This window comes from Salminus brasiliensis, chromosome 1 (assembly GCF_030463535.1).
Source record: "Salminus brasiliensis chromosome 1, fSalBra1.hap2, whole genome shotgun sequence".
NCBI lineage: Eukaryota > Metazoa > Chordata > Actinopteri > Characiformes > Bryconidae > Salminus > Salminus brasiliensis.
This window is the reverse complement of record NC_132878.1, coordinates 84,976,660-85,120,838: the sequence shown is the minus strand read 5'-3', so window position 1 is coordinate 85,120,838 and position 144,179 is coordinate 84,976,660. Positions and strand designations below refer to the sequence as shown.

Genomic DNA, 144,179 nt, shown 5'->3' with positions numbered 1-144,179 from the left:
CCAGGAAGTTAAAGCTTGGGTGCAAATGGGTCTTTTAAATAGACAATGACCCGAAGCATACTGCCAAACTGGTTACAAAGTGGCTTAAGGATAACAAAGTCAATGTTTTGGAGTGGCCATCACAAAGCCCTATTTAAAATGTATGGGCAAAGCTGAAAAGGCATGTGCGAGCAAGGCGGCCTACAAACATGGCTCAGTTACACCACTTCTGTCAGGAGGAATGGGCCAAAATTTCTGCCAACTATTGTGAGAAGCTTGTGGAAGGATATCCAAAATGTTTGACTCAAGTCATACAGTTTAAGGGCAATGGTACCAAATACTAATGAAATGTATTTCAACTTTTGACTTTGAAGAAAATAATAAAAATTGCCTTAAAAATTCCCCCTCTCATTCAATCATTTTGGTCATCCTAATTGACCTAAAACGGGTAAAGTTTATCCTGATTTCGTGTCAGACAGCGAGAAAAAAATGCTTATGTGTCTTTTTATATTGTGTATGTAAACTTCTGGTTTCAACTGTATATAAAGAAACAAGTGAGAAAAAAGATCAAATTGGAGTAAAACGATCTGAACAGGTCAACACATTCACTGTATTAAAATCATAAAAATCATTGCCCTATGCAATAGGCCCTTCCTGATAGTGCACTGTCAATGTGACCAGGTGTCTTTTATGTGATGACACAAGTTTACAGGGAGTTCATCACATTTATCATGAAACGCATCAATGGAGCAGCCCATGATTTCTAACATGTCTTTCGAGATCTTCTGAAAGTTTGCATGGAAGTATGGCTGAATGTTTTCAACTTGATGTCCACTGTTTCTGTTAACTGCCATTTCAATTTCTTAATTGATAAAATGGTTACCTAAGACACTTTGCTACCTCCTTGCTTAGAGGAGCCCATGGTTGAGGACATGCTCTTTCGCAATGTCTTGTGGTGTGTTGTGCTTAAACTGAAATTTGTGGGATCAAATTCATAATTGTATCTGCACATTTAGTATCAATAGCTCATATTTCTCACATCCACCATGTGCTCCCCTCTCAGTCTTCGATTTCATGATTATTATATAAACAAATGTCATAATTTAAATAATTCCTTTAAGAAATCACAGGCCATCGTAGGAATGATGGTAATGTTGGGAATGGTCATATATTGTTCAAAAATATGTAAAAGTTGGACATTTATTGTCTAGCCCTCCTGTTGTAATAATTTCATGTTAAATAGTTTTGTGGTCCTAGTAAAAAAAACCAAACCAAAACAAAAAAAAAACCACCCAATTACAGCTAATAATAAATCTATAGTAATACATATATTATCACCTAATGTTCTGATCAATCTTTAATCAACTTAAGTTCCTGTGAACATAAAGTCTTGTTAAAGTTCTTGTGTGGACAAAGTCATGGACATTTACAGAGAGAAATCTGGAACACAATAGGAGGATTGAGTTATTATTAATTAAACTCACATTTTGATTTTTTTCATGAATTTATCACTTTTTAAGTGTTCGGTTGGAGCAAAGAAGTTTGGAGGACTTGGATGGGGACAAGGTCAAAGTAGCAAAATATTGATCTTAAATTATAATGATTTGGTCCATCATTTTTGGAGGTGCAGTACATCACTTATCGCATACCCAAGATATTTATTTCATAAAAAGGTTTTCTAACATTAATTTAACCCATTATTAAACTAGAGACCTCTATTTCCTCAGTCAAATACAAGACCTCTGACAAACAAAGTGTCTTTAGAAGGTTTTAAGCATGATTTTATATTCTACTATTTAAACCAAAAGGACCGAATCTGTTCCTTTCTCAAAATGATTCGGTTTTAATAAATGATCCAGTTCTTTTCAGTGCAGTTTCTCTTCCTGCTCTCAAGCTGTTTCCTCCCACCCAGAATCTCTGGACTGTGCTGCCCTCTTGTGGGTGTTGTTCTAAATGCCTGGACAATGGTAGTGTAAACGACTCATCAGCACTTCTCCAAAGTGATCAAGACTACAACAGCGTTAACGGCCTTATTCTAATCACATCTAATCAGATGATTCTTTTTGTTCAAATCAGATGAACAAACTCGGACAGAGAAGTTGTAATGAGGAGCAAGTTGATAATGTCTTCCGGTTTGTTCAGACGCTAGAGGGCGCTTCAGAGCGAGTCCAAAAAAAGAACAGTTTCAAATGGAGCCACCGTTTAAAATCCTACTTTGATTATTATAATTATTATTATTATTGATAATAAAAATAATAATCCTGTTCTTAATTGTGTTTCTATTATTATTATTTGTATTATTATTAATATTATGACAATAATAATAACAGTATTATTATTGTTATTAATATATTATTGATAATAAAAATACAAATCATGTTATTAATTGTATTTTTTATTTTTATTATGTATATATTATATTTCATGTTATTATTATTTTTATGACAATAATAACATTATTTTTATTTTTATTTATTTTTCATTTTGTTTTGTTTTAATACAGACAACTTTGTTCGTTTTCTGGAGACAGAACTGCTATAAAATATTTCAGCACTGTTTTAATGTGTCTGAGCCCCAGAAGGACTAAAACTCTCATTAACATTAAAGACGTCAGTCAGCGCCAACAACCAATGAGCTGCTCAGCTCGCCAGCCAATCGGCGCCTTCCTGGCTGGATGTCGTCATAATCAGACACGTCACGGCAGTTCTTAAGAGATGGGAACAGGCGGTTTCTCCATTATCGTGTTTTCTGTGGAAGAAGCAACAGGTCAGTCTAACACCCTCCTCTCATCCTGTGCACTTGTATTAGTAGGGAAACAATCTAGAGTTCAGTAGCTGTGTGAAGTAAGCACAGTTAGTTTATTGAAATGTATATTCATATTTATACAAATATTTAATTCAAATTAATTTCAGATACAGTTAATTTTATTATCTGAGGCAGTGAAGGTGAATCTACTTGCAGCCACCGCTCAAACAGCTTAAGTCCCGCCTTCTCACCACCACTATTGATCTACTTGTACCTGCATCTACTTGCAGCCATTGGTCAAACTACATCCCACCACAGCCAATTTGATTAATATGATTTTATTTAATTTATGTATTTATTATAATTTTATTGTAAGGTGGTAAAAGTAAAGCCCACCCATGTGTGAAAAACTAAATATGGTCACCCTGCCTTAGTTCATCAAGTCGGACAGTGCTAATTCCTGCTAGCGACCCATCTGTTTCCAAGTGGCTGCATGCGTAGACAGAACTAGTAGCTGTAAATTGGTCTGTAAGACACTGGATTTGCTAATTTATGGTTTTCTCAAACAGTGCTTGAAGATATCGAGTAAAAAATGAGACGAAGAGAGAGCAGCAGTTCAACAGCTGTAAAGGACATGAAGCAGGAGAGAGAGCTGCAACATTCACCCAGTTCCACAACCTGTGGGTGCTGGAACTTTGGCTTCCCTAGATTCACCCTCTTCCGTAGAAGGGTTAGAGTCCATGACAGCCATAGAGAGGATGAGCAGCTCCACCAGCTTCAGGAAGAGACTAAGGAGAAAAAGAGAGAATCTGAGAAGAAGGAGATAAAGGATAAAAAGGAGAAGAAAGAGAAAAAAGAAAAAAGGAATAAGAAAGAGAAGAAGAAGGAGAAAAGGGACAAGAAGGAGAAGAAGCAGAAGGAGAGAGTGGACAAAGAACAGATGTCCACTAAGAAGGTAAGAAACATGAGGTCACTCATCACACACTATTACTGGATATAGAGGTGCGTAATAGGGCTTCAGCACGATTGGAGTCAGAGGCTAGTCAGAGGAGATTCTGGGACATCATCTGTCAGGGGCTTTCTTCAAATTTTCACAGAGAGTCCAAACATACATGTCAAAATTGCCCAAATGCGCAAACCTATTTACTGCCACATGGCTGTGTCTGGTAGCAGCTTTAGCAGTTCAGCCAGTAACAGATCATTCACCCTGCAGTTATTACACAAGCAAAAACTGGAGACACTGCAGATTTACACTGGATTAAAATCTCTCGGGATTTTTAATGATCACTTTAAAATTCATGCTGTTTTTGGTTCGTTTTTACAGGAGTGTAAGACGGAGGGTGGCAGAGAGCACCCCTGTGAGGAGCCAATTCAGTGGGAGAAAGAGATCAGGGATTTGGAAGAGTCGGTGAGACGGTTAGACTTGGAGCTTAAGGAATTTCTGGACAGAGAGCAAGAGCTAAAAAGACAGGTGGAGGAAATAATGGCAGAGAGAGATACACAGAGAGAGAAGGAGAGGAAAAACAAGGAGGAGATGAAGCAGAAGGAAGAAGAGCTGCTTCAGGAAATAGAGACGCTGAGAGAGGAAGAGTGTCAGAGCGAGAGAAGAGAGAGCCAGGAGGCAAGTCTGCCTGTTTCTCCAGACAAAGGAGCCTTGCTCAGTGTCCAAGAGCAGGCCACAGCGTCCACTGCCTTCCTAAGTGACCCTACTACACATACTGTTACAGAGGACAGTGTGGGGGAAAAGTGCACTATCCCTGAGAAAGACAGCCCACAGACCTCAGATACCCCAACTCAAACAGCTGAGGTGGAAGTTGGCCATGATGGTGGGACAGCAGTGACCATCGAGGTGGAGACGCCACAGGTAAGCTTCAGGAGAACATACCCGTCTGGGTTAACACAGTGTGCTGAACTTATTTGGCCCCTGTCAAGACAGCATCATGCAGTGATGCTCTGTATGTACTTACTCTAAAATGTTTGTCTTTGGTTTGCAGCTCCTTGAAAGCAGATCCTCATCTCTCCATGTTCCACATGAGGAAGAAGAACAGGAGAAGGAGGAGGAGAAGAAAGCCGTCCCATCTCATCCATTGGTGCCCCTTGGAAATCCGGTTCGTCTTCTTCACTTTAAAAGCAAATACGTTACTTTAGCCAATATCCCTTCCTTCTACACCTAGACTGTGTAATTCGTTCTCCATATGGGGAAATGGTTTATAGTGTAAAGTCATCTCAGTGGTGAATGTTTAAATCAGTGATGCTAATACTTGTCTTTTGCTTATTCCTTTAACAGGCAGGGGTGTTGACAGTGACCCTCAAAAGCTGCAGCAACATCCCTAAATTTGGTATCCTTTAAGTGTAAGACTGTCTCAGTGTTGCAAGTCTAGTGTTTGGGTTTGTGATTGTATTGCTATCAGTCGGTGTTGTCTGTGTAGATAAGAGCTGATTCTGCTTCAACTGTTTTCCTGAGCTGTGCGCCAGCTTGTTTAAAGAGAGGCACCTGTGGGACTGTGAGGGTCACTTTTGGGAAACTGGTGAGGAACACAAAGCTGCAGCCCTTCACAGACCCCATGTTGATCAATGAGAAAATGCACATCTCTGTCCAGGTTAGTATTAGTTTTCAGTGTGTTTGTCTTGGTGCACAGCAGACAATTGGTAGAATATGACGTAGACCAAACAGCACATGCATCAAGCCTACCTTACTTCTGTTTACATCTGCCATTTTGATGTCGAATATATTAGCGTGAACACTAAGTTAACTAGAACAAAGGAACTGAATCTTAGGCCCCGTCCACAAACATCTACATATATATATTTTTTTGTCTTCGTTTTCTCCTCCCGTCCACACGAAAACACAGATGGCACTACCTTTTAGATTTCCACATATGAATAAATGTAAATACCGGTCTATTACAAATATATAAAGCTCTACTTATTTTTAGAATCTGTAATTTTGTGACTTGTATAGTCCACTACTCTAGGGACTAATGTGTCATTTGGGTTTGTTTTCTTCCTTCTTCGTAGTGTTTCGTTGTCTCACTTTATGAGGTACTATCACTGCGTACGTTCGTCTCTGTGTGACTGGAAATATTTTTATTGTCTTGTCTGCTTGTGTTTGCAGATCACCGACAAAGATGTTTCTGGGGGCGAAGAGTCCAGTTTTCTCAGGGTGGAATTGATCTCTGTTGATCTTCGTACAGGTGCCTCCACACTCCTGGGCAAAGCCACTATTAAGCTGCTGGAAATCCTTAACGTGAGAAACACCTCCTTCACATAGTTTTATAGTTTTAATTTATTTTAAAAGCCACTCATTGTCACTGATCACAATAATGAGACCGTAATGATTTGAATTGCTTTTTTCTACAGAAATCATCGGTTTCCCACCAGTTTGATCTGAGGCTCAAAGATCAGGTAAAGCTCGCATTTTAACATGTTTGTGCATTTACTGCTTGTCTGAAAGAGAAATAGGTTTGTGACTGATTTCTTTTATTTTTTAGAAAATCTGCACAGTGGAGGCAGACCTGGTGTTCACGTATGGATTCTTCGGCTATGGATATTCTCACCAGGTTGGTGTTCAGAACAGATGAAGATCATACTAATATGTACATACTGATACAGTGTTGTGCTGATAAAGATCATAATAATAGTGAGTATGTTGTGTTTTCTCTCCCTACAGATCAAGCATGCTGGAAGAACAATGGAAAATCTGGTGCAGAAGTCCTGCTTTCTCCGCTGCCCTCCACCTGAGGAAGAAAGTGATACGGTGACCCCTTCCACACTGCCGCCAGTGGACATTTCCTCCCTGACACAGCCAGAGACACAGAGCGGCAGTGAGGCCAGCACATCTGGAGACCTAGTGAACTTCTCCATAAGGATGAGAGGCAGGTTAGTGTCACACTTCATCAAGGCTTAAGCTGAGACCAGCATGGATAAGCCACACTGACCTTGGTCTAAGCTTGGGTGAACTATGAATGGTGACTTACAGTTTAGATATTCTCTTAAGCTTTGATGTAGCTTTCATCATTTTATATTTGTTTGTGTTTGCCAGGCTTTCACGACTGCATAAAGCCTTTAAGGAGTTTAGGACCAGACAGGATAGGCTGCAGTTTCTGGAAAATCTGATCCTAAAGAAGAGAAAATAAACTCCAAGGTGAAAGAGAAAGAGCTCCAAGGTGTGGTGATGTACATGCTTACACTTTTCGAAGTCTGGTGCTTGTGTGGTGTCTTGTTGTGTACTATGTTGAAGGAATGGTGATATTGAATGTGACAAGGTCAATCTAAATTGGAGGGGAGCGGAGAAGAAAGAGCGCCAGTAAAAATGGAAAGGCCGAAAATACAGGTGGAAGAAAACCATCCTGGTCAGGTTGCCATCCCCACCATCCTGACCTGGATGCACCATCTAACCATTCAACCAAATATTAGTGGAATCATTGTGTGGAAGAGAGAAAGAGATGTATGACTGATTTCTTCTATTTTCAGAAGGTCTGCATGTCGGAGGCAGATCAAGTGTTCGCAGATGAATTCCTGAGCTTCGCATATTCTCAGCAGTTCAGAACCGATGATCATACTGATGTCTATAGAAGTGTTTTGATGTTAAAGATGATGATTGTAAATGTGTTGCATTTTTTTCTCCCTACAGATACATCATGCCAGAAGAATGATGATCTGCAAAAGCTGATGGCAAAATCGTGTTTTCTCCGCTGCCCTCCACTCAAACTACTGCGACATATCTTCATTCATTTCAATAGTAAGTATAATAATGCTTTTTTATTTTTTACCTATAGTTTCAATATGGACAACTGAACAAAAATGTCTGTCTCTGTCTCTCGGTAATGTAGGAGATCTGCTGACATTAGATGACTGCATAGAGAAGAGAGGCTTGGATGAACTTGGTCTAGGCTTGGGTGAACTGTGTGTAGATGCTGGACATTCATTAATACCACATAAAGGTATATGCACAGTTTCCAGGTTTAACTCAAAATGTTTATGTGACACTTTTAATTGTAGAAAACCGAACACTCCTTCATTTAAAAAGAACAGCTTTTTATGTGTGTGTGTGTGTGTGTGTGTGTGTGTGTGTGTGTGTGTGTGTGTGTTTGCAGCATCTTTAAGGATTGGAGGAGTGCGAGACGATGAAAGAAGGAGAGAGGAGATCAGAACAGATGGAAAGCCAGAGGAAAGAGTGAAAAGGGGAAACGTTCAAAATGAGGAAACAACCTGGCCTGGATACCATCCCCACCATCACAGCCCATCTGCACTAAACAATAAAATGTATTTAAAGAAAATCAAGGCAGTGTTTTGCATTTAACTCTCTTTGGAAACGTACCTGGATTGAAGGGTAAAACCATATGAAATACTCCTAGTCCTAATTAATGACTGATAAAATCCCCAAAGTGAAAAGATGACCAGGAGTCAAAGTTTCCAGATGTAAAGGTATTAAAAGGGAAGGTGCCTCGTTCACGCAAGTACAAACAAAATGGGGATGTCCAGCCATCATACCGCTCAGGAAAGAGACAAGTTCTGTGTCCCAGAGATGAATGTGTGTCACGACCCCCGTTTCTCCATCAAATAGTCGGACACAAGGGCTCGCTTTCCACCGTTTATTCTGAAACAGATTTTATAGTGTGTTAAACTTCTCTTGTCTTAGACAGCTGCACACCACACAAGCTGAACATTAAAAAAATGAAATAAGAGGTTAATTTATTTATATAATCCTACTTTTCAGCCGAGAGTAAGTTTAGGCTAGCTATTTCGCTATCATGGCTCAGTTAGCTGAAGCACATGTCTGAGCAGTAATTCGATAAAAACAGCATTTATAAGCACAACTGCCCTCTGAAAAAATTACCAGCTGCTCATATAATGAGTTAGAACAATGTTTTAAAGAATGAATAATGGATTCAATTCAATTTAATTATGTATTAATGAGGAACTTCAGCAGCTACACACCGTCCATCTCAGAGCTCTCACTCGTCTGATGGACGCACGGCAGCAGCAGAGGGACATAGTCTGCAGTGATTTCGCTGCAAGAAAAGAAAAGCCCCCGAAAAATAATTGTAACCTTTTATTCTTTTTATAAAGACATAAATGACTTTTTACATTTGTCCTGAACCCTTTTTACCAAAAATGGGGTCATTTTGGTGAAACTCAATATTTTATTAACTGTTTTGTTGAACTCTGTTACATGTGCTTTGGTCTGATGTGCATATCAACCCAAGAACAAAAGCAAAAGACCTTGTAAAGATGCTGTCTGAAGCCGGTGAGAGTGTGTCATTATCCACAGTGAAACGTGTACTGTATCGACTTGGGCTGAAAGACCACTCTGCCAGGAAGAAGCCATTACTCCAAAAGAACCATAAAAAAGACAGATTAATGTTAGCAAATGCACACAGGGACAAAGACCTTAATTTTTGGAGACGAAAAGTTAAACTGTTTGGCCATAATGATCATTGGAAAAAGGGGGAAGCTTGCAAGCCTGAGAACACCATCCCAACTGTGAAACACGGGGGTGGCAGCATCATGTTGTGGGGTTGTTTTGCTGCAGAAGGGGCTGGTGCACTTTTTAAAAAATGGCATCATGAGGAAAGAACATTATGTGGAAATCCTGAAGCAACGTCTCAAAACATCAGCCAGGAAGTTAAAGCTTGGGTGCAAATGGGTCTTTTAAATAGACAATGACCCGAAGCATACTGCCAAACTGGTTACAAAGTGGCTTAAGGATAACAAAGTCAATGTTTTGGAATGGCCATCACAAAGCCCTATTTAAAATGTATGGGCAAAGCTGAAAAGGCATGTGCGAGCAAGGCGGCCTACAAACATGGCTCAGTTACACCACTTCTGTCAGGAGGAATGGGCCAAAATTTCTGCCAACTATTGTGAGAAGCTTGTGGAAGGATATCCAAAATGTTTGACTCAAGTCATACAGTTTAAGGGCAATGGTACCAAATACTAATGAAATGTATTTCAACTTTTGACTTTGAAGAAAATAATAAAAATTGCCTTAAAAATTCCCCCTCTCATTCAATCATTTTGGTCATCCTAATTGACCTAAAACGGGTAAAGTTTATCCTGATTTCGTGTCAGACAGCGAGAAAAAAATGCTTATGTGTCTTTTTATATTGTGTATGTAAACTTCTGGTTTCAACTGTATATAAAGAAACAAGTGAGAAAAAAGATCAAATTGGAGTAAAACGATCTGAACAGGTCAACACATTCACTGTATTAAAATCATAAAAATCATTGCCCTATGCAATAGGCCCTTCCTGATAGTGCACTGTCAATGTGACCAGGTGTCTTTTATGTGATGACACAAGTTTACAGGGAGTTCATCACATTTATCATGAAACGCATCAATGGAGCAGCCCATGATTTCTAACATGTCTTTCGAGATCTTCTGAAAGTTTGCATGGAAGTATGGCTGAATGTTTTCAACTTGATGTCCACTGTTTCTGTTAACTGCCATTTCAATTTCTTAATTGATAAAATGGTTACCTAAGACACTTTGCTACCTCCTTGCTTAGAGGAGCCCATGGTTGAGGACATGCTCTTTCGCAATGTCTTGTGGTGTGTTGTGCTTAAACTGAAATTTGTGGGTTCAAATTCATAATTGTATCTGCACATTTAGTATCAATAGCTCATATTTCTCACATCCACCATGTGCTCCCCTCTCAGTCTTCGATTTCATGATTATTATATAAACAAATGTCATAATTTAAATAATTCCTTTAAGAAATCACAGGCCATCGTAGGAATGATGGTAATGTTGGGAATGGTCATATATTGTTCAAAAATATGTAAAAGTTGGACATTTATTGTCTAGCCCTCCTGTTGTAATAATTTCATGTTAAATAGTTTTGTGGTCCTAGTAAAAAAAACCAAACCAAAACAAAAAAAACCCACCCAATTACAGCTAATAATAAATCTATAGTAATACATATATTATCACCTAATGTTCTGATCAATCTTTAATCAACTTAAGTTCCTGTGAACATAAAGTCTTGTTAAAGTTCTTGTGTGGACAAAGTCATGGACATTTACAGAGAGAAATCTGGAACACAATAGGAGGATTGAGTTATTATTAATAAAACTCACATTTTGATTTTTTTCATGAATTTATCACTTTTTAAGTGTTCGGTTGGAGCAAAGAAGTTTGGAGGACTTGGATGGGGACAAGGTCAAAGTAGCAAAATATTGATCTTAAATTATAATGATTTGGTCCATCATTTTTGGAGGTGCAGTACATCACTTATCGCATACCCAAGATATTTATTTCATAAAAAGGTTTTCTAACATTAATTTAACCCATTATTAAACTAGAGACCTCTATTTCCTCAGTCAAATACAAGACCTCTGACAAACAAAGTGTCTTTAGAAGGTTTTAAGCATGATTTTATATTCTACTATTTAAACCAAAAGGACCGAATTTGTTCCTTTCTCAAAATGATTCGGTTTTAATAAATGATCCAGTTCTTTTCAGTGCAGTTTCTCTTCCTGCTCTCAAGCTGTTTCCTCCCACCCAGAATCTCTGGACTGTGCTGCCCTCTTGTGGGTGTTGTTCTAAATGCCTGGACAATGGTAGTGTAAACGACTCTTCAGCACTTCTCCAAAGTGATCAAGACTACAACAGCGTTAACGGTCTTATTCTAATCACATCTAATCAGATGATTCTTTTTGTTCAAATCAGATGAACAAACTCGGACAGAGAAGTTGTAATGAGAAGCAAGTTGATAATGTCTTCCGGTTTGTTCAGACGCTAGAGGGCGCTTCAGAGCGAGTCCAAAAAAAGAACAGTTTCAAATGGAGCCACCGTTTAAAATCCTACTTTGATTATTATAATAATTATTATTATTGATAATAAAAATAATAATCCTGTTCTTAATTGTGTTTCTATTATTATTATTTGTATTATTATTAATATTATGACAATAATAATAACAGTATTATTATTGTTATTAATATATTATTGATAATAAAAATACAAATCATGTTATTAATTGTATTTTTTATTTTTATTATGTATATATTATATTTCATGTTATTATTATTTTTTATGACAATAATAACATTATTTTTATTTTTATTTTTTTTTTATTTTGTTTTGTTTTAATACAGACAACTTTGTTCGTTTTCTGGAGACAGAACTGCTATAAAATATTTCAGCACTGTTTTAATGTGTCTGAGCCCCAGAAGGACTAAAACTCTCATTAACATTAAAGACGTCAGTCAGCGCCAACAACCAATGAGCTGCTCAGCTCGCCAGCTAATCGGCGCCTTCCTGGCTGGATGTCGTCATAATCAGACACGTCACGGCAGTTCTTAAGAGATGGGAACAGGCGGTTTCTCCATTATCGTGTTTTCTGTGGAAGAAGCAACAGGTCAGTCTAACACCCTCCTCTCATCCTTTGCACTTGTATTAGTAGGGAAACAATCTAGAGTTCAGTAGCTGTGTGAAGTAAGCACAGTTAGTTTATTGAAATGTATATTCATATTTATACAAATATTTAATTCAAATTAATTTCAGATACAGTTAATTTTATTATCTGAGGCAGTGAAGGTGAATCTACTTGCAGCCACCGCTCAAACAGCTTAAGTCCCGCCTTCTCACCACCACTATTGATCTACTTGTACCTGCATCTACTTGCAGCCATTGGTCAAACTACATCCCACCACAGCCAATTTGATTAATATGATTTTATTTAATTTATGTATTTATTATAATTTTATTGTAAGGTGGTAAAAGTAAAGCCCACGCATGTGTGAAAAACTAAATATGGTCACCCCGCCTTAGTTCATCAAGTCGGACAGTGCTAATTCCTGCTAGCGACCCATCTGTTTCCAAGTGGCTGCATGCGTAGACAGAACTAGTAGCTGTAAATTGGTCTGTAAGACACTGGATTTGCTAATTTATGGTTTTCTCAAACAGTGCTTGAAGATATCGAGTAAAAAATGAGACGAAGAGAGAGCAGCAGTTCAACAGCTGTAAAGGACATGAAGCAGGAGAGAGAGCTGCAACATTCACCCAGTTCCACAACCTGTGGGTGCTGGAACTTTGGCTTCCCTAGATTCACCCTCTTCCGTAGAAGGGTTAGAGTCCATGACAGCCATAGAGAGGATGAGCAGCTCCACCAGCTTCAGGAAGAGACTAAGGAGAAAAAGAGAGAATCTGAGAAGAAGGAGATAAAGGATAAAAAGGAGAAGAAAGAGAAAAAAGAAAAAAGGAATAAGAAAGAGAAGAAGAAGGAGAAAAGGGACAAGAAGGAGCAGAAGCAGAAGGAGAGAGTGGACAAAGAACAGATGTCCACTAAGAAGGTAAGAAACATGAGGTCACTCATCACACACTATTACTGGATATAGAGGTGCGTAATAGGGCTTCAGCACGATTGGAGTCAGAGGCTAGTCACATCATCTGTCAGGGGCTTTCTTCAAATTTTCACAGAGAGCCCAAACATACATGTCAAAATTGCCCAAATGCGCAAACCTATTTACTGCCACATGGCTGTGTCTGGGAGCAGCTTTAGCAGTTCAGCCAGTAACAGATCATTCACCCTGCAGTTATTACACAAGCAAAAACTGGAGACACTGCAGATTTACACCGGATTAAAATCTCTCTGGATTTTTAATGATCACTTTAAAATTCATGCTGTTTTTGGTTTGTTTTTACAGGAGTGTAAGACGGAGGGTGGCAGAGAGCACCCCTGTGAGGAGCCAATTCAGTGGGAGAAAGAGATCAGGGATTTGGAAGAGTCGGTGAGACGGTTAGACTTGGAGCTTAAGGAATTTCTGGACAGAGAGCAAGAGCTAAAAAGACAGGTGGAGGAAATAATGGCAGAGAGAGATACACAGAGAGAGAAGGAGAGGAAAAACAAGGAGGAGATGAAGCAGAAGGAAGAAGAGCTGCTTCAGGAAATAGAGACACTGAGAGAGGAAGAGTGTCAGAGCGAGAGAAGAGAGAGCCAGGAGGCAAGTCTGCCTGTTTCTCCAGACAAAGGAGCCTTGCTCAGTGTCCAAGAGCAGGCCACAGCGTCCACTGCCTTCCTAAGTGACCCCACCACACATACTGTTACAGAGGACAATGTGGGGGAAAAGTGCACTATCCCTGAGAAAGACAGCCCACAGACCTCAGATACCCCAACTCAAACAGCTGAGGTGGAAGTTGGCCATGATGGTGGGACAGCAGTGACCATCGAGGTGGAGACGCCACAGGTAAGCTTCAGGAGAACATACCCGTCTGGGTTAACACAGTGTGCTGAACTTATTTAGCCCCTGTCAAGGCAGCATCATGCAGTGATGCTCTGTATGTACTTACTCTAAAATGTTTGTCTTTGGTTTGCAGCTCCTTGAAAGCAGATCCTCATCTCTCCATGTTCCACATGAGGAAGAAGAACAGGAGAAGGAGGAGGAGAAGAAAGCCGTCCCATCTCATCCATTGGTGCCCCTTGGAAATCCGGTTCGTCTTCTTCACTTTAAAAGCAAACCCGATACTTTAGCCAATATCCCTTCCTTCTACACCTAGACTGTGTAATTCGTTCTCCATATGGGGAAATGGTTTATAGTGTAAAGTCATCTCAGTGGTGAATGTTTAAATCAGTGATGCTAATACTTGTCTTTTGCTTATTCCTTTAACAGGCAGGGGTGTTGACAGTGACCCTCAAAAGCTGCAGCAACATCCCTAAATTTGGTATCCTTTAAGTGTAAGACGGTCTCAGTGTTGCAAGTCTAGTGTTTGGGTTTGTGATTGTATTGCTATCAGTCTGTGTTGTCTGTGTAGATAAGAGCTGATTCTGCTTCAACTGTTTTCCTGAGCTGTGCGCCAGCTTGTTTAAAGAGAGGCACCTGTGGGACTGTGAGGGTCACTTTTGGGAAACTGGTGAGGAACACAAAGCTGCAGCCCTTCACGGACCCCATGTTGATCAACGAGAAAATGCACATCTCTGTCCAGGTTAGTATTAGTTTTCAGTGTGTTTGTCTTGGTGCACAGCAGACAATTGGTAGAATATGACGTAGACCAAACAGCACATGCATCAAGCCTACCTTACTTCTGTTTACATCTGCCATTTTGATGTCGAATATATTAGTGTGAACGCTAAGTTAACTAGAACAAAGGAACTGAATCTTAGGCTCCGTCCACAAACATCTACATATATATATTTTTTTGTCTTCGTTTTCTCCTCCCGTCCACACGAAAACACAGATGGCACTACCTTTTAGATTTCCACATATGAATAAATGTAAATACCGGTCTATTACAAATATATAAAGCTCTACTTATTTTTAGAATCTGTAATTTTGTGACTTGTATAGTCCACTACTCTAGGGACTAATGTGTCATTTTGGTTTGTTTTCTTCCTTCTTCGTAGTGTTTCGTTGTCTCACTTTATGAGGTACTATCACTGCGTACGTTCGTCTCTGTGTGACTGGAAATATTTTTATTGTCTTGTCTGCTTGTGTTTGCAGATCACCGACAAAGATGTTCTTAGGGGCGAAGAGTCCAGTTTTCTCAGGGTGGAATTGATCTCTGTTGATCTTCGTACAGGTGCCTCCACACTCCTGGGCAAAGCCACTATTAAGCTGCTGGAAATCCTTAACGTGAGAAACACCTCCTTCACATAGTTTTATAGTTTTTTTATTTATTTTAAAAGCCACTCATTGTCACTGATCACAATAATGAGACCGTAATGATTTGTATCGCTTTTTTCTACAGAAATCATCGGTTTCCCACCAGTTTGATCTGAGGCTCAAAGATCAGGTAAAGCTTGCATTTTAACATGTTTGTGCATTTACTGCTTGTCTGAAAGAGAAATAGGTTTGTGACTGATTTCTTTTATTTTCAGAAAATCTGCTCAGTGGAGGCAGACCTGGTGTTCACGTATGGATTCTTCGGCTATGGATATTCTCACCAGGTTGGTGTTCAGAACAGATGAAGATCATACTAATATGTACATACTGATACAGTGTTGTGGTGATAAAGATCATAATAATAGCGAGTATGTTGTGTTTTCTCTCCCTACAGATCAAGCATGCTGGAAAAACAATGGAAGATCTGGTGCAGAAGTCCTGCTTTCTCCGCTGCCCTCCACCTGAGGAAGAGAATCATACGGTGACCCCTTCCACACTGCCGCCAGTGGACGTTTCCTCCCTGACACAGCCAGAGACACAGAGCGGCAGTGAGGCCAGGACATCTGGAGACCTAGTGAACTTCTCCATAAGGATGAGAGGCAGGTTAGTGTCACACTTCATCAAGGCTTAAGCTGAGACCAGCATGGATAAGCCACACTGACCTTGGTCTAAGCTTGGGTGAACTATGAATGGTGACTTACAGTTTAGATATTCTCTTAAGCTTTGATGTAGCTTTCATCATTTTATATTTGTGTGTGTTTGCCAGGCTTTCACGACTGCATAAAGCCTTTAAGGAGTTTAGGACCAGACAGGATAGGCTGCAGTTTCTGGAAAATCTAATCCTAAAGAAGAGATAATAAACTCCAAGGTGAAAGAGAAAGAGCTCCAAGGTGTGGTGATGTACATGCTTACACTTTTCGAAGTCTGGTGCTTGTATGTGACAAGGTCAATCTAAATTGGAGGGGAGCAGAGAAGAAAGAGCGCCAGTAAAAATGGAAAGGCCGAAAATACAGGTGGAAGAAAACCATCCTGGTCAGGTTGCCATCCCCACCATCCTGACCTGGATGCACCATCTAACCATTCAACCAAATATTAGTGGAATCATTGTGTGGAAGAGAGAAAGAGATGTATGACTGATTTCTTCTATTTTCAGAAGGTCTGCATGTCGGAGGCAGATCAAGTGTTCGCAGATGAATTCCTGAGCTTCGCATATTCTCAGCAGTTCAGAACCGATGATCATACTGATGTCTATAGAAGTGTTTTGATGTTAAAGATGATGATTGTAAATGTGTTGCATTTTTTTTCTCCCTAAAGATAAATCATGCCAGAAGAATGATGATCTGCAAAAGCTGATGGCAAAATCGTGTTTTCTCAAACCACAACTAAATCCAAACCACTGCGACATATCTTCATTCATTTCAATAGTAAGTATAATAATGCTTTTTTATTTTGACCTATAGTTTCAATATGGACAACTGAACAAAAATGTCTGTCTCTGTCTCTCAGTAATGCAGGAGATCTGCTGACATTAGATGACTGCATAGAGAAGAGAGGCTTGGATGAACTTGGTCTAGGCTTGGGTGAACTGTGTGTAGATGCTGGACATTCATTAATACCACATAAAGGTACATACACAGTTTCCAGGTTTAACTCAAAATGTCTATGTGACACTTTTAATTGTAGAAAACTGAACACTCCTTCATTTAAAAAGAACAGCTTTTTAAATGTGTGTGTGTGTGTGTGTGTGTGTTTGCAGCATCTTTAAGGATTGGAGGAGTGCGAGACGATGAAAGAAGGAGAGAGGAGATCAGAACAGATGGAAAGCCAGAGGAAAGAGTGAAAAGGGGAAACGTTCAAGATGTCTAAACAATAAAATGTATTTAAAGAAAATCAAGGCAGTGTTTTGCATTCAACTCTCTTTGGAAACGTATCTGAATTGAAGGGTAAACTGTTGAGCAATTTACCACATCAACACTGAGATAAAAACCTGAAACCATATGAAATACTCCTAGTCCTAATTAATGACTGATAAAATCCCCAAAGTGAAAAGATGACCAGGAGTCAAAGTTTCCAGATGTAAAGGTATTAAAAGGGAAGGTGCCTCGTTCACGCAAGTACAAACAAAATGGGGATGTCCAGCCATCATACCGCTCAGGAAAGAGACAAGTTCTGTGTCCCAGAGATGAATGTGTGTCACGACCCCCGTTTCTCCATCAAATAGTCGGACACAAGGGCTCGCTTTCCACCGTTTATTCTGAAACAGATTTTATAGTGTGTTAATCTTCTCTTGTCTTAGACAGCTGCACACCACACAAGCTGAACATTAAAAAAATGAAATAAGAGGTTAATTTATTTATATAATCCTACTTTTCAGCCGAGAGTAAGTTTAGGCTAGCTATTTCGCTATCATGGCTCAGTTAGCTGAAGCACATGTCTGAGCAGTAATTCGATAAAAACAGCATTTATAAGCACAACTGCCCTCTGAAAAGATTACCAGCTGCTCATATAATGAGTTAGAACAATGTTTTAAAGAATGAATAATGGATTCAATTCAATTTAATTATGTATTAATGAGGAACTTCAGCAGCTACACACCGTCCATCTCAGAGCTCTCACTCGTCTGATGGACGCACGGCAGCAGCAGAGGGACATAGTCTGCAGTGATGTCGCTGCAAGAAAAGAAAAGCCCCCTAAAAATAATTGTAACCTTTCATTTTTTTATAAAGACATAAATGACTTTTTACATTTGTCCTGAACCCTTTTTACCAAAAATGGGGTCATTTTGGTGAAACTCAATATTTTATTAACTGTTTTGTTGAACTCTGTTAGATGTGCTTTGGTCTGATGTCCATATCAACCCAAGAACAAAAGCAAAAGACCTTGTAAAGATGCTGTCTGAAGCCGGTGAGAGTGTGTCATTATCCACAGTGAAACGTGTACTGTATCGACTTGGGCTGAAAGACCACTCTGCCAGGAAGAAGCCATTACTCCAAAAGAACCATAAAAAAGACAGATTAATGTTAGCAAATGCACACAGGGACAAAGACCTTAATTTTTGGAGACGAAAAGTTAAACTGTTTGGCCATAATGATCATTGGAAAAAGGGGGAAGCTTGCAAGCCTGAGAACACCATCCCAACTGTGAAACACGGGGGTGGCAGCATCATGTTGTGGGGTTGTTTTGCTGCAGAAGGGGCTGGTGCACTTTTTAAAAAATGGCATCATGAGGAAAGAACATTATGTGGAAATCCTGAAGCAACGTCTCAAAACATCAGCCAGGAAGTTAAAGCTTGGGTGCAAATGGGTCTTTTAAATAGACAATGACCCGAAGCATACTGCCAAACTGGTTACAAAGTGGCTTAAGGATAACAAAGTCAATGTTTTGGAGTGGCCATCACAAAGCCCTATTTAAAATGTATGGGCAAAGCTGAAAAGGCATGTGCGAGCAAGGCGGCCTACAAACATGGCTCAGTTACACCACTTCTGTCAGGAGGAATGGGCCAAAATTTCTGCCAACTATTGTGAGAAGCTTGTGGAAGGATATCCAAAATGTTTGACTCAAGTCATACAGTTTAAGGGCAATGGTACCAAATACTAATGAAATGTATTTCAACTTTTGACTTTGAAGAAAATAATAAAAATTGCCTTAAAAATTCCCCCTCTCATTCAATCATTTTGGTCATCCTAATTGACCTAAAACGGGTAAAGTTTATCCTGATTTCGTGTCAGACAGCGAGAAAAAAATGCTTATGTGTCTTTTTATATTGTGTATGTAAACTTCTGGTTTCAACTGTATATAAAGAAACAAGTGAGAAAAAAGATCAAATTGGAGTAAAACGATCTGAACAGGTCAACACATTCACTGTATTAAAATCATAAAAATCATTGCCCTATGCAATAGGCCCTTCCTGATAGTGCACTGTCAATGTGACCAGGTGTCTTTTATGTGATGACACAAGTTTACAGGGAGTTCATCACATTTATCATGAAACGCATCAATGGAGCAGCCCATGATTTCTAACATGTCTTTCGAGATCTTCTGAAAGTTTGCATGGAAGTATGGCTGAATGTTTTCAACTTGATGTCCACTGTTTCTGTTAACTGCCATTTCAATTTCTTAATTGATAAAATGGTTACCTAAGACACTTTGCTACCTCCTTGCTTAGAGGAGCCCATGGTTGAGGACATGCTCTTTCGCAATGTCTTGTGGTGTGTTGTGCTTAAACTGAAATTTGTGGGTTCAAATTCATAATTGTATCTGCACATTTAGTATCAATAGCTCATATTTCTCACATCCACCATGTGCTCCCCTCTCAGTCTTCGATTTCATGATTATTATATAAACAAATGTCATAATTTAAATAATTCCTTTAAGAAATCACAGGCCATCGTAGGAATGATGGTAATGTTGGGAATGGTCATATATTGTTCAAAAATATGTAAAAGTTGGACATTTATTGTCTAGCCCTCCTGTTGTAATAATTTCATGTTAAATAGTTTTGTGGTCCTAGTAAAAAAAACCAAACCAAAACAAAAAAAACCCACCCAATTACAGCTAATAATAAATCTATAGTAATACATATATTATCACCTAATGTTCTGATCAATCTTTAATCAACTTAAGTTCCTGTGAACATAAAGTCTTGTTAAAGTTCTTGTGTGGACAAAGTCATGGACATTTTCAGAGAGAAATCTGGAACACAATAGGAGGATTGAGTTATTATTAATAAAACTCACATTTTGATTTTTTTCATGAATTTATCACTTTTTAAGTGTTCGGTTGGAGCAAAGAAGTTTGGAGGACTTGGATGGGGACAAGGTCAAAGTAGCAAAATATTGATCTTAAATTATAATGATTTGGTCCATCATTTTTGGAGGTGCAGTACATCACTTATCGCATACCCAAGATATTTATTTCATAAAAAGGTTTTCTAACATTAATTTAACCCATTATTAAACTAGAGACCTCTATTTCCTCAGTCAAATACAAGACCTCTGACAAACAAAGTGTCTTTAGAAGGTTTTAAGCATGATTTTATATTCTACTATTTAAACCAAAAGGACCGAATTTGTTCCTTTCTCAAAATGATTCGGTTTTAATAAATGATCCAGTTCTTTTCAGTGCAGTTTCTCTTCCTGCTCTCAAGGTGTTTCCTCCCACCCAGAATCTCTGGACTGTGCTGCCCTCTTGTGGGTGTTGTTCTAAATGCCTGGACAATGGTAGTGTAAACGACTCTTCAGCACTTCTCCAAAGTGATCAAGACTACAACAGCGTTAACGGCCTTATTCTAATCACATCTAATCAGATGATTCTTTTTGTTCAAATCAGATGAACAAACTCGGACAGAGAAGTTGTAATGAGAAGCAAGTTGATAATGTCTTCCGGTTTGTTCAGACGCTAGAGGGCGCTTCAGAGCGAGTCCAAAAAAAGAACAGTTTCAAATGGAGCCACCGTTTAAAATCCTACTTTGATTATTATAATTATTATTATTGATAATAAAAATAATAATCCTGTTCTTAATTGTGTTTCTATTATTATTATTTGTATTATTATTAATATTATGACAATAATAATAACAGTATTATTATTGTTATTAATATATTATTGATAATAAAAATACAAATCATGTTATTAATTGTATTTTTTATTTTTATTATGTATATATTATATTTCATGTTATTATTATTTTTTATGACAATAATAACATTATTTTTATTTTTATTTTTTTTTTATTTTGTTTTGTTTTAATACAGACAACTTTGTTCGTTTTCTGGAGACAGAACTGCTATAAAATATTTCAGCACTGTTTTAATGTGTCTGAGCCCCAGAAGGACTAAAACTCTCATTAACATTAAAGACGTCAGTCAGCGCCAACAACCAATGAGCTGCTCAGCTCGCCAGCCAATCGGCGCCTTCCTGGCTGGATGTCGTCATAATCAGACACGTCACGGCAGTTCTTAAGAGATGGGAACAGGCGGTTTCTCCATTATCGTGTTTTCTGTGGAAGAAGCAACAGGTCAGTCTAACACCCTCCTCTCATCCTTTGCACTTGTATTAGTAGGGAAACAATCTAGAGTTCAGTAGCTGTGTGAAGTAAGCACAGTTAGTTTATTGAAATGTATATTCATATTTATACAAATATTTAATTCAAATTAATTTCAGATACAGTTAATTTTATTATCTGAGGCAGTGAAGGTGAATCTACTTGCAGCCACCGCTCAAACAGCTTAAGTCCCGCCTTCTCACCACCACTATTGATCTACTTGTACCTGCATCTACTTGCAGCCATTGGTCAAACTACATCCCACCACAGCCAATTTGATTAATATGATTTTATTTAATTTATGTATTTATTATAATTTTATTGTAAGGTGGTAAAAGTAAAGCCCACGCATGTGTGAAAAACTAAATATGGTCACCCCGCCTTAGTTCATCAAGTCGGACAGTGCTAATTCCTGCTAGCGACCCATCTGTTTCCAAGTGGCTGCATGCGTAGACAGAACTAGTAGCTGTAAATTGGTCTGTAAGACACTGGATTTGCTAATTTATGGTTTTCTCAAACAGTGCTTGAAGATATCGAGTAAAAAATTGAGACGAAGAGAGAGCAGCAGTTCAACAGCTGTAAAGGACATGAAGCAGGAGAGAGAGCTGCAACATTCACCCAGTTCCACAACCTGTGGGTGCTGGAACTTTGGCTTCCCTAGATTCACCCTCTTCCGTAGAAGGGTTAGAGTCCATGACAGCCATAGAGAGGATGAGCAGCTCCACCAGCTTCAGGAACAGACTAAGGAGAAAAAGAGAGAATCTGAGAAGAAGGAGATAAAGGATAAAAAGGAGAAGAAAGAGAAAAAAGAAAAAAGGAATAAGAAAGAGAAGAAGAAGGAGAAAAGGGACAAGAAGGAGCAGAAGCAGAAGGAGAGAGTGGACAAAGAACAGATGTCCACTAAGAAGGTAAGAAACATGAGGTCACTCATCACACACTATTACTGGATATAGAGGTGCGTAATAGGGCTTCAGCACGATTGGAGTCAGAGGCTAGTCACATCATCTGTCAGGGGCTTTCTTCAAATTTTCACAGAGAGCCCAAACATACATGTCAAAATTGCCCAAATGCGCAAACCTATTTACTGCCACATGGCTGTGTCTGGGAGCAGCTTTAGCAGTTCAGCCAGTAACAGATCATTCACCCTGCAGTTATTACACAAGCAAAAACTGGAGACACTGCAGATTTACACCGGATTAAAATCTCTCTGGATTTTTAATGATCACTTTAAAATTCATGCTGTTTTTGGTTTGTTTTTACAGGAGTGTAAGACGGAGGGTGGCAGAGAGCACCCCTGTGAGGAGCCAATTCAGTGGGAGAAAGAGATCAGGGATTTGGAAGAGTCGGTGAGACGGTTAGACTTGGAGCTTAAGGAATTTCTGGACAGAGAGCAAGAGCTAAAAAGACAGGTGGAGGAAATAATGGCAGAGAGAGATACACAGAGAGAGAAGGAGAGGAAAAACAAGGAGGAGATGAAGCAGAAGGAAGAAGAGCTGCTTCAGGAAATAGAGACGCTGAGAGAGGAAGAGTGTCAGAGCGAGAGAAGAGAGAGCCAGGAGGCAAGTCTGCCTGTTTCTCCAGACAAAGGAGCCTTGCTCAGTGTCCAAGAGCAGGCCACAGCGTCCACTGCCTTCCTAAGTGACCCCACCACACATACTGTTACAGAGGACAATGTGGGGGAAAAGTGCACTATCCCTGAGAAAGACAGCCCACAGACCTCAGATACCCCAACTCAAACAGCTGAGGTGGAAGTTGGCCATGATGGTGGGACAGCAGTGACCATCGAGGTGGAGACGCCACAGGTAAGCTTCAGGAGAACATACCCGTCTGGGTTAACACAGTGTGCTGAACTTATTTAGCCCCTGTCAAGGCAGCATCATGCAGTGATGCTCTGTATGTACTTACTCTAAAATGTTTGTCTCTGGTTTGCAGCTCCTTGAAAGCAGATCCTCATCTCTCCATGTTCCACATGAGGAAGAAGAACAGGAGAAGGAGGAGGAGAAGAAAGCCGTCCCATCTCATCCATTGGTGCCCCTTGGAAATCCGGTTCGTCTTCTTCACTTTAAAAGCAAACCCGATACTTTAGCCAATATCCCTTCCTTCTACACCTAGACTGTGTAATTCGTTCTCCATATGGGGAAATGGTTTATAGTGTAAAGTCATCTCAGTGGTGAATGTTTAAATCAGTGATGCTAATACTTGTCTTTTGCTTATTCCTTTAACAGGCAGGGGTGTTGACAGTGACCCTCAAAAGCTGCAGCAACATCCCTAAATTTGGTATCCTTTAAGTGTAAGACGGTCTCAGTGTTGCAAGTCTAGTGTTTGGGTTTGTGATTGTATTGCTATCAGTCGGTGTTGTCTGTGTAGATAAGAGCTGATTCTGCTTCAACTGTTTTCCTGAGCTTTGCGCCAGCTTGTTTAAAGAGAGGCACCTGTGGGACTGTGAGGGTCACTTTTGGGAAACTGGTGAGGAACACAAAGCTGCAGCCCTTCACGGACCCCATGTTGATCAACGAGAAAATGCACATCTCTGTCCAGGTTAGTATTAGTTTTCAGTGTGTTTGTCTTGGTGCACAGCAGACAATTGGTAGAATATGACGTAGACCAAACAGCACATGCATCAAGCCTACCTTACTTCTGTTTACATCTGCCATTTTGATGTCGAATATATTAGTGTGAACGCTAAGTTAACTAGAACAAAGGAACTGAATCTTAGGCTCCGTCCACAAACATCTACATATATATATTTTTTTGTCTTCGTTTTCTCCTCCCGTCCACACGAAAACACAGGTGGCACTACCTTTTAGATTTCCACATATGAATAAATGTAAATACCGGTCTATTACAAATATATAAAGCTCTACTTATTTTTAGAATCTGTAATTTTGTGACTTGTATAGTCCACTACTCTAGGGACTTATGTGTCATTTGGGTTTGTTTTCTTCCTTCTTCGTAGTGTTTCGTTGTCTCACTTTATGAGGTACTATCACTGCGTACGTTCGTCTCTGTGTGACTGGAAATATTTATATTGTCTTGTCTGCTTGTGTTTGCAGATCACCGACAAAGATGTTCTTAGGGGCGAAGAGTCCAGTTTTCTCAGGGTGGAATTGATCTCTGTTGATCTTCGTACAGGTGCCTCCACACTCCTGGGCAAAGCCACTATTAAGCTACTGGAAATCCTTAACGTGAGAAACACCTCCTTCACATAGTTTTATAGTTTTTTAATTTATTTTAAAAGCCACTCATTGTCACTGATCACAATAATGAGACCGTAATGATTTGTATCGCTTTTTTCTACAGAAATCATCGGTTTCCCACCAGTTTGATCTGAGGCTCAAAGATCAGGTAAAGCTCGCATTTTAACATGTTTGTGCATTTACTGCTTGTCTGAAAGAGAAATAGGTTTGTGACTGATTTCTTTTATTTTCAGAAAATCTGCACAGTGGAGGCAGACCTGGTGTTCACATATGGATTCTTCGGCTATGGATATTCTCACCAGGTTGGTGTTCAGAACAGATGAAGATCATACTAATATGTACATACTGATACAGTGTTGTGGTGATAAAGATCATAATAATGGCGCGTATGTTGTGTTTTCTCTCCCTACAGATCAAGCATGCTGGAAGAACAATGGAAAATCTGGTGCAGAAGTCCTGCTTTCTCCGCTGCTCTCCACCTGAGGAAGAAAGTCATACGGTGACCCCTTCCACACTGCCGCCAGTGGACATTTCCTCTCTGACACAGCCAGAGACACAGAGCGGCAGTGAGGCCAGCACATCTGGAGACCTAGTGAACTTCTCCATAAGGATGAGAGGCAGGTAAGTGTCACACTTCATCAAGGCTTAAGCTGAGACCAGCATGGATAAGCCACACTGACCTTGGTCTAAGCTTGGGTGAACTATGAATGGTGACTTACAGTTTAGATATTCTCAGCTTTGATGTAGCTTTCATCATTTTATATTTGTGTGTGTTTGCCAGGCTTTCACGACTGCATAAAGCCTTTAAGGAGTTTAGGACCAGACAGGATAGGCTGCAGTTTCTGGAAAGTCTGATCCTAAAGAAGAGAAAATGAACTCCAAGGTGAAAAAGAAAGAGAAAGAGCTCCAAGGTGTGGTGATGTACATGCTTACACTTTTCGAAGTCTGGTGCTTGTGTGGTGTCTTGTTGTGTACTATGTTGAAGGAATGGTGATATTGAATGTGACAAGGTCAATCTAAATTGGAGGGGAGCAGAGAAGAAAGAGCGGCAGTAAAAATGGAAAGGCCAAAAATACAGGTGGAAGAAACCATCCTGGTCAGGTTGCCATCCCCACCATCCTGACCTGGATGCACCATCTAACCATTCAACCAAATATTGGTGGAATCATTGTGTGGAAGAGAGAAAGAGATGTATGACTGATTTCTTCTATTTTCAGAAGGTCTGCATGTTGGAGGCAGATCAAGTGTTCGCAGATAAATTCCTGAGCTTCGCATCTTCTCAGCAGTTTGGTGTTCAGGACAGATGAAGATCATACTGATGTCTATAGAAGTGTTTTGATGTTAAAGATGATGATGATTGTAAATGTGTTGCATTTTTTTCTCCCTACAGATAAATTATGCCAGAAGAATGATCTGCAAAAGCTGATGGTAAAATCGTGTTTTCTCCGCTGCCCTCCACTCAAACCACAACTAAATCCAAACTACTGCGACATACTTCTTCATTCATTTCAAAAGTAAGTATAATAATGCTTTTTTTATTTTTGACCTATAGTTTCAATATGGCCAAATGTACAAAAATGTCTGTCTCTGTCTCTCAGTAATGCAGGAGATCTGCTGACATATTAGATGACTGCATAGAGAAGAGAGGCTTGGATGAACTTGGTCTAGGCTTGGGTGAACTGTGTGTAGATGCTGTACATTCATTAATACCACATAAATGTGTGTGTAGCATCTTTCATGACTAGAGGAATGCGAGACGCTGGAAGAAGGAGAGAGGAGATCAGAACAGATGGAAAGCCAGAGGAAAGAGTGAAAAGGGGCAACGTTCAAGATGAGGAAACAACCTGGCGTGGATACCATCCCCACCATCATGGCCCGTCTGCACCAAACAATAAAATTTACTAAGATAAAACCGAGTGAATATTTTGCTATGAGCTCTCTTAGAAAACTGGGAAAATGTTGAGCAATTTACCACATCAACACTGAGATAAAAACCTGAAACCTTATGAAATACTAAAATTAATGACTTTTGAAATATTAATATATTAATAATAATACTTATATTAGTTAAGCAGATATTCTGATTCAGATTATTCTGAAACATGATCCTCAAAACCATTTAAATTTTGATAAAAAAAAGATTGCATTTACAGAGTTGGTTTATGTCATTGGATCAGAGTGGAACATGGATAGTTGATTTCATGAAAGTTTGCTGTAATGCATACTTACCAGGGGCACATCAATTGCTCCTAGGGGGCGTTCATGAGCACACTTTGTTGGGGAAATTAAAATAAATAGGACATCCTTCAGCCTTCCACACCTAGCGGAACGCACAAACGAGTGGTCTGAGGGTGATAGTGTACTGAGACAAGGCTGATGATGCCATATTTGTTGTATTTCTGGTGGTGCAGCCACCTGCTGACTGGCAGGGAAACCTACATATTACCAAGTGTTTTGAAAGCTTCATTGACCCCGGAATTGAAGCACTTGACATTTACATTACAGCATTACACTTTAATGCAGGCAGATAGGTCAAAGCTTATGTACCTACAGTCCATGTACAATTTATTGCTAAATTGACCTGATATCAGACTTATAATTCGAATAGGAGACTCATTTAATTTATTAAAAACACCACTACCAGCACACATTTGAAATAGCATTACAATGAAACACACTTGTGTGCTTCTGACACACCCAGCAACCACATTCACTTCAATGCACTGGGTGTGTTAAGACATCATGAGCCTTGCATGGCTGCATTCTCTAGTCTCTTTGCCATGGCAACAGAGCAGTGCTGTGCAGCAGGTGAATGTTGATGAGCTGATGATGAGGGGTTTTTACTGAGAGAGGAAGGAAGGGAGGGAGGAGTGATTAACCCCACCATGACTGAGCTCACACAACCCCACCTACCAAACACCACATAGACGGGAGAGGAGTGGCCAGATCAGTACGCTCTTAGGAAGACCCTGTTCTCAGTGACCTAGTGTGGGACTATTAAGCATTTTCACATGGGAGAAGGAACCTACCAAGGACGGGAGTAGTGAGTTAGTTTATCACTACACGAAAATTTTTTAGGTTTAATAGGTTTAAACACCTAAAGCATTATCTGAGAGCACAACAGCTGTCAAAGATTGCTGTCAATACAATGCAGTGATCAGTGTTGGGAATAAAAGGGCACTGCTTAGGGACCCTGCAGCTTATGAGAGCAACATCTCAGATGTTGACTTTTTCATAAAAGTAATCCAGGTATGCCACCTCTCCTGAAAGTCCCAGGAGTCTCCCACATATTCATAGCGGTGACACCTGCAAATTATATACCACATCCCACATCCCACCCTACAAAAACTCATTTACCAAGCAACAGCACCCCCTAAACACACACACACACACACACACACATACACATATACACATATGTGGTATATCATGTTATACTTTTGGTGAGTTTGTCCATGAATCACGTTGGTTAGATATATGCAGAAAGTTGTGTTTGTATTTTGTTTTAATATATTTATCAGGAAAGGCATTAATGGAGCAACACAGCTGGCTGTAGTAAATACCATTAGCTCTGATAATGAAAGAATGACAGCTGTCTCACCTCAGCTTGTCTTCTACAGTCATTTAACCCCCATGGGAGATAGAAATGAGCTGTTGTTAACAGAGCAGCAACACTGTCATTATTGTGACACTATAAGCAGGGATAGCTGTTTTGAACACAGAACTGCAGGACCCTAAACTGAACTTATGCACAGTGAATGAGAGTGGACGACTGTAAATCCCGCCCAGAGAAAACATTGATAGGTCTACTTTGCAACAGGAGGGACCAAATTAGATGCTCTCTGTATCACACTCATGCTCTATCTGTCATTCTCATGCTCCCAAGAAGTGTGTGAGCAAGCCCGATATACAGAATTCCTATTTCCAGGACATTTTAGCTATGTAATTTGGGAGAGGTGGGATGGGAAGTGTACCTATCAGTGTTTCCTGGACAGGCTTTATAGGCAACATCTCACTTTCAGTGTCCATCAGTGCAGTTTAGTATCCTCCAGCTCCACTGCGGTGTTCAAAAACAGACTATAAAAGACACGTCACCTCTGTCTAATAGGGGTCAGAAATAATGAGAGGGCTTTTCTACTCCCTGGTGGTTAAATGACTGTAAAAACATGTTGAGGTAAGTTAACACCTGTTATTCAGCTGTTAATTTGAACTAACTGGCTATCTGTGCTACTCTATTGCTGCTGTATTGATGCCCTAATAATGAGGGTCAAACTCTCTGCAGACTTGCTTAAAGGTGTACTAGAAGTAAAAGTACTCTGTAAGTACATCTTTTACTGTCACATTTTGTACATATGTCCAACTTGGATGTCTGGGTAATCATAGCATAGCAGCTTGAGCTATTATAATGAAATGGCTGTGTTACTAGCTACCTGCTCTAATCTCCTCCACAGCTGGCCAGGTTATATCAGATCCAGACACAGCTGTGTATACTAACACCTCTCCTGCTCTTGCTCATCCTACTTCTCTGTTTAGCCTCCATCTTCCACCTCTTAGAGTGCTGTGGTTGAGCAGCGAGCAGTGGTTTGTGTGATTAGTGATGATTAGGTTTATGTGATACTGGATCCTTTAAAAGAACAGGTGCGCCCGGAAGAGACAAAGATCCCAAATAAATGAGTTATAATCAAACATTTTGCACATCACACACACGTCCGTATAACATGTCTTCTGAGATCTTCTGAAAGTTGAGAATAGATTTGTCATTGTACAGTCTGTGTCCCCCTGGTGGGCCAAAAGTGTCATTACATGCTTTTATTACCAAATAATAGCCCAACCAGTTTGTACAGAAGTCCCTTTAGTTACTGAATAATATGCCATAGTGTGTAATAAGCCTATTTGCATAAAGGGGTTAATGGGCAAAGCATCTGTGAAATCCACACTTCCAATTTGGTATCCTCAATTGAAACACATTTTGCCAGGTAGCTCCATTAACACAGCAGTTCACTTACTTTTTCTAGCCTGCACTGTGGATGTTTACATAATGTGCTTAATAAATGACATGAGCAGTACAACTGTTTCTATGTAATTAGTTCAGTAGCATTGTGTTTCAGACCACATCTTTCAGTAGTCAATGCGTCAACGGGTTCTCAGACATTCTTGGTCTGGGGAATTGGGCTGGTCTGCCAAATAAGTAGGCGTGTCTTGCTTTGTCACTGGTCTCTACAGCACAGACTATGGTTGCAACACAGCAGACAGTTTTGACTTAATTTCTGTAGAATAGTAGGGGATGAAAGCATGGCATCCATGATTTCTACATTCATTGGTTTATACTGAGAGGGTGATAAGCTGTAAGATTTACATTCACAGCAAAAGTGGGGCATCCTTGTCCTAATGGATAGAGAAGGAGAAGCATAAGTTTATTCGCTGGACTGGCAAAAAAGTGGGTGTGAGGGGAGTAAAGGGACCTCCCTCTCTGCCCTCAACATTCACAGCTGAGGTGGTATCATTGAACAAGGCACCAAGCCCACACCACAGCTTGTAGGGTGCTGAGAAAGCTGCTCACCGCACCTAGTGTATGTACTTACTGCCCCCTAGTCATGTATGTGTATGTTTTGTATATGTGTATGCAACAGATGGGTTAAATGCAGAGGCTAAATCTTATTGTGCTGCTGTGTATGTCTATAAAGGATAACTTGGGTCTTGTTTGAGTTAACCATGGCCAGGGCACCCATATGTTTAAGAACGATGGCTTTACATATCTGGAAAGTGTTTAGATTTTGAAGTTGTGAGATTTCTGTTGTTATCTCTAAAAAGCTACATTTAATTCTAATAGGTCAATAGCAATAGCCTACAAGAAAATCATACAAAATAAACTGCTTAGAGTAATTCTCTCTGCATTTTTTGTTTTCACAGGAAGAGGAGGGAATAGAGGAGGAGAAAGTGGACAAGTGAGAGAATCTACAGTACCCCCTCTAGAGGCCAAGCCTTACGAATGCTGTCAGATTCCATCAGAGTCTGTCCAGAGTGAAGCTGACGAGCCAGTAAGTCTGTATTATGACGCTTGGCTGAACTGCTGGAGTGTCATTCTCTCTGCTCTCTAGAGCACAAGCAGAGGCAGAGGCATTCACAGGCTAGTCCATTTTGTTGTTAATGAAACTGAAATATTCATAAATTGTAGATTTAAAAATGAAAGGTTAGGGCTACAATTACACTGATAAATCTGTTTTATTATCTCCCCTGATTTCACTTTGGATTCTGTGCCTGTAGACAGACAGTGTTTATGTTGAGGTTTTTGGAAGAGCACAATGTGTTAAAAGCACCATCTGACTTGCCAGTTAATGAGATTCGTCTTGCTAAGCTAAGCTGGACACGGTATATGTTTCTGAAAATGTTGGCATAGTTAAATAATGAGTAAAATCTAAGTAAAATCTAATTAAAATAAACACATAAAATCAGCCTGTTTTATTTGTGGAAGGAAAACAGGTTTTTAATTGTGTGCATTTTTTCCCTCAACCAACTTTCTGAAAAAATCCTCAATAGATACATTCTAAGGCTTTGTATTTTTGTGAAATACATGCTTCTAAAGGAAGCAAAAGTGACCTTCAAAAGATCATAGAGTGCTTTAGAAAATATAATATAATATTAGTATGAATGCAGTGTTCTTTAACGATTGTGATTGCAAGCTATGGTAAAAACTAACGAAGAAAGGAGCATTCATTTACATTTGAGGCATTACTCAGAAAATACCCTTAGCTAGTTTGTATCATCTTGGATCCGAAAGATATCATAAGCTTAGATACTAATAAATACAAAAGTCAGTATGGAGACCACAACACTCAACATACACTACACTTTGTATTCTTGAAAGAGGTGGGACTTCAGTCTGTGTTCGCTCCTAAAACTCAACTGAGATTATTTAGTCCTGCATACTTGTTTGCATGTGTCAGGTTTAGGAACACAAGTTACTGCAGACACCAAGCAAACTAGCACAAAATAGCTTCTTAAAAAGTACAAGACAAATAGTAAAATAGGAAAATAGCCCTATTACATGCAGAACCATTACACTGAACTGAACTGTATCATAATTACACTGAACTGTTACTTTAAATAAAACTCATTCCACATGCTTGGCCTTTCTTGCTTTTTTGCTGCACTCTGACATTTCCTGCACTATTACCCCCAGCTGAGGGATATCCATCATCTATTTAACTCATTAAACAGAGATAGTGAGATAGTGTAATTGTCAGTTTCCATAGCAACATGAGCTCTTCTAATGAGAGACAAAGCGATGTCAGGGCAGATGTCAGATCTGGAATATAACCCCTCACTTCTTTAATTGCTGGATTAAGGTTGCAAGGAGGCTTTAAATAGCAGAGCAGTGAAAGAGTTTCATGTAAGCATATGATGAGTGGGTGCTGATTGGAGGGAAGAATGCTGTGTTCGATGGCACAGTGTGCGTGCGTGTGTATGAAGCAGTGGGAGAGGGAAAATTAGCTAGAAGCTCTGTAGTTAAACAGTATAGAAGGAACAGATGGTGAGGTAGGAGTGCTCTCTGCTCTTCCCTGGCAACAGACTGATCAGAAATTGGATAATGAGAGTGGTTTAATAATCACCACCCCATTTAACTAAACCACTTTGCACGCCAATCTCACAGCAGCAACATAAAACCACACATTAAGAACATACCACCAAAAAAAGTTACACACATAGTTGAACATGGTGTGCAAAATGGTAATAAATGCATTTTCTGAAAATCAAGGTAAAATAACATAAATTAATGTTAATGGGAAAAGCATAAACACTGGCAAATACCTCAAGATGTCCTGCCTCCACTTGTGTCTTAGATAGCCAAACTCTTATAACACTTGTTGGTTCGCTAACACACCCAATTCAACTAATCATTTAATAAAAAGTGCAGGAGTGGAAAACCGGCATAGTTGAATAATTAGAGTTTGTTACAGTGGCAGTGACAATGAACCTTACTGTTGTGTCTTCCTTCAAAAGAAAGACGTAGGCAGACATACAACCTAGACAGAGCAGTAAGATGGGCTAATTCCAAAACCACCAAACTGTTACACAACAGACTTTTTTTTATTTATGACCCAAAATGTCATACCCAGACCACCAAAAGCCCTACGAGCCCTCCTAGTCAAAGCAGGTAAAGTGGTTAAATGCAACTTCAGGAGAAAATGGCCTTGTTGAAACTTATACCATTGACACATCACCTCCAGACTCTGCTAGTTATGGGAATATGGATTGCTACGTGAACCAGGTCTCATTACTACAGCTTTTCCTGTGCCTGTGTCCACAGAAGGGGAGCTCATACTCAACATGTGACAAAGCAAAAACCTGGGACCTGGGCTAGGCTAAAAGCTAATACTAGGCTATCAGCATCTCTCTGCTTTTTATTTTAGATATAGGTGGACACAACCCAAATATGGAAAAACTGCAGGTTAACAACATCTAACTGAACTACAGGGATTATCTGCACCATTCTCAAAAACACTGTCCAGTGACAGCTGCCATGCATGTCCAGTGTCAGCAACAAGAATTGAAAGTCTGCTAGACTGCAAGTTTGTAGCTCATCAGCTCATATTGAGGCAGAGTGGGAAAGTATATCAGCAGTCCAAATGCTAGAATATAAACAGAAAAATTATACCAAGTAAACGTCAAGCAAATTCAGCTGTTGTTTTTTTGTGTGTTTTATGACCACTCACCCATTTTGATTGTGTCCATCATTTTGCCCAAAGGGACTGACTGCAGAAACATTGCATCATGAAGAACTGTATTGCATGTAATGTAATGTAGGGCCAATGTTCAATGAAGTGTAACCATCACCAATGAATGTTTGCTTTTCCTGGATCCAGATGTTCTATTACATCTGGAACTGAAGAGGTCACAGTAAGCCCAAGGGGATGACCACTGAAGCTTCAGTCCCTCCTTAGCCTGCTCCCGCATATGGCTGTATGTTTGAGGTTGGAAGCTCCATAGTATCAGATTGGAGCAATGAATTCATCGCAAATGGTAAATGACAAAGGAAGCTGCCCATATGTTCCTGGCAAGTGCCATTTCAGTAGTTTGGCACATTTCTAATTATTGATAATGTTTTAATTTACCCTTTATGGCTTGAATTCCACAAGAGGTTGGAAATATTCCTTTGCAATCCCTGTGCATGTTGACTTAATTGCATTATGGATTTTCTGCAGATTTTCAGTGTAACTTGTTGCTCTGAATCTCCCATTCTTTGATGTTTAATTGGTTTTAGATCTGGCGACTGGGAAGAACACTGAACTCATCATCACATTTATGAAAGTTTAAGAGATTTTTGCTTTGTGACATGGTGCAGTATCATACTGGAAGTAGTCGGTAGAAGATGGGTAAACTGTGTCAATGAAAGAATGCACTTAACAATAATGAAGGAGAATTAGCTTTCAATTCTTGGCTAACAATAGTGGAACCAGACATGAAATAAGGATGAGCCTACCTAATGTCCTTTGCTATCGTATCCTTTTTCTTAATGAGGGACATTGAGCCTAAATTAGTAAATGAGTTCATGAGTTCATCATTGGATCAGGATGCTCCTGGCTTTGGGACATCACTATTATGCAACAGCCTGTGCCTCTAAACCAAGGTACAAATGGCACAGTTTATGATAGTCAGTGGGCTCTTAACAGCAATAAACAAAATTTCCAATGGCACACGTTAGGCATGTAGCTCTGTGGTAATGTTATGTAATCCAAATGTTTTTTGCTGATGAATAGTCATCAGCATCAAAGCACACACTAGCTCAGTCCCAAAAGACACTCATTATCAGAACAGCTACCTCTGCAAAGTGGAGGTTACAACATAGGACTTATACAACACCACTTACAACTCAAAAAGCTGCAAAATGTTAACTGTAGTATACCTGCTATAGAGATTAATTCATTTCATAAGACCATGAGCACATTCAACAGCATGATACACTATGCGGTGTTTAGGATCACCTCATCATTCATTGTTTTTACTGAAATCAAGGATATTAAAAAGAGTTTATCCTGCTTTTATTGGAGTAACTATCTCTACTGTTCAGGAAATTCTACTGGATTTTGGAGTACTTGATGGCGCACCATCATTCCAAAGAATGCAGTTCTACGGCTCCACAGCAATGGAAATGCTGGGGGCTTTAAATGCGAGAATAGAATAGAGATTCCTATTCTATTGGCAATATTTTACTACAGGTTGTAGACAAGTTACAACCTGTGTCAGCACATCAGTGTCAGCAATTGGTACAACTTAAAGTAGGGGTCTCCACAAACATTTGGACACATAATGTATCTGGCCAGTTTGTCTTCAAGCGGCTAACTGAACTAGCACTTTGAAACTGTCATTGTGAATACTAATCTCTTGTCGCTCACAGCACTTTTCATAGCAGCACCCTGTCAGAAGTATGTTCCTATTTGTCAGTCATAAATATCCATCCTTTCAGCTTCTTATTTAAGTCTTCCTGGTCAGGATTGTGGTGGCTCTGGAGTCTACCTGGAATCACTGGGTGCAAGGCAGGAATACCCCTTAGAAAAGGCACCAGTGCATTGCAGGGCACCACACAAGCACACATTCATTCACACCCAGAGGCAATTTACCATAGCCAAGTCACCCTGTGTGTGTTTTGGACAACAAGATTATGGAGCTAATACAAATGGAATTAATGGATAGAAACTCCTGCAACGGTAGGCATTCCACATTCTATTATGGTTATGTTTAGGGTTGGGGTAAGAGTTTGGTTATGTTTAGGTTAGGGTAAAGGTTAAAGTTAGGATTAGTGTAATTACCTGGTTCAATATAGGTTAGGTTTAGGTGTGTGTCCAGGTAATAACATTTCACTGTTGTGACTTTGTCTTTTCTGGTCATTTGATTTGTGCATATCTGGGTTGCAGCAGTATTTTGTGCATATTGTTTGTTTACATTGTATGAATCCACAAATTCCTCTTGAGATCAGGCTATTTTGGAAGGTAAAAAAACAGAGAGAGGGGATCAAACCCACAACCCCAGGCCCTTGGAGCTGTGTGATGTTAATGTTTCGATGCACCCGCATTGATCACATTTAAATATATACAGTGCATCCGGAAAGTATTCACAGCGCTTCACTTTTTCCACATTTTGTTAGGTTACAGCCTTATTCCAAATTGTATTAAATTAATCTCTTTCCTCAAAATTCTACACAAAATACCCCATTATGACCATGTGAAAAAAGTTTTCTTGAGAGTTCTGAAAATTTATTAAAATTAAAAAACAAAGAAATCATATTTACATAAGTATTCACAGCCTTTGCTTAATACTTTGTAGAACCACCCTTGGCAGCAACTACAGCCTCAAGTCTTTTTGAATATGATGCCACAAGCTTGGCACACCTCTCTTTAGGCAGTTTTGCCCATTCTTCTTTGCAGTACCTCTGAAGCTCCATCAGGTTGGATGGGAGACGTCTGTGCACAGCCATTTTCAGATCTCTCCAGAGATGTTCAATCGGATTCAAGTCTGGGCTCTGGCTGGGCCACTCCAGGACATTCACAGAGTGGTCCTGAAGCCACTCCTTTGAGATCTTGGCTGTGTGCTTCGGATCGTTGTCCTGCTGAAAAATGAACCGTCGCCCCAGTCTGAGGTCAAGAGCGCTATGGAGTAGGTTTTCATCCAGGATGTCTCTGTACATTGCTGCATTCATCTTTCCCTCTATCCTGACTAGTCTGGCAGTTCCTGCTGCTGAAAAACATCCCCATAGCATGATGCTGCCACCACCATGCTTGACTGTAGGGATGGTATTGGCCTCGTGATGAGCAGTGCCTGGTTTCCTCCAAACATGACGCCTGGCATTCACACCAAAGAGTTCAATCTTTGTCTCATCAGACCAGAGAATTTTGTTTCTCATGGTCTGAGAGTCCTTCAGGTGCCTTTTGGCAAATTCCAGACGGGCTGCCTTGTGCCTTTTACTAAGGAGTGGCTTTCGCCTGGCCACTCTGCCATACAGGCCTGATTGGTGGATTGCTGCAGAGATGGTTGTCCTTCTGCAAGGTTCTCCTCTCTCCACGGAGGAACGCTGGAGCTCTGACAGAGTGACCATCGGGTTCTTGGTCACCTCCCTGACCAAGGCTCTTCTCCCCCGATCGCTCAATTTAGATGGCCGGCCAGCTCTAGGAAGAGTCCTGGTGGTTCCAAACTTCTTCCATTTACGGATGATGGAGGCCACTGTGCTCACTGGGACCTTCAAAGCAGCAGAAATTTTTCTGTATCCTTCCCCAGATTTGTGCCTCGAGACTATTTTGTCTCGGAGGTCTACAGACAATTCCTTTGACTTCATGCTTGGTGTTTGCGCTCTGACATGCAGTCAACTGTGGGACCTTATATAGACAGGTGTGTGCCTTTCCAAATCATGTCCAATCAACTGGATTTACCACAGGGGGACTCCATTTAAGCTGTAGAAACATCTCAAGGATGATCAGTGGAAACAGGATGCACCTGAGCTCAATTTTGAGCTTCATGGCGAAGGCTGTGAATACTTACGTAAATGTGATTTCTTAGTTTTTTATTTTTAATAAATTTTCAGAACTTTTTTCACATGGTCATAATGGGGTATTTTGTGTAGAATTTTGAGGAAAGAGATTAATTTAATACAATTTGGAATAAGGCTGTAACCTAACAAAATGTGGAAAAAGTGAAGCGCTGTGAATACTTTCCGGATGCACTGTACCTTATATTTTTTAGGTCACCTAATGTAACTCTAAAATGTACAAGTAAACATTATTTCTTTTAAATATATGTTTACTCCAACATACATTTAGACTATGGGCATGGACTACTCTGCCTAAATAGTATAATATAATAATATAATATAATAAAAGAGAAACAGCTCAGCAGGTCACCTAAATTTTATCCACCGCTTCTTCATTCAGGTGTTATTGGAAAAGTAAATCTAGTCATGGATGAATAAGTTGATGCTATTCTGCTGCAAGCCTTTATTACTATGGCATTATCAGTGAAAGTAACATCTAATGCTCTCACAGTGCCCAACCAAACACAAAACCTATGCTTTTTCTCAGGTGATACTATATCCTATATATATCATTCAACTATATAAAAGCTAGTTTTATACAAATTATACAAATTATGTAAAAAAGCTTCTGTTGTCTTTATTTGTGCAATTTAGCCATTCACACATAACTCAGCATCTGTGTTACCACTTAATAACATTGAAACACTGAAACTCTCATAAGACACCACTGGCAGGAGAGGTATATTCCCGCACACATTGTGACAACATATTCAGACTGTTAATTATACAACACTGAATAAACTGTGCTCTACCAGTGCTCAAGTACAGAACTCCAACATAGACAAACCATTGTTACAGATTGATTTTCACTAGAACAGCATTGGTAAACCGCTGTACGGCAGATAAAACAGGGTTATGTTTATTTTCCAATGAGTTAATGCTAGAGTGGTGTGGTTATCCATTTTTTAGATACACAGTGAATATCACTGGTGTAAAGTGAAAAATTCTAATCCTGCATCCAAACACTTGAAATTGTGAAAAACAAGACTCTTTCAGGACTGTGGACAGCAAACACACAAATCAGTCAACGTTTCAGGAAGGCAATGCAGTAAAAACAAACACCCAGTCAACATTGGATGAAAGTGGCAGAACTATTTGATACAACAATGTTTTCTAGACTTGAATAGAATATTCTTATTTTCTAAAGCATTTCAGAGGAGTTTGCAGTCAAGACCCTGAGCTACTGCAGAGAATCATTTAGGCTGTGCTCACTAAGGGAACTACGACTCATATTTGACAGACTGGCCATGAGAGACTTCACTTTATGAGCGTAATAGTTCCTTAGGTTCATTGAGGGTACCTCCTTAATTCCCTCATCAAAATCACAGCTTCTCATGGCAATTTCCAGCTGCTTCTGTCTCTTGTAGAACAAAGAAAACTTGTTGAAAATGAGTGTGATGGGCAGCACTACCACCAAGATGCCTGCCAGAATGCAGGCTGAGGCAGTGAGCTTTCCTGCAATAGACCCTGGCACCACATCTCCGTAGCCCACTGTAGTCATGCTAACTGTGGCCCACCACCAGCAGGCTGGGATGGTGGTCAGGCCATCATTGTCCTCCTTTTCAATGGTGTAGGCCATCACTGAGAAAAAGGACACCCCCACTGCCAGGTATAAAAGCAGCAGCCCCACTTCCTTGTAGCTGTTTTTCAGAGTAGCTCCAAGTGAGCGCAGGCCCGTTGAGTGACGTGCCAGCTTCAGGATTCGGAAGATTCGCATCAGCCGGAGCACCTGTGCCACACGGCCCAGGTTGGCCAATGCAGGACTGCTCTCGGCCACCAGGTCAATCAGAAGAGTGAGGTAAAAAGGCAGAATGGACACCAGGTCGATCACGTTCAGAGGGAGTTTGAAGAAGTGGAGGAGGTCTGGTGCTACCATAAACCTGGCAACCAGCTCAAAGGTAAACCAGCCTATTCCGAAATGCTCCACTGTCTCAAAACGGGGATCCTCCTGAGGCAGGCCTTCACTGTTCAGTAGAGCAAACTCACTCATACTGTTCATGCACATGGTGGCTATGGATCCCAGTACCACCAGAATGGAGAAGACACTGATTACACGGCTGGGTATGGAGTAGCCAGGATTGTCCAGCATTAACCAGATCTTTCTCCTCATGCTCCCCAATGGCTGCTTGTCAAACTTAGCAGCATCACTGTAGAATTCTAAGATCTCATCGAAGGAAGAAGTAGTACTCCCCTCATCACTTTTGTCCTCCCACTCTTCCCGGTCCGGCTCCATTTTCCTGCAGTGGTAGATGCTACTGCAGCAGGAGTCGATGAAGAACTCATTGATGCCCCAATATTCAATTTCCTGGCTGAATGAGAAAATACAGAGCTCCCCCATAACGTGCAAGCGGCCTGTGTTGTAGAAATTCAGAACGTAAGGGAAAAGTGCAGGATTCCTGTCAAAGTAGAACTCCTTCTCAGCATCGTCGTAGTCATCACACAGTTCAAGGATCGATTCCTTTGACTGGCATCGAAGCAAGCGGGCAAGTCGTGTCTCAGGGAAGCGACACAGTATGTTAGACAGAAGTCGCCTCTTGAAGCCTCCGACATTGATGCGTATGGCGCTGTTCTCAGCACTGGCCCCATTTACAACCTTGAGACTTTGTCCAGTCATGTCTTGAGGCTCACCTTGTGCAGATCTAAGAGGAGAAAACATTGATTAAGAGATGCACTTGCTTAACAACCCTTGACCCAAATTCTAAGAACAAAAAAATCCTCATTGTCATTAGAATAGTGCTATTGTCATTGTAGTGGATGCACGTCATGCTCATGTTTGCAAAGTTATAACACTCATCAAAGACCACCTGAGCAAATCAACTCATTACAAACGAGACGGGTGGTTTTCACCTCACGCGACTGACGCAAATCGTATTAGCTCATCTTTCAACATGCCTTCCAGTCTTACAAAGCACATACCACGTTCTCCTAAATGTTTCCTTAGAAAAAACCGAGGTTTTCTTACTCTACTGAACGTCCGTGGCTCCGACGGTAGAAATTAGCCTGGTGATTCCATTAAACTGACTCGTGTGAGTTAAGACTGGGGGTGGACCAAACGTCTCCCAGAATCTTCACTCACGCCGCCCAGACGTTTCTGTGCCCGTCAGGCATTCTTAGAGACTGGGGGGTTTTCTTCCCCCTCGCTCAGCAAACAACAGCTCTTATAGATGATTCCGGGCGTGCACGAAGAAAGCCACGGTCTTGAACGATGCTCCATTTCCCCGTCCTTTGTCTCGGGTGAAGGAAATCCCCTAAATCCCTCGCTTCGCTGCGCTCTGTTGCTGCGCAGCAACACGTACTACCACGCACGATATGTAGTCGGTGGTGCTGAAAGGGACAGCTCCGTCAAATCACTCACCAACAGCTGCAGGGGCGCGCATGCCTCAGCAACAACAACGAAAAAGCGATAACTGATCACTGCTCAATAATATTTCACATCTACCACGTCATATAAGGAGCTGTGAGGACACATCGGTAATTCATACATAAACAGACGGTTTAGTTAGTCGTTTGGGTGCATGTTTCGTATAATATAGGCATGGCAAATGCTACGTTGTTCTGTAATAGTTTCAAAACATCTAATATTAATGTATTCCCTCCATCCATATAGCCATCAGTCATAGAGGCGGTCGCTTAGGGCCTCACCCACATATGTGGTACAGTTTGTAAAGCAGGAATATTACACAGTTAGCTTCAGATTTATATAGCCCTTATGATTATAATATGGTGTTTTTATAATATGATGTAAGAATTATATTAAAGTACTAATCTGAGAGAAAGAATATTGTTCTCTGCTTGGATCGCTCTCAGAATATTTTTTTCCAGCTGCAGCTAGACCCCCTCCTCTGATAGCAAGGCTGTTGTGGCCTGAATCTGGGCCCAATCTGGCATTTACCAGTGGAACTGTGTTCTCCGGAATGATGGTGATGCTACATCTAATACTTTTGGGATGAACTTGGGAGTTGGGGATGAGATGGGGGTGGTGATCAACCAATTATCCCGACCTCACTGACATTCTTGTTGCTGAATGCAATCAAACCTCACAACAATGCATTAAAATCTAGTAGAAAGCCTTCCCTTCCCTGGACAACAACTGGATCTTGTTTACAATTTTCAGCAACAACATCTGGCCCATTTTTGGCCCAACTTCTTTTTTGGCTATTGGTAAATACCAGATGTGGACCAGGATTAGACTATAATAGGCTGTGTAATTGGGCTAAATCTGCAGCCATTCACATTAGATACTAGTCCCTATCTAGCACACCATAAAATGTGTGTTGTGAGATTTCCCAACCCTGACCTAGCTTATGAAACATGAAGGAAGGAAGATATTTAAGAAGAGGTGTATGTGTGACTATGAATGTATGTGGTTAAATAAAACTACACTATATGTACAAAGGTTTTGGGATAAACTCAAGGGTATTAAAAAAGAGTTCATCCTGCTTTTGTTGGAGTAACTGTCTTTACTGTCTAGGGAGGCTTTCTGCTAGATTCTTGAGTATTGCTATGAGGATTTGATTGCATTCAGTGACAAGTGCATTAGGAGGTCAGTATGCTGGATGATTGCCACTCTAACTGGGGGGCTTTATTCCCCTTCAGTCCACGCCTGGTATTAGGCATAGTTCCAATAGGCTCATGTTTATTTGCTCCAAGTAGTCCTATTCTATTGGCAGTGCTTATGCACAGGGCCTAGACAATCTCTGTGTGTGTATTCACATATATGTGTCAGCAATGGGTGCAACTTAGAGTAGCTGAATGCATTCATTCAAATAAGTGTCCACAAACATTTGGACATTTAGTGTATATCCCTTGGACATTTTCATGAAATATTCTTTGACACCTGGAAAGTTACAATTTCTACAGAACAAACGTATTGTTCAATTTAAAACTATTAATTACTATGATTATAATAATCGTGACACAAATCTAACACTCATCCATCTGACCTGGCAAGATAAAACACATTCACTCACCCACTCAGGCACACACACTCACTGCAGCTTTCCACCTACTTACTCACCCACTCACTGTTTCGCTGATCAGGTGGAAGCAAAGAAATTCTGCTGTTTTATGTAAATGAAGGAGGCGTTTGTGCTGTCCACTTATCAGCTCTATTCACCACAACAATTGTTGTTCCAAGTAAGCACTGCCTAAGTGAAGCAGAAGTTTTCACTTAACCATCTGAGCTGAAACTTGACAAACTGCAGTCAGTGAACATTAACCTTTCCTCACACTGTCCACAAGAGGGCTTGTGAGACACTGAAATACTGTGCTGTTAATTAGAGGTCTATGCTGGTAAATCGTGAACAGATAACATGATCATAAGTGTTACAGTAAAGGTGAGAGGTGAGGTGTTTGATCACAGGAAGATTTTGAGGATAGCTACCATTTGGAATCTGGCTTTCCCAAATACTTTGCTTCTAAACACCTTTCTGTGGCACTTTGTAAGTACACTGAACTTAGCTGTAAAATGTACATGAATAATATTGGGGTAAATTGTAATGTGAATGTTAAATCACTACTGAAAATCATTTTAGTCATCTTCAAACACTCCATATATGCACACTAAGCTGTAAAAACAGTTCTCTACTTTTACATTTCAGTACCATTTTTAACATGTCCTCATCCACTAAGCCTCTCTATTTGGCCAGCTCAGAAACCGCTTCTGACTCTTCTGAACTCCACACTACACCAATAAACACTACTGACCATTTACTGCAAACACTGTATTTAGGCCCTATTTTAACCAAGTCTTCACCAATACACAACATACTAAACACTGTATACTGCATACACATCTCATTCTGCTCATTCTGTCTAATAACAATAATGTAAAATATGAATTTGCCCACTACATACACATAAGGTTAATACAACTTTGTACATTTTATATGATATGGATATATTAGGCAGCAAGCGAAGAGTCAGTGCTAGAAGGTGGTGTGTTAAAAGCAGGAAGTCACACATAGTAATGTATGTATATGTGTATATATTACATATTACTGTATCTATACTGTGAGACTTCTATTACTACAAGTCTATTGCACTTAGGTCAGCCATCACAAAGTATAAAGATCACCACCCCACCTCATCCCCAATTCCACAACTTATCCCAAAAGTGTTGGTGGTGGACTAGCTAATGAATCTAATGCTCAACATATTGAATCGTAGCAGTAAAATAAAATGTTTTCCTGTGTTCAGGTTCGGAAATGTGGTTTTGTGGAGCTTGTAAAACATGGATGGCAGAACATTATGGCACAAAGATCCTCTCTGTATTGTAGTTTAATGTTACTTCACACACACACACACAAGCTGTCCAAGAGTTTGAATAGAGTATGCATAAATTTGCAGTCTTCTGTTCTGTATTGGTTTGTTTGGATAAAGGTTGGAAGTCTTGCTACTGAGCATATTGTTATACGCGACACACAATTACACAAATACATACACACCCACACACACATAAGCATACACTCTCACACAAATTGTCAGTATGTTAGTGGTGCTGTGGTAGGCAGAGGAGCAGGCACTGAGAGAATAGCTCTAGTGTCCTGACAGCTGATGGTCTCCATCCTAGTGGACCAGCGCCCTCCTCCCTCCCCTGTAGCTTTTGCAGGCCCACCCCTGCCTCTCTTCGCCTTTGAGCGCAACAGCAGTACAGACCACTATTGTCTTTTTCTGCACAAAGAGTTCTGTACAGTCACACATTCTCTCACTCTGTTGAAGACTTCTGGCTTCATCCCACCAGCAACACTGAACATATTCTGCTGCATAGAAACCCGCTCTGTTAGAGGTAGTGCCTTATTTTTTACATTAACAATAACTCTCGGTTTGTGGTTAAGATGGAGACCTAACTCTGCTCTGTTGCTTTTCATAGTTGTTTATTAGAAGAGGAGATGATGGTTTGTGTTTGTGTCAATAGATCACTTGTTGCTTGTGGGTTGAGCAGTATTTTGTGCTTTGTTTAATTGTTTCAGTGCAGTCGTAGTTTCCCATGCTGAAAGATTAAATACATATTTGATTCCTTGGTAGCTGCTGTAACAGACATTAAGGTTTTTTCAAAGCATCTTATAGATTAAAGTGTATTTTGTATATCGTTATAATACACATTGAGTTGAGGTATGTGTGTATCTGTATATGTATAGTGTAGTACATTATTACATACAGCTTTGGAAATTACCAGACCACTTAATTGTTCTTCAGAAATTTGTATCTTTATGTGTATGGCAGCCATTTTATTCCAGGCATTTCATCAAACAAAGCTGAGTTAGCTGAATTTACATACTATGAATGGCATAAAGTCATCCAACAGCAATGTGAAAGACTAGTGGAGAGCCTGCCAAGACATGAAGGCTGTGATTGGCAGTCACGGTTATTTCACCATAGTCATTTTTGAATGCTCTCAAAGTTCAAATATTAACACTGTGTTGTTTAAATTTGAATAATAAATTAATATTAATAATAATAATAATATGATTATATTATTTGAGCAGTTGTTCTTGAGCAGTTGTCATTTCTGCAAAAAATGCTCTAAATAGCAATATTTTTATTTGGAATTTAGGGGAAATTTTGTCCATGGTTTATGAAATACAATGCAAATATTAATTTCCCTAAACATATTGCCTATAAATAGTAAAACCTGAGAAACTGATGAAATCTGTCTTATTCTTTCCAGAGCTATACATACGATATTGATGTAAACAGTGTATCGTCGCTGTCATACATATATCCTTATATCTATCTTTGGCCTTTTTTTGGCCTTTTAATATGAATCTAGAAGTTGTTATTTGTGTTATCTCAAAAGTTCACAATGAATGGACCAATAGAAAGACACCAAATATGGAATATAGTCTTTTTACATTGACTTCTATTGAAACTAGAGAAGGTATCTTGCAGCTTTACAGGAGCAGAAAAAAAAACATCTTAGCTTTGAATGATAGTCAATTTCGGAGAAGTCCAAGTAGTTTCGGAGCATTTCTATTGGTCCATTAATTAGGAAATTTTAACAAAATGTGAGGAGTAACTGTCAGATTCACATTATGTCAAAAAATGAAAAACGAAAATGGAGATACAAGGTTTTTGCTTGACATGACAATATAGTGAAGTACAATTAAACAGATTCAGTTCGCCCCATGAAGTGATTGTCTTTAGTTACAGGGACTGAATGCATAGTCACTTGTCCTCAAAAGACATAAGACTCCTTGCATTATTACGGGTGACTAAGGGGTTTATGCCATTGCTAAGAGAGAAGGACAAAGCGAGGGCATTGGAAAGAGAGAATCAGAAAGGGCACGAAAGAGAAAGAAAGGATGAATGAATGAGCTGATTTTACATTGCTAATGATGCAATTGCACAGGTCACGTGTGATTATGTCAGAAATAGGAATGTGCTAACAATGGCCCCCTGTATTAGTTTGCAGTGCTAACCACTGACCCTCAGTACAGACACTAAGGAAGCTTAGTTACATTTCTGTGGATCTCTAACATTTGTGTTTGTTGTTCCTTTTGTGCACAGTGGATGTAAAGCACACTGCATGAGGGAGTGTGTTTGTGCAGCACTTTAACTGAGAGCTTCACTCTCATCTGATGCCTCGTGGGAGCTACACCTGAAGATCCATCATGGAGGTACAATGGCCACAGGTCAAATTACCACTGAAATGACAACCTGTAATGCTTTCTAAGTGTCAAACTATTGCCTTTAATTCCAAATCATTATGGAACCACAGAATAACCACAGCATCTAACATGAGAAAATGAAAAAAAAGATTTTTTATACAAAATGTAAAATTATATGCACACAAGTGAGCTGAGGTCCAAACTGAGTGATGGGGATGACAGGCATTGGCCAGGAAGGTGAGCAAGAGGGTTACTCTGACAGAGCTTCAATATATCTTTGTGGAGATGGGAGAACATTTCAGCACTCAACAAATCAGGCCTTTGTGGTAGAGTGTCCAGACGGAAGCCACTCCTTAAAAAGGGCTCATGACAGGCTGCTCGGAGTTTGCACCTACAAAACTCTCAAACCATGAGAAACATGATTCTCTGGTCTGATGAAACCACAGTTGAACTTTTTGGCCTGAATACCAAGCATCACATCTGAAGGAAACCAGGCACTGCTTATCACCTGGCTAATGCCATCCCTACAGTAAAGCATGCTGGTGGCATTATCATGATGTGGGGATGCTCTTCAGTAGCGGGAGCGGAGCGTCCCTTATAAAGGGTAGGGGTTTACCTACCAACATGACAGCGACTCAAAGCACACAGCCAAGAGAATAAAGAAGTGGCTTCAGAGAAAGTCCAATGAACGTCTGTGGAAGGAGCTAAAATTGCTGTCTACCAACGCTCTCCATTCAACCTGTTCTCCTCAAATTGGATCATCTATTACCCAAACCATATATATTCTCCCTCTATCACATGCAATGTTCCTGACACTGGGAAAGTGAAGCCCAATACACACCTCCTCCAACATGTGTGCAGCTAGCCATTGCATCTTTTTTTGAATTGCCACAGATTGTGATCCTCTGGTCATAGTGACAGCGCCTCACTCCGCTGGACGACCCAGGGCCCCTTTCAGTCCGTTTTACATGACAATTAACACAGTTGTCATGGTCTGTTTTGGTGAACAGATAATATAAGGTTATTGTGTTTGTTTATTTGCCTTGAGGTTTTATTAAGGCTATATGTTCTATTTGTGTGTGTACATGTATGATCTGTGAACTGATCTGACCCCTGTCTACATAACTGGCTTAGTTCTTGTCTCATGTCCACACACATAGGCACACAGACATTAAATCCTTTACTTCCACACATTTCACCATAATTAGAAAGACCACTGCTTTTGACATGACACAGCGCACAGTAATATTCACAGTTCATATGGATACATGTCATGGGAAGATGTATGCTCCTGTTATTTGAGTACACTGGCAAAATAATGATTGGCTTTATCCCATAAGCTGCTCTCAATACACTATAAACAAACATTTTGTGATAATTATTTTGATTGTTTCGATGTTCCTATGAAAATGTCTGAAAGAATTTTGTGGTGAAGACACAGGAAAGGTTTTTTATACTGATGACTTCCATGAAGGTCATATTGGTGCAGGTATTGCTGCATAGTAGAACAGTGCACCACCACTTCAGAGTCTGCTAAATCTTTCAGAAGGTTTTTTGTACTTAAGCGGTGACTTTATATCTGTGTGTGTGCGTGTGTAAAGGGGGTGTTTCTTCATCAAATCATTTAAATGATGGTTGTACAAAGTGTTGCTTTATTCTGAAGTTTTTGAAGCACTCACTCTGGGCATACATCTAAGAATTAATGTGTCTTGATACCTATGGTGTGTGTCCTGCGTGTTTTCAGATATATATCCTGGGGATCATCATTGCAGTATCCGGCAACTTCCTCATCAGTATTTCACTGAACATCCAGGTCAGTGAGACAGCTCCAGAAAACTCTGAACTCTGAGAAAAGTCGGAATTAGATGTAAACTGATCACTGCTAAATGTGACTCTCTCTGTAGAAGTACACCCACATACGGCAGTCCCAGCGGGGCACCAAGCCATACTACACTAGCCGGTTGTGGTGGTGTGGTATTCTGCTCATGGGACTTGGGGAGCTTGGCAACTTTGCTGCATATGGATTTGCTCCAGCTTCTCTCATTGCGCCTCTTGGCTGTGTGTCTGTCATCGGTAAGCTTCTCTCTTTACCTACTAAAATATAGATAGATACTGCAAACATTAATACAATGACAGGTTCTTTCAGGTGAATTATATGGCCTATAGCTACCTGGACACTGATTAGATTATGGTGGTGCTAAGAACCAAGGTTATAGTTCTAGTGGAAATGCTTCTGGTATTGTTTGTGCAAGTTAAGAGAATTTGTGTTATATATATATATATATATATATATATATATATATAATAAGGATTTAATAGTCTCTCTCTCTCTATCTCGTTCTCTCTCAGCTAGTGCTGTCATTTCAGTGGTGTTCCTAAAAGAGACTTTACGAGCCTCTGATCTTCTAGGTAAGTTTTTTTTGTACTCCATATTTCATGTTATAGTTACGGGCGGTCTTGTGTGTGAGCAGTTACCTAAACAGTGTCCTGATGATCACTGTAGTCATAAATCCTGTTTTTTTTCTGCATGGTCCACAGGGGGTGCTCTTGCTCTCACAGGCACATATCTGCTGGTGACTTTTGCACCACACTCTGCTCCCCACGTGACGGCCAACATGGTGGAGCGTTGTCTGATCAGCTGGCAGTTCCTTGCCTACTTTGTATGTCATTCACTGAATGTAAAGTTTAGATTGCTGAAGGTCTGCTTTGTTTTACGTGGGAAGAAAATATGAAAATGATGTACAAACACAACAATACAGAATTGAAAAGTAAATTAACTGAATACAGTTCTGAGCACAGTTATTGAGTGCCATATTGTCACACAATAACTTTGATCTCCATTTTTTAATTTTTTACATAATTGGACTCTGGTTCTTTACATTGTGTCACAAGGTTTTTTCCTTCTGTAAAGTTGCCATGTTGGAGACACAAGTTATTGTATATTTTTAAAATATCCGTTCCCACCTTGTGTATTTAAGGTGGTAGTTAACTTCAGGCTCCTGCAAATACGGTTGCATACGAATAAATATATTCATTTGCAAATTCATGTTCTTCTTCTTGCAAACTGTTAAAACCTCTGATTTGCGACCCATTTTCCACATACTGAACAAGACATTCCCTTCACTGTCCCTCCTCTTAATCTATGAATCCCATCCCTCCACCCCGCAAGCATTTATAGTTATTATTCTTGTGCAACAGCATCTGCAGGAACTTGAAGTTACTAACACCTTAAACATGCATTGTGGCTATTTTTTGTCTGGGGATCTTGTACAGCAACCTATTAAAATCATACACATATCAAAATATGTAAATCTGAAAATGTCATATTAATAAAAGAGCATTGTCATATTCACAATAGTTCTAATGTTAATAGTTCTAATTATAATGGTTATTTATTGAATGTTGTGTATAATACTACAATGTATAAAAGCTCTATAGAATGCTCATATTACAAAAGAGTGAAAAAGAGCATCACTGTCTAGTGTGCAGCCCAAAAAGAGGCATAGCATGTCAGTTGTTTTCTCTGCTGGACATTAATCTGTCCGTCTTTCTTTTTCTCTTGTATTTTCAGTTTTTTGAAGTGGTTGTGTTCTGTATCCTGCTTTACCTGTACAAGTGCAGAAATGTGAAACACATTGTGATTGTGATGCTCTTGGTGGCTCTTCTTGGTAAGAGTACACACACACACTCCTGCCCCGTGTTTAAATGACCATGATCCAACTGTGACCCATATACGTGATTCCAGTGTTCATTGTTGTGTGTGTATGTGTGCGGCAGCTTCTGTGACGGTGATCTCAGTGAAGGCTGTGTCTGGGATGCTCACAGAGACAATTCGTGGAAGTCACCTGCAGCTCACCTATCCCATCTTCTACATCATGTTTGTTGTCATGGTCGTCTCCTGTGCCTTCCAGATCAAGTACGTCTTCTGAATTCTAAAGTATATTTATTTTAGTATGTTATATTTCACCATTCATTCGACCACACATTTCTTTATCCACAGATTTCTCAATGAGGCCATGAAGATGTTTGATGCTACAGAAATTGTCCCTATCAATTATGTCTTCTTCACAGCCAGTGCTGTAGTAGCAGGTACTGTACTGTGGTTGTGGGATGCATTATGTGTAGTTGTATTATCTAGAATTTTTAGTCCACAACAGCTGAAACCATAGTATGACATTCAAAAAGAGTTTGCCTTGGTCATGTGTGCTCACTTAAAATAATGTGTGTGTGTGTATACTCACTAGGGTGTATGTGTGTGTTCTCTGCATGGTTCGGTTACAGGTGAAGGCCAAATTCCATCTGTGTCCAACACAAATAGTGAATATGGTTGGATTTGTTGATTTCCTGGCAATTGATGCTACTATTAAGCACTGTCCACATATTTGAGGACAGGACTACATAGGCCATAGGCCAAAAAGCCACACTAGCTTGCTTTATCAATTCCATTCCCACCTTTGATGTGTGTTTGGGGTCATTGTCCTGTTGGAACATGAAATCGTGTTATAAAAGTTACAACTGGTTTTTAACTTGAGGTGATGTTAAAGCATTCTGGGAAGGGCCTACATCTTCATTATTACATCCACTTTGTGGTTCTTGGGTTGTCCACATCATGCAAACCAATTTCCGCAGAGCTGAGGGTGAGAGTTAGGATCTGCTTCCAGACCTTGGCAAAGAGGCTACACCTCCCAATAACGTACTAGTTAACATACTTACATTTGCAACAACTAATATTATAATTGAACTGATGATCTTAGAATCTGCAATTCTTTAAGCAACATCTACAGTCATACTGCTCAGATCTGCCCTGAGCTCAGTCAATCAGTGTTGGTCAATCAAATATGTGCTGTCAAACTAACTCTTTTTAAGTGGGAACAGAGAAGCTATCATCAGTAGTCAATCATGATCACTAACAGGAAGTTTTAACCTTTACCCTTTGGTTAAAAAACAGTTTTACAACTTTGAGCACCACTAAATCAATGATGTAAGTGGGTGCATGCTTTATTTTGACTATTGATTTCAGACTCCCCCAGTTCAAACTTCTGTATCACGCTCTTGCTAATGCTTTTTGCTATACAAGATGTATGTTGGACACTCATTCTGCCCAAAAAACAACAGTTAAAAGTGTAAACTGCAGCTGTAGTTTGAAAAGGTACTGTGAAAATATCACATGGATGGTGTATTTTGCATCTATCATGCAAGGGAGCAAGTTACTACTACAAAAAAAACAAACAAAAAAAAAAACATAAGAAATGAAACTGCCCTCTAAATGAAATGTGTATCTTTCGTTGCAGGGATTTTATTTTATGAGGAGTTTTATGGTTTATCAATTATATACATCATCATGTTTGTGTGTGGGTAAGTGCTGCATTACAAGTTAAATAGTAAATAGCAATGCTTACATATGACACCTCACGTTCTGTATGTATAAGGAAGGTGTGAGTGAAAATGGTAACTTAACAGGACAAGGAAAACAATCTAAAATGTATTTGAAATCAGTGTAGCAGCATTCTATTTCAAGAAATTTTAACCATTTTTGTTTTAATACATACAACATTTTCTTACCATGTAAAGGGTTGTAAGGATTTTCATTCAAAAATAAAATACAAAATAAAAAATAAAAAATAATTAAAAAAAAAAAAAAAACAACATAAAAAAGAACAATAGAAATGGGGACGGAAGGGTTTGTCCTGATAACAATATACAACTTATATTCTCACTGTGGGAAATATGTCTTTGGCTGACTGTAACTGATGGTCTTTATTCACAGGTGCTTGTTAGCATTTACTGGAGTGTTTCTGATTGCAAGAACCCGACCCAAAATCAAAATGGACAGAGTTTTCTTCTCTATGGGACAAATTCCAAGTATGGTTTCTTTCCCTTTTTTAAGTTTCATCAATTTATGATAAAAATAAAGTTGACAGTTGTTAAGGGATTGCAGTAACAGTGCTGTGTTCCACAGGTAAGAGGTGTACTGATAAGGTGCAGCCGGAGAAGAAAGAAAGCAAACATGGAGCTCTGGCTTCCAAGCTTGTATGCAACAGTGGCACGCAGTCGGAGGACACTTAGAGCACCACCTAGTGGATTAATGTGTCACACTAATGAATATAAGAAGATGGCAGGCAGAACCATGTGTGCAACATGCTGAGGCTGTATGTATGAAGATTGTCAGAGAAGTGCAAGAATCACATTTAGTAAGACCACATAAAAAAAAATCCAAACAGCCCATATCAGCTGTTTGCCCTGATGCATGATGCCAAGATGGGAATTCAGAAAGCAGAATTTGCTGCAAAAGATAGCAAATCTGATCCTGGCTCTGGTCTACTGTACCATTTTCAGAGGCTTAATGAAAGCTATGCTTGTTCTTGTTGGGCACCAGATAATAGGCAATGTTCACATGACATTAAATCCAATCTTAAAATGAAGAGGCCCATTTTTGTTCAAAAATAACAGTGAAAAAACGATTTATAGCTAACCTCTGCTCTGATGGTTCTTGGAAAATGAAAGTGTTTTACATTTGTGTTCATGTATTTTATCCACAGATGTAATAAACTACTGTTGGGTTAAAAAAAAAAAGGATTTTCTTTCCCTTTTCAACTCAATTCATTGTGAAATATGTAGAACATTAAAAATATTTTAGTAATGGCATCAGCACATCTATAAGGTGATAAATTATTTTTATAACTGACACAAACAAAAACTCTACTCTCATAAAAAAAAAAAATCTAAACACACTAGGCTTCTAATAAAAAAACAAAAAAAGAACAAATATGTCAAAAAAGATTGTGGACACCTATTCCAATGAATGCATTCAGCTATTGTAAGTTGCACCCTTCGCTGACACAGATGTTCAAATGCACACGTGCGCACACACACACACACACACACAGCTTCTCTGGTACCTGTAGAGAAGTATTGCCAATAGAATATGATTCTCTGGAGTAGATAAACATGAACCTATTGACCTATTTTCTGGAATGATTGTGCTCCATTCAGAAAGCCTTCTGTGGACAGTAGAAATAGTTACTCTTAACAAAAGTAGGATAACTTTTTTTAATGTCCTTAAAAAAAAAAACATGCAGGTGTCCCAATACTTTTGTCCCCCTAGTGCATATGTAATGCTGGAGATGATGAACATCAAAAAAACACAAAACTATTAGACAGTAAATGAACTGGCTGATTCTCTCAGTAGCAAAAGGTTACAAGCCACATTGAAAGTATTAGGGTGAAATGCTAACACCATCATGCCTGTGACACAGGATTAGACATGTTTTTACGATATATCAATTGGAGTAAGAGATTTTAGAAGCATGCGTTGTATCCATGAATGGGGGTGAAAGGTGGATCCCAGGAGGAAATAAAATGCCAGTGTTGTATTCAACTGTCGCTAGAGGTGGGGTTTCTCAAACCTTAACTAATGCACCTTTAATGGACAGAACTCACCTGGTTCATGAATACTTCCAAAGACCAGCACATTTGTCAAAAATGCTAGCTCTGTCATAAGGGAACAGGCTACATAAAAAAAAGATTAGCTTAACCACTGTACATACAAAAGAGAATGGAGATGCATACTTGATTTGTCAGTGATTTTACTGATGATTGCATAGATCAGCCTTCACGCAAAACTCAAAAAGTGATCAAGAGAAAACATAGGGGAAAAAATAGGGTTTTTCGAACAATGGGGCGCTCTCTATGAAAAGTTTTTCAAAAATGAAAAATATGCTTAGTTGCAGAGAGCTGCTTAAAAGAAAAAAATATATATATATTTAAGCATTTAACATGCAATCATTTATTGCAATCACTCAACTTTAAAGCAAGACTACATTACTGCAGAAAGGCACACTCTAACAAGGAAATCAACGTTTAAACACTAAGCCATTTTCCCAAGCAAGGATTAAGCCTGGCCTTGGGCTAAATGCAAGTGTTGATGGTGAACAGCCATTGGCAGATTTGTTTTAGTCTAGAATTAGCCTTAATCTGGGTTTGGGAAACTGGTCCGATGTCATGCCGTGGTCAGTAACTATATTGTAGAGGACTGTGGAGGTAAATGTCTAATGTGCACCATAATGTGCTAGTGTGGAGCAGAGCATAGCACATGAAGATGGGATACATTTTCCAGTGTCTAATTTTGCCTTCTTGTAACAAAAAATATTAGTAAAGAAAAATCTTACTTTGTTATTGATATGGGCAAATACAACAGCTACCAAACAAAATAATTTAGATGCTTTAAACATTAAATACTGATGTGGAAACTGTGCAGTACTACAGTTTTTTCCCCTGGTGTATATGTGTGTACAGAGGCTTTGCAGCATTTCAGGCCTCTACATGGAGCCTTGCATACCGATACTGTAAGGAAGTAGGATTGCGTACAATTACAGTGCCACGCTGATCCGCTGGCTGGCTCAGGAGCATGTGCAGGAGCCCTGTCAGGCTCACAAAGCCCAGTGCCTCCCCGCTACCTGTTGCAAGGGAAAAATCTCCCTGGGTCACCCACCCCAGGGTCACTCGTGAGCAGTGGGATGAAACACTGGGCAGCGGCTCTGGCCACAGTCCCCGCACATGTTCCTTAGATGAGTCACTACAGTCAGTCACAGAACTAGATTCAACAGCAGATTCAGGATCTTTACTGACAGAAATGCTGAGATTAGAGTGAGGATCTTTGGGTGTGGAAGTGGAAGTGTTAAGGCCAGTGTCTTGGTCTTTCGTAGGAGCAGAGCTAGTGCTAGAGTCTACTTTCACAGCAGCAGGGGTGCAGTCTTGTTCCTTTATAGAGGCAGGGCACTGTGGTGTAGCTTTACATCTTTTGCTCCTGCTTTTCAGAAGGTGCTGGAAGTGGTCCCTGTGTCTGGGTTCTTCTGGGCCAACACACTTGGGATCTCCACGCAACTTCTTCAGATCTTCAGCAGTGGGAACACACAGCATAGTATGCAGTGTGGGTAGCCCTTTACCTAGGACACATACACGGACCCAGACCAGACACTGCCTCCACTGTGCCTGTAGTTCCATGGAAACCACAGAGTTCAGCAAAGGGGTGGGGCAACCACGGGACACTCTCAGAGTGCGAGCAGAAGATGGTCTACACCAGACTGACAGCTGCCGCAGCACCTTACGGCTCCTGCAGAAACAACACACACTTTATTGAACATCATCATGGTCATTACACTAGGACACCACATCAGCCAAAGATGATTAGAACATGGATAGATATGTCTTTGGAGAAGACTCTCTCATTTCAATCTCAGACATTTAGTTTGTTCTTGATTGTTGAAATGAGTGGTATCTCCATGCATAGATCTGATGAGCTCTCTGAGGGGTCTGGGAAGCATAGTTCCACTGCTCCACAGTGGGTGCAACATATAACAGCTGAATGCATTCATTAAAAGGTGTCCATAAACATTTGACAGTTATATAACCTTCATCTCCAAGTATTGTTATGAAGATATGTCCTTTTGTTTAAATATGACCCCCCCCTCCCAAAAAAAACAAAAACACGTACACAAAGGACTGTATAAGAGACATGTTCCTTCAGGAACATGCCCATAATCAATATATTTTAAAAAAATACCTCAATACAGAAAAGGCAGATGTTGGGGGTGTGCTTTCTCCACAGTGGAATATTACTCCTTCCATTTTAGCAGACTGGAGCTCTCCATCTTCTCCATCCTGTTTCACTATTTTTTCCCATTCCTCTGTCAGTCTTTGCCATGGGCACCGGAAAGGAGCTAGGCAGCCATGCTTTATGTAGTTTGTGCGTTTGGAGGGGGGACGTCTGTACACAATCCCAAACATGAGAAGCATTACTAACAGGAACAATGTGCAAAATGATCTTTGAAAAACAATGAAAGAAGCCCGATACACAAATATTTTGTGTTTGACCAAAGCCTTTACCTCCTGAGGCATGAGTAAAGGTTATTTCCTGGGTATGGAAGGGTAAATGCTAGTCATGTATCTGTATTGATCTCCGATGAATGCTATAGGATTATACTCTACAGCATTGAACATTTTTGTTTGTATAGGCCATCACATCCTCCTGAAGTAGTGGTCATTTCATTTTATGGCCCAAATTACAGCCTCAAAGTGTCTAACTTTGCTGAGCTTTGTCTCCATTAATCACAGTTCTAAGTTGAGGTCTGGTTCTTTTAACAATAATACAACATCCCAGAAATATGTATGTTTTTACATCACATATCTTATTGGTGAAAACAATTGTAAAGGAAGGAAAGGAGCAGTTCTACACCTCTTAAACTTGTTCAGTAGTTCCACTTCCTGCTCCTCCTGAAAGTGGGCACCTGCTGGACAGTCAGGGAAATCATGGGGGAAGTGGGGCATGCATTTGTTCTGGGAGTGTTTCAAACTCATTTGGAGACCCCCAACACGCACACCGCGGTACACCTGTCTCATACACACAAACATACACAGTCCAGTCAACTAATCTTAATTTCTAATGAATTAATAAAGTATTTTTGTTTGAATTATTACCTGTTTTATACATTTCTGTTGTTATTATATTAAACAAATTGGTCAGAACAAACCAGCAGTTAAAAAAAGACAAACAGATAGATTGACATATAAGTAGATAAAAAGATAAAAAAGCAGCCTAGGATCTACGTAATTAAGTTGCAATAAGTCATTTTTTAATTTATTTTGACATTTGAAACTTTGTTCAACATTAGGATTCTAGCAGGATGTGCAAATGTTGATGCAAATCATTCTTGTGGGGGGGTGATACATACACTTAAACTCCTTACAAATTCTATTATTGTATCCTATTGTATGGTTTAGTCTTCTAATAAATTTAAAGTGCAATTTAATTCAGTTCTCTGACCTGAACAACTTTACAATTAAAAGAAAACACCCCTTAGCCAAAATTGTAGCTCTGAAGGTTAAAAGGTTAACCTGGGCAAAACTCACAGACATCATCGCCATATGGAGAATCAGAAAGAAAAAGAAAGCCAGAACAGAAAGCCATTTCTCACCAAAGGTACCCAAAAGGCCATGCCCCAACCCTTGGGCAGTATTAGATCCCATCCAGAGCCCCAGCCCTGTCGTTCCTCCCCCTGACGTTTCCCTGCCTGGTGAACCAGCAGGATGGGCACTCGGCTTTGTGGAAGAGTCGGCAATCTAGAGCCTGGAACCAATAACTCTCTCTTCATCCTGTTCAATTCCTGAAACAAACAAACATACATACATACACACATACACACAGAGATATTCACTCTTAAGTAAACATTATCAATCAGTATAGCGAACAGACAACCAAAGATATTTTAGTACCTGCTCTGAAACCTTGTTGTTTGTGACACTGTCTCTGACAGACTGATCCCATATAGCGCTCTGAGCACAAGGGGCAGGAATTCCTCGCAGAGTCAGATCTCTTCTTTTCTCCTCATTAACATCTACAACACACATGCATGCGTCCATGCACATACATGACCAGCCAGAATTCAAAGAAATAGAGAAGGCAGAGAAGAAAGGGAGGGGAACTGGTGGAATGTATGTGTGTGTGCCCTGTCCTGAGAAGAAAGTTGGAGAAAAGGGCCCTGCCAGGATTCGAACCTGGTTCATCTGCATGGAGAAGCAGAGGCTCCCCAGGAGCTCAGGGCCAGACACACCACGTGCTTCCCACCCAGATCAGAGCTGCACACACTGTAGGTTAAATATACATCAGACTCTGGTTCTGCAACTGCAACCAAACGCTGCTTTTTAGGATCACTGGAAACCAGTATAGTACTGCTATATGTGCATGTGTGTCTGTGTGAGAGCTTACCTTGTGGCACTTGTAGGTCTGGTGCAGCCTTGCCCCGTTTCTTAGGCAAAGCCAGCCTTGGGTCATCCACTGTAAGTCCCAAGACACACGCTGCTGGTAGCTCGGACGTGGAGTGCACATCTTACACACAGACACACAGGTCATTTTTTTGAGAAGCTAGATTTGCCACAGTGAGTCTGAAGAGTTCTTCTCTACCATCCACAACTGTACATATGATGTGAAAGAACTGCATAACAGAAAAGTGCATTTCCTGAATAAAACAGAATGATTGCACAGCTTATGAGGTTTCCTCTTCTAGGCAATTGCAAGGCATTTGCTATGTGGCGTGAAACTGTTTTTGACAGGTGGTTGCTATGCAGTTACTATTATTCTAGGCGAATTTCTATGGTGTTAGCTGGTTGCTATGTTATCAAAGGTGGATGTTATGATGTTGCTGGCGGCAATGGTATCCTAGGTGCTTGCTTTTGTGTTGCTAAGTAATTGCTATCGTTTTAAAATGTTGTTACTCTGGTATTTCATTGCTAAGCAGTTGCTATGGTATCCCTGGGGCTGGCTATGGTGTGTGCAATATGGGTGCTATGTGTTGCTAGATGGTTGTTATGGTATTGCTTAGTTATTGCTAAGATGTTGCTAAGCAGTCTCTATGGTATCTCAGATGGTTGCTGTGGCACCCCATGTGGTTGTATCATCGTAATATAAGATGGGCGCACCCCAAAAATCCAGAAAGGTCAGCTGCTACTCTGGAACTTTGTATGCTGTATGTTGTAACAAACAGACTGCCACAAAAATCTGGTTTACTGACAGGCTGCAGCTGCCAAAAATCACCAAATAAAGTGTACCTCTCAGCAGCTGAAAGACATCTGCTTGCTGATGGTGTAGAGACATACTCTCCTTGTTTTTACAATGCTGTGGCCACCAAAAAGGGGATGTCCCTTTGGTATCAATCTAAAGAGGGGAGGACAAAAAAAATTAAATATTAGTCATAAAATGTACTGTGCTAATTAGGCTTGGAACCAGCTCAACTAACAGCAAAAGCTATAGCCCGCTCCACATCATTAACAAGGCTAGCATCAGTTCCCTGAACTCATGCAGTTGTTTTACCTCAGTATTAGCAGCTGGCAGAAGTGTCTCCGTCAATACAGCATGAGACAGAGGACCAATCAGGCGAAAGCGTACCATTTCCATGGACAGATCACTATGAAGAAACCCCAAATGTATAACGTAAACGTGCTGAATGCTACTGAGAACACTATACTTTATAAATGTGTCTGATCCATCTGACTGCTCACTTGATCATAATATTAGTCTGGGATGATCTCCAACTAAAAGGAGTCATTGGAGATCGAGTGCCATCACCGAGGATCTTCTTGGCAGGACGGTCATCATTCCCATCACCTTCCCTCTTTCTCTTCTTTCTGGGATGCGGTGGCTCAGATTTGGGTTCAGAAGAGGCAGGTGTGGTGGGCTGGTCAGTGATTACTGATTCTACTGTGGCTTCTGAGGGGATTGGAGGCACTGCCTCAAAGCACTGGCACACTGTCTGCAGCTCTGTTACAAGGTCCTGACATGGACAAATATACAGAATTATGTTTCAGATGATAACCATGTATATTATGGCTCCCATTTTAGATTGTGGTATGTGTTCACCTAATTCAGAAGGAGGACACTTACTTGCTTTAAGGTGGGGTGTACCCAGATCCACAGCTGTCTTTGAGATGACTGAGCATTACGAGGTCTCCAGAGAAAGTGAGCAGGGCCCATGGGCTGGTGAGGGTATTGGTCAGCCCTGTAAAGCACAATACTGCCTTCTTTCTGCCCTGATACACATGACGCTGCCGCAAACGTTGGACCTGCAGTAACAAACATTATGCTCATAAATTACCAGACTTGACAGATTTAGGTATATTAGCATGAAGTTCACCTTGTGTGTGTTTCCTGCTGCTCACACTTTTTCCAAATATTTCTAATACAAATATCCTTTCTGAAAAAGGCACTCTTAATTAATCTCATTAATTTTGCTTCTTTTGGCTTTGGAACATACCTGTGTCTTTGCTTGTAAGTCTGGAGAGTGCACTCATTAGCTGCTCCTCTGGACCCTGGAGCTCCACACAGCAGTAGTATGAAAGGTCCTGAAAGAACAACAACAAGAAAGAAAAAGTACTGTAAAAAAAACCTTACAGCACCTGTGAAAACTAGAATGAAAAAGCTCCTTATCTGGGTAGGAAGTATATATTTGCTCAGTAAAACATTAATATTACAATAAATACAAACAACATTCCTACAAAAGACGTTAATTAAAACATCTAAGCTCTCCTCATGTGAGTCTAGCATTATGTATAGTTATCATCCAACACCTGGTTTGGTAAATCAGTACTAACCAGTATTAATTCAGGTGACCTGGAAATAAAATTGAACATGTATCATTCTGGTCTTAGATATGTGCAAATCGTTCTCTAAAGTTCAGATAGTGCTTTTGAGTCCATATTCCAGACTAACCTGAAGCAGACAGCCAGAGCTCATAGCCCTATAACTGGCTCTGTAGCATTTGTATGTGGGACGATCTCCAAGGCAATAACCCCATCTCTTCAGCATGTGGAAACGCTTGGCATGCCAGATGTGTGTTTCCAACCACTTGTTCTTCTTCTGTCGACGGTTGAACTCCAGCAGTAAATTGCCATGACGCCGGCGGGCACGGCGACTTTTGGTCTTCGACTGCTCTTTCTTCTCTTTCTGCCCTGCCTGATGACTCTTCTCCAACTGGACAACAGTGGACAGAAAATCAGTAAGAGAACAATGGTCTTTTCATAAAATGTTTCCCTGTTCCTTACTGGTTGCTAAAAAAACCTATTGGCAGTGAACTGCAAAAAGGCACAGCTACAAACTAATTAAGTTCTCTACAACAAGGATTGAATATTTCTGCTCTTGGTACTCTATTCCAAAGCATTTTCTCTTGTGATTGGAGAATCATAGGTTAGGTGCTCATACTGACTGATATGTTCTGCACACTAAATACCAATCTTTTAAATGTTGCTAGAAAATGTGTGTGTTGGTTTTCGACTAACATTTAATTCATTTTTACTTTAAATGACATCATCAAAAGCATTTTAGTGCCCAATCAACTTGGAAGCAATAGGAAGAATGCTGTCCATCATTGCCACTTTTGGCCTGGAACACCGCTACTGCATTTTGGTGGAGTGTGTACAGGAATGTGGTTGCGTAGGTTCTTGCATAATGCTGCCTTAAAGCTTTATAGTCTAGGTATGTTTGAGCAAAAAGGTTGTGGTATAAAGGAGAGCAGACGAGCAACAAGGATTACCATCCTGTGTGCCATCTCCCTCAATCGGCAGGGCAGTCTCTTGGTGTTGTGACTCATGGCTCGTCGTCGCATGTGCTTCGGGAGAGCGCCAAACACATGGCAGCTACCGGTCGTCTTACTAACAGCCCTCAGCATGGCGTTGATTTCTGCAGCTCTTGCTTTGGCAAATAGGGATGCTGAAGCAGAAATTAAGGGACACAAATTAGCGCAGAAGAGGGTAAGGGCACAGAGAGGCTAAACAAACTGAAATACTAGAGAGGAGACATAACTAATATGGCCATGGTCATACAAAAACTTTGCGACTCCATTTTTGCCATTTTTCAAATGTTGACATTATTTGGATCTGGCAAGTGTCAAAATTTCAAAATTCTTTTTACATTCATTGTAAGATAAGAAGGATTTTTCCTTCTCCTGAAAAATTCTCACCAGTGATGTACTTTGGTAGCGCCTGGTCAGGAGGGACTACTCCACTCTGTCGCCCCCTCACCCACCCGCTGGCCTGCTGTGGTCTGCCATACCATGATGGTGCCTTCATATGCTGTGATCCTTGACCTGTATGAGGAGATCTTTTTAGTACATGCTAACAAAACAGAACTTATCTGACCTTATTATCTGAACTAATGAATTTTAGTGGTTGGTGTGGCGCAACAGATAACACCACTACCTGCCACTGAGCTACCACACCATGTGGGAGACTGGGGTTTGATTCCCGGGCTGGGTGACTATGCTGCGCTACACCAATAAGAGTCCTTGGGCAAGACTTCTAACACTACACTGACCCTCCTCTGTAATACGAGTAACCTTGTAAGTCGCTCTGGATAAGAGCGTCTGCTAAATGCCATAAATGTAAATGTAAATGTAAATGTAATGAAGGGGCTTTATTATTAAGGATGTTTGAATGACCTGTTTAACAGCATCTACAAAGGCTCCACCCAGAGTCAAATATTTATTCAAATCTGTATTTGTATCTATTGTGTCTGTCTCTATTTTAAGGTCATCACTCTGGAGAGAGTGCCATGTCCAATTACAGGTAGCTATGCTAGAGTATGCTAAGCTATATGGATAAAAGTACTGGGGAACATCCCGATTCATTATTTTGTACAAAATCAATGCCATAAGAAGTTTCATCCTGCTTTTGTTAGAGTAACTATCTCTACTGTCCCGGAAAACCTTTCTGTCCAGGAAGGGATTTTGGTACATTGCTGTGAGGATCAATACATTCATGTTGATCTGCTCAAAGGATTTTTCCTGTCCCATTGGCAATATGTCTCTAATGAGACTAGACAACCTGAGGCAACTTACAATAGCTAAATGCATTTATTAGAATGGGTGACAAAAACATATTTTATTTGCCAAACACCTATTGCCATTGTTACCATAAAATGCGCAAAGTGTGCATTGCCATATTTGAATTCAACTTACTAAGTGTGCAACTGTGGAGAAAAATGTGTGTTCATACTAAATGCTGCTGTAAAAGCCAGCTCACAGAATGACCCCTCCCCACAGCTCCACAATCATTAGTGAATAGAAATGGTTAAGAGAGAGGCAGGGGTGTGTTCCTGTGTTTGTGTTGTGGCCAGCTGAGGTGTGTCTGTATGCACCCATTGAGTGTCTTGCCCAAGGGCCCAACAGTGGCAGCTCAGTGGACGTGGGTACTGAATCCACAACCCTGACAGCACTCCCAGCATCTAAGCCTACTTTGTGATTGGTCATTCAGACTTTGGGAGTTTTGGGAGCATTTTAATTAGATATGTGTCTTTACTGTGTAATATGAATCACTGTGTGACATGAAGATGCTGAATACAAACAGATTCACAGCAAATGACTTGATATGCAGCCTGTATTTGTGCTAACCTGCAGAACATCCAGAGCCTTCACCGTTGGAAAAGTGTTGCGATGAAGAGTAGGTCATGTTACTCGGCTGATTTCTTAGTTTTTTGTGACGCATCCTGTCCTTGGCACCCGACATCTACACAGAAAGTAGGACGTGTTAAAGTATCGTTATGAATCGAAATATTGCTATAGTTATGACAGTAAAACTGATCTGTTTAACTATGATACTGCAAGAAGAAAACGACGACACACTCAGAGCACTCGGACCACACCTGGCTAAAAATCACACTATTAATGAATTACCTCACACAGCTGGATTAATAAAAATATACACCGCTTACTGTAAGGTTGGCTCAATCGCAGAAAATTAACAACCTCGGGTAAGGGAACACTTGAACCTCTAAACCTCTAAAATGAAGCACACTGAGTCTGCTGCTTCCCCACCTCCAGCACGCCACTACCACAACACGTGTTTCAGCACTTCCGGGTTCGCAGGGATTATGGGAGTGGTAGTTCTAAGGCTGAGGCTCGTTTTTAAAAGAAGAAAAACGAAATAAAAATGTTATAATGATATTAATTAACAAACGATAAACTAAACGTAATTCCTGAAATGTATAAAAAAATATTCATAAAATACTCGTTTATATTAAAACATTGCAATGTTAAGATAAATGACAAGTAAAGGAATAGTTATTCACATATGAGGTAGTTTATTGTAAAAAAAAAAAAAAAAGACAAGAAAATAAAAAGAGAAAATATTCAGCAAAGAAATACTGCCAGTAAGATCTTACACACTGAAAGGTATTTTGCGGTCAGAGTAAAATCAGAGTATTTTCTTTTTCTTAATACAATGAAGTATTATTCATCCAACAGAATTTATAACAGAAACACTGTTCAATTAAAATCAAATTGAAATAGTTGTTTCAGCTCTGCTGTTACTCTAATGTTAGTCAGCTACAATAAGACTATTATACTCAACATCATTTACTTAAAAAATAACTACAAGCAACCCTCCAGTAAAAAAAGAACAATGAAATGGAAACAAAAATGATAAACCCAGCAAGCTAATCCTGTCAGTCACACATTAACCGCTCTATAATATTATTTTTACTTGAAATAAAGCCCTTTTTTTTTTTTTTACTAAACCGCAAGTAGTGAAACATCTATATTTCATATAAATGTAGTTTCTGATCCGTGCTACTGCCTGAGGATCAGCTGTTTGGCTGAATCAGCTCAGATGCTGTTAGGAATATAAGTGACTTCTTCAGGTGCTGGTAATTAATGCTAATAATAAATCCATTGGCTGGGTTGTTAGTGTTCCATAGTCAATAACATTGCAGCTCTGCAAAGAAAAATTACCCAAAACTACTAAGAACCCTGAAAAAAATGTCCTGACAGAAACTTCACTGTATTGTTCCTGCTATATCGCAGCTATGTGACAGATGCAATGGTGCAGAAGGTCCCCTTGCTCACCTTTCCTGTATGTGGCCTAAACGTAATGACAACTGATTGGATATATTTGGTTGTTACTCAAATATATATGATCTATGATTACCTCTTGACCCTGAAATTACTTTGTTTGTTTTTTTAATTGCATTTCAAAATCTTGATCATTGTATACAAACTGCTATTACATATGGTATGATAACTGCCAAGAAGATCAATTTATCTTATTTTATCTTGATCTTCATTCATTCATTAATTTATTATTTATTTTTTCTTTTGCTTTTTATTAGAATTGCAGTATTATTGTTAATATTGTGGGACTGTTTAATGTCACATTTCTTTAAATAAATGTATCGAAATTAACCAACAGGCTCAACCAAGCATTTGGGCAGAACACAGCAGCTTTCAGAGCAACTCTGGCCAACAGCATATTAAATGGACGCACTTATTGTTGTTGTTTTTTCCAGATTTTTTCCTTCAGGAAGAGAAGAACAGGGACCATAGCCATTCTCTCATTCAACTACTTAAGAAAAAACACTGGAAATAAGAATTCCAGCTAAAAGTTTCAATAAATACACTATATGCTCAAATGAATGCATTTGTTTTGCATTCAGCTAGGTGATCATCCAACATCCTGACCTCTTGTCACTGAATGAAATCAATTATATTGTCACTTAAAAGCAATGATCCAAAACTTTGCACCAGCAAAATCAGTATAAACTCTTCTAAATACACTTCTAAATCTAAATACACTTGAATGAGCATGTGTCCAAATACTTATTTAATATATTGTTGTAGGTCTCTGAGAGCTCTTGTAAAACAAAACTAATCTTTAAATCAAAAAAAGATTTCCACTCCTTTAAACACTCATTTTCAGTTTATGTCAAAGATGTGTGCTCTCTCACCTGCTCATCTGCATTATCCTGCTTTGTGGCAACTCCCTTTGCTGGAACTTACTTTAAAGAGACGTGTTTGAGCTAGTTTGAATGAATCACTGCAGGGAGAAGCATACCATAATCAAAATGTCACTTTAAATTTTTCTCTCAATACAATCAATTCACTCCATGAAGCATGAGCGATGTGGGAAAGTGGGAAGGCGCACTCCTCACTAATGTTACTGCAGTTCTGATCCTCTCCTTTGACTTGGCAGCAACAGCACAGCAGGGATAAACTGACAGCAAACTGACGTTGTGTGAACCAGGGGTGGACCTCATGTCGGGACCAGCTGGTCCTTCTAATGAATGCATTCAGCTACTTTAAGTTGCACCCATGGCTGACACAGATGCACAGGTACATCCCCACAGCTTGTATAGTCCCTGTAGTATTTCCAATAGAATAGAAACCATCTAATAAACCGTCTAATGTCAGGTGTGGGCTAGAGGGGTATACAATTCCCCAGCATTGAAAACTGTGTTCTGATGATGGAGGATGCTTCATCCATTACGTTTGGGATTAGTTAGGGTGATCTGGGGTGGTGATCAATTCATCTGTGCAATCAAATCCTTACAGAAATGTTTCAGAATCTAGTAGAAAGCCTTCCATGGACAGTAGAGACAGTTACTCCAAAAGCAGGACATTTTTTCTTTAATAACCTTTCTTTTTAATAATACTTTCTTGTCCTCCCACCTCCACCAAAAAAAGAACTGACAATGACTTCATTAGTAACAGTAACTTTATTGGTTCTGTACACTAGAAAATGTGAAAAAGATGAATCCCATGCAACTGCAATATAGGTTTGTCACAAGGGGTCCTCCTATAGTTTAAGAATTCATTAGAAGCATATTTTCCCAACAAAACCGTTAGTGTTATTCTCACAGAGTAAACGGTTAAGCAAACAGGAGAAGTCCTAAACACTGAGCTCAGCACTGAGGGAAGTAAAGGGCCAGTATTGCAATTCACATTTTCATAGGAGAGGTTTGACTGGTGTGAGTTAGAGGATGCGTAAGGTACTGCGTCCAGTAGTAGCTTCAGTAAGCCAGTGAACACACAAATAAGGGTAGCACAAACTATATCCTACCAACAGAAATCACAATAGGTGTGTTTAATGACTTCATTAAACATTAATCTTCATCCACATCTAATAAACCTTGGCCTTCAGGGAAAGTTCAGCTATACTGACAGATTCAATAAAACACGGTTTTGAACAGCTCAATCTATTCACAATTTTTACATGTATTTTTGGTCTTCCATTTGCACAAACGCATCGATACCCTTAGAGAACGGAGAAGAAATCTGTTTGTTCAGCCTCACAGACAAAGCAGACACAAGAGTAGAGGAAAAAAAACAGACAGGTAAGAACTAACATCTTAACAATTACATGTACATCACACTATCCCATACAGTATGTTTTTTCTGTTACAGCACATTTTGCATTCATAGTTATTCTTTTTTGGCATGTTTTTCCTCAGAGAAAGCAAGTTAAAAAGTGCCTGCTTTATGTCACACTCACATTGCGCTCAGTAAAAACACTCACAGACAGAAATGAAGGCACCATGGCATCAGAGCTAACCATTTCCCACTACTGTGTGTGTATGAGAGACTCGTGTTGACCTCTATTTTTATCCTCTATGTTAGATGCCATTTTCTTGGCCTCTCAGCAGTGTTAGAGGTGCTCCCTCATTCTTCAGTGGCAACTGAAACACACACAAACACAAGTACATACATAGGTTCATACATTCAACACTCAAGCAGTTGTCTGGTGAAAACACTGAACTGTAGTTGAAGTTGGAGATACAAAAAACTGGGTAAGTAGAGTTAGAGGTTAATGACCACTTTTACCAGCCATGTCCGCTTCAGTCAGAGCCACTGCTATTTTGGCTTCATTGGTCTCAGCCTGCGAAGCTGGACCCTCCCCCACACCTCCTACAAAACACACATACACAGGAAATCAGTGTCTTGCATTCCTAGCTCATGCTCTAGGGGGCTACATGTGGCCAACTGTGAATGAGTGAGAGTGAAAGAGAGAAGGCTAGAACTAAGTCAAGTCAAGTCAAATGTATTTGCATAGCGCTTTTTACAACTGTTGTCTTCACAAAGCAGCTTTACATAATTAGTAATCAGTAAAAGACAAAGACAAAAAAAAGTGGCTCTAAGGGGCCCCTTAGTCAAATTAAGGGGACACAGCATCACAGAGGTGCAAAACAGATGTTCTTACAGCATAACCCATAAAACACCTTACCGTGAGAGCTGTTAGTCACATAGGTTCAAGCACTACTATGAGCTCTCATTTCTCATACATTATAGTGAATTCATTCATTTGAAGCAGAAGTCTCTTTCTAATGGTAGATGCTGTACTTCAACATCAGCTGTGGAAAGAGCTACCTGAAGGTCTTGTGATGATTGTTGGAGACTTCTTTGCGCATCTAGCGGTTTGCTCTTGGGCTGGATTTGCTAGGACAGCCTGGCCTGGCCGTGTTTTACTTCCAAATTATTAGCTGATTTTCAATTGTTCTGAGATCGTTTTAAATCCCTTCCCAGACTCATCTGCATCTACAAGCTTCTTTCTGAAGCTCTTTGGATCTGGCCATGGTGATCCCACTCACTTCAACAATCAAGTAAATCAACTAAATATCTGAGGTTTAAATAAGACAGGCTCCTTCAGAATCCCCTCTAATCATGTTTTAAACATCTGCAGCTGATGTGCTGCACCTGATTATATTTTTAGACATTGTAAGTAGTTATAAATGTCAGAGTATCCTAACAAGAAAAGTGAATTTCTATTAATTACATTTTACAAACGATTTTAAAGACGTGTCTTCATATTGCCTAATCTCTCTATATTGTTCAATTAAAGATCACATGTTTGAATGTTTGAATATATAAAAAAATACAAAGTTGCAGCTGTATATATATATATATATATATATATATATATATATATATATATATATATATATACACACACACAAACCCTCCAACTGAACACACACAAAGCTCAAGTAATCAGAGGCAAAGGAGCAAAAGAGTATGCTGGTCCATGATGTGTGAAAGTCTGTAGGCATGTAAGACGCTGTTGTCTACAAGAGGGCTTAAAGAGAATGACACACTCTGGGTTGCAGCATGCAGTACTATGGCTTCTTGTCCTCTCTACTACATTACAGGGCCTGTTCAGTACTAAAACAATATCCAGTGTGTCCAGGAGTATGGCTGCATGGGTTGCATACAGTTCCTCATGAAAAAGACGAAAGACTGTGCAATATATGGCAACATTCATCAAGTCTCAGAAGACTGACAATCTGTTTGCAAATTATATTAATTGAATAATAGTAATAGGCAGAAATGGTACTGCTCCGTTCGTTCGTATTGATGAGCTTTTAGAGAATGGGCACAAATGGCGGAAAATGAAGGCTCTGTCCATGTCTGTATTTATCGTTAAGTTTAAATGAGCCTTAATGTTGAGGCAAATAAAAGGTAGTGAAGTCAGCCTAGCTGCTTGGCTAAGCACTGCTGCATTTCTTTTTTGACCTGAAAATGCATTACTAGTGTGGGACATTCTGCACCCCACACTAGTGGGACAAAAATTGGGGTAATCAGTGATAGGTGTGGTTGCAGGTTTTCATTTGAACAAAGCAGAAACACACCCAATTCCTTTTGTTCAATAAATTTCAAACAACAAATTAGTTCTTCCAGATGCACTTCTATTTTACTTAGCAAAGTTCACATCACTCCTACATACAAACTCTGACAGCCCTATTGTGAAACAACTTACCCTCAGGGGCCTCTGGGGCCTCTGTGGCAGGTTGGTCAGTGGTATTTGCATCTGCACTCGTTGCTGTGAGGGCTGCATGTTCTTGTGCTGCCTGTAGAACTACTTCTGCTGCTACTGCAGCTGCTGCTACCTCCACAGGAACTGGCTCTGGATCACAGGGAGCTGGGATACTGGGTTCTGGTTGTGGCAGTGCTGCTTCCGCTGCAGGCTCCGTAACTGCACTGGAATCTGTGTTCTCTGGAGTGGACTCAGGGGCTGCAATGGATTCTACAACCGACGTAGGTTCTGGAGCTGGGGCAGGTTCTGCAGCTGGTGTGGGTTCTGCAAGTACAGTGACCTCTGCAACTGGCACAGGTTCTGGAGCTAGGGCAGGTTCTGCAACTGGTGCAGGTTCAGGAGCTAAAACAGGTTCTACATCAATAGTGGGCTCTGACACTGGTGCAGATTCTGGAGCAATGGTACGTTCTGCAGTAGTTTCTTCTGGAGCTTCAGAGACTGGTTCCACTGGAGCAACTGCCTCCACCGGCTCCTCAGCAGGAAGGGCCTCAACTGGTGCAGAACCTGCTTCAGCAGGTGCAGGAGCAGCGGCTTCTACAGGACTCATCTCTTCCAAAGCAACACTGACCACAGTGTCTTCCTGTGTAACCACATCTGCAGGACTGCTCTTTTCATGTAGTGCCGGAGCCTCAGTGGGAGCTGCCGGAGCCTCAGTGGGAGCTGCCGGCTCCTCGGGTGCTGTAGTCTCTGGACTCTCGGTCAGATCGGCCTGCTCCGTGACCCCTTCCATCTTCTCCAGAGCCTCAATGTCAGCCGGGGCCTCACTGTCCCCTGGCGCAGGGCCTAGTTCCTCTGGCAGGGCAATCTGCACCGGCAGCTGCATCTGGTCTGCTATAGTTTCTGCATCCTCTGCCACAATGCCATTACTGGTGACTGGAAACACACAAACACACACAGACATGCAATATTATTGGGAGAAGAGGAATGCTATTTAAATCAGGACTGATTTTGGTTATTATTCAGTTGAGTCTTTAGTAAAAACAACTGATGAGATTGAGATGACTCAATTTGACCTCAAGCATCTGATGCTCTAGTGAACCATTAATTATATGGCTATAGATTGTTTAATACAAATGACAAAGACAAAATGTTTATTACTGGGTCATCTGAGTGGTTAATATTTAACAGAATGAGCTAAATGGAAGTTTGTCTGATCATTCAGGCTAGTAAGAGCCTTGGAAACCAGTCACCACAGTGAAGTAGTACACAAACAAGTCTAATGGAGCACAGTTCTGTTATCAGAGAGTTCAACAGGATTACTAACATTATCAAGACTATTGTGCAAGAGTACAGAAATATTGTCTGAATCAATGTCCTGAATGTCTTTGTATTTCAGACCATGAGAGGAAATGACACTGGGGCTGTTCCACTGGGTGAATATAGCCTGTAACTATACAGGCCTGAACATTGATCAGTACTCAAACAAGCTGGAAAAAGATAAGAACCATGCTTTTGACATGTTACGTTCAGTGAGAACCTCTACTCCTAGAGAACTTAAAAAAAACAAGCTGTGTCACAAATGGACATCATAGATTTCGGTTTACTAGTGGTAAAACTGCCATGGTATCATTATGGATAATTATGGAAGGCTGGAAAAAATTACAAGAAAAAAATTATACAAAAAAAAAAATGCCACACGAAAAATAATGAATAAAGACTGCCAACTTAAGGAAGGTTGATGGCTAAAATAAATAAAATAAAGTTATTTGCAATTTAAAAGGTGTGCATTAGCATACTGTGATTTCAGTGTTAGATCAGGTTACTAATATAGATAAGAACTGAAATATTCCCATTGTGCAGACACAAGAGTAGCTTGCTCTTGAAAGGGCTTTCCAATCCCAGTCATGTTTTTGTGTTTCCCCTTATCTAACAATAATCTCCTCGTGTGCTTGGTTACATTGGCTAAGGCGGACAATGTATACAAACATCAACAGACCTGGGAACCACTCTTCTACAATAATGGTTAGCTGTAATATATTTTATTTTTCCTACGAAAAAAATAAAATATAGATAAACACTAAGAAGTTGATTAGAATTCACTGTTATCTTCCAAGTATTTGTGTAAAATTTATTCTTGAAAAAAGTCCTAACAAATCTCAGATTCATAATATTTATAAGATTTATTTTTCTATTATTTAAATTTTGTATTTAATGAGGTCTCCTTTAGAGATATTCTTTTAGCCACTTTGCTGTTTAGCTGGTTTGGTGCTGGAGAGAGTTATAACGATTGGTTATTCCCAAAGTTCATGTCACAATTTGCATTAGCCAACACAAAAAAAACCCTCAAAAGGTTGAGGATGATTTTACTGGAATATCAAGATGAGAAGAAGACAAAGAAAAAAGAGCTAGGCGCTAACCTGTCCACCTTACACCAAATGATCAAGATGGCAGGAGCACGCTAAAACTCTAGGAAGACATCCTTTTATTACAACATTGAAAAGTGGTCTGTGACAGCTTGGTGTAAGGGCGGCTTAAGAGAGTTTTACAAAAATACTTCTTCTGGTAAATAATGTTCTCAAATGCAAATGATTAAAAACGTTCTCAAATACTCTCTTAAAAATGGATTTACAAAAGCGTCTTAGGGACACTCCCACTATATCTCTGTAAAGCTGCTTTGTGACAACATTTGTTGTAAAACCATATAAAGAAAAGTTCAATTTAATTGAACTGGACTATCACTAGCAATGCCCCCAACACTAGGGAGGTGAAGACTACCACATTCTCCTTCAACACATATGAAACCAGCTACCGCTTTTCGAACTGCCCCTGATGCAGCACTGGCAGGATCTTCCTCCGTCCAGGAACAAATGGGCCTCATTCACTAATATAAGAGTTTTCTGAAATTAGTTATTGAGAAAAGTCCTAACAAAAAGTCTGTCAGATTCACAGTGTGTTCTTAAACAACATAATTGTTCACAGCTGTACTCTTACAATTATGGAATACCCCAGTGTCTTGAAATAATTCCAAATAAGAAAACACTAATTAAATGTCAGAATCTACATAAAATATTTTCAAGAACGGTGGGTAAACCTGACCAATTTTTAGTGTTAGAACTTACAACATCTTAGTGCTTATCTTAAGATTCTTAATATGTTCATTCTTAAGAAACCTTTTTTAAATCCCTGAGTCCCTGAACTCTTACAATCTAAGACAAGTGTAAGGCCAAGAAAATATTAGCAACATTTATTTAATGTATGAACTTGAGAACAACAATTTAAAACAAAGCACAGTTAAGAAGGCCTTCTCTCACAAGAAACTTTTGTGAATTCGGCCCCAGATGGGTTACATTTAGACTAGAACAAAGCTCTTTAAGGAGGTATAGAAGGAGCAGTGGTGACCAATGCTGTTGAAAAAAAAAGACAATAACAACTGCACACAACACACTGTTCTACTGCAGCTAAAAACAAATAGCTGCTTAAGGCACCAGATAAAAACCATCTGTTCATATAAAGATCTTCACCTCTATGCAATACATAGGTGTTTTGATTGTCATCCATATACACACTAAAGCTGATGCAAGAGGCTGCTGTTGATGTCCTCTTCTGAAGTTGATATTGGGCTTAGCCTAAAGCTCCCGCTTCCTGCTGCCGCTGAAGAGAGGATTCTACAGCCCGTGGGCAACCAGTGGAACGGAATGTGATGACAGGGCACAAAATATGAAAATAGGATGAAAGAATAAAAACACTCCTTCATCTTCAGCGTTCATACACCCTATCATGTCTGCAAGATGAAAACACATCTGTGCTTTATGGAACAAAAAGTGATTCTTCTATGGAATCGCTCGAAGAACCCTTTGTAGACCCTTATTTGTAAGAATATAAGACAGAGGAATTCAAGACTGTGTATTGGCACTAGGGCTGCTTATGCAAGAACCTGACGATACTGGGGTGATGATAAAATATATTGCAATGTACTGTGATATTGTGAGGACGATACATTGTTATTTTTAAGTTTAGGGAAAACTGTCATAGTATAAAAAAACACATTCCATCACATGCATACAATTATTCATTTAAAATCGATTCAGTGTTTTTTTTAGAAGTGTAATATTGCAATTAGAGCTGTTTTAACTTTTCGTGACAATACTTTTTATAACTGCAGTATAGGAGAGTATTTAAATATTATTTTTGGAGAATATGCTGCAACTGATTTACTGTATTTATTCTGTGATTACATGTATAGTGACAAATACTGTATTTTTGACCATATCACCCAGACCTAATTGCAATATTTCTATATATATTTTCTTACACCCCTAAACTGTACTACAATAAATATAAAAATTCAATCTTTCACAGATTCTTAATAAACTAATAAATGCATGCAAATGGGATCACAGAAATAAATAAATACTCCCAGCTTTTGCCTCCTGTGTAAGCTTGAAGCTCTTCCTCTAGTGCAATATCCTCAGACGTTCCTGCAATTTCCTGCTGGTGTAAACTGGTGCAGGCAGACTTTCAGCAATGGGAGCCAAGATGAAGGCTGGCCAAAGATGACAGACTTTTCCGTCTAAACAGTCTGCAGACAGGCAGAGATAGGGGAAGGGTGCACTGTAGAGCTGCTACAGACAATATGTCACCTTTTCTCCATGTCATAACATTGACTGCCGTCATGACATGAGGACGTCTGAAGTGTGACGGCACACAATGTTCCAATCTGTTCTGTTCCGTCTGACACACAGTGGCACTCTGCATCACAGCAGCACTCCAACACTGTTCCTATTCTTTTCTTACATACAGATATACTGGCCTCTACTCACAATATCCCTGCTGACACATTCACTGCACAAAGTACCATACAGAACACATCTGTCTAAAAAACGAGGCTTTATTGAAAATTATTGCGCTTTTAGAAGGTTCTATTTTAAGATTTCTGCTGATAAAAGCAGCATCACTTGTACAATGTTCTCTGGCAACTCTGAAATTAAAACTGATTCAACTGATTCTTTCCATTTCATATAGAGCTTTTACAAGCACCTTAGAGACAGCTCCATGTTTATTAAAAGGCTCTAGATGAGAACTACATCTTTGCTTGAGGGTACATTTCCTGCTATGCTTCTTATTCTTATACATTGGCTCAATAAATAACACCCATTATGTATATAGGTCCAACCAATCTTATCTTAAACAAAGGATGTAGTAACACCTAGATACATAGATACTTTATTGATCCCAAAGGAAATATTACACAATGTAAAGGTTATGCATTATTTTTAGGTAGTAAACAAAATTGTATGGAAGATGTGGATTATTTGGATCATGCCATAATTCTTCTACCAGTATTTGGTGCTGTAAGGTCTCAATTCAAATACTGGCCTAAATACTGCAACATCTTCTGTCCTGTTCAACCCCACAACACTGCCATGTCACCCCCTGGTTAAGTCTTTAGTAAAAAATGGTTATATCTTTCTGACTTAATTTTGAGTAGGTGACAATCATAGTCTCTTTGATTTCACATAAAATATTTGGCATAATGCAAATTACAAAAATATCTGAGGCGAAAACACCATTTTATACAACAATTTTGTTAGCATAGAAAGGCATTACCCATTTCAGCACAAAACATTCAATCCTGTCACATTCAACCTCGTAATGTTTTTGAACGTGATGAGGCTGGATATTTTTTTATGGGGTTAAATGTCACTTGTTTTGTCTTCACAGTTGCATCCATTCCTGAGAATGTATATTTATATAATGTATATCTATGTAAATTAGTCAATGTCAAATAATGTTAAATTCACAGAGCTGTTATTATAAATACAATTTAAAAATGTAACACAAACATGTATCGTATGCTTTATTATGCAATTTATTGACTGAAGAAATATTCTATAATTTACAGAACATATAATGGATACATAACTGTGAAATTTGGAAAAAAAGACAAAAATATGTAACATACATAACTTTGCAAGTTAGATCAGATCGAACTGCATAGCTGAATGTGCACGCTGCACACATGCACGGGCAAATCTGGGCTGTGTATAGTGCATATCTGTACAAGCACAGTAGCACACTGTGTACATTACTGTATTATGTCACTGCACAGAACTGGGTCAGTCAGTGATTGCACAACATGCAACCCATATGCATTATCCACTGGAAATTAAACAAAAGTCCAAACAACTGTACTTTTTGTGAAAGACAATGTGAAATACTCAAGGCATATTATATATAAAGTTTTAGGGGGTGTCCGGCTTATCTAAAATGAACATAAACCACAAACTACAACATTTTAACATTGTGTTTTATGAGGTGTAAAGTATTTGTAATAATCGACCACTTACAATACTAGTTCTTACAGCTGCATTTACCTATACCCACTCGACTTGACTTGACTTGACTATATGTACTCTATTTCGGCCTGCATAGATGTTGGATTAGAGTTCATGGTTCATGGATCCTCAGTAAGTTTATTTTGACACTCTACACTAAAATAAGATCAGCTTGGCTTCTATACCTATAGATTCTAGGTGTTTTCTAAAATGTACTAATTAATGACTCTTTAAGAAACCAAAAAACTGGTTATTCTATAGTATCACTCTGAGGACCACCTCCCCCCCCTTTTTTTTAAGGTGGTGTGTCAGACTGATTCCCTGTTAGACCATGTAATTCTTGGTTTTGTTTCCTTACTCCAACATAATCATTTTGACTCATGAAGAGCTTGGAAATTAGCTGAGGAGTTAAGTCAGATGTATTAAATCAAAACATCTGCAGTGAAATACAGCCTGACACACCTTGTTTAGAGCAAAGGTGCATCTACTGACAACTGTGGAAGCTAAAAGTATTGGCTACAATCTTGCATACTACCACCTAATTACAGAGCTCAGTTCTTTAATTAAGAGAATGTGTTATCTAATCCTCTCGCAAGTACAGCCCCATTACTGGAATCTGAACATTCAGCCTCGAACATGAGGCAACAACCAGCTTTAATGCGACTGGTTCATTAAATCATTTCACTGATTTGTCTTCTCTCAACATACAGTGCATCTCTAAAATGCATAGATTTTCCATTCTACATTTAATGCTGTAGAAATTACAGAATGTAATAGCACAGCAGCAGTACTCATGCTAAAATAACTCACTCTGGGAAGACGGGTTAGTGGCAGCCAGAACTTACTTGTGAAAGGGTTTACTAGGGTGTGGTACAGCATGTATAGAAACACATTGTTGCTGTCTAATGAAAAACATGTATCTCCAAAAGGGTGACTTTACAGGAGAAAGCAAAAACGTCCTTTACTGAAGTCAATGTAAAATAAGTATTTATTCCAAGTAATTTAGAGCATTTCGTTTGGTCTATTCACCCAGAAATATTTACACAGAGTACAGAACAGCTACAGGGTTCAAACCATGGAGAAAATGGACAAAAATGGAAATACATGGTTTTCATTGGACAACAGCAAAAACATCATATGCCCAGACATGCCCAGGTACACACCTATTTATCTAACATTTCAAAATCAGGATATTAACAGGGAGTTGTGTGATTTACGCTGACACACGTCTACTATTTGGGCAAGGTTTTACATTAGATGTTTCATTCTATTGCATTCAGCCAGGTACTGATGCAGGATGATTAGTTCTGGATAACTGAAGAGCACTCAATCCCTGAGGTATGTGGTGCTGTTTCATAACTCCAGAGAACAGTTCCACTGCTTTCCAGTCCAACAGGGCACACAGGAGTAAATTGTTGATGTCAATCAAAACGTTTTTGCCACTTTTCACATTGACATGTCAATCTTGCAGCTGTTCATTACACAGTGTCCAAATTTAATGACGAGACTGATTGGATTGGTAGAAACGATAGAAATCTTTTTACATCGACTTCCACTGAACAGAGAAATTTTGAGTGACAGCAACAATATACTCCTGCAGCCGTCGCTTAGCATTAAGCATGATGGCTCCAGAGTGTCATGCTTTTTTATGGAGATTATACAAGCTCATACAAACTATACAAAATTTGTTTACAACTGAACTCCAGTCTGAGCCAATAAAGAAGCTGAATTCTGTACCTGTAGACCACTGTATCTTGTGGAATAACCCAGCCTATGAATTTTATGGATGCAGCGATGCGCAGCTGATGTGAAGACAGCCCAGACTGGTTAGACAAAAACACAGAGATCCATGCCTTGGGGCATTCAGTGGCTTCAGTATGTAACGCTACAACTACTCCTACACCTACTATTTGTCAACACGCTCCACTCATGACACTAAAGGAGCACTTACATTTTTTGGCTGAAGATTAGAAAGTCTCCAAATTGACTTCCCAACACCATCAGGATGGTTGTTTCAGCTGTATGTAGTCTCATATCTAAGTGAGTATTTTAAGCAAGTCATGTTACATTTTCACCAGTGTGTTTTAATTAAGCCAAGCTGCATCACAATATCGATCATTATTTTGTCCCTATCATTTTGCACTGTGCCACCAATGTAAATAACCCCCACATGCAGTTCATATAATGATCTGAACAAGAACTGAACTTCTATTGTCATGTTGATCTACATGAATAATCACAATTGCATTCAGCCACAAGAACATCAGTTAGTCAAATACTGATGTAGGATGATTAGTTCTGGATCACTGAATGGCACTCAATCCCTGAGGTATTTGATGGCGCCTTATAACTCCAGAGAACCCAGTTCCACTGCTTCACATCCCAGTGCTGAATACAGGAGTATATGCACATTGTTGCAGTCAAGTAAAAACATGGTATCTCCATTTTCACCACAATTCAACATAATTTGAATCAATCTGGAAGCAGTTCTATATATTGTGTCAAAATTGTATGATGAATGAACCAATAGAAATGCTCCAAGATTACTTGGAATACAACCTTTTTACATTGACTTCCATTGAAAGTCAACTTTCCTGTACAGTTGCCATGCTGGAAGTTTTTGCGTGACCGTGTTGATATACTCATGTAGCCATTGCTTAGCATTAGGCATGATGGCTTATGAGCAACTGCTCCAGTCTCATGCTTTTTAACCTCTGGCATCGCCAATGGATAAAGTAACTTCCATAGTCATGCTAAAGAACAGTATACTGATCTATATGAAGAGTCACCAAGATCATTTGGAAATTATGTGAAGAAAAATTTAGCTTTGCTGTTTTTTTCCCTGGCTATAAAATATACTGGATTGCATTAAAAGCTCCAAAGATTGTCCAAAATGCAAAAAAACAAACAACAACAACAAAAAAAACCTCACAATTCTTGCATTGGTTTTAAAGCTCAGTTTCATGGTTCTTGACATAATTAATAATTATGCCACATATCATTACATACTCTCGTCATACTCATACTACTTTACACTTTAAAAAATTCCAAAACAGTCTTTTATTTTCATACAACCAACATTTAAAAATCACTGCAGATATGTATTCAATATTTAGTTCTAAGGTTTGTTTAAACAGATGCCATTCATTTTGAGCTTTGCCTTAACCTATACAGAAATCTGATATATGGCAAATATATGACATATTAAAATAAACAGAATTCCCTTATATGCAAAAATATTTGTCACATATGAAAATATATGTTATCTACATGCCAACGTATTTGGAATCAGTCATTATCAGATATGGGAAATATAACCACCATATATATTTTAACCAACATATATGTCAACATATACAAGCATTTGCAACAGATATATTTAATAATTTTTATGCATTTAAAATATTTTATTAATTTTTTAGAGAATTTCTATTCCTCCATTAATCATGAAATTAAAACTCAAGTGATGTCAAAATGTGAAAAGCGGCAAAAAAATTAATATTTAAATATAAAAATTAAATAACAATATGCATGATCCATATATAATGCATGTGTCCAGGATCTGATACTTACACATATGTATACAATATGTGTGCATATATTGCTCAATGATTTATGATGAGTGTGGCAAATACGGACATATATTAGAAATGTAGCCTATAAACATCCATTCAGAAGGTGATTATATATATATATATATAGGATATATATATATATATATATAGTGGATATATATATATATATATATATATATATATATATAGTGGATATATATATATATATATATATATATATATATAGTGGATATATATATATATATATATATATATATATATATATATATAGTGGATATATATATATATATATATATATATATATATATATATATATATATATATATATATTTTTTTTTTTTTATTTTTTTTTTTTTTTTTTTATTTACTTGTTATTTTATGGGTAACCAAGACAAAAAGGACAGTTAAAGTCTAAGGGACTGGGATGCCACCTGCACACAACACAGACTAAACCAGGACGTGCCAGAAGTTCAAGTGCTGACTGAATCTACAGTCACAAGAAAGGAGAACTTACCAAATCCAGTGTCTCCATTGGCTTCCTCTGGTTTAGTGCCTGGCCTGTTTTCCTGAGCAACAGTCTGAGTGCTAGACGATGAACAACCCATCTTCTCACTGAAGTCAAAACTATCTACAGCAGTTCTGACTTTTCAAAGCCCAAAAACTCACGATTTCTAACTTATTTGGTGTTTGGAAATGCTCTCTCCTCGGTGTCTAGCAGACACTCAGACACATGATCTTCCTTCGCCTCCCTGTCTGGTCATGACCAGCCCTCCTCTTTCACGTTAGACCAGCAGGGTCTGGGCAGCAGCACACAGTGAGCAGGAGAGCGTCTAATCTCACACTCTGATGGTTTTGGTTGGCCTGGGACTTGAAAAAATGAGAGCATGCGTACTAAACCTCTCCCTGGGGCTGCGCTGATAACCTCAGTGTTGACGCTGCTGAGCGAGTTGCTAGCACGCCCAGCTCGCTACTTTACTCGCTAATTAATAACTAATAATTAACTAACGGTACAAAAATGCAGAATGTTAATGCAGTCGAGAGGTCTGAACACTACGTTTAAAGGCCTAACGTTGACCGACAAGGCAACCTGCAAGTGAAAGTGTAGTAGTAAATGTAGTAAATTGATTGTGCAGCAACTAATTAATTAATAATAATAATAATAATTATATATATATATATATATATATATATATATATATATATATATATATATATATTTATATATATATTCTTTTTTTAGTAAATATTTTTTCCATTCGAAAGTTTGGCATAAAGTCTATCAGGCTGTTGTTCTTTACAGTGTTATCATTTCATGATAAATTGACCAAAATGCCACAACATGAGTTAAAATTGACTTCCATTAAGGTTTTTATTTTTTATTTTTATTAACATTTTATTCATGTATTTATTCGTGTATGAGAAATTTGCCTAGCTAGTGTTAATAATACATGCACTGAAATCACTGAATAATTAGCGAGTGTCCACTTTAGCAGACTAGGCTGGAACTGATTAGCAGAGATTACGCGTGCGGTCTCACTCGTGCTGTATGCTGTGTATGTGCTCACACAGGATCACAGGGGTGAGGTAGTAGTGTCTGTACGGAGAGCTTTTTAGTGAACCTGTACGCTCTCGTCTCTGGTCCTGTCTCATTACTCGCTCTTGCAGCCTCGCACCCTTCTTTGGTTCATGCCTGCTTAGGCGTTGAGGGCTGTAGAGTGTCTCTAGATTGAATTATAACATACTAAAATAAACCATTATAAGTTAAACATACAACCTAGAAAAAGTTTGAAATTGAAAGCATAAGCATTATTTTTGTGCCACACACACACACACACACAGACACGCACTATTTCATCTCTGTATATATATTTGTATATTTGTATTCTGTATTTTTTTTTTTTTTTTTTGCTTATATTTCTATATTTTCATATTTTTATATTCTATTCTTTAACTTAAATGTAACTTATTCTATTTTTATTTTCTTCATTTTTATTTTATTTTTCTTTTGCACTTTTGCACTTTACTTCATTAGGTTAAGGTTTAGTTAAGTTTAAATGTAGATTTTTATTGTATAGCTTGATGTGGGCAGACTGTCAAAAAAGCATTTCACTGCAAGTTATACTGTGTATGACTATGTATGTGACAAATAAAATTTGATTTGATTTGATTTGATTTGAAATAATTTCAAATATAGCATGGGGGAAAAGCTCGGTTGATCCCTTTTAAATACTGTATGTCAAATAAAGTGAAAGAAGAAGAAAGACCACCCAGAGCTGTAGTGTGGTCTCCTGTTTTTAAAGAAAGGGTGTCTGCCCTTTGAACTCAATTATGTTCTCGATGCCAAATTATGCATTCATAAGAAAAGACCCTTACAAATTGTACCCAGGGTTAAGTGAATTTCTGGACTTTAGTGAAAGCAGTTACCCTTGTTCCACCATAATCACATGGCATTTACCATATTAACCAATTCATCAATTTGTTTAAATTAAAATTATTTATCTCATATTTATTTCATTTAATTTAACGGAATTAACTTAATTTAAAGAAATGTAGAAATGTGATGCTTTAGTCATCTATATGTTTAATGTATAAAACAAACCCACAACTCACTATTTTAGTGTTTAGGCTTTAAAGGGGCACCCATTTTTACAAAAACAGTGGCAAATATGAATCCCAGCAAGGTGGCAAAACATGACCCCAAGACCTTCTGACCACTCCATGTGGACTCTCTCATGTAAGTATGTTCTTGATGGCTAAATGAGACAGATGTTTATAAAATATGATATATGGAATATGGTACCTAACTTTGTACAATTCCCTTTGCCTGTATATTTTATTAAAGCGACTGTAGTATCCATTAAACACCTATTATTCTATTGAGTATATGCTTATTCTTCTTAAGCTAATCTCTTTTAGAGCTCAATTTTATATTCATGACATCTTCCATAATGATACCTTTCACTTCAGTTGTATTTTATCACATAAGGATATTTCAATTATTTTTTTCTTACTGCTCTTCACATTTATTTCTCATATAGATTTGTTAGGATTAATTGTTTAGCTCTATTGCCTCCTTGTATAATGGTTATATGGATATTTAAAATAAATACCTCAACAAAACAAAAAAAAACTCCTTGACTGTTTACGCCCCTTTTGTGGGCACTTCAAGGAGCTCCTCGGAGCACGTATTGGGACAGGACCTCTGACTGGCTCACCTTCAACTCCCCTTCAAGTTCTCGCGAGGCCAAAACGAGATGGGAACGGGAACCAGTTCATTTTAGTAGTCCAGTCAGGCAGTAGTCCCATCGACTTTTACCACGGTAGGCTGTCGACCATGGGGTTAACGTGGACGTTAGGTGGGACTCCAGACTCTAGATCTGGGAGAGCTAGATACGTATTTACTCCTCTTTGTAGACTAGCTAGGTGGAGGATCTGGGCACAACCAAAATGGTCACAGTCAGAAGTATGAACGTCAAAAAAAAGGTGAGCACATGACTTTCATACAAAGAAACCCGGCTAGCAGCGTCGATTTGGCTCGGCACACAGCTCTGGATGGCTGTCTAGAAACGGGGCAGATCCTGGTGGCAGTATTTTGGACTAGATCTAAGGGTTAAAACCAGTGTTTGGGTGTGGGGACAGGGATTGATCGGGCCCTATCGCTGTGCTAGCTGGGTAGGCTAACTCACACGTGGGCTAATGCTGAGGAACAGAAAAGTTGCGCTGCTTTTACTGGCTGACCATGTTTTATTTTTTAAGCTTGTGACTTTTTAGAGGTTTAACATTTCTCAGTTAAACCTCTAAAGCTCACGCATTAAGCTGTTTAATATGTGGTGTATTTATTGATCACAGTAACGCAGCGCTACAAAGAGGGCCGCGTGTATGGCAGCCGGTTTAGACCGAAACCCCACCAGCGTTTATAGCAGTAGCTCTTTCTGCTAGAAAAGTCAGGATCTCTATGAAATTGCATTACAGATAATATGAAACTGTGAAATTACTATTCACTTATTAATTGTGGCAAATATTAAATGTTTACTATTAAATGAGATCTGCAGAACTACTGAACCATCCTGGCTATAGTCACAGTACCAGGACCACCTATAATGTGTTTTCACTGGTCAGATGTTATAATTGATTTACCTGGACTTGCACTCATTAAAATGTACTGAATAAAAAGTTTTTAAATCTCTAAGTTTACTAGTCAAAACTAAAGTGTACATATTACACTAAGATCTGAAGCTTTACATTTATTAAATGCACAGAATGCATAAGACAAAACTAAATTGGGTATCTTTAAATATTTGCACTGAGTCCATTTATTGTAATGTGAACCTGTACTTTTTATGAATTACAAATGCCTGTAATTGGACCTTTGTCTAGTAAACTATTTATAGAGAAGTTAAAAACATTCCATAAATCTCAAAGGTAACATTACCACTTACACTTACAACTAATTACATTAGTTATGTAGTCCTGGTGATGAGACTAGACAAAATGGCTATGTAGATCTGACATTTACTAGAAAAGCATCATATTTGATATCTGAAATGTGAATTTCTACTATGAAAAACATGGATCTTTAATTTAATGTTTTACATAACTCCACTTGAGTTGCATTTTTATTCTGAAATGGTGCACCATGCCTGTGTGCAGTCTTTCTGTTTCCAGGGCGAATCATTCTCACCTGTTGGACCTGTATGTGGTCTGGACAGGGCTGGTCATTCGCCAGAGTAATGCACTAGCAAGAGACTTGAGATCAGGCTCCTGTGCCTCCTCTGTACTCTACCTGCATGGCTAGTCACATTTAACTCAACACGGAGTGTACTACCAGCCCAGGATTTCACTGTGCTGGTTTCCTCTAGTTCCTTAGTAATGAAGAAGTAGTGTTTGATGTTTATTTGAGCAATTTATTTGAGCAAGTATGCTATTTTGTGTTTTCCCTTTAGGTGAGTCATCCGGAGCATGCATGACCATCAACTTGATCTTCTAAGAAGTGGAACCACTGAGCGCAAGATATACACTGCTCAAAGAAATAAAGGGAACACTTAAACAACACAATGTAACAAGTAAATCAAACTTCTGTGAAATCAAACTGTCTGATTTCCATTGATTTTTGTGATTTTGTTTTTTGTACAGAACAAAGTATTCAATGAGTATTTCATTCATTCAGATCTAGGATGTGTTATTTGAGTGTTCCCTTACTTTTTTTTTGAGCAGTGTATTTTTAGAGGACTAGAGAGAAACTGAGACTGTAGGTTGCAACAGTACATTTAATTAATGCATAGAATTAGTGATCTTATAATTGCCTACATGCTTAATGCAAAATGTAAAGTTACAATATGTAACATGTCAATAAAAAAATCTTATTCATATTTCTAGAAACAACTGGATCATTAGGAGATATTACAGGAATCTGTCCCATTTGTGTTAGTGTAGTACATCATATATAAAAAATAGCTTATGATTCTGTAAACCTTCTGTTGTAGTTCATGATTCCGCCAAAAAAATAAAAATCAGTATCTTGGGCTTCGCTTGCGTCTTTGTTGATTCTCAAGCACTTCAATCTTTTTTGCCACGGCTTCTAGTGTTTTGTGGTTAAGGGAACTGTATTAAAAAAGGAAGATGTTATAAGTAAATCCAGGTAAGGAAATTTGATAGTTCATCGTTAAGATGTTTTTGGCACAGTCTCTGAACTCTAAATTTTAAAGTGTGTGCAGTTGATGTACCTGGTCTATACTTTCTTGCCTCTACTATGTGAAATACATGTGTACAACAGTAATTACAAAAGATTATATAGTGTTAATATATAAGTACTAGATATTTTATGCATGACAAACCTAACTGAACATCTAACTGGCCAGATAGGTTTAGTATAAAACAAATGCATTTGCAATGCTATATGAATGTGTACATGCTGAAATTGAGTACTTTATTTATAGTTATGGCATTTGTCAGTTTCACAAATCATGTCAAATCCAATGTGCAGGAGATGAGCCAAAATAGCTTTGATTCCTACATAAAAAATAGCATAAAAAAGGATATGTTTTTGTGTGATTTGCTTCAGAGCTTCAGATGCCTTTGTCTGGAATGAGGTCAAACTCTCACAGCTACACTGGTCTTCAGGTGTCTGAGCTAGAAGAGGAACTAAAGAGCATTACATAACTATATTTAACACATGCAAAAGATTTCAGAATTCTTTGTTGTAACAAATTGAGTCTTATGTTTTAAGAAAATAAATTGGGTAAAAAAAAGACATTTTTAAATCCTGTGTAATCCTGAGCTCCATAATAAATATTCAGTCGGAGAAGACTCATTCAGTTACAGAAAATAGTAACTACAATGCACCACAGTCAATCAAGCCATACTATAGAAAATAATTACATCCTAGAGAAGATTGCCTAAGGGGAAAAAGAACATATTGATGGATGATAGATGATAGATTGATAGATGGTAAGTAAACAAGAGTCTTGTAAACAAGACATTGCATTGACCAAACAAATCCTATGATAGTTGGACGATGCAATTCCTTATTCTATATTTTTAAAGTAACTGATGACTTAAGGCTTGTTATTAGGATCTAAGTGAACATTTCATGTACATTTAAAAATTAATGTGGCAGAAATAAAGGTAATAATACATTAATAATTAATTTTTGAACTATTTAACTTATGTTTATGCTTTTGATTTCAACAAACAGCTGGCATTTAGCAAGATTATAGAGTATAGATTAACACATTTACATTAGATTAAGTTAAACACAAGAGTAATACTCTTAAATTAGGTTTGAACAACAGAAGCGTTGTCTGAATCTGTATAGCGCTGAAATAATTCCAGCCAGGAGATGGCAGACAAGACACAATCATCTGCCCTAAAAGAGTATCTGAGCTGTTCTGTGCTGCCACTACCAGTGTTTGCAGAACCCAAATAGGGTTAAGTGGTTGTTGTCCCCAGTATCTAAACAGTCCAAACTTAACGATTAAGCACACTGAGTTGATTGAGTCCTGTTTCAGTCCTAAACATTTAAAACAGAGTACATAAGATTTACATTTTACCACAGGCCTTCCATGAGGTTAAGCTAACTACCGTAACAAAACCTACAGGTCATTAATTTAACTCATTTTACAAACAGAAGTTTTCTCACACCTTAAACCTACCCCACTTTCCCCTGCTTAAGTGACAAACGCAGTACCTTCACATGTGTGGAACTGGCTCTTTAGCTTCTCAGCAATCTGCTCCATGTGGCTGAAGTCCTTGACATAGTACAGGTATTTCTCTTCTGGCAGTGAGGCCATTATTCTCAGCTCTTCCTCCAGAGCCTTACCCACACCCACAGCATAGATGCTGATACCTACAGATAGACCAAAAATTAAAACATTCAAATAAAACAAAATAAAATAACCATAAACATTAGTTTCATCTTTATCATTTAACTAATAGAACTAACACTGCCCCTGCTATAATAAAGATGTGTAGGGTGTTGTAGAAGTCCAAATCTTTGTGGCCACCTCTTCTAATTAATGCATTCTGCATGCTACTTTAAGTTGCACCCATTGCTGACACAGATGGCCCTAGTCCTAGTACTGCCAATAGAATAGGACTCTCTGGAACCAATAAACATAAACCTACTAGCTGCAATGTTCCAAAAGTCTTCCCTGGACAGCAGAGAAAGTTACTCCAACCACAGCAGGATAACTTTTTTTTAAATTCCCGTTAATTTTTGAAGAAACGACGAATGAGCAGCTGTCCCAAAACTTTTGTCTATATATTGTATGTTTGTTTGAAAACAAACTGAATGATAAATGCATTTCATAACTGTCAAGCAATGCCAATACAAGATGAATGCAAAACGCAATAGTCATAATGTAAGAATGAGTACCATTTGCTTTGGCCTTGGAGGCCCACTTGGATACGTTATCTTGTGAGCGGCCATCCGTGAGGATTACTGCAATGCGGGAGATGCCAGCTCGGCTCTGGCTGAAGCTGTGCTGGACCAGGTGCTGGATGGCAGTGCCAGTCCTGGATCCCCGGCCCATGTAGCGAACAGCTGCTATGGCTTTCTGCACGTCCCTCACACTGTGGTACTGACCCAGTGTGAATTCAGTTTGCACAGATGTGGAGAACTGCAGGAGCCCCACCCGTGTACTGCTTGGGAGTGCCCCCACCAGGCCGATCACAAACTGCTTCACCAACTCAAAGTTCTCAATGCCCAAGCTCTTGGATCCATCAACCACAAACATTAGGTCTATAACCTGTTCCCTACATTCAGACTCTGGGGAAACAGAAAAGGGGATGATATGAAACAGATCCCAGATCAATTCTAAAAAATATGTCTGGATAAATCACTGAAGTATGCTGTATTCTCTCAATCGCAATCACTGGGCACTGAGAAATAATTCAACCACAGCTAATCTCCATGCACATTTTAGCATCTAAATGGATGATCCTGTAGATATTTTAAGTAACTTTAAAGAAACTTAATATTTCAGTGCTCTTTTCCACCTAGAGTGTCAGTGAGACATAACAGTTAACCGGTTAATTCATGTCACTTGTGCAAAGAAGAGTAAGAATCTGCAGAAAAAAACATTCTATACTTATGCAGCTTTTGCTGTCCTCAGCGAGTGTGAAGCCCTCTAAGCACACACACAGATATGAGCCAGCTTTACTGATACACTGATGATCACAGCCATGATCCACCATCTGACACATATCCACTACTGAAAGATTAACACAGAAAGCACATTGTGACTTTCAGATAAAATAAAACCTTAATTGAAGCAGTTTTGATAATAATATTAATTCATTCAAGTCATTATTAATTATGCTTGATGTTTTTTTTTATATTTTAGACACAATATATGCACAAAATATTAACTAAATAACTCCCACACCACACATTCTTGATTGTTTTTGCCTACTACAACATCATAAATCATACACACAACATACATACAATCAAAATGTTAATTAACAAGAAAGTCTCATTTTAAAATTTTATTAACATCATTAATTAACGTAATTTCTCACCTCCTAGATATCCCCCATTAACTGGGAGTGAAATTAATGAAAAATGGAAGCGCTTAAGTAGTAATCAGCCAAAAGTGAATCAGCCAAATAGTGGCAGACCGCGGAGAATTACAGAGCAGGGACTGTAACAACGCTCTGCTGAGTCTATAATAGCAGTTCCTTTCCCAGGGGTTGGGAGGGGTGGGGGGGGGGGGGGAACCAACACTATTTTAATACCATATGAATTTAGAATAGGATCTCATGAGAGCTCCTGTCAGAGTAATATGTAGTTGTCCATATAGAGTGTGTATGTATGTGTGTATATATATTACATATATAAAAAATCTATTATGTCTGTCTCAATGTTGTGGTCAACTCTTTCTGGTCAAAATTTGCAAAATTAATTAAAAATATGTGACCTGCACCCAGTGATGTCACTTCCTCTAGTCGGAAACATGTGGAAGGTAATGGGGTAATGATATGTCATATGTCATTTCTATTTTTTTTGTACAAAATGTTGAGGACACACCAACATTATTTGTTATTGGAATATTGGTTGAATCAATCATTAAAAAAGACAATCTAAAAGAAAATCCAAATCCATAAAATGTCCATTTCATTGTATTCCCTTTATCCCTATTTAGAGTTGCGAGACAAAATATTAAAATTGTCTCTGTCCAAATATTTGCAAATTGCGCTGTAAAACAAACAGAAATAATTAATAGAGAAGTAAAAGGTCTGACAGTATTATCCTTAATTCCCCTCACAAACATACACACTCCCACACACACACACACACACACACACACACACTTCTCTCCCTTTCTATCAGAGATAAACAGCTTTTGGATTAGCAGTGACATCACAGTTCATCATAGAGAGTTATGTAACAAACTGAATCAAACTCAGTGCAGAATGCACGTCCCTGGCTTCAGATTCTGTGCTATACATATAAGTAGCGCCACTGCCCTGCAGGCACAGGATATCAAAATTTCAAATATCGAAAGACAGATTTATTTATTTTTGAAAATAAAAATGGGGGTAATGACAAAACCCAATGTTTTGTAGACATTACATTTTGGTTGGAAATCAAAATCACATCATCACGCTTTTTAAACAACTGAGGCATTGATCCTCAGGCTGAATGTGATGAGACTACTCTGTAGGCCTTAATACATGAGTGCAATGTGTGTGATAGTTTGTATTAGCTATTATTATCGGTAGCAGCAGTAGATTCTTCACTTCACTTACTGCTGCAGCTTTTGCTGTCCATGTTTAGGACAAATCCTTTCTTGCACCTGCAGATGTAAGAGTCTGGTGTGTTCACACAGTCATGCTCACATCCATGGTCCCCCAAATCACAGAAATCTATCCCTGGTAGACATACACACAAAACAAAGCTGATGGGCAGAAAGAACTAATTAAATGATATAGGCCTAGTCACCATAATTAGAAGAGAGCGAGCAAGAGAGAGAGAGAGATAGAGAGAGAGAGTGGGGTGGCATACTGTGACATGTTTTCTCATCCTCTTCCAGTTCAAAGCCTGGTCTGCAGTGGCATTTATAAGACCCTCCCAAATTAACACACATATGATGGCAGCCATGATCCACCGTGGCACAGATGTCTTCAGCTGCAAATAAATCCCAAGTTTCACAAACGTACATTAATCCATGGACACTACTTGTGCACTGCAAAAAATAGCTTGGATGTAGTGCTTTTCCTGTCACATCCCCAAGAGTATACCCTAAAAAGGCTCTAGCTTGGCACTCTAATGACATCCCTATATTCTAATAAGCACACTTGATTGAGGGCACTTTCACTACTGCTTTTTCCATAAAGAACCATATTTGTAGTAGAGGTGTGTGAGTGTGAAGAACCTATACGACTATAAAGAACCTTTATCATCATGTAAAGTTATGGTTCTATAAACCTTTAATAGGTTATTCACACTTGAATAGGAAGTCATTACTCAAGCTTTCAGCACATTGTGACTGGTGTGTATTTGTCTCTTTGGAGGGGCTGGAAGGATCAGACTCACCCTGGCAAGACTTTCCATCAGGCTGTAAAATGAAGCCTTTCCGGCAACGACACACATAGGATACACGAGTGCTGACACACATGTGCTCACACTGATGGTCCACCACCAAACATCTGTCAACATCTACACAATACACACATCATCAGACACACTTTACCAAATATCAAAAAGGATTTGCACAACAAAGTGATTTTATAGAAATACTTATATACTCATATACTTTTCAGTGTCTATCTTCATACTTTCAGCCGTAACTTTTTTTTATCTCTATCTGTTGCATCTATTGTATATCCTGTCACTTTACAGGACATTGAAAAAAATCTTCTTTATTTACAATGAAAGTCAATGGAAAAAGATTTTGTTTAAGTAATTTTGTAGCATTTATATTGGTCAATTTAATGTGTAATAGAGTTTAACATTAGGGGAAAATGGGCACTGTGTGGTTCAGCAGTCTAATGTTCTGCCACTTTGGCCGGGGGGTTGCAAGTTCAAATCCTGAGCCATGCTACTTTGCCATCAGCAGCCGGATTCAAAAAGAGCACAATTGACCATGCTCTCTATGGGTGGGTAGAGGACGATCTCTCCTTTCTCCCCTCGTGTCTTAAGGCAACATTGGCCGGCACAGTGAAGCTGGGGACCCGGTGCTTTCCTCTGAGTGTGTCATCTGCCAGCGATTTGCAGGTATTGGGGAGACTCCTGGTGTCGCAAGTATTGGTTGGGTTAACTTGCAGTACCAAATTAGGAGAAAAAAGTGAAAAATGCAACAAACAAACAAACAAAAAAAGAATGAAAAAAATGAAATGAAATTAGCAAAAATTGTTTTTGTGTGACAGTGACATTAATTTGAAGATAGGTGATGATTTTGGTTCCTTGGTATTTTTGCAGTGTGAACATGGCCTGACTGTAAATAATACTTCCCAGATGGGAATCCTGCATAATCAATAAAAACAATTATAATTAGAATCATTCTAATTCTAATATTGTTTTAACTAATGAAAAATTATGATGAAGCAGATTTAGTTGCATGCTGTAACATGGACTGATCCTAAGGCAGGTAACTGACACAGCTTCTCAGGTATGGTCCATATTGCTCTTACTTACCTGTACACAGTGTAGAGTTAAACACAGAGATAAGCGTGTCAATCTGGCTGAAATTGGCCACTAGGAACACATGCTCTGAATGGGGTTCACTTCCAATCGCTCTCAGTGTCACCATGTCCACTCGTCCCACACCCACAGCAAAGATCTCGACCCCAGCCTGCCTTGCAAGCTCCGCCTCCTCTTCAACCTGGTCCTGGGGTCTTCCATCCGTCACAACCATGGCCACACGAGGCACTCCAAGCTCCACTGGGCGTGCTCCATGAGCCATGGTGAAAGCCTCCTCACGCACAAACTGTAGAGCCAGTCCTGTCATGGTACCTGAGGCCAGGTGTTCCATCTGACTGACTGCTTGCTGCATGTCCTCTTTCTCGTAGAAAGCATTTAAGAAGAACTCATTTTGGACCACACTGCCATACTGCAGTAGGGCAATGCGTGTCCGGTTCATGCCCACATCCAGGAACTGCAGCATGTCTTTAATGAAGGCCTTGACCTTCATATAGTCACTGGGCCGGAGGCTGCGGGAACTGTCAATCACAAAGACGAGGTCCAGTACCTTTCCCTTACAGGGGCTGCCTAGAAGACCAGAACTACCATTCAATAAAGCCCCAATACACCTTGACTGTTTGACAATTTGGGTCAAATTCATTTGTTTTTACTATATACACTAAAGACATTTGGGTTTAAGATAAAAAGCTGAGACCATAGATTTGACTTTCAGCTTTTCTTACCTGATTATTAGAGCTTGATATGTTAAACGACTTGGATTATGGCATCATCTGGTAGAAGTATCGAAGTATAGAAACATACAGTCTTAAAGTAAATGAGGCCTGTATTTAGAATTTGCATTTATATGGCATGACACAGTATGTGTGTAGCTTGTGGGAATGCACTGCAACTTGTTTGGTAATTAAACTGACTCACCCACTGTACAGCATGTGTACATATACATACATCCAGAATATCCACATACATCCAGGGAAGAGAGAGTTCTGGGTTAGAGTTATAGCATGTCTAGATGTTTAATTGTGCAGTGAACTTAAAAATAGAACAAGCAAATAAAACTGTCAGTACTCTTTGAATTACCTTACCTAGAATACTAATGCTAACTACAGCATTTGTCTGACTCTCTTATACAGAGAGACTTTTAAATCATGTTACACAGGCAGGTTAATGCAGTGTTAGGAGTCTTGTCCAAAGACTCCTATTGACCCTGTTTATGTCTTGAGTATATCTGGATAAGGCCAAGTCACACAAAAGCACAAGTGTAAATGCAGCCAAGGTGCAAGCCAAGCAGATACAGATCCAATCCCTCAAACTACCTCAGGAGTGAGTGTAAGACACATTTGAGCCACATTATAGCAGTGTAAACACATTTGTCTCATCAAGATGCATTCAACAACCAAAAATCCTTCTAGCACAACCCAAAACATGAAATGACCAGGGTCAGCAAGGATGTATTTAATATATTACACACACTTTAAAATTGTAATGGAAAATAAAAGCAGAAATTCTGATTGATCATTTTACTCAGCTTTTGATCTCAAACACATACGTCTTCAGTGTGTAGCAAAAACAACAGGAATCCCTTTTACATTACTTTTGGTGACTGGGTGTGTGCAAGCGTGTGTATGTGTGCGTGTGTGTGTATGTGTGTGTGTGTGTGTGTGTGTGGGGGGGGGGGGTTATCTGGCTTGGCAGCAGTGTGTCTGTGCCTCTCAGTTAGATGAGAGAGTTTTGTCTTCTGAGCACAGCACACACAGCAGCACAGCATCAGGAACATAAGGAGCAGCGGGCTCTCCATTACAACTGAGCAAGATGAGGAACAGTCTACACAGCTGTGGAGGAGGAGGAGGAGGAGGAGATGAATAAATGAAATTCAATGGAAGCAACTTTATATATCATCAAACAAACACACTCCATCTCTCTCAGCTTTTGCCAAACCACAGTAAGGAGCTTACCTTAAGAAGTCAGTACCCAGGGATTTCAGGCCCTATGAAGAAATATTACACTGGTCCCCACAACTTTAACAATTTTGCCAAAATACTTGATGAAAACATTTTAGCCTTTAGAATTGTCCTAACATTACCCCCTCACACACATACGCCTCTGCCTCCTACAGCAGGGCTGTGAATCATTTGAAGAGGCATGTATAAAAATTCAAGTAAAATGTTGTTACTGTGTACTGACCTTGCCTAATGTAGCCATATTGAGTTATCCAGTCAGTTAAACATATCATCCAGACATATCCAGAAACAGGACCATTTCTAAGACATAATGACTGATCTAGACGTGAAAGTGACATTAAAGGTTAAAGTAAAGCAATTCATTGAATTCAAGTGCCACACCTATCACAACCGGAACTGAAGGATGCTAGGAGTAGCACATTCTCAACCATAACTGAGAGGATATGAAAGGATAACTGAAAGGATGACTACCTCAGAATTCTTCAGCATAACTTTAAACCATCAGCTAGACAGTTGAACCTGGACCTGGACACTATTTGGTGTTCCAACAGGACAATGACCACCAAATACACATCAAAAGTGGTTGGAAACCAAGAAAATACCCAACCATTACTTTTCCAGAAGCTTGTTGCAAAAAGCACCTGCTCAAGGTACAAAGAGACTGAGGTTGCTAGGAGACATTTAACAAAATATTAGGTGAGTTGTATTAATATTAGAAAACTATTATTATTAAAAATTTATGTTCATACTGAAATCATTGAAAGCCTAATATTGCCATAACATTCATTCAAAGCCATGTTAAACTTTTTTCACATCATGCTGTTTGCAAATGCATTTTCACAGCCATTCAAATACAGTAATGAAGCACTCCTGCTATAGGTTTTCATCAACCAAAAACAATAGAGCTTGAAAGTGAATAGTGCTTAATAGGAGCCAAGGTGCTAAATTACAGTTAAACTAAACATAAATATTAAATAAGCAATTCAAGTCTAAGAGCTTTGACTTGATAATTAAATTATTATTTAATAATTTACATGATTAAATAACAGTAGATGTAAATCAAACCAGTAAATGTAGCATGAAGATGTTTTAAAGTAGACATTCAGCATTTCTATATGAAGATTTGTAAACACTGGAGACTGTTCATGTTATGCAGTCGTGTTTGCACTGCACACGAGAAACCACAGCTAATGAATTTTCAGTCTGGAAGCAAGAATCCCTAATGGAAATTTAGAGACTTTGGTAAAGATGAAGAGTTTACTCTTACCAGAATTTAAATGCAGCGTAATCCACGTATTCCCGAGGAATATATGAGATCCAGCCGTTAAGAACTTCAGGTAGCCTAAAGCAGACTGTGGCGGTAAACATCCAGATGTTCAGCGCACCCAGATGTGCAGTTTAGTTCACTTTTTTTTCCCGCCCACGGCGCTCCTTTATGTCTTTCTACCATTGGCCATGACTAAGGACCACTATTAATACGAGACCCATAAGACAGCTCTGCAAAACAGCGTCTGGATAACTGGTGAATCAATAATTCAATAAATCACAAGACTTTCAACAACACATAGCTTTAGCTGATAACTGAGATCTAAGCTGGTCTTTGTCAGTCAAGGTGGATGAAAAGCTGGCCATCGTGGTAAAAACATACCCTGACTGTTTTAGTCAGTTTGACCATCCTGGTAGACCAGGTAAACCATTAAACTCAAACATACATGATATGCTTTTGATATGCTATTCCATTTGAGCTGACCAGGCTATTTATTTTTCATGACTGATGTCATTGTGGTATTTTAGATGATCATGAGCGATCATTCAATAGCGCATTAGTTCTTAGTCCTGCTCCTTCTCTAATGCACCTGTTTCAGCTCACAAGCTAACTAACAAGCCTTTCTTGCATATTGAAACTCACATGTCACAGTAAGGAAAATACTATATGCTATATGCAGGTAGTGGTACTTCAGGATTAAGATAAGATGCTCATTTATGCTAGCCTAGCTACACTATATAAACAAAAGTATTGGGACACATGCCTATTTAATGTTTTGTCTAATCAAAATAGTTCTAGAGTAACTGTCTCTACTATCCAGGAAAGACTTTAAACTAGATTTTAGATTTTATTTGCTTATTTGGATGATTGCCACCCCATCTCTTCCTCACCTCATCCGAAAAGTACTGACTGGAGGGCTTTACAACTCTGGCATTAGGCACAGTGCCAGTGTTTATCAGCTCCGGAGAGTCATATCCTGTTGGCAATGCTTTTCCACCTCTCAACTCAATACTTCTTAACACTTCTCAACACATCTTTGTCGGCAATGGATGCAACTTAAAGTAGCTGAATGCATTTATCGGTGTCCACAAACATTTGGAGATTCAGTGAGGTTTAGAAGGATTTGAAAATCAAGATGATACATATGAGAAGAGAGACTCTGGAAAGATGTTTTAGGGGCAGACAGTTTATTTCACAAAAATGTAGTTAAACACATCTTAAGGTAGAATTTTACATCCCGTTCTGCAGGCAGCAGGAGCCTATACCCTGTTTAAATATGGATCAGCCTTTATTACAAAACATGTGATCCTTCAGAGTGACCATTTCTTTCCAGTTAGCACAGAAAGAAGATCCTATATATATATATATATATATATATATATATATATATATATATATATATATGGATAATAGAAAATCCACTGAAATCACAGCAACAACAAACATAGGATTCATTAATAAATGTTAAGAATCAGTGCAAAGTACGCAAATGAGTGAGACAGAAAATATCTGTCTTTGGGATTGATACTCATCATTAGCCATCCATCCTAAAGTGCAGTGAGAAGAAGTGACAATACGAGTAAAACAGCACAGCCATCACACAGAATAACAAAACAGTACATTAACATGTGCAGGTATTCTATGTCTGCAGTTACTGAGGTGGTACCTGTTGAGTTGCGTCATGCCCTCCAAAAAAAAGCAAACAGCTTTTGCATTAGAAACTATGACAACAATGATTATTATTTATCTCTAAATTAATAAATAAAACCATGTGCATGTATATTTGAATAGCACAATACCCTGTAGACATCATATTTAGGATGTGACCCCTAAATCAGAATTAACTGTGTTACTAGCTTGAAGGGGTCAACTTTATGGATCCAAGAACTCCTCAGCTGGACGTTTTCTCCCAAGAGCACTATGTACCAGAAGCAGTAACTTGCATCTTGTTGAACGTATATCTCAGTACAGAGATTCAAAACAGCACAGCCAATTAACTCAGGCCAGCATGAATGGAGGTTGAGCTTGCTTGGTTGGGAGGGCCATTGTGTCATCATATTGGGGCAGCAGAACCTGCCAAAAAGAAAAATGGCTTCATAAATGACAATAAGAGGTGCAAATAGACAGTGTTCATCACATACAATCCTCAAGCTCTAGTGCAAATATATATGAACATGCATGTAAATAAGTAGACAGTACACAACAGACCAGGGGAGAACACTGCACATGAAGTTTAAGGTAATTTGTTCTCCCTTTACAGTGAAATGCTGCTCATAAGAATAAGTGAGAATAGCGTATATCGTTGCTGTCCAATGAAAATGTCTAAAATGGTGACTTTAGAGCAAACTTATTCTTAACTCTGAATGGAAGTTTATGTAAAATACTTTATTTTTTATTCCAAGTAGTTTAGAGCATTTCTATTGGTCTATCCATCCAGAATTATTTAATAACAGTGTGCAGACCAGCTACAGGGTTCAAACTATGGAGAAAACTAAAAATGGAAAAAGAATAGAGACACATGGTTTTCACTGGACAGCAGCGATATGGGTCCTGTTTGTGGTGTGTGAGAATATTAAGTGATCTTCATCTCCAGTGCCTCCACAGTCTCTACATAAGTATTTGGTTGCTTGAAGAACCTTTTAATAAATTGTTATTTAAACCACATGTCCAAGACACGATCCATCTAAGAACTTTGCAGGTGTTGCTGCACAGTAGAACAGTGCACCGCCACTCCAGAGCCTGCTAAATCTTCCTGAAGGTCTTTTGCAGTCAAACAAAAGACTTATTTCTGATTTCTAGGAAACCTACAAGCAGTTCTCTCAGTAAGTATTTTCTTCGTTTTCCAAACATGAACTTAACCTCCACAGTTCCTGTAAACTGACATTTCTTAATTACATTACGAACTGAGGCAACAGTTATCTGAAAACACTATATTTTTATGGCTTTCTCTTGCTCTTCCTGTCAGTGTATTTCTAAAGCTTTGAAATGTGCATCACCTGGCATTTTTTAATGATTATTGTGAACAAACCATAGCCCTAACAAGCTAATTAAGGTCTGAGACCTTGGTAAACATTGTCTGAGAACTCAAATGTCTTGGGTGCCCAAACTAAATGATCATTTCCTTTTCTTACATTTCACCATCATGCCTTGACCATAAAAACAGGTTCTATGTAGTACTGGAAATAGTAGTGGAACCCTTACTGCTGCTATAGAGAACCATTTTAAAAGTTCTTACAAAGGTTTTCCACCATAATGAAAAACTCTTTAACCAAGCACAATTTAATCAATTTTTTTTGTTGTTTTTTTTAGCTGTAATGGTTCTATAGAGAAGTACTGTCTATAGTAAACAACCACTGAAGAACCTCCCCCCTTTTAGGAGTGCACATAAAGCATTAGACAGAGCTTCATGATAGATTTATTTCTCCAGATCCTTGATGGTATAAATGGCTCTAAAAGAAATGGTTCCAGGCAGTTCAATAATTCACTCTACAGCTGTAATAGTGACATCAGCATCTGGATGAGTGCATTGTTGTTAGTCATGCCGTACAGGAGAGTCCGGTGTGAGTCCAGTGTGGGTGATGTGAATAACAGAAATTCATAACAGCAGTATTTCACCCACAATAATAACAAACATTAGGGAGAACTCAGAGGCTGTAGGCCTGATGTAATCAGTAGGACATGGAGAGAAGGTGCCAGTGAGCTTTCTTGGAACATGTGACTGCTGATGGCTTTAGCAGTGAGAAGCTATAGCCTCTGCTCTTTTCCTACTTCCTTCCTTACTGAGTTAAGTGGCAGAGTGGAACAGATGTGGACTCCTACACCTGTAACTCGTAGACCTTAACTCTTCACTCTCTGTTTTCCGTCTCACTCCTCAGCATTTTATTTAAGTACCTTTTATTGGCAATCATTTTTTTGTTTTTCATCTAAAGCAATATTTTTTCTTCACCTTTCCCTCGCTCTTCTTTTATTTATTTTACTTCACGTCTCATCTTTTCTGAATATACAAAAAATATACACAAGCATCACTACTGAACAGAGAGCTAGAAGGAAAAAGAACAAAACTAAACTATGATACTTTAACCCCTTAACGCAGCATTACATACTAAGGTGTATTACTCAGTACCTACAGGGACTTCTGTACAAACTTGTGGGGCTATTCTTTGGTAATAGAAGTTTGTAATAACACATTTGGCCTGTTGGCAGGCCATAGGCTGTTTAAGGGGTTAAGTAAAGAGATGCTGTATGGTAAAACGCTCCTTCAGAAATCTTTTCTTTCCCTGTGGGAGGAAATCATGCTGACTGAGCCCCTTTCCCCATATTTAATAATATAAGGCGTAGTGTGCACTTCACAGATCACTTTACCATATCTGTCAACAGTAAAAACAGAAAGCAATCTGGGAACCCCCTTTCTAGTGAATTGCAAAAAGGGATCGGTTTCAGCAGAGCTTTTAGACCGGACGTCTTTGTAAATCCCCCTCAAGTAGACTCATACAAGCAAACTCAGACACTGCTTTCCATAGGATGAATGGGAAAAAGCATTGTGGTGAGGAAGTTCAGAACAATCAATAAAAATCCAGGCTAGTCTCACACTCCAGTATAAGATAATTACTAGACAGCCAGAAATTTAAAGGCAGGCCAAATTAAAGTGATACTGTAACTGATTACAGAGCATTTTTGAGTTGACTCAACTTAGTTTAGGCAAACTCACATTGTTTAGTCCTGTATCTCAGTGTACTCAACAGTACATATCGAGTTGAGCCTCAAAAACATTAGCAAATGTTCTGCAGCTGAAATCGCTTTAAAATTTTTTGCATTTTAGTCTTAAATATTTAAGCAATTTTAGCTGCAGCTTAACTTCATAAATATTGTTGGCCAAACTTAACTGCAAACTGAAAATAAAAAAATGTTATGAGTTAGAACTTTTGTCTAAACTAAGTTGAGTTAACTCAAAAACCACTCTAAAATCACTTATGTAATCATTTTACATTGAGAGTTATTTGTTGTACTGTTTGTTGGGAGATGTTGGTGGTAAATCATATTAAACATATTTTCTATTTTCATAACAGCGTTATTGTTATAGTCATTATATAGTCAGAACGACTGAGAAAGTCCTCACAATGGTCCAATATATGGCAAATTACCTTTTTATATTAATAAAGAATGTCAACTCTCATACAAACACTGTGAAGGAAGGCGCAGAAACAAGAACAGGTTGTACCTCAATAGCATCTCATGTTTGATGTGTGCGAACAGTGCAGGTGGCAAACTCACCGTGGTGTCATTAGTATTGGTGACATACACCAGGATTTCTGCAGCACTCCTGCCACTCACATATCTGTAGCAGCTCCACACACACATCATCAAATAAGCCTAGAGACAAAGTAGCAACATAACAGCAATATGAACAGGTGTCCAGATGTTATATACAAACAATACCATCATCAAACAGAAAAAAGCTAGAAAGGTAGTTTGAGTTCTAGACATAATATGATAATAGCATGTGTACCTTGAAGGCTAAGATGCTGGTGATAAAAAGTAGGACAATGAGGACCAGACACACATTGCTCATGGACATGATCTCTTCTCTGTAGGGAAAGTTTCCTGGCTGTAATGCAGAGCACAGATTATAGAACCACTGCTAGACATCACTTTCATAAAAAAACATTTTGCATATACACATAAACAATGCCAATGTTGCAAAATACAAAGAGAAAAATGCACATGCACATGACCTTACAGAAATGCATGCTAAATTTTAAATCAGTGTTACTCCAGGTTCAGCCCATAATGGTTATTTAATGGCATTGTGATCGGCATCAGCAAATACGTCCAAAAATACTCTCCACAGCTTACTTACCAGCTGCTGTAGGTAGTCCTGGATGGTGTTCGGATAGACCACCACACTAACTGCCACCAGTGCATTTAGAGCAAAATCAAAGACTTGATAAGAGAAAAATGGAATGATCCAAGCAGCATGTAGCTGAAAGAGAAGCCAATTCAGAAGTCAAAATTCAGTTATAGTATAACTACACTTATTTTTGTTAATAGTCAAAACAGTCACAATTTTCTAACCTCGCTTAAGCCCTATTAGTTTATCAGGTCTGATTTACTATTCTGATTATAACTCTGATTTACTTTATTTTCTCCTACTGATATTGATCTCCCAGGTACAGTATGAAGTCAAAGTTTTACCACCCACACCAAGTAAATGGTTGCATAACTCTTCCGTAGCAATCGTTTTTTCATTTTGTGATTTGGAAAGTGTTTAATATGAGTCCATGTTACATTAAAAGGGGAGATTAAATCATGATAATCAGCCTTACCTTATACGCTCCATAGGTTGCCATGCCACATATCACTATCATGAGCAGGGAGATTGCTGAAGCAATGCATATGTCTACACATACAAAATAACACAAAACTCAACATTAGTGGGGCAAATAGGGGCATTAGTTTCCTCCAAAATCAGCAGTGAATGGAACAACAGGTAAAATATGTAAGGCCCACAAGTCTTAAAACTAAAGCTCCTACAAGGAGTTCTTTGAGTAACACCATAGAAGAACCATTGTCGGTTCCATAAAAAAGATATAAAGAGAATTTGATCAATTTGAGGGTTCTTATCACTCACAGCTCTTTTACAAAAATGTTTTTAACTGAATAAAAATGGTTCTTCTATGGCATCGCTTAAATGACCCTTCATAGTTCCTTTATTTTTGAAAGTGTAGGAACAAACCTGCCATACCCTGTTTAACTTTCTTACACTCCTAGTTTTTAAGTATTTAAAACCTTAATCAAATCATCAATATGCAAAATCCGGGTGCAAGTTTATAGACAATCCCAAAAACATCAATTAAGAGACTTTGCCTTTCATTAAACAGTTTTTTTTAATTAATAGTTCTTTAATGACGTTAATGGTTGCAATGGTCAATTGATCTGATGTCTTCTAAAGTGATTTTAATGCTGTTTCTGTAATAATATAATGAATGCTGTAAAATGTACGTCTAAACGAAGTAGAGATTTAGTGAGAATCAGTACTATCTCACACATTTAGTAATACACTGGTATTTGTTTCTCACTGGTTGCCATAATAGAGCTAATTGGTTGCAGGTGAACAGTGTCTAGCATGAGTCACACAGTCAGTCCTCATATCACAGGCATACATTGAACAACTTGTTGGCTGTAAAATGTTGCTTCTACTTTAACCTGAAGTGGATATGGGATTAATTCTGATTTACACTCAACTACAAGAGTATCAGACAGTGGTTTCAGTGTGCAGGGCTACTGTTGTCTTACTGGCGTCGTCCATGACATCAAGGTCATTGGCCAGCTCAGCGCTTGTCAAGTGATACTGGTCTGGGTCGCTGAGTGCCGTGAGGAGGATGAGGAGCACCACAGCATTAATGAGCTACAGACAGGAAAAACAAGGGCCTAAAATCAGAACGGTTAAAAGCCATCTTTAAAAAAATCACTGTACAGCACCCTCAAATACCAAAACATACTAAAAATACTCAAAGTATTAAATGAACATGAAATATGCAATTGATTTAAAGGGCCCACATCGCAGGACAATTAACCCCTTTTACATTTGTTAAACAAAGACGGGTGAAGTAATATGTAAATATTGTTTGTGTTTCAAAACATCCTCTGAAATAAAGCATAGTACAATTGGAACAGAGCACTTGTATTATATATCATATTAGATGTTAGAAAATGGTCATGTAAAAAATGAGGACTATGTTTGGAACATAAAGTTGTTGATGTGTATGCAGTATGTTGATGTGTATTCTGCATTTTACGTGTATATATGGGATATATATATATATATATATATATATATATATATATATATATATATATTATATATATATCATATATATATATATATATAAACAGCCTATTTAATAAAGAGACAAAGAGATGTTAGAAAATGGTCATGTAAAAAATGAGGACTATGTTTGGAACATAAATCCATACAAACGTTAGAAGTAGATAGCAATAGTAGCAAGAAATTGTAGAATATAGACCCTGACACCTCTTTAGCACCATGAAATCCTTTATGTATATACATCTATATATATATATATGTATGTATATAAATATATATATATTTTTTTCCTTGTAGAATATGTGTACTTATATAACAGTTAAGTTAAGCAGAGCTGTCCAAAATGTTCATTTACAGAACAGAGATGAATAGCCTACTTTTTTAGATTCCCTCTAGTCCTTGCGTGAACTGCTATCTATACAGACTAGATACAGGGGTAAGATGACTCTCTATTTGTACAGCACACTCTACCTGACCAGCACCTGGTGAGAGCCATCAGCAACCACCTGCTCTGGTCTCTGACGCACAGGCACTGTTCCCACCGACTCTCAAGGAGGAATGTGCCATGATGTAAAGAAGCGGCAAATCTGTCGAGCTGCATGTGCTGGAGAGCCATAGCCTGAACATCCAAACACTCAGCAACAGCTTGACAGTAGGCCAAGTCTCCATCTCTACATGACTGTGCCATCCAAAGGGGAGCAGGTTTATAAATTAGACACTGATCCCAGCAAACTGAATAAACCAGTAGATAGTGTGAATATACTATAATGTACTAGATGGCCCAGATGTCACTGCTGGTTTAAGCACTTTAAGAGACAATCTCACCATGTACCAATGAGCAGGTAAAAATAATATTAATATATCATGTGTCACCTCCTCCTCCCACCACCCCATCTATCACACAGCGAAAATATTTAGTTTAGAAACGTTTGATACTGTGTTTCACTCAAAAATACAGCTGTGTTTTAACAACTACAGTTACTAGATGTGTTTGATTGATATGATTTTAAAATATCAAAAAAGTATTTTTTTTTATTATTAAGTAATAAAGCAAACAATTAATCAAGCAATGCATTAATAAACCACCAAACCATGAGACACAAGCAGGAATATTTATAAACATTTAAAAACCTAGCCACAAACTTAGATTAACAACATCAACATCTAGGACTATTGACATATGAGAACAGTGTTTCTAATAGACTCCTCTGTATGAGGTGCACTGTTTTGTTTTGTCTGAGCTACAATGAATTGAATGGAAAATGGAGGGCTAATCTCCAACACCCAGCTTGATCCTATTACAGAGGGATTGAGACAAACAGGTTTCACCTGAGAGCATTTAGTTAATAATGGATGAATAGAGGAGTGTTATGTTTTCTCGACTGTTCTAATCCTTTCTACTGGATGAAGAACAGAGAAAAGTCTCATTGATACAAGTTAAACAGTCCTCAAGCCAGACTTGTATGAGTGTGGCAGTCATTTATAATATTACCTAACCCAATTTACCATTTCTAAAACTGAGAAGCATGTCTCAACAGAAATGTACAAAGACGAATAATGAACATTGTCTGTATTACATGACGTGATGTCTAGGTTTCTACATTGCTGGAAATGACCATGCTGTAACATCTAAGGCCAGAGCTTCATTCATTCTAATATGCACATCCATGTCTGTGATATGTAGTGGCTATACTGGGCAACGGGGAATACTTGTCATTTAGACTAACGGTCGTGGCGCAGAGCTCTTACCATGTACCAGATTCCCAGGATGATGGTCCCGGTTCGGACATGGCAGCAGAGGCAGCAGCGCGTCGAGTGAAGTCGTTCCCACGGGGAAATCATCTTCTCCACTCGCCTCACGTACAGCCTGTACTCGACAAGAAGAGGAACTGCGTGCAAGCAAATGGTGTATTCCTTTCAGGATTTACATGATCACAGAAACGTCCTCCGGAAAGTAGGTTATTACTGTGAGCAGCAGTCGGTGATCCAGTGTGACATACGTCCCCTGTAACCACGTGACCACAGAGGGATTTCCACAGGATCAGCGATGGAATTGTCAGTGACGTAACGCGCTGTTTCGAGAAAGTCGCTGCGGTCATTTCTAGCTGATCTCTGAATAAACATGACGGTAAATAAACAAATAAGCAAATAATAACAATATTATTATATTTAATAATAAAAATAGCGATATCATACTTATTATTATTATTATTACTATTATTATTATTATTATTATTATTATTATTAACAATACCATTACTATTGTTGTTTTTGTTATTATTATTACCATTATTATTAATTTATCCATCCTCTTATCTGCTTCTTAATGCTGGGTTGTGGTGGGTCTGGAGAACGGCGCATAGGGTTGCCAATCTATTTCAGGGTTATTATTGTATAATACTCCTACTACAACTACTAATAGTAAGTATTAATATTATTATTATTATTATTATTATCATTATTATTAATATTATTATTATTATTAATATTATTCCTGGTCAGGATCATGGTGGGGATTGTTTATTAGACATTGTCTCGTACATAAACGCATATATTGATCTTATATATTAAGAGCTTGAATATTAGGAACAGACAGTGCAGTATGTTGATGTGTTTTCTGCATTTTACGTGTATATATGGGAGATTTACATACTGAGAGGAACTAATGCACTCATGATTTCCCCTCACCTTCACGCCTGAGGAACCAGTAACAGGGATGTGACTTATAGCTTGACTTTATCTGGAATGTAAAGTTCCCATGTCCCCCAGGTCTGCTTACATGTGTTGAGGACTACTCCTCCTAGTGTCCACCTTCATTTTTGCATGAGTGAATAAATCCTGAAGGCTGTTTTACTCTCCAAACCTTTCTCGGAACTTGTATCATCTGCACTGCTATTTGTTTTCACAGCGAGGCAGATTTCTGACAGCATATCCAAGCGATATAATTAGTGTACGTGGTTCCCCGACATTCGCTTTGTTGGTGTGAGGCTTTCTGCGCATGTTCCAACATCAAAGTCTTGGGAGAGTTGAAGTTTTCACGCAGCTGTGCGAAGCTGCGCTGATCTGCACGTCATACACGGAGGCAACCGTCGTGTGTATGGCTTGTAGATCGTGTTGTCTGTGGAAGTTCTACGTTGCCGAAACGCAGCCTTTGATTGATTTCCCTCAGGAAGCGTGTAACTCCAGAGCTACGAGAAGACTTTTCCGAGGCCTTAGCACAGCTACGGATTTTTTTTTACGGATACTCTGAAGATTGTTTTGACCCTGAACAAATGCTCTGAAGGACTGTCGAGCTTATGTAAGTACTTAATGAAACAAAAGCGAAGAAGTACGGACGTTAGGTCGATACACACCACTAACTACAGTAGTTGTTAGTTAACTACAGTAGCAAGCCAGCTCAGTCGATGTGTTTCTCATAGCTGGCTGTTTCTACTAAAGTAACTAGCTACTTTGTTAGGAACACTTTTAAGCCAAACGTTGGCTTCATGCTTATTTTCTTTAAAGTCGTGAACCCTGAAAGGATTCAGATTAGTTACCAAGCGAGAACAAAGAGCAAACGTTTCCTGTGTAACTTCACAAGACCCTTGGAAGTGGACTATGTTGTAGTGGTAGCTCGTTGTTGTACCTATGCGCCCCCCCCCCCCCCACACACACCCCCCCAGGTTACTGTAATGTGTCTCAGGCTACAAACGGACTGCAGACTTCGAGGCGTGGACTGAAATCAATCTTCCCACATTCCTCTGTTCACAACGGCATGTCTCTACCAGCAAGGCAGAAGATGACACCCCCTTAGAAGATGATACCTCTTAGTAATATTTCTCCTAAGAGTTTATAGCTAGACGTTCAACTTCAGACTAAATGCCTTCCCTACTTCTGAACATCTACTCACAACTTCTCGATTTGCACAACATGATTTTACAGACATATCTAATAGACTGTTTACACATTCAGTTAGTCTGTGTTATAGTAATATATTTAAACCTGATTACAGAAGCGTGAAAATGAAAAAAACAAAAACACGAAACATACTCACTTATTATTGTGAGGAAATATCTAGTTTATAATGAGATTTATCTTGTTATAATGAGATGTTGTAAAAACAACATATGATGTAATTATGGCATCAAATATCTTAGAAATACCAGAAAGGTAAAGGTTCACATATTTGTGAAATGTGTCCTCTGCATTTTACCCATCTGTGGTAGTGAACACACACACACACACACACACAGCAGTGGGCAACCAACTCTTGAGTTTCTCGTTGTGAGACTGTCATTAAAAGGACACATAGTAATTATGACAGAAATCTAGTAATTATGAGAAAATATCTTATGAGGTCAAATAAACATCTAATTGCGTGATTATGACAGAACATCTCTGAATTATGAAAACAAATTCTTATGAGATTGTTGTAAAAACAACACAATGTTCACAATTATTTGTAATTTTTATAAAAGCAACATAGAGTAATGATAAAATATATTATGATATTTCATAAAAATGTTTTTTTTTTAAATTATGACTCAGAACATCTCAGAATTATATAAAAATAGCATTATGAGATGTCAAAAAAAATTAATAATTATGACTATAAGACAACCATATTCACCATTTGTGTTGGACACACATGGAATTTGGCTTTAACCCATTCGTGCAGTGAACACACACATACACTCTAGTGAGCAAACACACATGTGCCTAGAGTGGTGGGCATTCCTTCGCTGTGGTGCCCGTGGAGCAGAGAGGGTTATGGGCTTTGCCCAAGGGCACAGCGGTGGCAGCTTGCCGAGCCTGGGTATTGAACTTTTTTACAAGATTTGTTCTTGTAATTATAAGATGTTCTATGTCATGTTCTATGATGTTGTTTTTGCTTGGCAGCAGCTTGGCATTATGTACCTACTTTATGTTATGGGTAGTTTCCTCCAAAGTACACAGTGAGTGTTTAGTGTTTAGGTCTCCTAGCATGCCTGTTGCTGTGCAGCACTAATTGTTATGTTGGTTGTAGCTTGTGTGACTTGTTTATTTACTGTTTCAGATGTCCTTGGGTATTGGAGTGAACAGTGTAGGAATCTAGACACCTCCCCAAGCCAGGTGGCCTCTTGTATCCATGGAAATGACCCATGACATCGTGGACTTTGGATGAAGAGGACTTGCCAAACTATCTGGAACCTAAGCATCATCCATACCCTCATTTTGTTGTTGTTGAAATACTGAGGGATTTTGCAGAACTGACTGTGGCAGAGTAGCTAGCACAATGCCAAGTCGTGCCTGGGCGTGCTTGGGCGTGTGTCTGGCACTGGTGGGCTCATGCCTGGCTCACAGCTTGTTCACCTGTGAGCCGGTGCGTGTTCAGTGGTGCCATGGTATGCCCTACAATATGACCTTTTTCCCCAACATGCTTGAGCACTACGACCAAGACATCGCTGCCAGCAAAATGCAGGTAGGAGTCCTCCACTGCCCACATATATAATTGATCTCTGCAGCAGTACATGAAACTGATTAGGGTACTAGCACTCTGACTCTTCCGTAAATCCTTTGTAACCAGTGGGCTCCATCCCTCTATAAATTCTTTATAGTCTTTGTTAACCCCTTAATTGCTTAAATGCTGTTTTTCATTTAATAACAATAAGCCATACTATCTTAAGATCTTTATATAAACGGTACCACAATGTGTAACTCCAGCAGTTTTCACTATAGAGAGGTAGAGAGGGATTCTGCCCAGAAGAGGAGCTCTCCTGGCTGTGTCTAACAGATTGAGTTTCAGACAGACTTTGTGAGTGCTGAGAGACCAGGCAACTCCTTTTGTTACTGTATCAAATAATGGGAGTCAAATGACCAAGCAGCCCCGGCTGCAGGGGAAACACATTCATGGCATTATTGTTAGAGCCTGAATTGAAAACTGTCCACAGCAGAGGAAGGAAGGAAAAAGGGAAAGAAAAACATGCCAAGCAACTGAGTGTGTGTGCATGTGTGTCGGCATTAGGACTGGGTATCAGAATGTTTTGATAGAGACATTGTGATACCTGATTCATGAATAATACTTTATTTAGTACCTCCTTATAAATATGCATTGTATATAGTGCTGGGCGATATTGTAAAAATACTGTATCACAATATTTAGAGACATTTTTTACAATACATGTAATCACAGACTAAATACATCAGTATCAACAGAGAAACTACTACTCAGATGCTTCCCAATATTAAATACAGTGTTTTTTTTCAACGTCTGCTGTACTTTGTCTAATTAAACCAGTCTAATTACACTGTTTGTAATTTAACGTGCAGTTGATCATGATTATTAAGCTTTAACAATATCCTCAATATGCTTAGAAAAGCAAATTGTATATCACGCTGACAAAATGTATCACGATACGATAAAATATCATGTTGCCCAGCTCTAATTGCATAAGGAAAAAAACACTTTATTTAATAATTAACATTTCAGTTTTCTAGATATTTCCTGGAATAAAATCTTTTTACATTGAATTCCATTGAAAGTCAAGAAAGTTTATGCCTTCTCCCGTAAATTTTAAATTTTGAAGAAAGGAGGTTTCTGAGTTTAACTGAATATGATTAATATGCATATAAAAAATTAAGGTGCTACAAAGAGTTCTTTGAGCAATGCCAATTATGGTTCCCTAAAAACCGTGTAAGGAAGAAGAACCTCAAAGCGCATCACTCAAAAAACTTGTTTTCTTCATCTTTATCTTAAGAGTGTAAGTCAGAATGGCTTTGTACTCTGTGGCTGACTTGCCCTGCACTGAACAGGAAGGTTACTCCACCCCTTTCCTGACAAGGCAGTGTTTCTCATTGTTGTCATGAGCCAACTGCTCTTTCTCTATTCCCTTCAGCTGGTGGTCCTGCACCTAAGCTCATAACAACAACATGTCTTAAAGTTAGAAATGCTAGTGAAGCTTACATTGTGTTTCTAAATATCTCACACACAGCCCCAGTTAAGCGGGATTGTGAGATTTAGTACCAGTTCACCATGTAGACCATGTAGTTGTACGAGAAACCAAGAAAACCGGGAAAATGGGACTTGAGAATAAAGGGGAAAGTAAGATGTTTGTAATACACTATGTACAAATGTTCATAGACATCCTGTCTAATGAATTCATTAAGCTACTTAATCATTTATAATGAATGCATTCAGCACATATTGATGAAACAGAGGTGCAAATGCACAAACAAAGCTTGCATAGTCCCTGTAGAGAAGTATAGGAAAGAAAAGGCTTATCTGGAGCAGATAAGCATTTGGCACCATGCCTAATGCCAGGAGTGGGATAAAGGGGTGTAAAGCCCCCCAGCATTGAGCTGTGGAGCACTGGAACTGTGTTCTGTCTTTAGGCAGATGGTTTGGTCAGCGTGGAATGAACAGTCATCTTCTGACTGGCCCAGGGCAGTTTCTGGTTCGATAATACTTTTGAGTTTCTTTTTGGGTTAGCAGGAAATGACAATATCCAACATTTCTGCTGATGCTGTAAAATTAAAATGCTGTAAAATTAGTTCAAAGCAAATAATTTATTAATAAAGAAGTTCAGTGTCATTAAAACATTCTTTTCCGGGTTGCAATAAATAAGTCAAATATCGGCTTGAACCGATATGGTCTAATCTAAACATGTTTGAACATGTGTTTTTTTTTTGTTTGTTTGTTGTAAAAGCACTTGCCTGCCAATACTAGTGTTATTCCGTTAGGGGAGTGAAGATACACAAAAGTCACAGTTCATTGCACACCGCAGTTTGTTCCACCTAGTGCTGTACAGTCTCGCGTAAGGTAGCTGCTACAGCCTGTAGCGAGTAAACGTAAGTTTGATGTGTTTTAGTACACATACACTACTGTCCAACAACGCAGACACACTGTCCTTTTTCAATCCACCATCATTTCATGAATTAAAATAGGATGGAAAAAGCCAAAAAATCGTACAAATATTTTTTGTAGTCATTTCATTTTAAAAAGTGAAAAGAAAGTGGTGGGCCGTTATCAGAGACAGAGATAGAAAGCTAAATGGTGTGGGAGATAAGACTACAGTTACCATAGCGAAAATTCGCTACAATTTCCACAAAACCATGCAAATCCAAACTTTACTTCTGTAAAACAGTAGAGAACATAAACCTGTGTAATTTGGCTCGTATGGTTGTCTTAATTTATCCTTTGTTTTTCATTGGGTGGATGCTTCATCCTTAGCATGCAGCATACCGTTTATTCTCAGGGTGACTACAAATACACCTGCTGTTACACCCCTCTATTACGGTACCACATAAAGGAAACATTTTGGCTCCAGCAGCTAATAGACTGTAATGACTCAGGTGATTCACTTTGTTATACCATATCAGCTTCAGCAGATTAGATGGTTAGAGACTCATAGAGACACATAGTTTCCCTCCTCACTGTCTTTGTGTTTGTGAAGTACTTTGTACTTTGTATTTCTTGCACATTGTACATTTCTCACTTGTTTATTGCTCTTTTTTGCAGCACTTCATGCCGCTGACTAATCTAGGCTGCTCTCCAGACGTGCACCTGTTCCTTTGCCAAGCCTTTGTTCCAGAGTGCACAGAGCAGACACGAGTGCTGCGACCTTGTAGGTCACAATGTGAGCGTGTCCTTTCTGATTGCGCTAAGAACATGCAAACTTTTGGTATCACCTGGCCACAAGAGCTGCAGTGTGACAGGTGATCAAATACTCATGCATACAGAAAGACAAAGTTGTCAGTTCAGGCATGTAACACATCAGATATTTAAATATATTTTCCTCTGTTTTTTATAGGTTGGAGCCATGCCAGTCCTCTGTGCGTGGCTCTGAGGTTCCTCCTCTAAAGGACGTGACCACACCTAAAAGTTCTCCTTCAGCCAGTAGGGATCTGGGCTTCTGGTGTCCCCTGCAGCTGAAGACCCGCCCTGGTCAGGGGTCCTCCTTCCTGGGCGTTCAGGACTGTGCTCCCCCATGTGACAACATGTATTTCAAACCGCATGACATTGAATTCGCCAAGACCTTCATTGGGATCTGCTCTATTGTCTGCCTATGCGCTACGCTCTTCACCTTTCTCACTTTTCTCATTGACGTCAAGCGCTTTCGCTACCCAGAGCGGCCGATTATCTTCTATGCTGTCTGCTACAGCTTGGTGTCCCTAATCTACTTCATCGGGTTCCTACTGGGTAATGAGGCAGCCTGTAACAAGCCCAGCCAGCCAGGCACAGTGTCTACAGTGGTACAGGGCAGCCAGAGCAAAGCCTGCACACTGCTCTTCATGATGTTGTACTTTTTCTCCACTGCTGGCATGGTCTGGTGGGTCATCCTCACGATCACCTGGTTCTTGGCAGCAGGGCCCAAATGGAGTTGTGAGGCAATTGAGAAAAAGGCTGTGTGGTTCCATGCTTCAGCCTGGGGTATCCCAGGGGCCCTCACTGTTATGCTGCTGGCTCTAAACAAGGTGGAGGGTGATGGTATTAGTGGAGTGTGCTTTGTGGGTCTGTATGACCTAGCAGCCCTCCGATGGTTTGTGCTGGCTCCGCAGGCTCTGGGCGTGTTTGCTGGGCTCTCCCTTCTCCTGGCTGGGATTGTTTCATTGAACCATGTGCGACAAGTGATCCAGCATGACGAGCGCAACAAGGAGAAACTGAAGAAGTTCATGATCCGCATTGGCGTGTTTAGTGGCCTGTACTTACTTCCTCTGCTCACACTGCTTGCCTGTTACCTGTATGAGCAGGCCCACCGCAGCACCTGGGAGAATACGTGGATTAATGAGCACTGTCAGGAGTACAGCATCCCCTGTTCTTACAGAGTGAGACCTGACAGCATCATAGTCCTTATTAAAAATACCACTACACTTAAAAATAATAAACCAAAACAAGATCTTTATTTAGCGTGTTTGCCCTGTTAAAGATTTTTTTGTCTTCTAGAAAACGGACCCCTCTCACCCAGACCTGTCTCTGTTCCTGATTAAATACCTGATGACACTGGTAGTGGGCATCTCGGCAGTGTTTTGGGTCAGCAGTAAGAAGACCTGTTCAGAGTGGGCCTTCTTCTTCAAGAGGACACGCAAAAAAGAGTGAGGCCACTGTCCAATTTCTGTCTCTGTACCATCACTGTTGGCCTGTTGCACTGTAAACCCTTTCAGAGAAAAAGAAAAATCAGCAGTAGCATAACTGGTCAGTTGTGAGTTTCCCAAACGCTTTGTAACACTAAATACTTCATTAAGAATGTCCTTACGAATGTTCATTTATTAATGTTAATTATTGTTTCTTAGAGCCTTCCGAAATAAAATTACTATGTGAACTTGCTTGCAGTTCAACGACTTACCCAACATGTTTTGTTATTTACAAAGTGATTCTTACGGTTCAGCACCCAAAGTTAGAGGCTACTAATGCTGGGGAATCCATTTATTCTATTGGCATGAAACCAAAGAATAATACTAGAAAGTATTAATAGTATGAATTAATTTGCAAAAAAAATTAAACAGCTTTTACATTAAATATGACCAAAGGTCAATAATTATTATTTATACTTACAATATTATTATAAATATACATATTAATTAATTACAATTATGCCTATATGTAATTACCGTATGTGTCATTTCAACAAGGGTGTCCATTTTTCTTCATAAGACAAGTGAAAATAAAAGCCAAAGCGCAACCAGAAGTAGCTGAAAAAGTTTGCATTGGTGTATTTAGTGGCCTGTACTTGTTTCCTCTGCTCACACTGCTCACCTGTTACCTGTATGAACATGCCCACTGTAGTATCTGGGAAAATGCATGAATCAATGAGCGCTGTCAGGAGTACAGCATCCTCTACTCCTACAGAGTGAGACCTGGCAGCATCATAGACCTCATTAAATAAAGTGTGTCCTATTGTGTATTATTGAAATGTAATTTCATTACACTTGATAGTGGCACATTGATTGCCCTATACCATTCACAGGAGTCATCGTTGCCCTCTGGCATAAATGGCACTATTAAAACTATTAAAACTACTCAATATGCGGCTCTAAAACATGCCATTAAGTTAGCTTTTTCCGAGATGCTACCACCCTTCGCCCCCTGTCACGGTCATATCACAATATTATAACCACCCCTGGTTTGAAACATATAAATAAGCGAGCACACTAGTCAGTTGAAGCAGAGTGTAAAAATAATGTCTTGGGCAAAGGACACGGAAACTAACCCCAGAACACAGCGTATGAGACTGTAAAACTCTGTGATGGTCAAGTCTCAGGTAACCATTATTCCAAGTCAGTTATGCCCTTCTCTGGGGGAAATTCACTTCTACTTTTGTTCTACTACTCTTTTTTGGTAGTTAGTGATTTACATGTGCTCTAAGAGTGCTGGTGAATCCATGTATGTGATGTATTTATCTCTTTGTCTTTCTCTCAGCCCCATCAGTGAGAGCCGGCGTGTTCTACAGGAGTCCTGCGAGTTCTTTCTAAAGCACAACAATCGTATGCACAAAAACAAGCACTACAAGCCCAGCTCACACAAGTTAAAGGTCATCTCCAAATCTATGGGCACTAATACGGGTGGCCCAGCCACCGCAGCCTCCAACCATGATGACTCTGCTGCTCCAATCACCAGTAGCAACCACTTCATGTCCACACATGGGTCAGGGTCAGAACCACGAGGTTCATCTGAAACATCTGCGCGGGAGCAGAGGGAGCATGGTGGCTCTGGTAGGGGCTCTAGCCGGGGCAGCAAGGAGCAGAGTGGAGGGCTGCAGGTAGACAAACGCAGCAAAGCTGGAAGCTCCAGTAGAGTGAGCAGCAGGACAGAGAGCCTCCGCAGAGCCCCTGATGGCAGGTGAGCTCATGCTTATTGAAATTACACTGGTTATCACACTATGGGTTTGCACATGGACACCTATTATCTGTTTAAACACCAGACTTAAATTAAACTGGGAGGGGAGAGTCTGGTCTTGATGGACAGTAAACAAGGCAATATTTTTCTATTTCTTATTGATGGCTTGTTAGTCATCTTTGTGTTGGTTATATGATATGGCCTTCTCATGACTGTCTTTTATGCTTTCTGTTTAAAGGATGCCAAAAAATGACTTTTCAGAGAAGATGCAGCTGCCTCCGGGCCATTCTTCTTTCCAGAACCCTGTCCAAAGCTCCGCCCCCAGGCCTGTAGATGTGGCTGCAGAGCTTAGCCAGGCCAGGAACAGCCCGAACTCCAAGGCATGAGATGCACACACAAGCACATATTCATACCACAGTCAAGTTTGCCTGTAGCTTTCATAGTGACTGCAGAAAATCTGAAGTGACCCTCCTGAAAACACTGAACAGTCTTAATACAGTCATTGTACTGTACTGTGGCCTCCTGTACCTGACACATTCATTTGAGATGAACGTCCGCATGCCAGAATGCACCATGGAGGAGGAAGTTCTTGCATTCTTTCACATAGCAGTTTGTATTCTTTCTGGAAGTGATGCATAATTGGGTGCATCTTTTCAAATGAATGCTAGTGTACTATAGCATTCCTATCCTAGTGTATTGCAATATTCTTCAGTGTAGCTGTCACATGAAAACATTTTTTCACATAATTTGAATCTGTCAGTTGTTACATTGTGTCAAAATGTCATGAAGAATGGACCAATAGAAATCCTTCCAAATGACTAGAAATACAATCTTTTTACATTGAATTCTGTTGAAAGTTAGAAAAGTTGAACATCCCCACATTTTCTCATTCCTGCTGTGGCCTGTGTATGAACACAAAGTCCTGTTTTAGTGCTTTACAGTGGTATCAAAAGTACTGCGCTCTGATTTGTATAGAAACTTTGGGACCAACATTAAAGTCTCATATTGTTTTTGGTTAAATGTTGATATCTGTCAGATATCAGCTATTGTCAGTTGAACCAAAACACAGCTTTCAAACCTCCACAGAAGTCTTCGTGGAGTTTATGTGGAGTCATTATTAAATCACTGAAATTCATAGTAAATATAGAATGTACAGGTGTTAAATAGCACAGTTCTGTTGTGCTTATTTATGATATATAAGTGAAAAAAGAATCACTGGAGTAGTCGTAACACTGTGGATTACTGAACTCCGGCAGTCCTCTTACTCCAGTCCGAGTGGTTCACGATAAGCAAACTACTCTTGTAGTTCCGTTTTATGTTCTTCAGACATTTGCAAGGTTTGTTTAGAGATTTGTTCCCTTAGCATTTAGTTCATGTTATCGCTTCAATAATTGTTAGCAGAAGGAGTAGGTATACTCCAAGAGCAGATCCTGGCCCTCTGCTCTGCACGTTTAGACTGTTAATGAGCGTTTTAGTTGATTAGTTATTCAGGGGTTGAGAGCTGGATTATACTAAATGTGCTGAGGAGGTCTTAAGGACCAGGGTTGAGAACCACCGACTACATGGACAAAAGTATTGGGACACCTGCTTGTTCATTGTTTCTTCCGAAATCAAGGGGATTAAAAAGAGTTTATGTTGCTTTTGTTGGAGTAACCGTCTCTGCTGTCCAGGGAACATTTTCTACTAGATTTTGGAGCATTGTGGTGAAGATCTGATTGCATTCAGCAACAAGAGCTTGAGTGAGGTCAGGATGTTTGATGACCACCACCCCACCACATTCCAAAAGTATTGGATGGAGCAGCGGCATTCCAGAGAACACAGTTCCACTGCTCCACAGCTCAATGCTGGGGGGCTTTATACCCCTCTATTCCACATCTGGTATTAGGCATGGTGCCAATAGGTTTATGTTTATCTGCTTTAGTATTCTCTACAGTGACTAGACAAGCTGTGTGTATGCATTTGCTTGTCTATGTCAGTAATGGATGCAACTTAGATGAATGCATTCATTAGAAGGGGTGTCCACAAACATTCAGACATATTGTGTACATTTCTGGCAAAAAATGTCCATGAATCTTTCTACAGTATTTTGATATGAACATTTTACTGATTTTCTGATTTCTGGTGTAGTCATTACATTATATTATGGTTACATATCATCTATAGTGTTTTCCACATTTTAAAGCAAACTTCTAGGTTATATAAAGAACCTGAGGGTTCCTCCAAGAACTCAAACATTTCCAAACAGGGTTGCCTGAAAGAACTTTTGGGATTCCTCAGTATGAAATCTGATTCCTCAAAGAACTTGTTTGAAGGAAGGTTCCTAAAGGATTCCTAGAGGAACTATGTGGTACATCTTGAGTTTATCTTCCTGAAATAACCTTTAGCTCTTTGCAGAGGCTTTCATCCTTAAGAATGGGTTCTTTTAAGAACCTTTTCTTCAAGGCTCCTTCAAACACCTTATGAGGTTTCTCCACAGTTTGAAATCTCCAAAAGTTCCTCAAGTATATCTGTCCTTTATCTTTAACAGTGTATTTGCTTTAAAAATGAGAGGGACTCACGGTGTAATGTCTTTCTTCCTGGGCTATGGGGCTGTTTTTTGTGTTTGTATTGAGTTTTATTTTCCTTTCTACAGTGTTTTGTATTTTTTCATTTTATATCCTCATTACAAGCTTAGAAGAAAACATATATTTGCTGTCAAGGAAAACCTTTAATTTTTTGTGGTGTTCCGTTTTTCACTTTTTAATATAATTGGAATGTGGTAGTTATTTTGGACATGGACCAGTAGAAAAGCTCCACAATTACCTGAAATTAATTTATATATATATATATATATATATATATATATATATATATATATATATATATATATATATATATATATATAATTCTATTGAATGTTAAGATTTTTTTTCCTCCTGCTGAAAAGTTGCCATTTTGTGGCATGATAGCAGTGAGATACTGGTAAAAGCTCTGTTTGTGCATTTATGCATTGAATGAGTTTGCTGGCCTGTATTCATTTAGATGGTGAGTCACTTTAAACTTCCTGTTTCTGCAGGAACCTATATTAAAATGTTAACATTAATATATGAAATGCTTCATTATGAATAATAAAAGCCACAGTTATTTCATTGTGAAAATAATGGATGGTTGAGTACTGTATATTTCATATCAGTGCTGAATGAGAGACAATCATATTTAGCCAGACAACATTTAAATTATTTTCTGAGAATAGACTTTAAAATTACACCAAAAACAAACAGAAAATAAAGATATGTTCTACAGGCCCTTGTAGATTTGAGTGAGTGATCTATGCACATAGGCCTACTGGTCCTTTATAAGTGTATCACAGTAAAAAGGGAATGATTACAACTTTTCTTTGATTCTTTACTTTAACAGTTTGTTTAGGCTATGCCATTATACATATTTGCATAACAAACACCTTATATAAAATTGTCTTCAATAAAAAAACAAAATCAGTATTTCCAGCTTAATGAACATCATTCTTGCACACAGGTATTCTCATAAAGCTGAACTGTAAAATATTTATAAATGTCCCTTCAGTTGCTTGTACACTTCTAACTTTGAACACATTGTCCTTGGGGAGTCTTTTTAATGAAAGGACAGACTTAGTTTAAGTTTTAGTCGCATTGGAATGTTTCTGTATCGGTACTATTCCAAATGTATTCATGGTCATTAACAGCTTGCATGTAATTCATGACTAAAACAAGGTCACTGAGGCCAGTGAGATAGGCCAGTGAGGGTTGACATACTTACAAAGGCTGTAAGAGGGCAGTACAGTCAGATTTACAACACTGAGTACCAAATTGTTTGAATTACAACTTAAAACTAAATGTAAAAGCTATGGCAGGTCTGACAGGCAAAGCTGTGCATTCTATTATATATTATGGAAATCTGCACATATATGGACAAAGGTATTGGGACACCTCATCATTCATTGTTTATTCCGAAATCAAGGGTATATCCTGGTTTTGTTGGAATAACTGTCTGTACTGGAAAGGCTTTCTCCTAGATTTTGGAGCATTGATGTGAGGACCACCCCACTTCATCCCCAACTCCCCAACCTATACTAAAAGTACTGGATGGAGCGCCATTATTCCAGAGAACACAGTTCCACTGCTCCACAGCTCAATGCTGGGGGACTTTATACCCCATTTTACATAGTGTGAATCTGCCAGTTGTTCTTTGCAAACGTTCATGATTAATAGACCAACAGAATTTTGTGAAATTTAGAAGAACTTTTTCTTCTACTGTAAAGTTTCTGGTTTGGAGATAAAAGGTTTTTGCAGACATTTGGTTTTATTCAGTTATACTCTTTAGAACTCTTTATACTCTTTTAGTCATAGTCTTCAGTGTTTGCAGTTGGCCTATTGTCCTTGTATATGATTGACATATAATATGTTATCTGCATGGTACCATTGTTACACTCCAGATCCTCCACTAGAGGGAGATGAAAACATGCAGACATTTAAGAAGAACTGTCTTTGAGAACAAAACCAAAACATACAATAAGATTCAGACTAATGCTTAGTAGAGCCTAATAGAGGCTAAACCAAACCCAGTCTAGGTCTAATAGAGTATACACCAAACTCAGTCTAAACCCAATAGCAAGTATTACTGGCTGTAAACCTCTTAATGAGGTTAACATTGTGCACAATGGACACAGGAACATGAAGACCTCTGGAGATGGACTTGTAGCCTTAAGCAGTAGTCCATACTTTTCCACATTTTTGGTTCTTGGTTGTTCTTTCTTTTCTCTGTGTTCTGTGTGGTACGGTCAACTTCTTTCTCCATTTAAACTGTTTGAACATGTGATTTCTATTTTTTATCCTTTGAAAGTTCATGACCACTGCTTTCAGTGTCATGAAAGCAATGGCTCTGGCCAATAGGAATGCACTGTGAGCTCTGATATTTCTTTATTTCAGTATAGAAAGTTGCACAGACCAAGAACTGTGATTTAAAAAGAAAAGAATCACTACTGTCATGTCTGGATGTGCTGAACACATTTCACTGCAGATTTCAGTGATTTGAAAGAGAGTACAACTGTCATTTGAGAATGGAAAACAGCTAGGGAATACAGAAATAGCAAATAAATAAATAAATAAATAAATAAACAGGCATGCATGCCTAGCTACTCCAAGAGGTAAAAGCTGACTTTATTAAATTAACTTATAAAGCTTTATGAGAAAGGTGAATTTTTTAACATTAAGTCTGTTATGTCTCTTATGTTAAATGATCTCTTCTATATAAACTGGTTAATGGCCATTGCCTGATTAATATGCACATAAACTCACTGTGTAAAACCTTTCCTTTTCCAAAACACCTGTAGTCACAGCACCCACGGCTGGATAAGAGGTCAATTACATGCACGTCATGAACCAGAAAAGAGAAGTAGAAGCTTCCCCTTATTGTAGACTCAGGCTATAGCCTATAGCCATACTCAGCTCATTTATGGATACACACTCTCACATGGACTTGTATTGGAATGTAGGTGGAGCGTATCCAATAGATGACGTCACAATGGCGGGGCCAAATGTGGGCGTGGTCCAACGTCTATGACATCACTCGGAAGTATAAATTCTCAGTCATAGCTACACAGCTGTCAGTCTCACAGAGTCGTGAGGAAGAGATTATCCACTGTGGAAGAAGGTAGGAGTTCTAGTACCCTATTCTTTCTCTGCTTATCCATTATTCCTGTGCTGATTCCCCATCTTCTTACCCCATCCCTAATACCCCCAATCCTCATATCCCATCCTATAACTATCAGCCTATGAAATCAGTAAAGACAGCTGCAGGGACAAAATCTGCAGTGACAACATCTTCAGTGACGAGGCCTGCAGTGACAACAGCTGCAGTCACGAGGCCTGCAGTGACAAAAACGGCAGTGACAACTGCAATGACGAGGCCTGCAGTGATGAGACATGCAGTGACAAAAACTGCAGTGACCAGATCTGCAGGTACAACATCTGAAGTGACCCCACTAGAGGTGATAAAACCTGCAGTGAAAAAACCTGCAGTGACAAAAGCCTTTGTGACCAGACCTGCAGTAACAAAATCTGCAGTGACACAATCTGCAGTGACCAGACCTGCAGTGAACAAAACGGCAGTGACAACTGCAATGACCAGACCTGCAATGACGAAGCCTGCAATGACCAGACCTGCAGGTACAAAATGTGATGTGACGTCATCTGCAGTGAAAAAACCTGCAGTGACAAAAACCTTTGTGACGAGACCTGTAGTAACAACAACTGCAGTGACGATGCCTGCAGTGACGATGCCTGCAGTGACAAGACCTGCAGTGACGAGACCTGCAGTGACCAGATCTGCAAGTACAAAATCTGACGTGACCAAACCTGCAGTGAAAAAACCTGCAGTGACTAAATCGTTTGTGACGAGGCCTGCAGTGCTAAAACCTGAGGTGGAGACTGGAAATTCAGAAACTAGAGCGAAGACACCAGAGGTGGACACAGACATACAGGTAAGGCAAACATCAGATTGTCCTTCATATTTTCCATTAAAATATGTACAGGTGAATAAATTTGATACCCAGAAAAACAAGTATTAATATGAGCAAGTAAATGGTTGAGCTCCAGCCATTAATTTATAATTGAATTATATATATGAATTATATGCATTTCCCCTCTGGTTAGCATGACTAGTATTTTAATGATGTGGGCTAATGAGAAATTTAAGTTCTGGTTCTAGTCCTTTTTCCACTTACAGATACAGCAAATGCCCATTTTGAAAGCGCACAGAAGGATTATAGTATAATCACATGGAATCCTGATCAGATTTCTACTGCTTTTTGTGCATGTACTAATTTAACTGTGAGACCTTTCTGCACTGTGAATGATTTCTCTGCTTTGTACTTCTTTCTTTAGGACAAAATGCTAAATATGGGAGAAAGATGGAAATGTAAGTATAGGAAAGTCTTTTCCAGGGGTGTGATAAAGACCATTGTACTTTCATCTGATGAGGAAGCCGAGCCACAAATAATGGCTGCTGGTAATCAGTCAGCAGGTAAGGTAAAGAATATCCTCAGCTCTTTCCAGGATCGTTTGTGCTCCACATTTTACAGTTATGTGCTGGGAAAACTAAAAACAGAGTCCCAGGCTGCCATGGCAGAAGAATACCAGACATTCTGTCCCAGCATTGATTGTATCTGTGAACTGCTTAAGGGACACATAGAACCTATACAGTCCTGCAGTCAGACAGACATGCCATCAAATGTAGAGAAAAGTGCTGCTGATCTTATGTTTAATGACTGTGTGATGTCCATGGTCAGCAAAGTCCTACAGGAAGCAAGGGCTGCAGTGGTGGAAGAGTTTAGAATGCAGTCTCCCAAACTGCTGAGTGAAGCCTCAGAAAAAGCGAGGGAAATGACTGTAAACGTAATCAACAGTGTCTTTGAAAATCTTCATGCTAGCTTAACGGAAGGCAATATTCTCAATGTCTCACCAACAGCAGAAGCAGAGACAGGCCCCTTGACCATGGCTACCGGTCCCACTCTTTATGAAGCTAAAATCCCAGTTGTTTCTGCCCCCAAGAGCCCCATCCTGGACTCTGGCATTGCCAGTGGTCTGAAAGCAGAAGCAGAAAAGATCACTGCTGATCTGGTTCCCTCTAAATCTGAACTCTCTGCAAACAGGGTTCTGGATGACACTGTTCAGGCTGAGCCAAGCCTGTGTAAACTTGAAGTTGTAGCATCCAAAGATGCACCTTTAAATAATGAGGAAAATGACCAAGAAATGTGCATATTTCCCTTGTTCCCTTCAAAACCTGCTTATCCTGCTCATCACAAATCTTTCAGGGCAAGGAAACAGTCATCCGTGGTGTCTGTCGGTGGCTCAAACTCTGAGCTCTTGGCAAACAGGGTTGTGGATAGCACTGTTCAGCTTAAGCCAAGCCTATGTCAACGTGACATTGTGGCATCTAAAGATGCATGCGTATTTCCCTTGTTTCCTTCAAAACCTGTCTGTACTTCCCAATGTAGATCTTTCAGGGCAAGGAAACAATCCTCCATGTTGCCTGTAGGGGCTTCTACAATGCCCGTAGCCACTCCTTTCTTGCCAAACAGGGGTGTAGATAGCACTGTTCGGCCTGAGCCAAGACTGTCAGCATGATGTAAAATATCTAAAGATGCATGTATATTTCCCCTGTGTTCTTTAAAACCTGTATGTCCTTCTCACCATATATCTTTTAGAGCAAGGAAACAGTCCTCAGTGTCGGTAAGTGCTACTAAAATTTGGTCTGAACGAGAGCAATAAGAGCAAAACAGACCATTTCTGACGTGTCCACTAGAGTTGGATTTGAAAAGGAGAGGTCTTTAGGTGAGAAGCTACCAGCCCCCTGAGCAGCTTCCTGAGGCCTCATAGACAGCCACCTTTCAAACTAGCTATGACTTTTAGTTTCAGTGTTTCAGTTTTCCAGTCTGTTAAAAGCAGTCAGTCAGTCGTCCTCCATTGCGTCTCTTAAATACTTTATTTCTGAAATCTGCTGAACATTGGGCACGATTCATAAAACACACTGCCAGATTTACCATCAAAATAAGAGCAAACAATTAATCAGTACATTTAAAAGGCTAACTGTGATGTCTTTGGATTGGGCATTATGACAGACATCATAACTGTACTTGAGAAAACCTTGATTAGCCTGAGAAGGATTTCATAGTGCACTAGTACTGATATCAGTACTCAGTATTTTAGTATTTGACAGATAATCATATAAATAAAAAACAGATATAGAGTGAGGAGAGATATAATGTAGATGTTCCGTCATGATTTAAGACAAACATTAAACCATCAACTTATTTGGCCAAACCAAATTACAACAGATCTGATATGGATTTAGACCTTTTTCAAAGGAAAGCTCATCAGTTGAGCACATGAATGCAATACGCAAGCTATTCATTCTAGCTGCTCTTGATGAAGTCAACTCCTTAAACCCTGTGCAGGGACCTAAACCTCACCCTCACAACTGCCTTACTCTTAAAATAAAAATCTTAATAGACCCTAAGATAGAACCATGTGGGACTAAACTATTACCAAATAATGCACAGTAGTTTTTGCATTAACAACAGTGTTAATAACAAAATAATGATTTTAGACATTTTTCAGTGATGAGACATCAGTTGAGCACATGAATGCAATACGCAAGCTATTCATTCTAGCTGCTCTTGATGAAGTGAACTCCTTAAACCCTGTGCAGGGGCCTATATCTAAGTTCTTCACCCTCACAACTTTATTATTCTTAAAATAAACATTTTAATAGACCCTAAGATAGAACCATGTGAGACTAAACTGTTACCAAATAATGCACAGTAGTTCAGTAGTAGTAGAATTAAAACAAAATGATGAATCAAGACCTTTTTCAGTGATGAGACATCAGTTGAGTACATAAATGCAATACATAAACTATTCATTCTAGCTGCTCCAGATGAAGATAAAGTACAAATCACAAGCAATTCATATCCAAATGATATACAGTCCATCCCAAATTCATATGCTGAGTTTTATAAGCAGTTTTATGAATCTGGTCCATGGTCCTCTCTGTGTTCTTTACTCTGATTGGTCTGTTAATCTCTGTCTATTAGTCTTCTACTCAAATCTTCCTCCTGTCATTTCACTATCCGGTGTCGGCCAGAGGAGGATGGGTTCCCCTTCTGAGTCTTGTTTCCTCTTAAGGTTTCTTCCTATTGCATGTAGGGAGTTTTTCCTTGCCGCTGTCGCCTCTGGCTTACTCATTAGGGGCCTGGACCCGGATTACTTTCCTTTAAGATGGCTCTGGGACAATAACTGCTGTTATATGAACCGAAGTTTGTTCAGTTTTTCCAAAACTTTGTGTAATTTGGTGGTTGTGAATGTCTTTAAAGTAAATAAAATAAATTCTGTTTTACTTGTTTGTACTTTGTTCTGAATCGATTCTTTAAAAACTAGATGTGTCTCTTATTTATAGTCATAATTATATTTTATAATTTGTATTATGACAGAATCTGGTTATAAAGTAGTATAACCTGATCTTAATATACACAACATTACATATAATTTAATCACTTTAATATTTAAAATTCCTAACACTGAGAAATTTAGCAGACATGCAGTTCTTATTGTTGGTCATTACAGAATGACACCTTTGAATTAAAATGAACTGATTTTAATTAAAAGTTAATAGCTTTTGGAATAAACCAATCTGATCCTATCTACCAATAACCAATACCATTTTTAAACATGCAGTTCACGTCCTAGTCCATACAGTCAATACATTTTTCATTTAACTATCAATAACTAAACTCCAGAAACAGCCATTTTCTATTCATTGTTTTTTTATGTCACAAAACCCAAAGTATTTATATATATCTGCATATTCATCCTACAGAACCTCAGCTCAGCTCCTCCATGTTGAAGGAGTATTTAAGCCTGGACTACTTTCTGGAAGAGCCATTCAGAACAGAGTTAATTTGCATATATCAGTATTAAAGACACAGTAATTCTGAAGGACAAATACATTACCATTAACTTGATCCTTTAACAATTCCACTCTCAATCGGTTTAAGTATATAATCAGACTTGCATGTTTTTCCCACATATAAAGGAGATCAGACCTCCACTTTCCATTTTTTTCCCAGTGGTTTCAAGACACTACTTAAAATGAAGGTACTAAACATAGGTTTTATAGGTCCGTTTCTTCCAGGTCTTCCTTTCATGTGTAAAAATAATACATTTGCAATAAATCAAATCTGCAAGTGATTTCTCAGTTCTCATTTCTCAATTGATCAGGCAGTAAAGCTCATCACATGCAGTCTGTTTGTTGACAGGTATTCATAGCTGGAAATAACCAATGCAGCTAGCAACATTAGTCATGAACATAGTCAAAGTCATAGTATTAATGGTTACTATTAATCGTTACTGTTAATGGTTACTTACATAAACAGTAAATACAGGCCTGTAACCAGGATTAACATTTTTGGGAGATTAATTTGGCAGAAATAGGACCTATCACACAGTTGATAATCCATTCACTCATTAGTGAGGGTGGCAGGAGTAGAAAGTGAATCCCACCTGCTGGTGCATATAGATGTATACAGAAAAAAATGTCCTCATCTCAAACAGTTTTGAGTAAATAGTGTGTGGTATAGATAAACGTTGAGTATACTCAGATATCTACAATGCAACCTGTTGGTTTCTGAGTGTGTGTAACCTATGGGTTGAGGCAGGCTACATGTGCAAAGAGACTTTATTAAGGTTGTCGCAATACTCACAGTCAGGACATGCAGAGATCAAAAACCGGCAGACTGGTACAACACAGATGAATCCATAATCCAGGTCAGAAGACAAGGCAGAGGGTCAAAATAAAGACCAAAGCAACACAGAAGTAACAGCGACTTTACCCAGAACACTCCAATCTGAGCTGCTTAAGAGGAGTCCTAATCAGTCCAATCATGAACAGAACCTGAGTGCTGGAGAAGAGCTATGGGTGACAGTTCACTGTAACTAACATTTGAAACCCATACCATTAAGGTTAGTAAATGGTCTAAACCTTATAGTATTAGTGCGTCGAACAGGAATTAGAATGCAGCCAAAGACATTTAATATGAATCTAATGCAACTAAGACAGTAATTAAATAAGTAATTTACACAAAAAAATATTTTATACCTGTTAAAAGAACGACGGCAAAAGCATGACCACTACAGTCACAACATGCTTAGAAGACAGTTAGACTAGCTAGCCAGGTTTAGTAGTGCACCTACCTACCTATGTTCCATCTTTTGGTTAAAATAGTTCATGTTTTAGAAAGTTGATAGTAGAAAGCAATTTAAATGTTTTCAGTCACACACACACACACACACACACACACACACACACACACACACACACACACACAGACATATACTTTACTTTCTTATTCTTACCATCTTACCATTGTCTACTATGATAACATTAATATAACATGTTATTTATATTATCTTATGATTATATCAATACATCTGAGCATAACAACAGACTTATGTGTTGGCATTGTGACTTTCTATCAATAAAATAATCAAGTAGTTTGGACCCCCCTCTCCAGCTCTGAGGGAGTGTTTACGTGTCACAAAGCACCATTGAGGATTTTTCTGAGGATTAGGAAAAATCCTCCTATCATCAGCAGTGGTGGTCTTTTGAGTTGATTAATTTCGATTGCAACTGTATCAGAACACTGGCCTTGGCTGATGACACAGCACTGGCAGCAAATAATTTACATAGCTACATTTAGTTTTGAACTATTGCTGTCCAAGAACGCCTCTCAGCCAGTCACATTGCTGCATCTAACTGGTATAATGTGCAGATGACTGTTTAAAAGCACAGGTAGACTTACTTAGATCATTTATTTTAAGTAAGAGGGTATTCTAAGTGTTGAGTGAGACCACTTTGTTCTCAGAAACTTCTTACGTTTCCCGTTACTCAGCAATAAGGAAGTGTGCAGTAAGCACTCAGATAGAAACAGAGCTGAGGGGACAGAGGATGAGAAAGTTGTGTCTGTTCAGTTACGACTCTGTGGAAAGATTATTGCTACTTATCATACTGTCTGATGATGATGGTCCAGTGTCTGTCTTCACACCTTTTGCAAGTTCTGCTCCTGACTTTGTTCACATCAGAATATACAGGTAAGTTTGTCCACATTTTCTCACTGGTCTGCAAGCTTCACATCCCAAGCAGCCGTATTGTCAGCTGCATCTAAGCAGATACATATTCTGTGACTGCATTGAGTAGCAAATGTGAATGTGCAAATGTAGCACCATGCAGCCTCTGTAGCTCTTTTTGGTTAGGTTCACTGTCTTTTCACCTGATACACTATATTTGCAAATGTTTGTGTAAATAATAATAATAATAATAATAATAATTTCCACCCTAAGTAAGGAAGAGCACTAATAGTTACTGCTTTCACTCACTGCATAGCTGCTCCAAGTAAACACATTTTTACTCCAAACTAAGACCAGCCTCGAATCTGTCAATCCAGCTTTGGGGTACCTGTGCTAGCAAAACTCTGAAGAGTTATTAGGATACTTAACTACCTTCTACCAAGTTTCTTGTTTTAGAGAATCTCCATACATTTAAGCGAGCAGAAGTGGGTAAGAAAGCTAGACTTTTTGTGAATGTAGGTGATTTCATTAAAGGGTAAAACGACATTTAAATGAATTTCATTTTAGTGTGCTTTTTATCTGACCACAACATGAGGCTATGTAGATACATGTCTGCAAATATAAATATTCACCAATTTTTAACTTGTTGTATCAGTTTATTATTTAAAACAGTAGAGGATAAACAATTTAGCAGAGATTCTATAATGAAGGTGCTTCAGATGGTTCAGATGTTTATTTTTGCTTCTATAAAGGGCCATGGGCCCCATTAACCAATAATGCATTCACCAACTTTCTCTAGAATTGTTCTCAGTTCAATCAAGGAAACATTGGTGAATGTCAAACTCTTGGTGAATAAGATCCCATGTTTGTAATGGAGATCTCATCTCTCAATCTCTCAAAGACCTATTTGAAGCACCTCTTTTTTTCAAATGTGGAAGAGTTTTGATGGATGCTGCATTTGCTCATTTACTCTAAATCTACACTTTTGCAAAAGCACTTCTGTTTTCTGAGGTTTCCTCTTGGACCTTGACTTCCTCTTTCTCATTCTCACATCCCAATAGTGGAGGCCCAGAAGCCTTGTGAGGAGCAGCAGACTGAGCTCATTGGAGCCAAAGGACATAATGCATTTCTACACTGCTTAACCACAGATCAAGATATCAGCACTGTAGTATCAGTAACCCTTCACAAACAAGAGGGCAATGGACCAAACACACTGTTATATCCCCCCAACAATCTTACAGCAGAGCAGCAGAGACTGTCTCTTCACACAGATTCAGGCAAAGTGATGTTTGTGTTGCGTAATGTGATCCCCTCCGATGCTGGTTACTATAAATGTGAAGTCTACAAGGACCAAGCCTGCCTAATAGCCAAGACAATTAGTTTGAAGATAAAAGGTGAGATAACTTGAGATAACGGTGAGAAAACTTCGTACTAGCTTTAAAATCTCTTCAAACACATCTGTTTAACTAACTGGTGCTCCTGCTGTCTCTTCTCTCCTTAATGTAGAATGTAACATTCTGGACTCAGTCAAAGCAGTGCAGAACTCAGCAGTTACGCTTACCTGCCCTGTATCTGCACCACATCCTGGAAACACACAGGTTGTTTGGGAGGTTGTTTATGGTGACAGAGCAGCACGTATAAACCACTGCCCCTCATCCTGCACCTCAGCGGGCAACAACAGGACAGCCCAGCTTTGCGAGAGAGTGAGAGCAGTTCAGGATCCTGCGACAGGAACTGGATCACTGACCATTAGACCTGTAGATTTCCTGGATGCTCTTTGGTACCGGTGTATAGTTCAAGCTGCCCACGGAAATTACTGTTCTGAAATGAAAGTTATTGTCAAAGGTTTGTTTCTACGTATGAACTGTTGAGTTGAGAAGCCTTGTTCATATTCAGCTTGTGCTGAAAAAGATATTTAGCCTATTCAACACTATTTGAAATTTCAGTGGTTTAACGCTTCAGTGGTTAATGACTTGTTTCTCTTTTTCGCATCATATTTTTTACTACTCAGCGGAGCCTCCAGTTCAGCCTGTCACTGAAAGTAAGACACATTGGTTGTGTATTTCTTTAACTTATTTAACATTATCTATGTCTATGTATCTCTACCTGTGAATGTGCTAATGTTATGGTTGCTGTTATTACCTGTAGGTTAAGGTAGTGCAAAAACAAACAAACAAACAAACAAAAAAACACAAAAGGGAATTTAGTTTCTGCATTCATTCATTGGGTAAAAAACTGAAAAATGAACAGCGCAGGGTCCAGTACCTAACAGGCACTCTTAACAAACATGTCAACTTGAACAACTGTTCTGCACTCACTTCTTTTTTCAACAGCACTCTGTTGTTCTACTATGTCTCACAAACCAGAACATGCCAACTGTCATCACAGTCTGGACTCATTTTATTTTATTTAAGATTAAACTCAACAGGTACTTCAGGAGAATATGGAAGCAAGGCTAAATAAGCAAAAAGCACAAGCAGCTGACAGGCTTCAATCTTTTCAGCTAGTTAACCTCACACTGCAGAGGGTACACAGAGAGGACACTGAGAGGACATCTGGTAAGACTCAGGAATAATTATAAAAAGAATAATACAGTGCTAAGCTGACGCAGTGCCGTCAACCAGCTACTAAAAGCAGGGTTCATCAAGTCCTTTTGAGGCAAAATAACAGGGAGGTAATTAGGCCTGTAAAACCTCATCTTAGCATCTAGCACCAGTTCATTTTGTGAATGTTTCTGTTTTTGTTAAAGAAATGTTATCAGGTGAGGGAAAACTGTGATCATAAGCTGTTGAGTGACTTTAGCTTCACAAGCTACAGCATTAAAGCAGATTTCCTTCTTGCCACCATAGCTGCCTACACAGTTTTAGGTGCTTAAGGTCCCTTCCCTGATCCTCCTATTACTTCTTTAACAACATAAATGAAAAAAGTAAAATAAGAGTTTAAAAAATCTCTTTGAAAAGACATCCATTTAAGAGACAGGGTGCTGAGTTTCTTTTAGAAATTAAAAGATAGTTATCAGACTAAGAAAGACATCTAGTTTTGAGCATGAATCCATAATGCTATGGATTCATCAATTCTAGAGAGTCTGTCTCTAATTTCAAAGAAAATAATGTCTGGATTTGTGCTTACACTAGCACAATTTATGCAAAAGCTTTTCACCATAATCGTATAGCTTTCCTTTTTTCAGACTGAACCTCTGAAGTGCTACACAGCTAAGCTGGAGTTTAAATGCACCTTCTGTCTTCTTGTCCTCTTTTCAGACTGTAAAGTAATTGGTTCATTTCAAGCTGTGCTGAACTCAGCATTGATGTTTACATTCCCTGCACCTGCACCACATCCTAAAGCCATGCAGTTCTTCTGGGGGTCCATTGAAGGAGATAAGACAGTTTCTGTAACCCGCTGCCCTTCACCTTGCTACTCCAGCAGAACCCAGAGACCCCTGTGTGAGAGAGTTCAAACAGCGGAGGATCCAGTATCAGGAAATGCATCACTGATTATTAGCTCTGTGGAGTCCACAGATACTCAGTGGTTTCAGTTATCAGTGAATGCTTCCTTATGCTTTACATTTAAGCTTAACATCACAGGTTTGTTTTTTAAGCACCCTAACAACTTAAGGCTTCTACTTGTTTGTCAAAATGGCCATAATATTTTATATAATATGCTTTTAATCATTGCTCCCCTTTTTTCTTTCTTATATCCTTTCAGATCCTACTCCGAAAACTAAAGGTAAGCTGAGCTACCTTCAAGGTTGAGAATTTTCTTTGTTCTCTTCACTAAGTTGCTAAATTAGCAAACTGGCTATTAGCACAGATACATAATGATGTTCATACAGTACAGAATTTTTATTTTCTTTTTCTTGATGTTTGGAAAATAGGTGTGTGAGAGTAGGCTCCTATTTTGGGTGGAATCAGCTCAGATAGCCTTGGTTGATAAAAGAACATGCAGCAATTTCAAACATATAATGACAGCTAGTTTTCATTTTTGATGCTGTACTGACTGAAGTAAGGAGTGTCTCGATCATACCCAGTCCAGGCCAGAATGATACTATTGCACTATGTACTTTGGTGGAGTTGCACAAGGCCTCTTGTGAGAACTGTCTAAAGCTGCGTTACTCTACCACATCGGTCCTTATGCTTCTTTCCCTTCTGTATATGACAGCTTGTCAGTATTTTTGCTTTTTGATTTTGTTTTAGCAGACATATTTGCAAGTTACACAATAAAGCCAATAAACACAATGTCTCAAGGTAAGAAGTGTATTTAACTTTGTTTAAATAATGGTTCAGGTTTTTGAAAATGTGAATTCAGCATCACATATTTTAGTTGCATTTTAAAGCTACATTTTGTCTTAAACAAATCTCAAGTGGCACTCAAGCCAGTCTTGACTCAAAGAGCCCTGGTCCAGAGAAATATTACATGAATAAAAAAAATATAACATGTATAAGCATGTGTTTCCTACCTTTAGTCACAGGTGGTTCACACTCAACACCCAGTCCTTCAGAGACATCAGAGGGCAGCACTGAGAAGAGTACAGGAGTCAGCTACTTCACTGTGATGGTGGCTTTAGCCTCAACAATCTTTATTTGCATCTTCGTGGCCATGGTGGCACTACTGGTGAAAATGCGTCTGCGTTTCAGAAAAGAGAAGAAGAAAGAAATGCACAAAAGTAGGTTTGAGCAACTAAACTTTTTTGTCTGTATACAGAGTCTGTATACAGTAATCTTAAAATGTGAGGCTCATATCTGAATAATCACTTTTTAAAGCTGGAGTAGGGGATTTCTTTTAGGAACATTTTAGTTCAATTTCTGTGTGCTCTTTACATCCTGATAGAAATCACTAAATCAACTGTTCTGACACTAAAATATAATCAAAACAACTTGAAAATAAATTCACTGCCAAGATAACGATGAACGCCAGACTGTTGATGTCTACCTAGGTTGTTTTCAGTAAGTGGCGCTTCTGCATTTTCTGTTGCCAAGATAGCAACACACCAGAAAGCCACTTTAAGTGGCACCCATTGCAGACACAGATGTGCAAATGCACACACAGCCCTGTTCATTATACAGATGTACTGCCAATAAAATAAGACTCTCTGGAGCAGATAACTAGAACCTATTGGCACCATGCCTAATGCCAGGTGTGGGCTGGAGGGGTTTAACTCCCCCAGCATTGAGCTGTGAAGCAGTGGAACTGTGTTCTCTGGAATGATGAAGGTGCCCCGGCCAATACTTTTGTGATGAGTTGGAGTGTTGGATGACAACACCCTAAGCTTATTACCACTCTTGTTGCTGAATGGAGTCAAATCCTCCCAGCAATGCTCCAAGAGACAGTAGAGACAGTTATGCCATCAAAAGCAAGATGAACTCATATAATACTATTCATTTTGAATAAACAGGTGTCCCAATACATTGGCCTGCGTAGTGTATATCTGGACTTTAAATTGGACATTTAAGCTACACATGGAGTGACACTAAAAAAACCTTTATTAATTAATTGATGGGCTGTTTCTTTGGAAAAGAAAAACTGTGATTAGAAATGTATTGGTTGATGTTTGGATTTTAAGTATTATTTTTAAAATCTGAAAAAGAAAAGTTTCAGATTTATTGAAAAAAAAAATTTAACAACTGAGTTTAAACAGACTGGGCTAAATAATACAGGAAAATGTACTTACCATTGATGAGACCATCTATATCTTGTTTGGTGAGCTCTTGGTTTCCCACAAAAAAACTGAAGCAATGTCAAACCATTTCCTGTCTAATGCTATATAAGCCCAGTAGCAAAGTGGCTGACAGTTTGGTGAGACTATTATTATGGGTTGTGTGAGTGTGTGTGTATGTGTGTATATATATATGAGATTAATCAGTCCATGCATGTGTTTTGGCAGATTGGCTTTGGACAAAAGGTTGAAAGTAGAAGTAGAAGGTTTTTTCCAGTTGATTTTTACTGGTTTCTACAAAATCACCTACTTCAGCTTTGTCTCATGGTCTAAGCTAATAGCCAACATATTATTGTCTAATGATAACTCTTTCTCCCACAGTTGAACTTGAGAGTCAGTATGCAGCATATGCAGAAGTTATGGACAACGGTGAGTGTATTAAAAAATTAAATAAACACTCCACAGGACAGGTCAGATGTTGTTTTCCTCATGGACAAGGACTGAATACATTCGCTCTTTTCCTCCTTAGATAATTTCCTGTATTCTTTAGTCCATCATGATCCTGAGGGCATGTGCACATGTAAGTTGTTATTACTGAAATTGGCTGTGGAGGGTGGTGGTGGTGTAATTTTTCTGTGGTTTTCTGTGTTTCTTAATGGACTGGAGGAAATTATGTAAATTTGATATTGAGTGAACCATTCATTTAACACTTTAACATCATGTAAGTTCATGATCATATCTATAACAGTGACAAATGTATGGTCTATCTAACGTGGTTACATATTAGCAAATCAGTTCAACACAAACAAGCTTATATAACTTTATGACCTAGTCCTTTTTAAGCAAAAATATTCAGACATGTCTGAACAAACAATTAATTTATCACATACATTAATCACATTCATTTCTCTACAGTTAAGGACCAGCGAGAAGATCTGTGATCTGTGTGTATTTACCCCATCTTTTTCTATGTTAAGAAACAAAGTGTGCATTTAAGGTATCAGACGACCTAAGTTACACACACTGATTTTCCTAAATGCTTGAGTACTGTTTTTTTTATTATATTTTTCACATTATATCACTGAAACAAACACATTGTACACCCCACTCTTGAGATACCAGACAATGACAGTGAAACATCATACATGCATACATACATACATATAAGGCCAAGTTTCCAGAGAGAAAAAGAAATAGGGGAAGAAGAAAAGGTTGTTACATTGCCATTTTGTCCACGTCTATACTCTTAACAAAAGTCAAGAAAGGTATGGATTGGCAAATATTATAAATACTGGATATGAATGTTCATTCAGTTTGTCCTGTGAGCTCCTCACATTTAGAATGAACAATGCATTGTTTTGTAATAATTAATATTTTGATTTGTTTGTCATTATATATTTATACATATGAAATACTACGATACAGTGGAAAGCAGTAATCAAGCATGCATGATATAACAAGATCTAACATTAAGCTGAAACAAGAAAATACACCTTCCATATGTTATATTAAACATGTATAGTGTTGTAAATGAGCCCTAAATTTGATTTTAAACTGTATGTTTCATTTGTTTTAATGTGAACTTTGGGAATTTGTTCAGTTTTTGTTTTAAAAATAAATCTCTCATTTGAATCATGATTTCTTCTCAACAACAGCCATAATTCTACACACATAGAAGCATAATTATTAACACTATCCCACACCAACTAAAACACCTCATTTGAACAGCAACGATTGTTAATTCAAAACGTCTGTACAGAGAAATATGAAATTTTTAATGCTGTCCGTTATTTAGATATTTGTACATTTCATGGAGAAATACACTTATCTACAGTTTATATCTGTATATGGATTGTTCTGAGCTTTGAGCCACTTTTTAATTCTCTGGTAGTCAGACGGCCCTTGGAGACTAGTCTAATGTCAGAAATTCAAACAATCTGGTGTGTTGCACAGCTGCTGCATCAGAAAAAAGACTAGAAATAGCTAGCACGTTTGGTGAACTTGGCACAAAATACATCTTTTCCTTTATAGTTAATATTAAACACAGATGAGGCTTTATATGTTATTCATGTCATGGTGTGTGCGGCCAGACAATGACGGGATGAACACTCGCAGAGATGGAACTAAGCAAAGTTTTATTAAAACACAACAGTGAAACAAAAGAAGGTGCAGTGAAACCAAAGAGCAGCAAACTACTGGACAAAACTGGAACACAAACAAAAACAAAATCACAAGCCTAGCTTGTTCACTCGGGGAGAGATAACTAAACTTGAGCTGCAAGCCTCGCTTGGGAAAATAGCAAGGAAAACTTGCACACTGTGCATGGTGCGATACTAAAGGGGAATAACGAGGGCCTGACAATCCATCAACTTCCAACAGACACAGATCAGCCAAAAATCTCATCATCCCTTTGTCCCTTAGTCCCTTTCAGGCTTAAATCAATCAGTTAAAATTTTTGTATGAACTTGAATAATCTTAATCTTAATCCAAATTTAAATCCAAAGTTATAATATATTTATTTCAGTTATGGTCAAATACATTTGAATAATAGCGTTAGATAGTAGTAGATGTTGGAAGTCTGGCTGCTGAGTTGATTGATGGTTTAGGTTGTCTAAAATTACAACCTGCTAGTCTAGTCTGGTTAAAGGTCATTGTGGTATTAAACCAGCTATCATCATAGTCTTTGCTATGTTTTTGTGCAGAGTGATAAGAGTCAATTTTGACAGGGATGCAGCATTTATTATGACCTATCATTATGATGAATTGACAAGGAAGGGACTCCATTTACAACTTAAGGCCCTTAAAATGAGCTCATAAGTCAAACTAGATGTGTTGGAGGAGTAGGAGGCTAAACTCTGCAATGCTTTTTCCTTGAGGACTAGAGTCTTACGCCCCTGGTCTAGATAATTATTGACAGAAATGAGGAAATCAAATATTTGATCATCAGGGCACACAGGTCTTTATATTTGGAAGTCTCTGCTGACAAAGTCTGGTTTTAGAAAGATGCAAATAGTCTAACAGCACACTAATAAAAATAATATTATTACTGTCCAAAATAACACTGAGTGATGTTAAGAATACTTTTGCTGTCTCCTGTCAAAGTTAACATTGACTGGAAAACTGAACCTTATGGACAAAAGTATTGAGACACCTGATCATCTGTTGATTCTTACAGGGTATTAACAAAAGAGTTCGTCCTGTTTTCAAAAGAATTGCAGAGAACACAGTTCAACTACTTCACAGCCCAATGCTGGGGTGGGGGGCTTTATATCTCTGTGGCCCACATGTAGCATTAGGCATGGTGCCAATAGGTCCATGTTTATCTGCTCCAGAGAGTCCTCTTGGCAATACGTCTCTACACAGATTTGACCATCTGTGTGTGCATGAAACTAGAACTCTCCATAGGTACAAACATTAGATATTTTAATAACATACTGACTGCCGGAATTTCAGAAAGGTTTGTAAGGTTGCTCTGGATAAGAGTGTCACCCAAATGCCATACATTTAAATAAATTGTTAATACTGGATATTAACCTTATTTTTCCATGTGTACAGATGTGTAAAAGTTGCTTGTATTAAAAATGTATTGATATTATTTATTAATATTTAGGCATTATTCTCAATTGATCACACTGTATTTTACCAGTTCTAAAGGTTTACAATGAAAAACAGCAATGAACGTTATCCCGATCTCCCGCCACATGCTAACAGAGGCTCACGTTTCTAATCTATTTTACTTAATCAGTCCTCTTTATTACTCACCCATTGTGCTGAACTTTGTTCCCTAGATAGCCATTAATTACAACTATCTTTATAGTAGAATGTGCCTTGAACTGAGCAAGCCCACTTTCACTAAGCAGTTGTAGTTTTATAGCCCTAGAGTCACTGCAGGCTGCAATATTAGATTGCTGTTAGCTTCTGTGGTGTGCCTGGACGTTCTGAAATAACACTTAGTCTAATTCAGCTGTGGATTTTGAACGAGAAAGAGACTGAGACTACAACTGAAAGAGAAAAAGTGTTGAACAGAATGCAGGCGAGATCTGATGGGCTGGAGAAGACTGATATCTCTGAGCTTGCTGTGGATAATGATGAAGAAACAGACCACACACCACTGTGGGTCCCCAGTGGCTGCAGGCTCATCTCTGGGCTGCTGGGTCTGAATGTGGTGTTGCTTGGCGGTGCCTTTCTGGCTGGGGATGCTTTAAACCCTACAGGGCTCAAGCACCAGGAACCTGAGCTGTTTTTACTGGCTCTGATGGGGCTCAGTCTGCTGTGGATGCTGTGGTTCCTGCTGTGGGCTCGACGACAGCCTGGCCCTCAGACCCAAACTGACCACCATGCAGGAAGTACTACTGTCATGGGTAAACAACAGACAACTTCTATGTCTTTCCTGAACAGCCTCTGTTATTGTGTCTGAATGGGACTCTGTTGTTCTTTTAAACCTAAACCTGTGTGTGTGTGTGTGTGTGTGTGTGTGTGTGTGTGTGTGTGTGTGTGTATGCGCGCATGTTTTTTTTCATGGTTCCAGTGGTGCTGATGTTATTTGCAGGACTCAGTTTGTTGCTGTGTGTGTTCCGGGCGAGCTACTATCTGCTGTTAAGAGAGTGCCAGTCACTTACACAGATCATTTCACCCTTCATACAGGCTCCCTTTTTTGCCCTGCAGGTAAAGAACATAATCATAACCTTTCAAAAGCTTAACCTTTCACAATCTAATCGGATGGTAACTGTAATATAAACCACAACATGGTGTAATGCTAAGCCTAATGAATGCTCCACGCATAACCTCATTAGAACCTAACCATCACCTGTAAACATAATTATCTATGACTTGGTTGTAATCTAATCAAAGTCAGTCATATACAAATTCTAAACTAACTGCAACCATAACACAGCCACAATGTCACATTCAGACCCTAACTAAAATTAAACTAAAATCTAAATCATATGTCTGGCCTGGGACAGTGGGCAAATAGTGGTCATTATGTAAGCCTGCTATGCTGTAATTAAATTCTGTAGATAATCACCTCAGTAAACAAGATAACAAATGCTGGTTAAACAGTGAATTTCCACAGCTTTGTCATCATTGTGTTGGATTGTCAGATACAGTTGTTGATGTCACACAAAAACATTGTATCTCCAAAATGGAACTTTGTAGGAGGTATTTTGCAGCTTTGCTATTGGCCAGATTCAAATTATGTCCAAAAGTCAAAAGTGGCAAAAATATAGATGCAAAATCTTTGAAGGACAGCGATGACGTATTCCTAAACCTTCAGCCAGTGCTCTGATTAAAATGATCTCTACTTTGGTCCGTTCAGCTTTCCCCCTTAACTCTCCTTGTCCCAGCTGCTGAAAATCATCCTCGTGACATAATGCTGCCACCACCATGAGTCACTGTAGGGATGGTACTGGGCAGGTGATGAGCAGTGCCTGGTTTCCTTCAGACATGACGTTTAGAATTGAGGCCATTAAGTTTAATATTGGCTTCATCAGACCAGATAATCTTGTTTCAGGGCTCTCTCTCTCTCTCTCTCTCTCTCTCTCTCTCTCTCTCTCTCTCTCTCTCTATCTCCCTCCCTCTCTCTCTCTAGGCGTATTTACTGTGGGCTCACTCCAAAGACTGCATTCACAAACATAAAGTCTACACCAGGTACATATATCATTCTTTCCATGCATCAAAACGATTAGTTACGATTAATGATCAATTTCCACTTTTTAACAATGTGTGTGTGTGATCAGGTTTGGCTTGATGGTCACTCTGTGCACCGACATACTGCTGTGGTTCTGTGCAGTAACAGATGATTCGGTCCACATGGAGATAGAAATGGAGAAACAGGACAAAGATCTTATCAACAACACATCTGCCTTTCTGGCACCACAAGAGACAAAAGCTGGTAGGGATATCCTGTGCTGCGCCTGATTCTGATTATACAGTCATGTGATAAAGTTTAAAGTATTTAAACATCTGTACATTAGATTTTTATTTGAACAGTACTGAGAGATGGAGGTAATATAACTAAACACAAGACTGAAGAAATGTTTTTTAAAAGGAAATTATAAATGTAATTGAAATGTCATGACCATATCAGGCCGTTCTAGAACGTACAGACCAAAGTACCAATAAAAGTATAAAGGACATGACAAAGTACAGCATCTACCATCAGGAACAGATGGATGAAGATGTTTTTAGTAGGAGAAAACAATTGCTGCCAAAAATGGCAACACTAAAGTTTGCTAGGGAACACCTAGACAAAAGACTCAGACAGATGAAGCTGAAGTCTTGCCCTGATATATATTTTTTGGACAGCAAGGATTTCCTCTTTGCATACCTCCCATGAAATTCAAACGTGTGTAGTCTCTTTCTGATGGTAGATGCTGTACTTTGACATCAACTGTGGCAAAAGCTGCTTGTAGATCCCATGATGACAATTCTAGATCGTTGGTCTGCTGTTGGAATAAACTTGCTAGGACAGCCTGACCTGGTGTTGTTTGTATATTACATCCTGGACAGTGAAATGGCTGATTTTTAATTGTTCTGAGATTTTTTTAAATCTCAGTCCAGACTCAAATGAAGGAACCTTCTTTACGAAGGCCTCAGAGAGCTCTTTGGATCTAGGTATGGTGATACCACTTACTTTACCAATCAAGAGTAAACCAAACTAAATGTCTGAGGTTTAAATAAGACATGCTCCTCAAAACCCCCTCTAGTGATGTTCTAATCATCTGCAGCTGATGTTCTTCACCTTCTTCTAATTTTAGACATTTTCCATAACAATAAATGTTGACACTGTGTTTAGTTATTTCTCTCAATATTGTATAAATATAGATCAAATGTCCATATATTTAAATATGTTATAAAAGACAAACGTTTTAATAGGGTGTCTTAATTTTTTCACATAATTGTTTTTGTGTGTAGCTAATATTTTATCATACAGGTTTGCTATTTATGCTAGCTATAAATGTAAATAACACAGCGAAGCTGCTTGTATGTATTGATTTTAGGTCTGGCAAATAGTACCCTTTGCCAGTGCAGTGCCAGTGCGGTGTGTTTGGCCCTGCGGCAGGGCTATGAGATCCTGTACCCCTTCAACATGGAGTTCAGTCTGCTGGCCGGCTGCATGCTCTATGTAATGTGGAAAAACGTGGGGCATCACTGGACTGGCATCCACACTGAGCACGCCCAGAAGAGCTCGCTGAATTCAGTGTTGCGTGGAGGGGTTCTGTTTGGTCCTGTTTTAGGTTTACTGGTGTTACTGACTGGAGCAACTGTGTTTGTACTCTATCATGTCTGGGTCGGGCAGAGTGCAGAGCAATCCACAGCCTTTGTACTGTTCTACAGCTTCCATCTGGCCTTAATGCCTGTCATGGCTCTGTGCTCACTGGCAGGAACAATGGTGCAGAATAAGAAAGTGCAGGAACAGATCAGGCATGAGGGCAAAAGAGGGGTGAGAGAGAAACAGCACGACCTAAGGTGGTGGGTACAAGTGCAGGGTGAGAGTAAAAACCCCACGCAGAGCTTGGATGTGGTGCTGCTGGTGGGAACTGCAGTGGGCCAGCTGTCCCTCTCTTACCTCTCCTTAGTAGCTGCCCTTGCACTGGAACCCATTGACATTGTGAGCAACCTGGAACTGTCGTATTCAATGCTCTGCGTGGTGGAGCTGATGTTGCAGAACGCCTTTATCATCAAAGGACTTCACCTTCACAAACACAGTCATGTGCACTTACACACACATCTGCAAATGCACGCTGGCCTGAAGACAAACAAAAAGGACCTGAATTCCTGCTCAAAGGTCAGTTTCAGTGTATCAAAGGGAGAGTTTGGTTTCACTCACATACACATTTCCTCTTATGATGCACTGTAGCACAAATGAAGCATCACAAACATCTTCTCTTGGGAAACAGAGAAAAGAGGTGGATGCTGCAAATGTTGATGAATTGGAAGACAAGAATGAGACACCAGTGACCCCTGCAGGCCATGACAGATGGAAGACAGATCCCTGCAACAGAAGGGTGATTCAGGAGATCTGTGCTTTCCTCATCATGGCCAATATCACGGTGAGTTTAGATGAGCAAAATGTTTAAAAGCTGAGTTGAAATAGTCTTTTCTGGGGCCTCCAATTTTGCTCCAGTTGCTCTCTGTAGATCCAACATGCTTGATCCAGCTAATCAGAAGCATATTTATGGCGTTTCAATGATATTATTATACACAGCATCTAAACAGAATTCTGAACTGAAACTAATACTGAAGGTTTGTAAGCAGCATCAAGATTTTCTATTAATCCACATTTACAGATTCACTTTCAGAATAACATCTGGAAACAGTTATAAGTAGAGTGACCATACATCCTCTTTTATCTGGACATTTCCTCTTTTTGGGATCTAAAAACTGTGTCTGGATATTGCTCTAAACTGTATAAGACGTCTGGGATATCTTTTCCATTGCCCGTCAGTGTGTGCTTCTACATTGCCACACATTCTGTGTACGGTTTCGAAAGGCTCTGCCATCTCTGTCACCACCATTGGTCTATATGTATGATATATATCCAGATATTTGCGGACACCCCTTCTAATTAATGCATTCAGCTACTTTATGTTGCGGACACAAATGTGCCACTGCACACATGCAACTTGTCTGGTCCCTGTAGAGAAGTACTGCCAATAGAATAGGACTCCCTGGAGCAAATAAACATAAGCCTATTGGCGCCATGCCTAAAGCCAGGTGTGGGCCCATGTATTATTTTATGGCAACTGACTTTATTATATTGATTGTTTATTTATTGATTTATTATTATTTTATATTTGCAGGAAATAGGTTTTGTTGACATCCTTTGATTCAGTATATAATATGTCAAACCAGAACTAAAACACAGCAATGTATTGTTATCTTCTTTGAATGGTTGGTTACAGATCTCCTTTTCAGTTCAGAATTTAGTTTCAGATGTAATACAGATTCAAAATAATAACATTCAAATTCAGATTTCTAACCCCACGCATATGTTGGTGAGGTGTGTAAAAGAAAATAAAGCATAATGAAATATTAAAGTAAGTGAGAACTGTGACCCTGTTTACACCTGTTCACTTCATTTATCTTATGTATCAGGATTATATCTGGATCAGGCCAAGTCACTTATAAAAGCAGGTGTAAACCCACTCAAGACACATTTAAACCAGATACAAATCCCCTCACGCAAACCACTTCAGGAGGTGGTCTAAGACACATTCGACAACCAGAACCCCTCCCAGTGCAACCAAAACACCAGTAATAATTGCTGCATATCGAGCAAATTTGCATATTTCCTACCACATTGTGGATTTAATCAGACTTCAGCCTGGCTAATCGGGCACCCATTTGACAACCAAGTGTAAATGCTTGTGGCTAAAATCTTACCAGGATACAATCCAAATTCTAGTCACATAAAGTGACCAGATGTAAACAGTGTCTGTATGTCCAAGCCAAGAACCATTCAGGAACCTTTCATGTGCTGCCATTAAACTCCAAAGCACAGCTTATTGTGATTCAGCTGCATTACAGCCATGTTCTGAGAGAGCTTCTCATTCTGAACAGTGTTGTTTATGTGTCTGTTTGTGTCTGTTTGAGCAGCTATGGATGATTCCAGCGTTTGGTGCCCACCCAGAGCTTGAGAGTGGACTGGGGAAGCAATTCTTTGGGTTCTCTGTGTGGTTTGTGCTGGTGAACCTGAGCCAGCCGCTGACTGTGTTCTACAGGATGCACTCTGTAGGAGCTCTAATGGAACTGCTTTTATCTGCATGAACACTATCACACCCACACAGCTATTAACCCACCTTTTTACACACCAGACCACCTATTTCAAATGCTCTCACCTGCATAAATGACTTTTCATGTTTTATAGTTTCTCTCAATTGCTTACACATTTCACAAAACTGACAAACCAGCCCTCTACTCATACACTGTATGGACAAAAGTATTGGGACACCTACACATAACTACAGGAGCTTTAAGGACATTCAATTCTAAATTCGTAGGCATTAAAATGGAGTTACCCACACAAGCAATTCATCCCCTGGACCATCAGGAAGTAGTGCTTTCTGCTCCCTTATAATCCATGGCTGAGGTGCCCCTGAAAAAGGCACCGAACCCCCAGTTAGTTACCTTGATTTACAGTAATGTGAAAAAATACCCTGTGAAAATCTTTGTCTTTTTAAATATATTTAAATATATGGACATTTGATCTTCACTTAATCAATATTGGGAGATACTATGAGGTAATATAATAAAACACACAACTGAAGAAATGTCTTTTAAAATCATTTGTAAAATGTAATTAATAAAAATATTATTTACCTGTGAGAAGTCTGTCTTATTGAAACCTCAGACATTTAGTTTGATGTGCTCTTGATTGGTAAAATGAGTTTTATTACCATGTTGAGATCCATTTAACTCTCTGAGGCCTTCAGAAAGGCTGTGCATATACTTTAGATGAGTCTGGGAAGGGATTTAAAAAGATCTCAGAACATTTAGAAATCAGCCAACATCCAACAACTGCCAACATGTCCCGGTCAGGCTGTCTTAACAAGTTCAGTCCAACAGCAGACCACAAAATGCATACAGAAGTCTACAACAATCTTAAAATGTCATCACAGGTCTATAGGTAGCTCTTGCCACAGCTGTAGTCAAGATCACTATCAGAAAGAGACCACACACGCTTGATTTTCATGGAAGGAGGAAACCCATGTCCATGATCTACTGAGATCAGGACATCTGGAACAATGAGCTTTGGAAAAAAATAATCCAAATGTGATTTATCTGGACAAATTAACAGAAAACGTTTGTGTAATATTTGTGTTTGGTGTAAACCAGACACAGCATTTGATCACAAGAACCCATATCAACTGTGAAGCATGGAGGTGGAAATGTTATGGTTTTCTGCAGTAGGGTCTGGAGAGCTCTCCAACATAGAATTTACTGTGTCAAAGAACACCATCTGACCATCTGGGCTAGAGCATCTGTCTAAAAACTAAAGGTGAAATGTCACACAGCTGAAAGAATTCTGTATTGAGGAGTGGGAAACATTTTCTCCCAGTTGATGTCAGAGACTGGTAGATCATTATAGGAAACATCTAACTGATGTTATTTCAGCCATGGGGCATAGGGTGTCCTAAACATTGCATTTCTATTAGTTACAGTTCTTAAATGATGTTTCTTTGAGACATTTCTTCAGTTTTATGTGTTTAGTTATTTTCCATCTGTTAATATTGTTTAAATGAAGATCAAGTGTCCATTTGTTTAAATGTATTTAAAAAAGGCAGAGGTTTTCATTTTTTCCCCCACATGACTGTATATACACCTAATTTGTGTCAGTACCTATTAACAGTACAGTAAACAGTCAGACTCTGAAAACAGGGGTGAGGAGGTACAGGATTAGAACGCTGAGTCAGTTTATCAGAGAAGAGAGAGGTGAGCAGATTGTCTTCACCAGTTTGGATCTGGGACGGTCCCCGTCTTCACACCATTCAGTAGTTCTTCTTTTGATAGTAATCACAACAGAATGCAAAGATGAGTCTGTAATGCATTATATTGTTTTGAGTCAGTTGTGATGGCACATTTGTGCTGAATTGTTGTAAGAATTGCAAAGAATTACAAAATGTAAGTATTGTTGTAAGAAACTATATACGATACAGTAATGTTTAGTTCCGTTGTTTCAATGTACCCCACAATTAGTGGTTCATAACAGTGAGCAGGGCATATTTTTCAAGTAATTAAAAAGTAGCAACATTTCTGAAATTGTTTTTTAGCTATTTTTGTGAGAGTTTATTTTAAAGGAGTGTCCAATAATTGTTCAAAACCTCTGCATGACTAAGTTGTAAATTGCAGCAGTTTGATGTGAAATATTTTGTTAGATTTTTTTCTATAAGCCTATTGGCTAAATATTTTATAGAATCTATAGAGTCCTAATTGCTCACAGCGCTGGTGACAGGAAACATTTAGAGCATTTAAAGTATTATATACTAAAAAATATAAATTCCCTTATTAGTTATTTAAATTCTTTTATAAAAACACAAATGGAATATAATGATCCATTTTATCCTGGTCTTTTATGGTCTTTCATATCCTGGTTTATTAAACGTCAAATTAACCAAGAGCAACTGTCAATTTAGACCTATGATTTTAACATAACACCTGACCAACC

The 144,179-nt window shown here is 39.0% G+C and overlaps 8 protein-coding genes and 1 long non-coding RNA gene across 11 annotated transcripts; 5 read left to right on the top strand and 4 right to left on the bottom strand.

Annotated features, from left to right (window-relative positions):
* Positions 1-37,702: 37,702 nt before the first annotated feature.
* Positions 37,703-40,495, bottom strand: LOC140536750 (delayed-rectifier potassium channel regulatory subunit KCNS2-like). Of its 2 annotated transcripts, none has more exons than XM_072658757.1 (2): positions 40,067-40,495; positions 37,703-39,789 (listed from the first exon to the last, which is right to left on the bottom strand). In XM_072658757.1, exon 2 carries the CDS (start codon positions 39,762-39,764, stop codon positions 38,331-38,333), a length of 1,434 nt encoding a protein of 477 aa, XP_072514858.1. In that variant the 5' UTR covers positions 39,765-39,789; positions 40,067-40,495; the 3' UTR covers positions 37,703-38,330. The 2 variants fall into 2 exon arrangements, with proteins under 2 accessions (XP_072514858.1, XP_072514850.1); XM_072658749.1 differs by having other exon boundaries at positions 40,113-40,495.
* Positions 40,496-43,863: 3,368 nt separating this feature from the next.
* Positions 43,864-52,313, top strand: LOC140565576 (NIPA-like protein 2). Its single transcript, XM_072691564.1, has 12 exons — positions 43,864-43,937; positions 45,659-45,768; positions 47,504-47,572; positions 47,664-47,832; positions 48,109-48,168; positions 48,298-48,419; positions 49,331-49,427; positions 49,537-49,675; positions 49,760-49,848; positions 51,051-51,114; positions 51,527-51,621; positions 51,719-52,313. The coding sequence occupies exons 2-12, from the start codon at positions 45,763-45,765 to the stop codon at positions 51,823-51,825; spliced, it is 1,017 nt and encodes a 338-aa protein (XP_072547665.1). The 5' UTR covers positions 43,864-43,937; positions 45,659-45,762; the 3' UTR covers positions 51,826-52,313.
* A 510-nt stretch (positions 52,314-52,823) lies between these two features.
* Positions 52,824-63,113, bottom strand: pop1 (POP1 homolog, ribonuclease P/MRP subunit). Its single transcript, XM_072691551.1, has 16 exons — positions 63,014-63,113; positions 62,694-62,808; positions 61,266-61,391; positions 60,840-61,015; positions 60,020-60,280; positions 59,565-59,652; positions 59,195-59,373; positions 58,813-59,084; positions 58,625-58,718; positions 58,363-58,468; positions 57,524-57,643; positions 57,031-57,152; positions 56,733-56,921; positions 55,994-56,148; positions 55,322-55,525; positions 52,824-54,871 (listed from the first exon to the last, which is right to left on the bottom strand). The coding sequence occupies exons 2-16, from the start codon at positions 62,806-62,808 to the stop codon at positions 54,070-54,072; spliced, it is 3,009 nt and encodes a 1,002-aa protein (XP_072547652.1). The 5' UTR covers positions 63,014-63,113; the 3' UTR covers positions 52,824-54,069.
* Positions 63,114-82,022: 18,909 nt separating this feature from the next.
* Positions 82,023-84,255, top strand: LOC140565567 (uncharacterized). The gene is made up of 2 exons (XR_011980604.1): positions 82,023-82,216; positions 83,677-84,255. It is a non-coding gene; the product is annotated as an uncharacterized lncRNA (long non-coding RNA).
* On the bottom strand, positions 84,256-92,673 carry LOC140555934 (matrilin-2-like; the record flags this gene model as incomplete). The annotated part of the gene is made up of 10 exons (XM_072679347.1): positions 92,558-92,673; positions 90,873-91,444; positions 89,772-89,894; positions 89,241-89,363; positions 88,985-89,107; positions 87,322-87,444; positions 86,607-86,999; positions 85,920-86,078; positions 84,773-84,862; positions 84,256-84,314 (listed from the first exon to the last, which is right to left on the bottom strand). Coding segments are annotated over exons 1-10 (1,881 nt in total), but the record flags the coding sequence as incomplete, so codon positions are not given.
* A 2,596-nt stretch (positions 92,674-95,269) lies between these two features.
* LOC140565561 (lysosomal-associated transmembrane protein 4B-like) lies at positions 95,270-103,954 on the bottom strand. The gene is made up of 7 exons (XM_072691531.1): positions 103,678-103,954; positions 101,397-101,508; positions 100,427-100,500; positions 99,961-100,083; positions 99,610-99,708; positions 99,375-99,473; positions 95,270-96,176 (listed from the first exon to the last, which is right to left on the bottom strand). The coding sequence occupies exons 1-7, from the start codon at positions 103,768-103,770 to the stop codon at positions 96,102-96,104; spliced, it is 675 nt and encodes a 224-aa protein (XP_072547632.1). The 5' UTR covers positions 103,771-103,954; the 3' UTR covers positions 95,270-96,101.
* A 1,144-nt stretch (positions 103,955-105,098) lies between these two features.
* On the top strand, positions 105,099-117,198 carry fzd6 (frizzled class receptor 6). Its single transcript, XM_072691519.1, has 7 exons — positions 105,099-105,226; positions 106,964-107,368; positions 110,405-110,601; positions 110,697-111,711; positions 111,830-111,978; positions 113,303-113,722; positions 113,958-117,198. The coding sequence occupies exons 2-7, from the start codon at positions 107,183-107,185 to the stop codon at positions 114,103-114,105; spliced, it is 2,115 nt and encodes a 704-aa protein (XP_072547620.1). The 5' UTR covers positions 105,099-105,226; positions 106,964-107,182; the 3' UTR covers positions 114,106-117,198.
* Positions 117,199-126,220: 9,022 nt separating this feature from the next.
* On the top strand, positions 126,221-133,594 carry LOC140565543 (uncharacterized). Of its 2 annotated transcripts, none has more exons than XM_072691505.1 (11): positions 126,221-126,381; positions 127,419-127,751; positions 127,864-128,202; positions 128,369-128,398; positions 129,618-129,941; positions 130,063-130,083; positions 130,554-130,601; positions 130,820-131,020; positions 132,392-132,439; positions 132,540-132,590; positions 132,926-133,594. In XM_072691505.1, exons 1-11 carry the CDS (start codon positions 126,306-126,308, stop codon positions 132,949-132,951), a joined length of 1,497 nt encoding a protein of 498 aa, XP_072547606.1. In that variant the 5' UTR covers positions 126,221-126,305; the 3' UTR covers positions 132,952-133,594. The 2 variants fall into 2 exon arrangements, with proteins under 2 accessions (XP_072547606.1, XP_072547597.1); XM_072691496.1 differs by having other exon boundaries at positions 130,551-130,601.
* A 2,443-nt stretch (positions 133,595-136,037) lies between these two features.
* Positions 136,038-142,126, top strand: LOC140536742 (proton channel OTOP3-like). Its single transcript, XM_072658736.1, has 7 exons — positions 136,038-136,371; positions 136,539-136,675; positions 137,601-137,659; positions 137,749-137,903; positions 139,012-139,809; positions 139,919-140,064; positions 141,611-142,126. Exons 1-7 carry the CDS (start codon positions 136,038-136,040, stop codon positions 141,779-141,781), a joined length of 1,800 nt encoding a protein of 599 aa, XP_072514837.1. The 3' UTR covers positions 141,782-142,126.
* Positions 142,127-144,179: the final 2,053 nt, after the last annotated feature.

What these genes read in the sequence shown, in the direction of transcription:
- fzd6 (XM_072691519.1), top strand. Translation starts at nt 107,183, where the DNA reads ATGCCAAGTCGTGCCTGGGCGTGCTTGGGCGTGTGTCTGGCACTGGTG. An exon ending in CAAGAGCTGCAGTGTGACAG is followed by an intron (nt 110,602 to 110,696) that starts GTGATCAAATAC and finishes TGTTTTTTATAG; the next exon opens with GTTGGAGCCATGCCAGTCCT. An exon ending in AAGAGGACACGCAAAAAAGA is followed by an intron (nt 111,979 to 113,302) that starts GTGAGGCCACTG and finishes TCTTTCTCTCAG; the next exon opens with CCCCATCAGTGAGAGCCGGC.
- LOC140565543 (XM_072691496.1), top strand. Translation starts at nt 126,306, where the DNA reads ATGATGATGGTCCAGTGTCTGTCTTCACACCTTTTGCAAGTTCTGCTC. An exon ending in ATTTAAGCTTAACATCACAG is followed by an intron (nt 129,942 to 130,062) that starts GTTTGTTTTTTA and finishes ATATCCTTTCAG; the next exon opens with ATCCTACTCCGAAAACTAAA. An exon ending in TCCTACTCCGAAAACTAAAG is followed by an intron (nt 130,084 to 130,550) that starts GTAAGCTGAGCT and finishes ATTTTGTTTTAG; the next exon opens with CAGACATATTTGCAAGTTAC.
- LOC140565576 (XM_072691564.1), top strand. An exon ending in GTATTTCACTGAACATCCAG is followed by an intron (nt 47,573 to 47,663) that starts GTCAGTGAGACA and finishes CTCTCTCTGTAG; the next exon opens with AAGTACACCCACATACGGCA. An exon ending in AGCCAGTGCTGTAGTAGCAG is followed by an intron (nt 49,849 to 51,050) that starts GTACTGTACTGT and finishes CTTTCGTTGCAG; the next exon opens with GGATTTTATTTTATGAGGAG.
- LOC140565561 (XM_072691531.1), bottom strand. Translation starts at nt 103,770, where the DNA reads ATGATTTCCCCGTGGGAACGACTTCACTCGACGCGCTGCTGCCTCTGC. An exon ending in CAACCTATGGAGCGTATAAG is followed by an intron (nt 100,084 to 100,426) that starts GTAAGGCTGATT and finishes CTTCTCTTTCAG; the next exon opens with CTACATGCTGCTTGGATCAT. An exon ending in AGGACTACCTACAGCAGCTG is followed by an intron (nt 99,709 to 99,960) that starts GTAAGTAAGCTG and finishes TCTGCATTACAG; the next exon opens with CCAGGAAACTTTCCCTACAG.
- pop1 (XM_072691551.1), bottom strand. Translation starts at nt 62,808, where the DNA reads ATGTCGGGTGCCAAGGACAGGATGCGTCACAAAAAACTAAGAAATCAG. An exon ending in AGGCTCTGGATGTTCTGCAG is followed by an intron (nt 61,392 to 62,693) that starts GTTAGCACAAAT and finishes CTCCTCATACAG; the next exon opens with GTCAAGGATCACAGCATATG. An exon ending in AGACCTACAAGTGCCACAAG is followed by an intron (nt 57,153 to 57,523) that starts GTAAGCTCTCAC and finishes TGTGTGTTGTAG; the next exon opens with ATGTTAATGAGGAGAAAAGA.
- LOC140536750 (XM_072658757.1), bottom strand. Translation starts at nt 39,764, where the DNA reads ATGACTGGACAAAGTCTCAAGGTTGTAAATGGGGCCAGTGCTGAGAAC.
- LOC140536742 (XM_072658736.1), top strand. Translation starts at nt 136,038, where the DNA reads ATGCAGGCGAGATCTGATGGGCTGGAGAAGACTGATATCTCTGAGCTT. An exon ending in AAACATAAAGTCTACACCAG is followed by an intron (nt 137,660 to 137,748) that starts GTACATATATCA and finishes GTGTGTGATCAG; the next exon opens with GTTTGGCTTGATGGTCACTC. An exon ending in ACCACAAGAGACAAAAGCTG is followed by an intron (nt 137,904 to 139,011) that starts GTAGGGATATCC and finishes TATTGATTTTAG; the next exon opens with GTCTGGCAAATAGTACCCTT.